The sequence below is a fragment of the Macaca mulatta genome, chromosome 14, assembly GCF_049350105.2.
Source record: "Macaca mulatta isolate MMU2019108-1 chromosome 14, T2T-MMU8v2.0, whole genome shotgun sequence".
Taxonomy (NCBI): Eukaryota; Metazoa; Chordata; class Mammalia; order Primates; family Cercopithecidae; genus Macaca; species Macaca mulatta.
Genome location: NC_133419.1, coordinates 90,830,766 through 90,974,944, shown reverse-complemented (window position 1 = coordinate 90,974,944; position 144,179 = coordinate 90,830,766). Strand labels below are relative to the sequence as shown.

The 144,179-nt window shown below is 36.3% G+C and overlaps 2 protein-coding genes and 2 long non-coding RNA genes across 5 annotated transcripts; 2 read left to right on the top strand and 2 right to left on the bottom strand.

The window, feature by feature from the left end:
• Window positions 1-29,903: 29,903 nt before the first annotated feature.
• On the bottom strand, window positions 29,904-43,667 carry LOC144334595 (uncharacterized). The gene is made up of 2 exons (XR_013404556.1): window positions 43,386-43,667; window positions 29,904-31,407 (listed from the first exon to the last, which is right to left on the bottom strand). It is a non-coding gene; the product is annotated as an uncharacterized LOC144334595 (long non-coding RNA).
• Window positions 43,668-43,790: 123 nt separating this feature from the next.
• CHORDC1 (cysteine and histidine rich domain containing 1) lies at window positions 43,791-66,829 on the top strand. The gene is given in 11 exon segments (NM_001257756.1): window positions 43,791-43,916; window positions 48,556-48,605; window positions 51,571-51,627; window positions 52,621-52,778; window positions 55,454-55,557; window positions 56,465-56,523; window positions 60,683-60,753; window positions 61,759-61,864; window positions 63,888-64,007; window positions 64,434-64,496; window positions 64,760-66,829. Coding segments are annotated over 11 exon segments (999 nt in total). The 5' UTR covers window positions 43,791-43,852; the 3' UTR covers window positions 64,907-66,829.
• A 7,270-nt stretch (window positions 66,830-74,099) lies between these two features.
• Window positions 74,100-129,690, bottom strand: NAALAD2 (N-acetylated alpha-linked acidic dipeptidase 2). 2 transcript variants are annotated; one of them, XR_013404555.1, is made up of 19 exons: window positions 129,576-129,690; window positions 128,738-128,849; window positions 116,210-116,396; window positions 115,765-115,866; window positions 114,273-114,398; window positions 112,367-112,553; window positions 107,769-107,862; window positions 106,677-106,775; window positions 102,989-103,074; window positions 102,588-102,707; window positions 102,400-102,482; window positions 98,366-98,429; window positions 97,173-97,240; window positions 92,897-92,988; window positions 90,748-90,792; window positions 88,711-88,975; window positions 85,112-85,193; window positions 84,128-84,220; window positions 74,100-75,419 (listed from the first exon to the last, which is right to left on the bottom strand). XR_013404555.1 is itself a non-coding variant. In XM_001082880.5 (19 exons), the coding sequence occupies exons 1-19, from the start codon at window positions 129,655-129,657 to the stop codon at window positions 75,230-75,232; spliced, it is 2,223 nt and encodes a 740-aa protein (XP_001082880.4). In that variant the 5' UTR covers window positions 129,658-129,690; the 3' UTR covers window positions 74,100-75,229. The 2 variants fall into 2 exon arrangements, 1 of the variants encoding a protein (XP_001082880.4); XM_001082880.5 differs by having other exon boundaries at window positions 90,748-90,838.
• Window positions 104,983-105,861, top strand: LOC144334596 (uncharacterized). The gene is made up of 2 exons (XR_013404557.1): window positions 104,983-105,105; window positions 105,698-105,861. It is a non-coding gene; the product is annotated as an uncharacterized LOC144334596 (long non-coding RNA).
• Window positions 129,691-144,179: the final 14,489 nt, after the last annotated feature.

Below are 144,179 nucleotides of genomic sequence, written 5' to 3'. Positions count from 1 at the left end.
GAAGTATTGGGGGAGAAGACCTGCAACCCTCTGTAAGTCTGCCAATGTATAAAATCCCAAGGTAAAGGTCAAACACACTTGAATCTCTCAAGTGACCTACTTAGCCCTCTTCCAAGTATACTTTATTTCCTTCCATTTCTCCTCTAAAACCTTTTAATAAACTTTCACTCCTGCTTTAAAACTTGCCTTGGTCTCTCACTCTGCATTATGCCTTGGTTGAATCCTTTCTTCTGAGGCGGCAAGAACTGAGGTTGCTGCAGACCCATATAGATTTGCCACTGTTGACATACTTCGGTGCCATGTAACTCAGATATGTTCCCTAGTGGCAAGACACCTCTATGCCTTGCCTGCTTCCGCTGGAGGCATTCAACCCCCAAATGCAGTTTCCTTCTCCCATTTCACTGTCCTTCTTACTAACCAACCCCTAAAAAGATTCTTCTCAGCCAAAGGGGCTCTGTTCTCCCTGGCTGATCTCTCAGCTCACCCTGATGGATGGCTCATGGGGCAGGGAAGGACCTTGGAGTCCACACCAAGTAGACCTGAGACTAGTTGAGGAGGCTTACAAGAGTGGTAAGGCTAATGCCTAATACCTTGTCTGAGGTTTCCTCTGCTTTTTCAACTAAAGTCAGCTCTTTCCCAAAACCCGCACTTATTTAGTGACAACCTTCATAGAACTAGGAGACTTGGAAGACATTTTGAAAACATTGTTACAAAAGCACTACTAAATGATTCAGAGGATGAGTAACCAGTTGGAAGAAAGGATCCTAAGGACGTGATATTGTTTTGTTGTTGTTGTTGTTGTTTGTTTTTCGAGACAGAGCCTCACTCTGTCATCCAGGGTAGAGTGCGGTAGCATGATCTCAGCTCACCACAACCTCTGCCTCCCAGATTCAAGTGATTCTCCTGCCTCAGCCTCCCAAGTAGCTGGGACTGCAAGTGCATGCCACCACACCTGGCTAATTTTTGTATTTTTAGTAGAGACAGGGTTTCACTTTCACCATATTGGCCAGGCTGGTCTCAATCTCCTGACCTCAAATGATCTGCCTGCTTCAGCCTCTCAAAGTGCTGGGATTACAGGCATGAGCCACCATGCCTGGCCATGATGCTGGTTTTCAACAATATGCTGAGAGAACTCCTGAAGTGGAGATCAAGTGTCAACTCAATAATACAATGTTTTCATTGAATTTATTTTTTGAAATTTATGGGGTGATAGTGTGGCTTTCTGAAATGGGAAAATACTCAAAAGATCTTTTGCATTTTCAGCTACCAGGTATTGGGGAGAGGGAACAGGGGAACAACCTATGGAAGGACATGTGTGCTATGTATGCTAGGCATCACTGTCAAGTTTCCGGGAAGGGATGGGAAAGGATAAATGGGTTTGCTTGGCACTGTCCTGTGCTGCTTGAGAGGACCTGGGAGATTGAGGGAAATGTGAGTGACGGGGTGCCCAGGTCATGGCCCCTCATTTCTATGCTGGGTTCCCACAGCCTGTCATGTTTCCCTTGGCAATATAAATGAAGATGGAGGGGCTAATTCATTATTTCCTGCTACTGATAATAAATGTCTTGTGAAAGAAAATAAAAAGGAATTCTGTGTATGAACATATTAGCTAAAATTAAAGAGATATTACTCAGTTTATTTATAAATTGATGAACATTTGAATAAAAGCGTAACAGAATTTTATTAAAGCACTAATCTGCTCTTTAACCAAAAATAAATTGTCAAAAAAAATTACAAAAGGTTTATGAGAACCTTACCTTATGGTCAAACTGACTAAGATTGGATAGATTTGTCTATAAGATTTTAATAAGAATTGGGTTTACCATCAATAGTACACTAATTCAAAGGTAAAATCTGGCTTCCTTTGGACTATATTTGTATAAATACATTGTTGGTATGTGTTCCAAAACTGTGCAAAACTCCTGCAATTCTGATATTACTTAGTATACATTATCAGTAATAATTACAATTTTTATGTAAAATTATTGTGTGCCACAAAGGTAACCAAATTTCCTTATCTATTGTGTTTTTTTTACTGTGGCTACCCTAAGACTTTTTGTCATCTATTGTCTTGTTTTCATCCTCTTTAAAAGGTGGTTTTATAATCAGCTATAGTACTCTAACAGGTGCTTTTGAATGCAGTTTTCAGATAACTTTGGAGACTGTGACATTAAAATGGAGAGAAAATTCCAAGACTCTCTTGGAAAACTAATGTGTTCATAAATATCAAGCAAAACAGGAATTAAGTGCATAGACTAACCTAATCAGAGGCCAAAGCAATCTTTTTTTACTTTTTGCTTAAAATTTTGCTGATCCTTTGTTTATCAGAGTCAACAAAGCTTTTATTTTGAGATATGTACAGCTTTTAAAAACTGTAAGGTACATTCCTTTAGGCAAAATTTGGAGCATATTTCTCTCTACCAGATTTCTGCAAAGTTTGGAAACTATTTGTGAGTATTCTTAACTCATGGCAATATAGTTATTGGCATATGTGCAATAAGAATCTGTTTTCTTTTACAACAGGATACAATTGCAGAAACTGCTTATTTTACCAAGGCTCTAACTGGGATGGCATGCTTTCTTTTAAGGTAGAGGTGGCCAATCTCTGGTCCATGGACCAGTACCAGTTCATGGCCTGTTAGGAACTGGGCTGCACAGCAGAATGTGAGTGGTGGGCAAGCGAGCAAAACATCTATATTTACAGCACCCCCCACATCAGTCATATTCTCATCTGAGCTCTGCCTCCTGTCAGATCAGTGGCAGCATTAGATTCTCACAGGAGTGCAAACCGTATTGTGAGCTCTGCATGCAAGGGATCTAGGTTGCGCACCCTTTATGAGAATCTAATGCCTCATAATCTCTGTCTCCCACAACCCCTAGATGGGGGAGTTGTGGAAAAACAAGCTCAAGTATCCCACTGATTCTACATTATGGTGAGCTATATAATTATTTCATTATATATTATAATCTAATAATAATGCAAACAAAGTGTACAATACATGTAATGCACTTGAATTATCCCAAAACCATCCCCCTCAACCTGGTCCATGGAAAAATTGTCTTCCATGAAACTGGTCCTTTGTGCCAAAAAGGTTGAGAACTGCTGCATTAAGGAATCAAAATTGACCTATAGAGTCAATAAAATCCCCTCTAGAAAACTGGCCTCATTCCTTGTCTACACAGTCCCTGTGCAGGGTTCCTGACTTGCAGTAACTAAAAAAGCCACTTTCTGACAGACTCAGGAGTCTCAAATTATCTTGGGAACTCAAAAGGAGAGGAATTTGCTTAACTCCCACAGGTATTCAATAGTACACACCTATGGGTGGGCTTAAGGCTATAAAAAGTCTTATCTGAGATGTCTTATGGAACAAAGTTTCATCAAAGCCAATTTTCAAAGGAGTCTATGTAGCAAATAATTATTCTTGTTGTGCTTTATGCAAATAATGAGGCCAAGTATAATAAGACTAAAGCTTCTTTTGCAAATAAGTCAGTCCTATCGTGATTGTTTTTAATAAAAATGAGGACTAGAGAGTAAATAATTATGCTTCAAGAAGTATGGTACACCTGTTATTAAATTCTAGTCTCATCAGTTGTTTTTAAATTTTTGTCTGCAATTTATACCAACCCTGCTTATTTCTCTTATATAGGTGATCTCAGGCTATAGCTCAAAAATAAACAAGAGGATTGGGCCACTAAGCTCCAGATGATTCTCAGTGAGGGATATCATCCTCTCAATATTCAAGAGTTAACCCTCTATAGAAGGCCACTAGATTTCCTATCAGAGACACGAAATACACACACAAAACAACCATCACTCCAATTCTGTCAGCCGGAAGTTACAGAAGAATAACTCTCACTCATTTTCCCCACAGAATTGGGATCTTGGACTCTTGAGGGGTAAATGTTAGAGAGGTAGTTAGTCAGACATGAGCAGGGCAAGAAAGGGTCCTCCATCCCACCAGGAATGTCAGGCAATCATCAGGTGATAGGTGGTAGTTAAACTATCTCCCTAAAATAATAATTGGTTGCAGTTAGCCAGGGAAAGACATTCTCCTGATAGATTTAAAAAAAAAAAAAAAAAAAAAAAAAAAAAACCTGAAACTGGTGATCAGCAGCTTCCTGATAAGATCTCAGGATTTGTGTAAGTGAGCTCAAGTATATGCACCAAGAAGCAAAATGGCAGAGTTTAACTGGTTTATGACCTTCCTCTAGGGACACTGGTAAGGGGAAAAGGCCTCAAGTGAGTATGCATGCAATTTCAGTAAACGCACTGCACATGTGGCCCCTCCCAAGTGCTGGCAGGCCACTATGTGTGTGGACAGCCCACTAAAAGGGAAGTGTTGGGGGAGAAGACCTGCAACCCTCTGGAAGCCTGCCAATGTATCAAACCCCAAGTCAAATCAGTCACTTAAATATCTCAAGTCATCCCCTTGACCCTCTTCCAAGTATACTTTACTTCCTTTCATTTCTGCTCTAAAACTTTTTAATATATTTTCACTCCTATTAAGAACACTGGCAAGGATGCAGAGACACTGAATCCTTTATACATTGCTATAGAAATGCAAAACAGAATAGTCATTATAGATTTGTTTGGCAGTAATTTTTTTCCTCTTTTTTTCCCCCCTCTTAGAGACAGGATCTCACTCTGTTTCCCAGGCTGAAGTGCAGTGATTCCATCATAGTTCACTGCAGCTTCAGCCTCCTGGGCTCAAGCAATTGTCCTGAGTAGCTCGGACTACAGATGCACGCCACCATGCCCAGCTAACTTTTTTATTTTTATTTTTGTAGTGACAGGTCCTCGATATATTGTGCCCAGGCTGGTTTCAGACTCCTGTACTCATGTAATCCTCCTGCCTCAGCCTCTCAAAGTGCTGGGATTACAGGCATGAGGCACCATGCCCAGCCTCAGTTTGGCAATTTCTTATAAAACAAAATATACAATTACCATATGGCCTAGCAATTGCAATCTTGGACATTTATCCCAAAGAAATAATACTTATGTTCATGCAAAATCTACAGACAAATGTTCATATCAGCTTTATTTGTAATGGCTAAAAACTCAGATGTCCTTCAGTGAGTGAAAGGCTAAACACACCGTGGCACATTCATACCATGGAATACTACTCAGCAATAAAAAGGGATGATGTATTAATATATGCAACAAATTGGATATGCTTCCAGGGAATTATACTCAGTTGTTATTAAAGCTCACCCTGAAAGGTGTTATACTATATGATTCTACACATATAACATTCCAAATGATAAAATTATAAAGATGAAGAAGTGATTAGTGTTGTTAGAGGTTAAAGAAGTAGGGGTGCAGTGGAGAAAGATGGGTCTGGTTCTAAAATTGCAATAGGAATCCTTGTAGTGATGAAACTAATTTACCTTGACTGTGAAGGTAGTTACATGAACCTACACATGTAGTGAATAAAACTAAATACACATATGCAAATTGATACATCTAAAACTGGGCAATCTGAATATGATGAGTGGATTGCATCAGTGTCAATTTATTTTTTTTCTATACTTTATACGATAGTATCACATTGGGAGAAACCAGGTAAAGAGTATATGTTACTGTGATTATCATCATTATTATTATAGCTATTATTTTCCCAGCTGTATATCAATCTTCAAATATCTCAAAATCAAAAGTTTAATCAATTTTTTAAAACTATCCTCCACAAAATAAAATTTGCTCTCAAATATTGCTCCCCCTTCTTTTCTTTGAGCAAATTTTACTGATAAATTTCAATGCATAATTTATTCAACATCTATGTATTAGGTATTCATAGTATTAGATAACATTGTATAATTAATAATTTATTCAACATACTGTATTAGATATTCACAATATTAAATAATGACATTGTACTAGGCACTTAGGAATGAAAGTAAGACTAAACTATGGCTACAATAGAACACTTACTTAGAAGATAATATTAACCAATTCCACCTGAAAGTGCCCTCAAATTAATTATACAAATTACCACAAAATGTATTACTGTTCTGTTGTGTTAATTCTATATATCCCAGACACAATAGAATTGCCATATTTAAAACGCTTTGGCCATTCATAATTAAGAAAATGAGCTCTGGATTCAGAATGCCTAGGTTTCAATTAAGTCTTTGTAACTTACTATAAGTTTGGCAAGTTAATTGACTGTTTTATGTCTCATGCTATAGTTTGGATATTTGTCCCTTCAGATTTCATGTTGATATATTATTCTATTAATAGTGGAGTTGGAAACCTAATAGGAGTTGTTTGAGACATGGAGGAGGATCCTTCATGAGTACATCAATGCCCTCTCGTGTGATAGGTGGGGGGATTTGACGGAGTTCTCACTCTATTAGTTCCCTTGAGAGCTGGTTGTTTAAAAGAGCCTGGCACCTCCCTTCTCACTCTTTCTTATTTCCTCCCTTGCCATGTGATCTCTGCCCACACTGGTTCCCCTTCATCTTCTTCCATGAGTGGAAGCAACAGAAGGCCAGAAGCAGATGCTGGCACCATGTTTTTTTGTACAGCCTGCATAACACTGAGCCAAATCAACCTTTTTCTGTTTATAAATTACTCAGTCTCAGGTATTCCTCTAAAGCAACACAAATGAACTAAGACACTTTCCTAACTTGAACAAAATTGAGATAATAAAGTACCCATCTCAGTTTTTGTGAGAATTAAACAAAAAGAGCTTGGAACAGAATAATAACTAAATTACCTTTGTTGTCTTTCATAGTAATGAGTGTAAAAGACCAAAATGATTTCATGTTCTCAGCTATTTTTAGCAATTTAAAAAATCATATTTAGGATGACTCAAAAGAATCATAAAAATGTACAAATGTAGACATTTTGTTGGGTTCTGTTTTTAAAGTATCTTGTACTTCTATTTTTTAAGAAATATAACAAATATCATAGAAATATATGTTGATTAAACTACTATTAACTTTTGAAGTTGTGGTTTACATCATTATCTTTCAGATATGTTTACTTATTTTCAATGATAAAAGACTGAAATATTATGAAGCAGATATCAAAAGTTCAACCAGTGAAGTATTTATTACATGAGATATTCAAAATTACAATGCTACCAGTATTCATTTAAAAGGCTAGTAATTTTTTACTTCCTTAACACATTTGAAACAGAAACATGTTTTTTTTCTTTTAATGCTAGTAAATATTGAACTGGTACTGTTAAAATCTGATGCCATTTAAAGTGCTTAGCAGATGTTTTCCGCTTTCCCTTATTTTTTTAAATTTTCATTATATTAGCCCTCTTTCTTTCCCACTTTTTATTTTACAAAATTATTTTCCCAGAGAAGTAATATGTGTGAATAAAAATATGTAACAGAGACTGACAACACTTTACAACACTTTTTATTTTCAAAATTCTTTGAAAGTCCTCATTACCCTTACTACTTAATAGACTAGTAAAATGTGACTGTATTTTATTAAAAGAATCATGTTACCTGCACTAGTCACATTGTTTTTAAATTTTACTTTCCAATGGCAAATACTATATAAAAGTTGCCTTTTTATTTAAGTCACACAAAGTAGATATGGCAAAGGCCTATCAGGCTCCTACTCAACTCAACCACTGTATAAAATGACTCCCGGGGTGTATTTTTAATGCTGTTTCCAGGCTGGTTTTGAATTTTTAATAAGTGAAGTTTTCACACTTCCCATGGGAGGGTATTTCATAGCATGATTTTAGTATTAGAATATTTTCCCTGAAACTCTATTTATTTAAAATTTCCTTTTTTATATTATAATATAATATGTATTCAGTTCTCTAAACACACTCCACATTTATTTGTATGAATTCCTCATTTGGTTATCTCATGACCAACTGAGTACTTTATCATTAATATTTCATATAATTTATATTAACAGCTATTCAAAGAAATGGAGAGAGTCTAAGCATATATTATTCGGAATCACAGATGACTTACCAAATATGTGATTTCTAAATGTCTATTAAAATTATATTTATTAAGCTGACAAATTTTGCAGGGTTTCAAAAAAGAAAAGGCACATTATAAATACATAATGAAATAAAACTGAATTGGAAAGATTGCCAGGATACAGAGGGATTAAAAGCATAAGGAACAGGCCAGGCATGGGTGGCTCACTCCTGTAATCCCAGCACTTTGGGAGGCCGAGGCAGGTGGATCACCTAAGGCCAGGAGTTAGAAACCAGTCTGGTAAACATGGCGAAACCCCTCTACTAAAAATACGAAAATTAGCTGGGCGTGGTGGCGGGCACCAGCAATCCCAGCTACTCAGGAGGCTGAGGCAGGAGAATCGCTTGAACCCGGGAGGCGGAGATCGCACCACTGCATCCAGCCTGGGTGACAGAACGAGACTCCGTCTCAAAAAAAAAAAAAAAAAAAAAAAGAAAGAAAAGAAAAAAGAAAAAGGAATAATTGCCTTATCTATACAAGAAACCAGCCTGGATATAAGCTCAATCTTAAACTAACTGAAGGCAATTGCCCCGTATATTTTTTCTAAGAGTAGCTGAGAGATAAATATAACCATTCATTCTTTAGGCCGGGCGCCCGTGGCTCAAGCCTGTAATCCCATCACTTTGAGAGGCCGAGGTGGGCGGATCACGAGGTCAGGACATCGAGACCATTCTGGCTAACACAGTGAAACCCCGTCTGTACTAAAAATACAAAAACAATTAGCCGGGCGAGGTGGCGGGCGCTTGTAGACCCAGCTACTCAGGAGGCTGAGGCAGGAGAATGGCGTGAACCCGGGAGGCGGAGCTTGCAGTGAGCCGAGATCTAGCCATTACACTCCAGCCTGGGCGAGAGAGCAAGAATCCGTCTCAAAAAATATATAAATAAAAAAATAAACATTCTTTAAATTTTTGATGAATGTAACTAGTACAAATAAGCAAGAAAAAATAAAACTGTAAATAGATAAAATTTCGTGTGAAACATCATAACATATAAAATCTGGTGCAAGTATATTGGATTTCGTAGAAATAATAATCACCAAAGTAAATATCTAATAGCAGCAGTTATAACTAATAACATTTTATAGAGACAAAAAAATCAGCGTATCAAATCACAGTTAAAAACTTAAGAAAAAAATATATTTTGATAAAAATTTCAGTAAATTTAAAGTGAAATAGCAAAGTTGTGAATAGATAACTGTACAGAAATTGATCAATAAACTGACATGTTTAGTACCCAAAATATTTTTTCTTCCAAATTTTTTCTCAAAAATAAACAATTTTGTCATAATTTCTGATTAAAATGTTTTAGACTTCTGAATAAAAAACAAAATTACCTTAGGGTCAAAATCTAAAGTTAAGTACCCATTACCTAAAACCAGTCAAGTCAAAATATTCTGTGCCTGTATTTAAAATATGCAATAAAGACATTCAGATGTTTAAAAACAAGATAAATATTTTTATAGGATCCACTATTCGCTAATTATTCACATAACCTTTACTGAAGGACTTTTAATTGTCAAATTGTGGTTAGTAATAAGAACCAAATTGCTGTCAATATCAAGATCAAAATCTGTGAAATATATAGAGAATCAGATACTGTAATTTTAACAAAGCTTCAAAACTATAATACGCTTTAATATGAATGTTTCTTTAAAACATTTACTAATATTTTTACAACGATTTGTAGTTCACAACACATTTTCACAACAAAACTTCTTAATTGATACTCCTTAAAACCTTTTTATAGGTTAGAAGCATGTGGGCCTGAAAAATATATACCCAAGATTATACACTTGTACTCAATACCAGGTCTTCTTACTCCGGGTCCTGGCTCTTCTCATTACATGTTGTTTTTTTTTTTTTCTTATAATTTTAGTGTACAGCTACTTTCATTGTTTTCCCCAATTTGACTCTTTTATATTGCTAAAAAGTCACATATTATAACAAAAATTTAATAAGATTTTAGCAGTACCATTGGGAAACTTAAGCAGAAACAAAAATTAAATAAACATTTCCTTAATGGTAAATAAACATATATTTTGCTTTTAATAAGAGTAAAGACATCAGCAGGATGGAGGAAAAGATCTTAGACTTCGTATACTCATAAGAGCAACAATTAGACAGCTATCCACAAATGGAAATACCTCTGGAAGAGCTCAGGAGTTCAGTTAAGAAGGTGCAGCAATGTGGCAGGGAAGAAAAATGAGGATAATCTCACAGAAATGATAGAAAGAACAATTTTATTTTTGCCTGCATCATCCCATCCCCCAGGTCCACACAGCTCAGTACTGAAAGGGAGCCCTGAGCTCATAAGTTTCCTTCATGAGGGAAAAGGAGAGCAGGGTGAGCCTTTCAGAGCACTGCCTGAAAGTTTGGTTTTATCCCACCCAGATTAGTAAGGAGATAGGAATAGTCAAGACATCTGGAGACAGCTAGGAACAAAGAAGGTTGTGCACTATAAGTATCAGCCATACTGCAGGTGCCACTGTGGTCCCCAGTGGTGTGCTCTACAGATGATCCCAGGAAATTTCACAGCTGGGAACATCAACAACCATCACAGCCACTGAGACTCACTATGTTCACCACCAAAGACCTCACGGTGTGGGCTGTCAAGGACCCCAGAAGTGTGCTCCACACAGAAACCAATAGTTCTCACCACTGAGAAATCCAACAGCCAGCACAGCTGCCACAGACCCCTACATCTTTTGCCACAAAGGACCCTGCAGTTTTTCACCTCTGCAGAGCCCAGCTACCTGAGCTGCTGTCCCTACCCCTCTACCAGGGCCACCCCAGTCAGCACACTATGAGTGCCCTGACCTTGGACAGAGTACAGCCACCCCATATGCTCCACAACCAACCCCAGTCCCATCAGTAGTCTCATCTATACTTCCACGTACATATCTACTGCCAACCCCAACCACCAGTCCTCATTACCTCGCACACACACACAGAGTCCAGAACCCACAGCCAAGCATACATATGACCAGCTCTGACCAATATTGCCAACCCTCATTTCTATGTGCACATACACCACAGCACCAGCCCTCGCAACAGCGCATGCACATGTAGACAGCCCTGATCCCAGCTGCTGGTCCCACCATAGCACATATGCCTGCAGCAGACCCCTGCAACCACAATCACAGGGCACCAGCTCCAACCTCTGTAGCCTCGTGCACTCACCACTGATTTTGCCACTGTAACCATGCATGCCAACAATCAGCCCTAACCCCTTAGACTGGTCCCAGCCCTTGACACTGGGTGCATACCTACAGCTAGTTCCCATCACTGTGCACACACTTTACACATACCAGTGCCACATACTTGCCCACTGCTGCCCATGGTTTTCACCAACATGCATGTTCATCACTGACCCTCACTTGCTATGACCAGCCTCAGCACATGCCTACTTAGGTATACCCACAACTAGAATTGGAGGCACTGCTGAGGACTCCAACAGCTCTCAAAGCCACTACAGACCTAGAACAGTGGGTCTCTTACCACTGAGGACCACGAAGTTGCTAATACCACTGACACTAACTGCCTGAGCCCCCTAGCCACCACACCTTCCTAAACCTAGAATCACTGCACATTCCCACACTTGGCACTCCATGCCATCAGACTTGCTACCATAGTGTGCTCCATCATACACCCCATAGTCACCACCCCACATCTCCTTCCTACCCCCACCTTCCTATAAGTGAAGGTCTTTCCTTACCAAAGCCAGTCCATAAAACCTGGAAGAAGTAATTACTTATTCAAATGTACAGACACTTACGCAGAGCTACAAGAATCATGAAGAATCAGGGAAACATGATAACATGAAAGGAACACAATGAATTTCCAATAACTACACGAAAAATAACATAAAATGAATCAAACCAAACCACCACAAACATCATCAAATACCAAAAGAAAACAACAAAATGGGGGGGGGGGGGGAAGAAGAACTGCAAGACAAAAAGGAAACAATGAACAAGATGGCAATAGCAAAGTTCTTACATATCAATGATCACTTTAAATGTAAATTAATAAACTCCCAATCAAAATGAATAAAAATACAATATCCAGCAATATACAATCTACACGAAACTAACGTTAGATACAAGGACATACATAGACTAAAAGTAGATGGCTGGGAAAAGGTAGTTAATGCAAATGGTAAGAAAAAGAGATCTGGGTGGCTATACTTATATCAGACAAAATAGACTTGAAGTCAAAAAATGTCACAAGACAAAGAAGGTTATTATGTAATGATAAAAAGCTTAATTCATCAGGAAGACAATTATAAATATATAGGCATTCAGCATTAGAGCACATAAATTTATTAAACAAACATGGACAGAGCTGAAGGAAGAAACTGACAATACAGTAATAATAGGAAACTTCAATGCTTTCACTTTCAATAATGGATAAAACATCTAGGCAGAATTCCAATAAGAAAACAGCTAATTTAAACAAAACTATGCACCAAAGGGACCTAACAGATATACACAGACCTTCTTCCCCAACAACAGCAGAATACAAATTATTCTCAAGCACACATAGGACATTATCCTAAATAGGTCATATGTTAGGTAACAAGTCAACAAGTTTTAAAAGATTTAAACCATATCAAGTGTCTTCTCAGATCACAGTGGAATGAAATTAGAAATAACAAAAACACAACTGGAAAATTCTCAAACATGTGGAAATTAAGTCACAGCTTTTGAACAACCAGTGGGTAAAATAGAAAACCAAATGGGGAATTTTTAAAATATCTTGAGACAAACAAAAATGAAACTACAATTTACTTAAACTTATGAAATTCAGCAAAAGCCATATACTAAGAGGGAAATTTATTGTGTTAAATGCCTACATTAAAAATGAAATATCTTAACTAAATGACCTAACTTTATAACTCAAGGAACAAACTAAACCCAAAGGCAACAGAAGGAAGAAAATAATAATGATCAGAGCAGAAAGAAATAAAATATCAGATAGAGAAACAATAGAAATATAACAGAGTTAAAGATAAACAAAATTAACAAACTTTTAGCTAAACTAAGAAAAAAAGAAGATTCAAATTATAAAAACAAGAAATGAAAACAGAGGTTTTACAATTGATGCCACAGAAATAAAAATGATATTAAACAATTATGATGAATAATTATACAGCAACAAATTTATAATGTAAAAGAAGTAAATTCCTAGAAATATACAACCTACTAATGCTGAACTAATAACAAACAAGGAAATTGAATCAGTAATAAAAAACTTTCCAACAAGGAAAAGCGGCTTTCATGAGAGGCTTCATGAGTGCATTCCACCAAATATTCAAAGAACTAATACGAACCCTCTTAAACTCTTGCAAAAAAAAAATAGAATAAGTAATACTCTCAAACTCATTTTATGAGGCTAACACCACAATTCTAAAGCCAGAAAAAAACCAACACAAAAAAAGAAAACTGCAGGTCAACATTCTCAATGGCCATAAATGTAAAAATCTTCAATAAAATATTAGCAAAAGAATTAAAATAATCATATATCAAGACTAAGCAGATTTTATCCCTGACATGCAAGCACAGTTCAACATATAAGAACCAATCAATGTGATATACTAAATTAACAGAAAAATAAACTACATAATCTCAACAATGCAAGAAAAAATATTGGAACAAATTCAACATTAAGTTAAAAACTATCAACAAAACAGATATAAAAGAAACTTTCCTCAGCACAATAAATGACATATATGAAAGAGGCACAGCTAACATCATAATCAATGGGGAAAATCTGAAAGCTTTTTCTCTAAGATCTGTAAGGAGGCAAGAATGCCAACTCTCACCACAGCTATTCAGCACAGTACTGGAAGTCCTAGCCAGAGCAATCAGGCAAAAAGGAGAAAAAAAAATAAGTATCCGAATTGAAAGGGAAAAAGAAAAATCATCTCTTTCTGCAGATGATATGATCATATACCTGGACATCCCTAACGACTCTACACAAAACACTATTATAACTAACTTAAAGAGTCAATAAAATTACAGGATACAAAGTTAGCATACTTAAATCAGTGGTGTTTCCATACACTAACAAACTTTCTAAAAGGAAAACCAGGAAACAAGCTCATTTAAATTAGCAGCAATAATAACAAGGAAATACTTAAAAATTAAGAAATAAAAGACCTGTACCCTGAAAATTGTAAAACATTACTAAAAGAAATTTTTCAAAAGACACCAATAGAAAGACATTCCATGCTCATGGATTGGAAAAATTAAAATAGTTAAAATGTTCACACTACCCAAAGCAATCTACAGATTCAATGTCATCCTTATCAAAATCCCAATTGCAATTTTTACAGAAATAGAAAAGACAATTCTAAAATTCACATGGAAGGATAAAAGACCCTGAATAGCCAAAGCAATTTTAAGAAGAAAGAATAAAGCTGGAAGCATCACACTGCTTGACTTCAAATCATATTACAAAGCTATAGTAATCAAAACAGTATGGTATTATCATTAAAAACAAACATCTAAATCAGTGTAAAAGACTAGAGAGCCCAGAAATAAACCCATACATTTATGGGTTTATCTTCTACTAGGATACCAAGAACACATAATGGGTATAGTTTCTTAAGAAATAAAATTGGTGTTTGGAAAACTGGTTATCCACATGCAAAAAAAATTAAATTGAACCCCTATCACACACGTACAAAAACCAATCTATAATGAATGAGAGACTTAAACACAATATGAAACTGTAAAACTCCTAGAAGAAAACATAGGGAAAAATTTTTTTGACAGTGGTCTTGGCAATATGCTTTGAATATGGCAACAAAAGCAAAAATAGATATCCAGTATTACATGAAACTACAAAGTTCTGCACAGCAAAGGAAGCAATCACCTAAATCAAAAGGCAACTGATGGAATTGGAAAGGCATATGCAAACCATTCATCTAATAAGAAATTAATACCCAAAATATATAAAGAACTTATACAACTCAGTTCCAAAATACAAATAACTTATTTAAAAATTGGGCAAAGTACTTCAACACGTATCAAAAGTAGAAATTCAGATGGTGAACAGGCATATGAAAAAGTACTCAACATCTCTAATCATCAGGGAAATGCAAATCAAACCACAATAAAATATCACCTTACACCTTTAGGATGACTATTATTAAAAAAACAAAAGATAACAAATGTTGATGAGGCTGTGGAAAAAAAGAGAATGTTTTTCCCCTGTCTTTTCAAAGGGACCTTCTCATAGAAACAGTTCATGATTACTAACACACCCTCTTTACTTCTCAACACAGCAATCAGGTTCCCACCTTGCCATGCCACTGAAGCTGTTCTGGCAGAGGTCACATCCAGTCTAATTGCTAAATCCAGTCAACAATTCTTAGTTCTTGTTTCGGTTCTTAATTCTGCAGCATTTGACAATAAATTATCCATTCCTAAAAGTCTTTGAATTCTTGTCTTACATGACCTTATTATCTAGATTCTTATTTAGCTTCCTGGCCATACCTTTTCAGTCTCAGGTGCTGTGTCCTCCACCTCCCCCTTCCTGAGTTACTGTTAAGTGAATTGCAGTTCAAAAACAGCATGCATATTATGGCATTATTTATGATTATGTATACATAAATATGTTACTGGATAGAGTTGTCCAGGTTCTTGCCCTGTTGAACAAAGAATTGAACAAAATGCAGAAACAAAGTGACAAAAGGAGAAAGCAAGGAAAGACAAAGCAACAGGAGAATGGAGCAAGGAAAGCACACATTTGTTGAAGACAATTCACAGAGTGGGAACCGGCTGTAGCAAGTGGATCAAGAGCCTCTCCAATTACGGTTTTTTTAAAGTCAAAATAACTTGGCAACACCCCTATGTGCCGTTTAGAGGCCTCCAATTGCTTACACCCTATGAAGGATGGGCCTGAAACCCAACAGAGGCTGAAGTGGAAAATTCTGTCTTGTTATGACAGGAGTGAAGATGTGGCCTGTATGCTGCCTAATCTTGCCTAGAACTGACTGCACCTGCTATTCCTTTGCCTACAACTGGCTGCACCTGCTATTCCTTTGCCTAGAACTGGCTGCACCTGCCATTCCTTTGCCTACAACTGGCTGCACCTGCTATTCCTTTGCCTACAAGTGGCTACACCTGCTATTCCTTTGCCTACAACTGGCTGCACCTGCTATTCATTTGCTTACTTATGACTCAAGCCTTGGCTATCCTAGTTCCCTATTTTTCTGCCTCATATTATACATAGATATTTAGAGTGTACACATATAAGTTGTGTTTATGTGTAAGATAAGTGTGAAATACAAATATGTATTTTATGTGTATATGATACATATGTATAAAAATGTTAGCAGGCAATGGAAGTAATCTGTGTGAATTTCACTTTAATCATTTCTGTAGCTCTTGAATGTTTGTAATTATTATTTATAACTCTAAGAATCAATGTTATTACTCCGTTTTCAGACTGCTATAAAGAAGTACCCGAGACTGGGTAATTTATGAAGAAAAGAGGTTTAATTAACTCACAGTTCTGCAGGCTTAAGCACGACTGGGTGGCCTCAGGAAAAATACTCGTGGTGGAAGGCGAAGAGGAAATAAGCACTTCTTTACCATGGCAGGACAGAAAAGAGACTGGGAGATGGAGGAAGTGCTACACATTTTCAAACAACCAGATCTCGTGAGAACTCACTCACTCTCACAAGAACAGCAAGGGGGAAGTCCGCCCCATGATTCAATCACCTCCCACTAGGCCCCTCCCCCAACACGTGGTAATTATAATTCCCGATGAGATTTGGGTGGGGATACAGAGCCAAACCATATAAGTCAATAATAAATTATCCACTAATGCTTATAGCTCTTTAATTGTACTTATATGTTGATGATTTCTAAACTGCCCTCTAAAGCCCAGATCTTTTCCCTGAATTCCAGACCTCAATGATCCATAGTCAAATTTACCCTTAAGCCTTATTGTTTTGTGCCTTCACAGTCCCCAAACAATTCTCTAGGTAATTGCTTTCTTGCAGCTATATCTTTACAAGTTTATGATATTCAAAATGGAAAGCTTCGTGAATTATTCTTGTTTCTATTCCTAGTGCCCATGATAGATACATAGTGCCTTGTTACTGATATTGGTTGAGTGAATAAACTAAGAGGACTTTTTTTTTTTTTTTTTTTTTTTTGAGACGGAATCTTGCTCTGTAGCCCAGGCTGAAGTGCAGTGGCGCGATCTCAGCTCACTGCAAGCTCCGCCTCCCGGATTCTCGCCATTCTCCTGCCTCAGCCTCCTCAGTAGCTGGGACTACAGGTGCCCGACACCACGCCCGGCTAATTTTGTTTTTGTATTTTTGGTAGAGACGGGGTTTCACCGTGTTAGCCAGAATGGTCTTGATCTCCTGACCTCGTGATCCACCCGCCTCGACCTCCCAAAGTGCTGAGATTACAGGTGTGAGCCATTGCTCCCGGGCGGATTATTCTTTATTCCTTGTGGTTTAAGGAATTATCAAAGTATTTTTTTAGTTAGGGAGTAACATGTTCAGATTTCGAATTTAAGATTAATCTGGATGTATATTTAAAAATGAAATAAGGCCGGGCACGGTGGTCTGTAATCCCAGCACTTTGAGAGGCCGAGGGCGGTGGATCACTTGAGGTCAGGAGCTCAAGACCAGCTTGGCCAACATGGTGAAATCCCGTCTCTACTAAAAATAAAAAAATTAGCCAGGAGTAATGTCGCAGGCCCCAACTACTCGGGAGACTGAGGCAGGAGAATCGCTCGAACCCGGGAGGCAGAGGTTGCAGTGAGCCGGGATCGCGCAACTGCACTCCAGCCTGGGCGAGAGAGAGAGACCACTGTGTCACAGGGAAAAAAATAATAATAATAAAAGAATGGAGAGTTTAGAAGAAACCAAGTACAAAAAAGTCGCAGAAACTCTAGGCACCAATGATAGAACCTTTCTGATGAAGTTTTACTTCTAAGGAAAAACAACAAAGAATCTGCATTTCTTACACATTAGCTTTTTAAGATACATACTATTTGGTTTAATGACAGGTTGTTTACTGATTCTAAAATAAATCTTTGCTGCCATCTAGTGGACAGAAACAATTTTATCTTTTTATACGAATGTTTAAACTTTGTAGTATAATAATTATCCATAATCGTTACTCATTATTTTAAAAGAAACGTCAACTTAACTCTTAAAAATCAAAAAAAGGATTTTTTCAGCTACTTTCATGCAAACTTACTTTTAACTCTACATGGACTTTTTATTTGTATATATTTACAGCCATACTGTCTTGTTAATTGTAAGTTATTTCTAAACTAATTTCTCTACTGAAATTTGTTGTTGTTCAATTTTGCTCCAAATTCTATAGGCTACAGAAAAACCTCAGTGATTATTTCATTGTGAATATATTTATTGAGCTTCTTTCCTATTATTGAGTTCTTATATATTAATTTATTCTATTTAACAAGTATCTACTGAGTACCTACCTTATGTAAGTCATTGCTCTAAACACTGAGGATGTAATAGTTTTAAAAAGAGACAAAAATTCCTTCCTTCCAGGAGTTAATATTTTAGTTAGATATATGGAGTAGAATTGTATGTGCTAATGTTCCTTAAAAACGTATTTCCCACTATAACAAACTATATAACTTTCTGATTTGGAAGAAAGATATAGGAGAAATTATCTCTAAAATAGACTTTTTTTGAGAAATATGGTCTGGAATACTCAAAAGTTAGGGTCAGACATACAAAATTTGGTAGAAACTGCAAGTCTTAGTAACTTTCTGTATTGATAGGATTATAGAAAAGTATACTACCAATATACAAAAATTCAGTCAAAAAATTCAAAACTGTAGGTAGTTTATTCAAATCTGAACAAAGCAATTCATTTAGCACTTGTATGCTCCATTTAAAAAACTAAAGTTTAATAAAAATTGTAATGGTTTGGAAAAGCTGGGATTTTAGATGATGATGGAAAGGTAATTTTTTTGGAAATGCCAGCCATCATTGCACAAAAAAATTGTTCTTCCTAATCAACAACAGTTCCGAACACTCTGCCTGTAAACTTGTTTTTGTTATTAGTAGAGCAGTTAGTTCATAAAATTCTGAAATATGATTAATTTCATTTTCTGAATCTTTAATTTAAAAAAAAAAAAAAGATGCTCAGTAAGAATGCTTGTATTTCAAAATATTTCAGTTTGTCTCATGCCTACATCATCTCCAAAAGCAGAGCTGAATATAAAGGCTTGTAAGCAGATTGTTTGTTTGTTTGTTTGTTATTAAATTATCTCAAAGAAGAGAAGTGGGAAACCGGGAAGAGAAAGAAAGGAAGGAAGAAAATTAAACCTTAGAGTATACGGTTGCACTAATTATTGTAGTATTACTTGGGGCTCAATCTTTCTGAGAAGTCGTGTAGAAATCATCTCAGGTGTATTTTCCACTTCAGACAGAATCAGGGAGAATTTACACATCAGTTCCCATTCCTAAGTTGGACAAGTGTTGCACTATTTTGCATTTACTTCTCTCACTTCCAGGTTTTATAAGCATCTTTCTACCAGACATTCTACATATTGGCAACAGAGAAGCCAAAAAACAGAAAGATAAAGGTACATGACGCAAATGTGTTTTCAGATTACTTTGCACAATGACTGGAGGAAAACTGTTGCCAAGAGAATGTGAGGTGGGGCACAAAATGTCTATGCATCTCAGCTCTTTTACGAAACTATTAAAACTAATTAAGGAAATTTTAAAAGTAAAAATACATATAAGATTTTATCGTAAGAAAGTGTATTTCACAATTTGGATATAAACATTTAATAAATTACTCCCATCAAGATTACTGTTTATAGAGGAAACTCAAACATGAGTAACATTAGAAAAGTTGTATTCCTCAAATAACTGTGTGTATGGTTGCATGAGTGCACACAAGCACGTGCTAAAGAGTAAAAATACATATGTATGTTTTTTAATATACAACTTTATCATCTCTAGTTCCTCCCACTCTTTGTTTCCATTTTAGGTTTTTCCTTGCTTTGTACGGATAAAGTTCAATGTATTCTTATTTGTAATCTTTATTTTTAAAAACCACAACTCTCTAAGAATTTCCAAAGCTGAATGTTTTCTGGCAATCTAAATTTATTAACTGTTTTGTTTAAAGATGTTCCGCTCCTTTTGAAAAGAAAATGCAACCGAATTTTGGAAGAATCATTTATAAAATATGCAATACCATTTTGTTGATTTACAACATAGTGAAATATAGTAGTAGTGTTTATGTTGATTTACAAAGTAGTGAAATAAATTTAGGACATTTCTAAAAATTTTATTGATGCTAGGAAGAAAGAGAAGAAAACGTCCTGCCATACTGAGGTTTTGTTTGTTTGTTTTTCAGGAAGGGAAGGAATTCAACACAGGCTTCATCACAAAAAAAGTTCAGTTTAGTCATTCTATGGTATACAAAAATATTTGTAAATTCTGACAGTTATATTTTAAATAGTACACTATCATAGTTTAACTAAACAAAATTATAATGTACCAACACTAATCTCAAGTATATTTCTGCTTCATAAATTTCTTAATTTCATAACATTGTACCATTCTGCTGTGCTCCAACAAAATTGGTATTCATATTATATTCCTAATCATAAAACACTTTTATTTCCAATGTAAAATTACTTAAGTGAATTTATAATAGTATTCACCATATCTCAGATGTACAACCTTTACAGAAAGCAATACAAAAAACAAAACGATAGTGAAGCAACATTTTAAAAAATGTCTAGAAGTATATAAAGGATTTTATATCAAGCTCTCCTTTAAGTTTCAGGCCTTTAGAAAAAGCTATTTTAAACATATAAGAACTCAAGGAATATTGTTTTCATAGGCTATTCCTAAGGATTCTGCTACAGTACAAGCTTTATATGACCACAAGAATGACTGAGGAAACTGTACCCAAAAGATGGATGGCAACCAGTGAATATATTTATTTAATATATTTATTATAAATGAATAAATTTAGATCAATTTAATATATATACTTATAAATGTAGGTCAATATATAAATATATTAATAAATAATTTAGATAATATATTTAAACCATAAATGCATAATAAAGCTGGGCTTAAGGGTGGAAGACTATTACATAAATGCTACATTTACTGACTAATACGGCTTCACTCTGTACCCACCCAAATCTCACCCTGAATTGTAATAATCTCCACATGTCAAAGGTGGGGCAGGTGGAGATAATTGAATCATGGGGGCAGTTTCCCCCATACTGTTCCTGTGGTAGTGAATAAGTCTCATGTGATCTGATGGTTTTATAAATGGGAGTTCCCCTGCACAAGGTCTCTTGCCTGCCATCATGTAAGAGATGACTTTGCTCCTCATTCGCTTTCAGTCATGATGGTGAGGCCTCCGCAGCCATGTGGAAGTGCGAATCAATTAAACCTCTTTCCTTTATAAATTACTCAGTCTCAGGTATGTCTTTATTAGCAGCATGAGAACAGACTAATACATGGACAAAGTAAAAAAAAAAACTTAGAGAAGATAGAAGAAAGAAAAATAATACAATAATCTCGTTGATTGTCCTGTAGAAAGCAGTTAAGGGTAACTCAGTTAAAGCTGACGAACTGAACAGTAGAAGCCTAAGTAAGAAAAGAAAGAGGTAATTATATAAAGATATTAATACACAGAAAACCACTGAAACAAAAATGCAAACGTTCCTTTATACCAAAATAAAGACAATTAAACAAAATAAAACAAAACTTGGTTGATATCATTTGTTGCAGTCTTCTATTTAAATCTCTTTTCTTTTTGTCTTTGTGGATTTACATACTTTTTTAATTCCTATACTATAATTTTGATGGAATCTGAGGAGAAAATGGCAATAAATGTATGTGTTCAATATGGCATGGCTTACCAAAATAAAGTCATTTTTTAAGCCCTGGGGTTGGAACTTCCTGCTGTATGTAAGTCATCGGGTTAGGTCTATAACTAATCCTATGTGGTATTCCACATTCACAACTTATCATGAAGGAAGATGAAAGGTGACTTCTCATTGCTGGATATGCTATGTCTCTGGCTTGGGAGGCTGGATGGATGATGGTACATAAATTGGTTGTTTACCGATTTCTATCCACCTTCCCACGGTCCTTCACTGCAATTAAGGGTTGCAAGTTCTTTGTCTAGTCAACACAATCCACCACAATCGTATCTAATTTGATTACTTAATCGAATTTTATGCATAAAATTTTTCTGCTATAACTCTTTTTTTTTTTTTTTTTTTTTTTTGGAGACGGAGTCTTACTCTGGTGCCCAAGCCGGAGTGCAATAGCGCTCCGCCTCCTGGGTTCAAGCCATTCTCCTACCTCAGCTTCCCGAGTAGCTGGGATTACAGGCACCCAACACTCACCCCTCCCCAGTTAATTTCTGTACTTTTCATAGAGATGTGGTTTCACCATGTTGGTCAGGCTGGTCTTGAACTCCTGACCTCAGGGGATCCACGTGCTTCGGCATCCCAAAATGTTGGGATTACAAATGTGAGCCACCATGCCCAGCCTTTCTGCTATAATATTTAAGAGCTGTGTCACCACTGGAAATTTCAAAATACTTAAATACTCTAGGCCTCAGATTCTCATGATATGGAAATAATAATATGGAAAAGTACATAAAATATAAACATACCGCTTTATGAATCGTAAACATTCATGATCTAAAGAATATGCCAGTGCCTCAGAATCATTCCTCTTTCCTACCACAATCTCTCACCTCCCCGTAAGTAACCATAGCCTGTTTTTTTTGTAGTAATAATTTTTAAATTTTTCTATGTGGGTTTACCATGATATACGTATTCTTAAATCTAATGGTTGCCTTTTTTCTGAACTTTATGTAAATATAATTACGCTGAATGCATTTTTTTCTTTAGCTTTTTTTTACTCAACATTATGCTTGTGAAATTCATCACTTTTTGTTGCGTGTATCTGTAATTCATTTGTTCTTAATTTTGTATAGTATGACGTTGTATGGTTATACCACAATTTATGCATACCCTTTATAGTTAATTAATGCTTAGATTACTTCCAATTTTTGATTGTGTAAGTAATGCTGTTCTGAACATCTTTGTACATATTCCTGGGTATTTTTGTGTGTGCATTAATATACATGCAGCATTGCTGGGTCTGGAATATGCTCATCTTCATCATTATGAGAAAGTGCCAAAATTTGCCAAAGTATTTTTACCAATTAACATGAACCAGTAGTTGTACTTTCTTGGAAACACTTAAAGTACAATATTTTTGACTTTAGCCAAACATAAACGTATGGTGGTATCTTAAAGCACATTTTTTTCCAACTGATTAATATTGAGAAAAGCATCTGATCATATGTTTGATGGTAATTAAAATTTTATTTCCCCTACTGATTTCTATTACTGTTATGTAAATGTTCTTTGTACGATGTTGATACAAATGTCTATCAGTTACAAATAATTTAGCTCACTTCATAGTTTGTTTTTTCAGAGTCTCATCCATTGATGGAAAAGTTCTTAATTGCAATATCATACTTTATATATTACTTAGTGGTTTTTGTTTTCTTTATTCTGTTTCAAAAATCATTCTCCAGTTCTTGTATGTCATCTTTCAGAAGTTTGTTTTTCATTTTATTTTGTTTTGCTTTTACTTTCATATTTGTAATCCAGTAAGAATCCTTTTTAGGTATGTGGTAAGAGGTATAGGTAATAGTTTACTCTTTTTATGTATGATTAATTAACCCAGCAAAACTTTTTGTACAGTTCATCTCTTTCACTACTGCTCTGCTGTGCCACCTTTACCATGAATAGTATTTCCATGTAACCAATGTGGTGGAAATGGAGATGTCATTAAGATTTTCCCTTCAAGAATTGTTGCTACAGAGCACTATACAATCTCTGTCAGTTGTATCAGGTTACGATTAGCTTCAGCTGCAGATAGCCACCTTACATAATAGGATACATTACCAGGCTGATTCACAGGCAATGAGTGATTGTCATGTCAATATAAAGACCTGACCATTTCACTTCACCACAGGACAATGTATTTTTCAGAGCTCCCCATGGGATTGGCAAGATAATGTTGAGCCGGCGTCATAGTTTGAAATCTCCATCTATCCAATCCTGTTTCCATCTCCTTCCTTCTACAGATATTGATTCCTGTAAATATCCTGTATGCCAAGCATGGCTCAATGTCTGTTTCCACAAAGCCCAACCTGAGACAACTGGTACCATTAGTGGTTTGAAAAAGCATTCAAAATCTCTTGTGACATTGATTCTAACCAAGACAAAAGAAGAGAAGCGAGATTTACTTTATTTCCCAAAAACACAAGCAAACAGATAAAATGTATGGAACAACACTTCACAAGACAATGGACATTGGGCAATAAATGACAGTGATCTCTGAGAGACAAGACACAAATGAGATGAGTAATACAATAACCCTAGCTTACAGTCTAGAGGAAGTTTCAAGTTTACAACACAGAGGAACTTAGGCATGGTAGTGGAATGGTCTTCCTGAGTTTAAAGAGAGAGACCTGGAGTTCCAAGGAGGCCAAGGTGGATAGAATTTGTGAAGCAGAGTACTGAAAGGTAGAGAGCTGCACAGAAAGAGAATTCCAGGGATCTACAGAGTCCCACTTGAGGAGCTGCTGCATACTGAGCAGCACATGAATTTGAGAAAACGAATCAAAGATGGGAAAAGCATCATCTGAAAAGGTTAGAGAAAACAACCCAAGCAATCATACAATGTGACAATATTTTGGTTCCCATCAGGTCAGTTAACCTCACAATCCATGAGGCGTGAGCTAGAGTACTCTGAAGGTTTTTGTCTCATTAGAAGGCAAAAATACCCACAGATTAACTGTTGCTCTTGTTCTCCTTTTCCCTAAAAAAGCTTAAAAGGTATATCCAAATAATAAAATTTTTAAATAATTTAAGTGCAACGCAGAACAGATATTCAGCACCCACCAGGTAAAGTTCACAATGATAGGAAGTAAAAATTTAATAGGTATGTAGAGAAGAAGGAAAATGTGTTCAATAACGAGAAGAAAAAATCAAACAAATTAAACCAGAGATGGCACACATAATACAATTAATAGGCTAGGACATTAAAAGAATTATTATAGCTCTTTTATAGCTCTATACCACATGTTCAAAAAACTAAATCAAAGATAAATATGTTAATTAGACACATATTTTTTAAAAACTTCTACAGTCGAAGACTACAATGTAAAATACTGCATGAGATTAATGATGAAGTAGACACGGTGGAATAAAAGATTAGTAATTAGTATCAACAGAAATCATTGAAAATAAAACAGAGGGAAAATTTTAAAAAAAGTAGTGGACAGAACATCAGTAGCAATGAGAGAACTTCAAAAGCCTGATATACACAATATTGGAGACCTCAAAGGAAATGGAAAACCAGAAAAGATGTTTGAAAAAACAATGGCCAGCTTTTTTCCAACTGTGATTAAAACTATAAACATGAAGATTGAAGTATTTCAATCAACCTTGAGCACAAGAAATATGAAGAAAACTACAGTAAGTTTTGTACATCATAATCAAGTTTCCCAAAGCCAGTGATAAAAATAAAATCTTAAAAGCAGCAGCAAAAAAAAAAAAAAAAAAAAAGACACAGTACAGAGAAACAGAGATAAGGAAGACTACCTATTTCTTGTGTAAATGCAAACCAGAAGAGAGTGAGGCAACATTTTTAAAATAATAAAGGAAAAAGTGATAGCCTAGAATTATATACCCTGTGGCAATTCAAAAAGACTGGCAAAATAAAGAACTTTTAAGATATGAAAAAGCTGGGGCTGGGCATGGTGGCTCATGCCTGTAATTCCAGCAATTTGTGAGGCTGAGGTGGGAGAATTGCTCCGCCCAGGTGTTTGAGTCCAGCCTGGGCAACATGGCAAAAACCCATCTCAAAAAGAAAAAAAGAAAAGAAAAGAAAAAAAAGTCGGGCATGGTGGTGCATGCCTGTAGTCTCAGTACTTGGGAGGCTGAGGTGGGTGGATCACTTGATCCTGGAGACAGAGGTGGCAGTGAGCCAGGATTGCATCACTGCACTCCAGCCTGGGAAACAGACAGAGTGAGACCCTGTCTCAAAAAAAGAAAAAAGATATAAAAAAGCTGAAAGATTCTTTCACCACAGAGGCTACTACGAGAAATGTTGAAGTAGGTACGGAAAGCAGAAGGAAAACGATATCACATGAAACCCATACAGGAAAATAAATGAAACACAAAAAGACAAATACTGTATTAACTCACATGTGGAATCATAAATAGATGAATTCAGAAGCAATAAGTACAATGGACTGGGGTGAGAGAAATGGCAAATGTTCATCAGTGTAAAGTTTCAGATATGTAAGATTAATAAATTCTTGAGATGTAATGTACAGGATGGTGGCTATAGTTAATAATATTGTATTGTGTACTTGAAATTTGCTAAGAAAAGTATAAATTGTTATCACAAAAATGGTAACTATGTAAGGTTATAGATATGTTAAGTCGATGGTGGTAAATATTTACATTTTAAATGTATATTAAAACATTATGTTGTACATTTTAAATATATACAATTTTTGTCAATTATACCTCAATAAAGCTGGGGAAAAAATGCCCTCAAACAAAAGTTCAGGCCCAGAGGGTTTCACTGTGGAAAGAAAACAAAGTTTTTCAGAAAAATATATATTTTTTTCACAACGTCTTTTAAAATTAAAGATGAGGAAATAGTTTCCAACTCATTCTATATGTCCCCTATTACTCTGTTTGGAAAATTTAAAAAAAAAGGCATTAATAAGAAAAAAAAATTACAGATCGATATCTTTCATGACCATAAATTCTGTAATTCTTCAGAACATGTTACCAAATCTAATTCAACTATATGTGGAAAAGGCAATATATCATGATCATGTGGAGCTTATCCTAGCAATGTAAGGTAGGCACAACATTCAAACTTCAATCAATGTAATTCACCACACTAACAAATAAGAAAAGCAAATTCATATGATCATTTCAATATATGTAGAAAAAGCATGTAACACAATTCAATATTGTTTCATGATAAAGTCTCTCAGCAAACTAGAACTAGAGAAAATTCTTCCACTTATTAAGAAGTAACTCCTGAAAACCTACAGTAAACATGATATTTAATGGTAAAAGACTGAGCGCTTTTCCTAAGATCAGTAACAAAGCAAGCGTAGCAGCCCTCACCACTTCTATTCAACATATAGGTGGAGATTCTAGTCAGTGAGATATAGCAAGAAAAGAAATAAAAGACTACATTGGAAAGAAAGAAGTTAAACTGTCTCTATTCTCAGATGACATGATTATCAATTCAAAAAATCCAATGGAGTCTATAAAAAGTAACTGCCCTAATGAGTGAGTTTAGGTGTCAGGATCAAAATACAAAAATCAATTGTGTTTCTATATACAAGCAACAAACAATTGGAAATAGAAATTTCCTGAAGTCCCAGCTGCTCAGGAGGCTATTTAAGTACAGTCTGGGCAACATAGCAAGACCTTGTCGCTAAATTATTTTTTAACTAAAAAACGTAGCTTTATAATCATATTCAAAGTTTTGGAATATTCAAGAATAAAGGTTACAAAAGATATGCAAAACTTATAAACTGAAAACTTTGAAATGCTAAGAGTAATTACGGACCACTTAAGTAAATGGAGAGATACACCATGTTATAGGTAGGAAGTCTCAATGTTGTTATGTCAATTCCCCCCAAACTGATTCAAGATTCAACACAATGGCAATCAAATCTCAGCAGGCTTTTTGTGAACACTCAACATATAAGATTTCGGTGACCAAATATGGGGGTTTCTCCCAACCACCAAGCAAGCAATCAGTTCTACAAGCAGATTCTAAAATCCACATGAAAAGGCAAGTGAACCCAGAATAGGCAAAACAACTTGATAAAGAAGAATGATTTTTAAGGACTAACATCTGATTCAAAATTTATTATTACTTCATGTCTATCAAAATGGCTAAAATTTTAAAAATATAGTGAGGATATAAAATGCTGGCAAGGATTTGCAGAAAATAAAGTCCTATCATATTGCTGATGGGAATATAAATAGTGCAGTATTATGGAAAAGAGTATAGTACTTTCTTAATTAAACATGTAATTCACCATAATAACTCACCATATGACTAACTTAAAATATGACCCAGCAATTATACTATTTCATTTACCTTTATTCAAGAGAAATGAAAATTTATGTTCCACAAGAAAACCTGTATATGAGTTAAGTGTTTTTAAAATGTTGTTTCTGATTTTTTTTGTATGTTTGTTTTAACACGGAGTCTCGCTCTGTTGCCCAGGCTGGAGTGCAAGCTCACTGCAACCTCCACCTCCCTAGTTCAAGCCATTCTCCTGACTCAGCCTCCAGAGTAGCTGGGACTACAAGCGCCTGCCACCACGCCCGGCTAATTTTTTTGTATTTTTAGTAGATACTGGGTTTCACCGTGTTAGCCAGGATGGTCTCCATCTCCTGACCTCGTGATCCGCCTGACTTGGCCTCCCAAAGTGCTGGGATCTCAGGTGTGAGCCACCGCACCTGGTCTTTAATTCTTAAGTTCTGTTATGTAATTTCTGTTATTCTAATTCTGATTTGTGCTGTTCTTTTGTGTTTTGAATCATTTCCTTAAAGTTTTTCAGCCCATTTTGAAACATTCTATTAAAGTTGCATTTATTTCTTGAATATGTCTTTCCAGTTATTCTGTAGGATTATTCTTCTGCTTCTAATTCACATTTTTTTCTTCTCATGGTAGATTCACGTGGGATTTGATCTTAACATTTTGTGTCTCTCATTTTCATGTGAAATTATTCTTCCTGGACTATGTGAAGAGATTTCGATTTAGATAGCTTTTATAACTTAATAGTTTCCCTTCATCCATTTTTTTGTATGTGTGCATTGTTAAAAAAAAATTGACAGTTTATTTTCCGAGATTCTCTAGTTCTTTCTCTCTAGCACTTTTATCTGACCCATCTTCTTCTTGCTCTGTCATCCTTATTGTGATTCCACTCCAAGCAGTTCCTCGTTAGATCTGAGCCCTGCCCTGGGAGGAAGGCCTGATGGTTCAGTTTGAAAGTTCATCGGAAATAATCAGTTTCAGCTCCCTGAAGCCTTACTATGGGTCGCTTGCAATTAGCCACTTTTACAGTGAACTAAACCCATCAGTTGTGTTACATTAGCGCACTGTGCTTTCTAGTGAATGCATGCTGCCTATTTTGGGGTTCTGTTCTCAGGTCTGTCAGTGCTGTGTTGCTTCCCTCTGCTTTCCTCTACACAGATGTTGATAACACACAAATCTTATGGGTCTTAATGGTTTATCCTCTCCCCCTTGTATTTTGGGGTTCATAAGGATGTATCATCACCTAAGCTTTTGTTTTGCTTTTGTAAATGTCATCCACAGGCTTTGATTTTGGTAACTACCCAGTTCCCATGCAGTGATTTGGAAAGATCCCAAATCTGTATTTCTATTGATGTTATCATATTTCCCAAATCCCTATAACCTTCATTTTTGATGTTTTTTCCCCTTTGATCACTTTAAAGATTTTATTCTATTGTTTTCTGGCTTCCATTGTTCTACTGAAAGCTATGCGAGTTTAGATGTAGCTTAAAACTTCAAAAACACAAACTGTCTTTCTTCTACTCTAATACTGCAACAATCAATACATAAGATTTCAGTGACCAAATATGGGGGTTTCTCCCAACCACCAAGCAAGTCATCAGCTCTACAGCAGACACCACCTGAGTGTCTTCCAATTCAATTCTGACACTATCTTCCTGTCAGCAGCATCAGATCTCTCAAGAGACCTGCTTCAAATTGAGCTTCCCACGACACCCTTTTTGGGTTTAATTTTCTAGCATGGCCCACAGAACTCAGAGAAACACCTGTTACCTTTACCAGTTTATTGGACAAAGAAAACAAATGAAGAGATGCACAGGGTGAGGTATGGGGGTGGCGGCGGAGCTTTGATGAGTGTGTCACTCTCTAGGATCCTCCATGTGTTCAGTTATCTAAAAGTTCTCCAAACCCAGATCTCTTGGGGTTTTATGGAACCTTCATTACATAGGCATGATTGATGAAGCCATTGGCGTTTCATGATTGACTTAACCTTCAACCCCTCTATCCTCTCTGGGAGTTGGAGATAGGGCTGAAAGTCCCAATCCTCTAATCATGTCTTGTTTTTTTCTTTGACCAGCCTTCATCCTGAAGCTACCTAGGGGCTATCAGCCATCAGTAAACTTGTTAGTATACAAAACAACATCGATTTGGAGATTCCAAAGATTTTAAGAATAATATGCCAGGAAACAGAGACAAAAGCCAGGTATATAACTTACACAATAAAATACATAGTGTGCTATGTTAAACATTAAATAGCAAAGTGCTGACTACTTTAATGACATCATGAATTTAGCTGGTTCAGGGATATGGATAGACTCACTCCCTTTTATTGTCAAATGTTTCAAGGATAAGTTTTGTCTTGTGTGAGCATGTGTGTGCGTGTGTGCATGTGTGTGCACGCGTGTGTGTTTTCTCCATCATTCTTCTAGCAGGACTTTGAATCGCAAGCACTGTGAGACTCAGGGAGATCTTCACTCTACCTTTCTGGTCTAGCTCCCATATTCCTATACCACCGTTTCACTTAAAAAAATGTCCCTTAGGGAAAATTGGATGTGTGTTGTGAGACAAAGTAGCAAATGTAAGAAGTCATGTTTGTTCATTTCTGCTTGCCAGCAAAATTTCGCAAAGCCCTGATTTGTAATGACATGCAGCTCTCCAGAAGGATGATTTGAAAATAAAACACGGATACAGCACATGGACACCAAATCTCTCGCCTGAGTCACTACATTCCTTAAAAGATAAATGACCCTAGTCTTTGCCTTTTCCTACACATAAGACAACTTCTGACATGGTTAGTGATTATGACTCTGTGATCCACAACCAGATATACTCTTGCACCTAAATGGTGATGTGATTTTGCTTTAATGTAAGTAACTTCTGAGCACATACTTGTAACTGGCTGAAGCACAGCTGCTTGCTGCTCAGAGGCCGAAAACTCAAGAAGTGAAGTGTGGTGAAAGGAAGGCAGTTTTATTTATCAAATGCTGCCAACTGGGAAATGGCCAGGCTCGTATCTTTAAAAAACTATTTTAGGTGTTCAGCTGAGGGGAGGGGTTTAAAAGTGGAGGCTTGGTATGAGAAATACACAGAAGTAGCACAGGATGCAGGTCTGCATGTCTTGCTCCATGTGCTATCTTGGATTAGTGTCCACCTGGAGTTCCAGCTGATACCATGTCAGTTAAAGACAGGTTGTAGATAATCCATCTTGAGGTAATTTCCAAGTGGAAGAGAATCCACAACTGGGCTTCCATGCCTGGCTTGTTGTAAAATAAGTCCCTGAAATTTTTAAACAAGAATACAGTTAGATAAGTGTGTGTATTGAAAGGGAGTGTCTGGTGGGAAAGAGAGAAGAGTAGAGTTTCAAAGTACATTTCAAGGCTATATTTTAAGACTAAGAAAAAAACATGTCTACAGTCTATTTCAGGGTTACATCTTAATAGTAGAGAGAAAGGAGAAAACAGTTTTAAAATGCATTTCATACATACTGAACTTTCACAACCTGTATATAAGTTATGAACTGAAACACTGTTTTGAAGCAGTCTGATAGAATCTCCCCGAAACACTCCTCTCAGGCTATAATCATCTACAGTCCTCAGTAAGACTTCAGAATAAAACTAACTTTAATTCTTTAAAAGCTTTATTTTTCTTTCTTTAGTCAACAATGTCTTGGTTTCCTTGGATTTCAGTTTGTCATGCCAGCCCATGTAGCAGTTTTTAGAAAGCTCACTTTGTTTATTCATTTAGCTAAACCTAGTAGAGCTTTTCTATGTGTGGCAAGCTCAGTCTTCATCCAGTGACCTCAAAGAGGAAAGACTGATTAACAATTCAACTAGGAAGAATTATTCTGTCTTTAAAATTTTAGTTGATATATAAGCTTCTTTGCTTCTACACCTATGCAGTGTTTTTAAAACTATTAATCTTATGATGTATTCCATTTTATAGTTGTTGAAATAGAAGAAGAAAATAGCTTGCCACTACCTACTATATTTTAATACAGAATAAAATTCTCTATTCACCAAGAGCAAGAGAAAAGAGAAACATTCCTGGATCTGCCTGAGGTGGAACTGTTGACATAATTTGCCCTCCCTTCCTTTATTAAGATGGGAAAGCAAAGGGCTGTATCCTTGCTATAAAAATGAAATAGAAATAAACCTACATTGCTCTTCCTGCTTCTTTTCCTTCATCCTCTACAGAAGACTACCAGGAGCTTTATTTTTCTTTTTTTAGTCAACAATGTCTTTGGTTTCCCTGGATTTCAGTTTGTCATGCCAGCCCATGTAGCAGTTTTTATCTATCTTGTCTTTTTTTTTCTTTTTGGAGTGCATCATTCTACTTAATCTGTCAAAGGGTGAGGGGTGTTCTAATATAACCCATTATTATTGTATTTCTATCAGTGTTATATATTTATACACATTTTTGGTTCATTTTGAATATTATTGAGTATATAACGTTTAATGAAACGGTTAAAACATTTTTACCTTGGCTATTGATAGTATAATGCTGCTCTTTTTCAGACTTCCACTGTCAACTGCTGCATACTCTGTCTTTTCTCTATAGCTTCTTTTAAGATCTCTTCTGCTTTTGCTACTTTACAATTTTAAAAATATTGTAATTTTTTTTCTTTCTGCTTGAGATTCATTGAGATTCCTATATCTGAACATACTCATCTATCATTTCTGGAAAACTTTTACCAATTATCTTCCTACATACTATCTCTATTTAACTCTGCCCTGTTCCTTCTCTGATTAGACAAATATTTGACTTTCTCAATCTCCTCGTCTTTACCTTTTTTCTGTATTTTCAATTTCTTTTTCCCTCTCTTTTGCCTTCTATGTATTTTTTCCAGTTGTATATTCTAGTTCAAAAATCCTTCTTTGGGGTGGGTCTATCAGCTATTAAGCTCATTCATAAACTTTTAACTATATATATATTTTTTTCTGGCTGTTTCTGATTCTTTTTCATTTTTGAAGTTTGTTGTTCTTACTTGAGTCCTTTTTATTTCTTTAAATATACTGATTTTGATAAATTTCAACCCTTTAGAGGTTTAATTCCACTGTTGTTTTGTTAGCTTTCATTCATGGTATTTTATACCTGTTTTTTGTTTGTTTGTTTGTTTGTTTTTTAACTGAGAGCTCACATTTCCTGCAACTTTATCTATGGTTATCTTTTGAGGCCTAGGTTGAAGTAGATGCATGTAGGGAGAATGTGTGTTGTTTTTATCAGGCAATTTAAATGGAGTACTTTACACTAAATTCTTACTTTAGACTTTCAAAAATTTTCTTAACAATCTCTAGAGTGTGAATCTTGACTACCAACCTGAGTAAAGGTTGGCTTTTTTCCTTCTTTACTTATACCTGAGATGTGAAGCAGGCAATACTCCTGGTAGTCTTCTGTAGAGAATGAAGGAAACGAAGCAGGAAGAGCAATGTAGGTTTATTTCTATTTCATTTTTATAGCAAGGATACAACCCTTTGCTTTCCCAGCTTAATAAAGGAAGGGAGGGCAAATTTTCTCAACAGTTCCACCTCAGGCAGATCCAGGAATGTTTCCCTTTTCTCTTGCTCTTGGTGACAACTTGAGCACAAGATCAATTCAATATGACAGCCATCCTCAATGTTTCAGCTTTGGAGCTAAAGATTTGCACTTTCTCATAGTTTTTGTCCCCTGAGTATTTCTGATGTTCTTGCATTGGTGAATGTATAAAAAGTTTTAAAGAATTGTATCCCATGTTTTAAATTGTTTTCCATGGGACAGTTGATCAGGGTACCTAGTCTGAAAAAGTATTGAATACAGAAGCTAGCAACATATTTAACATAAGAAAAAGTCTACAAGTATCCAAAGAGGAAACACTGATAACCTATAAACAACATTTACTCTGGCTTCCAGCTTCTCTTTTGCAATACCAAACACCCAAAAATAGCAGAGTTATACCTGAAGAAGAATTCTGACAGAAAGAGATTTTGATCCAAAATTTGATGCCCAGGTAAGTTGTCATTCAAAAGAGACACCTTAGAACTATAAGAATTCAGAAAGCACATCACTCTAGATCTAAAGTTAAGAAACTGATATGAGTAAATTATGGTATGTTGACAGTGATTCAAAGCAAACTAAACATACGACCAAGTAGAAATATTGCAAATATGATCGCAAACACTGAATATAAATTTCAAAAATTATTTCCAAAGGGAATATATAACATGAAAGCTATTAGTTTAATAATAATAATGTGATTTCAATTCTCATTAATAAAATCTAAAAAGAGGAAAGAGATATCCGAAGAAATATAACATCAATTTCTATGAATTAACCTGTCACTGGGATGACAGTATTATATACATTAATTAAATTTAATACTCATGAAAACTCAAACAGGTATATTAATTTTCTCTTGCTCCTGTACTAAATTACCTAAATTATACTGGCTTGAAAACAGACAAAAGTATTATTTTACAACTCTGTATGTCAGAAGTCCAACACAGGTCTCACTTGGCTAAAACAAATGTGTCAGAAGGACTGTGTTCCTTTCTTGAAGTTAGAGAGGAAATTATGTTTCCTTCCCTTTCTAGCTTCTAGAGGCTACCTACTATTATTGGCTTGCAAACTGCTTTCTCCATATTCAAAGTGAGCAACAGTGAGTTGAGTCCTTCTCACATCACATCACTCTAACCTCTTCTTGAATAGTCTCTCCTACTTTTCAGGAAGCTTGAGATTATATTGAGCCCATTTGGATATTCAGGAAAATTTCTATTTTAATGTCCACTAATCAGCAATCTTAATTCTCTCTGTAACCTTACATCCCCTTTGCCATGTAACATAATATTCAGAGTTCTGGGAATTAAGATATAGAAATACTTGGGTAAACCTTATTCTACACATCACAGTCTAGCCGTCTGACTGCCAAAGATTAATGTTAGTCCGAATGTTTGCTCCATCTCAAGATCCTCAAAATTTCTGAACCCATTATAGCATCAATACAAATCCTCAAATCTTATCTAAATTTCATCATCTAAATAATCTAAATTAGGTATGGGTGAGATTCTGGATATGATCTACCTGGTAGCACAATTTTCTTTATCTATGGACCAATAAAACTAAAGAAGTAGACAATATTGAATTCATTTTACAAAGAAGACATTGAAAGTTAAATACCTTTTCTAAAACCACATCCTTATTAAGTGTTGGAGATTCTCATCTGTTTTCAACCCCAAAGTTCATAATATTTTTAATCATTTCACTATCTAGAGAACACAAACCTCCAAAATTCTTCATTTTACAACTAGGGAGTTTAGAGGGTATTAATTCACCAGGAAATACATAAATCAGATATTGGAAAAGGCTTTAAATATTTATATCACCCAGAAGTAGTTTAAGTCAAGGATAGATATGGATAAGACCAAACTGATGGGACCCATTTTCAGTTGCTTTGGAGAACCTTATGATATTGGTATTGTGGTAGGCTAAATAATGCCTCAGTCTCACAAGATGCCAACACACTAATACTTGAAATCTATAAATATTATTATACTTAGTTTTCGAAGTATAATTTTGCAAAATATAGACTACTTACTTAGTTGATGATATTATTCTTTTGTTACTTTGAATGTGTCATCCTATCTGTTTGGACTACAGAGTTTTGGAAATGAAATCATGAGTTAATGTTAGAGAGAATCCCTTGTATGTGGAGAGCCATTTTTCTCTTACTGCTTTCAAAATTCTCTCAGTAGTTTTGGCTTTTGACAATTTTATTATTTTGTTTATATTAATCTCTTTGAGTTGTCTTACTGGGGGTTCCTGAATTTTTCAGATGTGTACTTAATGTTTTAATTAAATTTGAGTAGTTTTTAGTTATTATATCTTCAAGTAGTGTTTCTTCCCCTTTTTCCTATCTTCTGTGATTCTAATATGTGTATGCTGATAAGCATGACACTGTTCAATTAGTCTCTGAGACTTTATGTATTTTTATTTATTCAGTTTTTTTTCCCTGTTCCTTAGGCTAGATGATCTAAACTAACCTATATTCAAATTCTCTTTTTCTTCCAGGACTAATCTTCTATTGAATCCCTAGAGTAAATTTTTTAGTTGTTATTATACTTTTCAATTTGATAATTTTTACTTTTCTGTTTCCTCATTGGTAATATTTGCTGAGACATCAGTTTTTTTTTAAATTTTTTTTAGTTTTTTAGAATTAGTTTCCTCTATTTCTTTGAACATATTTATAATAATTGATTTAAAGTCTATCTATTATGTCCAATATCTACCTCAGCAACACTTTATATTGCATGCTTTTTTTTCCTTCCTGTATATGAGCCATTCTTGATTATTTACGACTTCTAATTTTTTATTGAAAACTGGATATTTTATATAATATAATGTGGCAACTCTAGCAATCAGATTATCTCCTCCCAGGCTTTCTTTTGGTTGCCATTTATTGTTGTTGTTATTATTATTTCTCTCCTGGACTAATTCTTTATTCGTCTCTGTTATGTGTGGCCACTGAGTCCTCTGTATAGTTAGCTTTGTAGTTAGCTCATGCCTGGACAGAGATTTCTTTATATACCCTGAGTGAATAAGCTGTATGTTATTTGTTGAGAGACTCTTTGTATTATGACGTGCTGTCAATGTTTTGATAGTTTACAATTCTGCATTAGTCTTCCCTTCCTGCTTCACAGGACCTAAAGTTCAAGTGGAGGTGAGAGGATGGAACCTTCTCAGATCATTCTTTTACATGCACACAGCCCTACTCATGGATGATGCTTTCTTCAAATTCCTAAGGAATATGTCAGTGTTGTTCAAAGATTCTTGTGTTATCTCACTCATAAACTCTTCGGTTTACATTTTTATTGGCCAGCTTCTTATTTGCCTCAACTCATATAGTCTCCTCAGGCAGCTGTCATGTTAAACAATCACTTTTGATTGTTGTCAGCAAATGTCCTAGAGACAAGATTTTTCCCAATCCACAAGCTTTCAGTAGGTCAAAACAATCATAAGCCTTAAAAATTGAGCTTTTCCAAGGAGCTGTCAGATGGATCAAGGCTTAGACAATGCCATTCTGCCTCCTCTTGTAGTTTCTAGAATTCCACTTTACATACTTATTGTTGAGAGGCTGCTGGATTTCATACCAACCATTTAGATATAAAGAAGAGAACGGAAATAGGGAAATTAAAATGTCAGACAACTTGTTGTTCTTTCCAATATTTAGCACTCTTGTTGAATAAGTGCTCTTTGGATTATTGCATGCCTTCAGTTAATTTTGAGATTTCTGGAAAAATGTGATTTTTCCAGATTCACATTCATGGAAAACTCCTTTCAATTATTCCTCTTTGCCCTAAGGATAAAAGCCTTTTAATCATCCTTACAGCTGCCTGTGTTGTTGGGCCTCTGTCTACCTTTCCAGCCTCAGTTGGTGTTATAGATTAGATATTCGCCCCCACCCAAATCTCATGTTGAAATATAATCCCTGATCTTGAAGGTGGGGCCTGGTGGGAGGTGTTTGGATTATGGGAGTCGATCCTTCCTGAATGGCTTGGGCCATTCCCTTGGTGATAGGTGAGCTCTTGCTCTGAGATCTCATGGTCATTTAAAAGTCTGTGGAACCTCCCCTCCCCCACTCTCTCTCTCTTTCCCTGCTTTTGCTATGTGACATGCAAGCTCCTGCTTTGCCTTCTACCCACTTCCTGAAGCCTCACCAGAAATTATGCTTCCTGTACGGCTTGCAGAACTGTGAGTCAATTAAATTCTTTTTCTTACAAATTACCTAGTCTCAGGCATTTCTTTATAGTAATGAAAGAATGACCTAATATAGAAAATTAGTACTCAGAGTGGAGTATTACTACAAAAATACCTGAAAATGTGGAAGCAGCTTTGAAATTGGATAACGGCCAGAGGTTAGGATCATGTGGAGTATGTCTTTCTAGAGAAGACAGGAAGATAAGAGTAAGTTTGCAACTTCTTAGAGACTGCTTAAATGATTGTGACTAAAATGCTGATAGTGATATGGAAAATGAAATCCAGGCTGACAAGATCTGAGATGAAAATGAGGAACTTATTGGGAATCGGAGCAAAGGTCACACATGTTATGTCATAGGAAAGAGCTTGGCTGCATTCTGTTTATGCCCTGGGTATCTGAGGAAATTTGAACTTGAGAGCGATAACCTAGGGTATTTGACAGAAGAAATTTCTAAGCAGCAAAGTGCTCAAGATGTGGCCTGGCTGTTTCTAACAACCTATGCTTAGATACAGAAGCAAAGAAATGGCTTAAAGTAGAAATTTATATTGGAAGAGGAAACAGAGCATAAATGTTTGGAAATTTTGCAGCCTAGCCACATGGCAGAGAAAGAAAAAGCTTTTTTGGTAGAGGAATTCAAGCAGGTTGTGGAGCAACCACTTGCTAGATACATTGGCATAACTAAAAGGGAGCCAAGTGCTACTATCCAAGACAATGGGGAAAACAACTTGAAGGCATTTCAGAGACCTTCATGACAGCCCCGCCCATCAGAGACCGTAGGAGAGACCATGGGCCAAGCCCTTGGCAAACTGCTCTCCCCAAATCCCAGCCACTCCAGTTCCTGCTATGGCGTAATAGGGTCCAGGTACAGCTCGGGCTGCCACTTTGGAGGATGCAAGCCATAAGCTTACATGATTTCCATGCCATGTTAAGCCTGTGGGTGTACAGAGTGCCAGAGTTGAGGCTTGGAAGCCTCTGTGTAGGTTTCAGAGGATGCATGAAAAAGCCTGGATGTCCATGCAGAAGCCTGCTGCAGGGGCAGAGTCCTCACAGACAACTTCTACTAGGGCAAAGTGGAGGGGAAATATGGGGCTGGAGCCCCCACACAAAGTCTCTAATGAGCACTGCCTAGTGGAACTGTGAGAAGGGGGCCACCATTCTTTAGACATGAGAATGGTAGATCTACCAGCAGTCTATACTCTGTACCTGGAAAATCCACAGGCACTCAACCCCAGTCCATGAGAGCAGTTGGGGGAGCTGTACTCTGCAAAGGTATAGGGGCAGAGCTGCCCAAGGCCTTGGGAGTCCTCCCCTTGCACCAGTGTGCCCTGGATGTGGAACATGGAGTCAAAGGGGATTACATTGGAGCTTTAAGATTTAATGACTGCCTGCTTGGGTTTTGACTTGCATGGAGCCTGTAGCCCCTTTCTTTTAGCCAATTTCTCCCTTTTGGAATGGGAATGTTTACTCAATGCCTATACATCCATTGTATCTTGGAAGTAACTAACTTGTTTATTTTACAGGCTCATAGGTGGAAGGGATTTGTCTTGTCTCAGATGAAACTTTGGACTTTTGAGTTAAATCTGGCAAAGGTCAAGATTTTGGGGGACTGCTGAGAGAGTATGATTCTATTTTGCAATGTGAGGACATGAGATTTGGGAGGGGCCAGGAGAAGAATTATATAGTTTGGATATTTGTCCCTGCCCAAATCTCATGTTGAAATATAATCCCCAATCTTGGAGATGGGGCCTGGTGGGAGGTGTTTGGGTCATGGGGGTGTTATCTCTCATGAATGGCTTGGGCCATCCCCTGGGTTACGAGTGAGCTCTCCAGTTGAGTTCACATGAGATCTGGTCATTTAAAAGTATGTGGCACCTCCCCTACCACTTGCTCCTGCATTTACTCGTGTGAAGTACAAGCTCCCACTTTGCCTTCTGCCATGAGTTAAAGTCTCCTGAGCCCCTCCTGGACAGCCTGCAGAAATGTAAGCCAATTAAGCCTCTTTTCTTATAAATTATCCAGTGTTGGGTATTTCTTTATAGCAATGCAAGAATGTCCTAATACATCTGGCATCCCTTCTTTCTGAGCATTGGTTTATCTCAATGACTCTGTGCTTTCTTTAATATTACACTACCTCCCATTGCAGGACTTCTGTTTAGACTAACACCTATGCCTGCACCCCCAACTCAAGATTAGGCAAATTCCCATCTCCACTAACTTAGAATAACATACTTTTCATTCATAGCAATTATGGCAATTATCCGTGATTGAATTCATAATTGGGAATGTTTGATTCACATCTTTCTTATAAAATTCAAATACAATGAAGACAGGTAAAATGTCACTTCGGTTCACAACCGTATCCTGCATCTAATGTACCAACACACATTAACTACTTAATACCCGCTGAAATAAATGAAAACCTATATGTATATGTAAAATAAATCGTGGACAAAATAAAAAAGCAAGCACATGCTTTACTTAGAAAATAGAATAAAATAAAAACAAGGAAGCAGACACAACTGCATACAAAAGGGAAAAGTGAAATAACCAAACATCTTAGTTGACCGTTCTCATTGCTAAACTTTTGTGAAATTAATATTCAGTGCTTACACTAAACTGTATGTTTCACATACATTGTTTAACTTAATCTTCACAGCACTCTATTATCAATGTTTTACAGATAAGAAAACTCAGGCTTATTGACGCTAATTGACTTACAAAACCATTAATAAGTTCTGGGCCACTTTGGCACCTGAACTTTCAAGCATTAACAGGAAAAAAAAAAGGTTAAGCTTCTCTGTAAAACAAAAAGATTCTCAGATTTGAGTTCAAAAAAGAAAAACAAGATGAAATCTATCTACTGCTTATGGCAGATATGCTCAAAACAAGATTACACAGGTTAAATATAAATGGATAGGGTGAGGTCTATTAGGCAAAAGCAAAGAGAAACATAGCAAAAGTTGAAGCATCAATAACAAGGTAGATTTCAAGGCAAAAATACAAAATGATACAAAAAAGGTCTTTTATATTAAAAACATAAACTATGTAAATATAAAAGACATGCATCGTTATAGGATGAATAATACATGTTCAAAATACATAAACCACAAACTGCTCAAAGCACAATAATAATGGATGAAATTTTCATATCTTTCTAAGTATAAAGTAGACCAAATAAAAACAGTCATTGAAAAGTTGGTTTTTTGTCCTCTTTACGTTAACTATATCAAAAATGAATATGTATTTATATTTTCAAAAAAGTCTAAGAGTATAAAATAAAATATTAACTTTACTCCTTTAAGCTCATCCTTGACTTTATACATAGCCATTATTATAAAAGATTAATGGTCTTTTCAAATATTATTTTATACACTTACATAGATACATACACATCATATCTACAATCGTTTTTAAGATAATGGAACTTTATTATTATTATTATTATAACATTATTATTTGAGATATAGTTTTGCTCTTGTTACCCAGGCTGGAATGCAATGGCGTGATCTCAGCTCCTTGCAACCTCTGCCTCCCAGGTTCAAGCGATTCTCTTGCCTCCGCCTCCCGAGGAGCTGGGGTTACATGCGCCACTATACCCGACTAATTTTTTTGTATTTTTAGTAGAGACAGGGTTTCGTCATGTTGGTCAGGCTGGTCTCAAACTTCTGACCTCAGGTGATCCACCTACTTTGGCCTCCCAAGTACTGGGATTACAGCCATAAGCCACAGCACCCAGCCCAAGATAACGGAGCTTATTTAACTTAACTTAATTTTTTTAGGAAATATTTTTAAATGCAGAAAAAGAAAGTACTATGATAAACATCCACTTTGTACCAAGAATAATTGACAATTGTTTTATGTTAACATATTTATTTAAGTCTTTTGTTAATAACAAGATAGTCAAAGTTAAAGCATATTTTGATATGTATGTGGGTAAAGAAGGGAGGGAAGATATACTCAAAGTGTACATAAAATATACACGTAAATGCCAGAAAGTTTTTCAAACAGTGGGTGGTAGTCAGCACTGAAGTGTTGGAACGGAAATGTAAGTGGAGGTGGGATTGAAACAGGCTGTTGCTGTATCACTGTTTTTCTTAATCATAAGAATGATTTAATTTTATAGTTTCTCAAAATACCCAAGGGAGGAACATAAACTCCTATATATAATATGACTCTTTTTAAACATATATACCTACAAATGCTTGGGGTGATAGGAAACACTGAAAATAAATTTACCGAAGAGTTATTTTAGCCATTCAGTGCTTATTGCTGGGTGGTGGAATTATCGCTGACTTTGTTCTTAGTATACTTCTTCATTTTCCAAATTATCTACCATAAGCAATTATATTCTGATTGTAAAATGCTTCAGATGAAAAACTAGAAATAAACATTAAAATTATTTAAAAGGTTTAGTTCACTAACAATCCTGGCAATGTTGCGTTGATACTAGGATACTCAAGACAACAGATTTGGTCACAACTAAAACTTTTTAGAGCTCTCCACTTATTCATTTCCAATTATGTATGATTAATTTCTACGGTCTATTACTTACATTCACAGCTGGTGAAACTGTAAATTGGTACCACCTTTTGGAAAGCAATTGGCTCTATACATCTTCACACTCTTAAAAGTTATTTAAAAAGGCTTATGCCCTTTACCCCAGAACTGTCGCTTTCCAAAAATTTTCCTAAAGGGGGAAATTTGAAATAAGAAAAACATACACAAGATGATTATTGTAACTTACATATAATAAAGTTGGAGAAAGGTTAAATTACCGTGCATTTATTCAACAGAATACTCCGTCATTTGTAACAATGATTATGAAACCAAATAGAAAAATATTCACTTTAGGTTAAATGAAGAAGAAAACATATCTATCTATGTTTGGATTGCAATATGAAAATTTAATACTTCTAGGTAGAAGAAGAGAAGCAGAATATGAAAAACTAAAAAGTCTTCAGGGGTAGGAGGAGGTGAGCAGATCTCTAAATAATCTTGAGATCAATGGAAACAGTGTATAGATTTTTAGGTTTACTTACATGCTACTGATCTTATTTTAAGATACTTCAGAATATGTTACCAAAAAGTGTTTGCTTTTCTTGCAAACGCCCCATGTTTGGGAAATATGCAATTTGAAGCCAAGGCATTACTGTACTTTTTATAATGCACTTGAAAGTTTTACTAGCTGTTCCAAAGGTGGAGTACTGAGTATTGATAAATCGCTTAAGTGGAGGCTCATATGAAATATTAACAATTACCCCAGGGCCTTAGAGCAATTGTGATCAATTCTGGCACAGCATCAAATCCATAATTTTCTTTGCTACTCTAATTTTTACTTTTTTTGTATTTTGAAAGTAATGTGACCGCAACTGTTACTAAAATTGCTCCTGAGATGAGGACACCGAAACACAGACACACGGAGAGGTTCGTCCGCTCTTCCTCCCCTCATTTACTAAGCTCACACGTCTATCCTGAGGATTTGGAAACACCGTACGATTGTGCACTTAGTGTGCACAGCTATACCCACCGGGCTGTCTAAGGCGCAGCCTCAAGGCAAGAAAAGAAGGGTGCTGGGTCGCAGGGGATGTGAGGGCGGGGCGGCCACTTTGCTGCGGGTGAGACCCACAGCCAGTGAGCACTGAGGAAGTCAGAAGAGAGCTACCAGTCTCTTGGACACCTTCATTTTCTGCCCGGTACATTTATCTTCCGTTATTGTCTGGGCTCCACTTCCGACCCCCAGTTGCTACCAGCAGTAGCCCAACCTATGGCGGCTGGGGCTAGTGCCGGCCTCCCGCAGCTACCTCCGCCTCTTCCCGTTTTCTCTGCGCCTGCGCGACCGGAAAATTCGCGAAGGTTCCTGAAACGCAACAGATCGTTTCCGGAAGCCAGTAGCCGCCTCAGTCGTCAGACCGGTGCTAGCGACACGGGAGTGGCTAAGGTGTCCTCTTGCCGTTCCCGGTGCTTGGGCCTTGCCTGTGACGGTGGGAAAAGAAAATGGCCTTGCTGTGCTACAACCGAGGCTGCGGTCAGCGCTTCGATCCCGAGACCAATTCCGACGGTAAGAGGAACGCGCCGCCAGCCCTCCCGCCCCTCTCTACCTCGTCAGTGGGGGAGGCCCTTTGGGCCCGAGGGTGCCCGCGGATCTCCTGCAGCCGTCCTCGCGCGGCCCCAGTTCCATGCCCCTACTGGGCCTCCCTTGACCGCCCGCACAGCCCGCCGGCCGCCCCTCTGGTGCGCCGCGTTCCCTTGGCGAGCGCCCGGGCCGGGCGCCTGACCTCTGCCACTGCGGAGAGAGACGCATCTCTGGATCCACGTGTTTCCCCCGTCGTCCCCTCACTCCTTTTAAGTCGCCTGGAATTTAGAACGAACACCTTTCTCCTCGGGGAAGCAAAAGTTAACGAGGTGCTGGTGAGCTTGCTTTGTAGCTCCCCAAGTAGTGTTGGCTGTGATTGCCTGCGCGAGAGGGAGAGGTGGCCAGGATGAGCAGCGGGTTGCCCTAGCATGTAAGCTCTTCCTTGTAGAAGTTTGTGTTCAGTCGATCCGCTGTTACAAACCTCTTACAAGTGTTCTTGATAAGGGACAATACTCTGTATCTTTACGCTGTTTTGATAGGTTCATCCTGGTGGTACGTTAGTTATCTTTTTCTTACTAGCGGCATTTGTTGGTTGTTCTTGTGGCCTCCACGTTTTACTACCATGCTGACTCCACTATAAAATGAGCGAATGTCATCTGCAGCACCTAGATGTCGAGCTAAGGATCCAAAGCGAAAATGACTATTAGATGAAGGACGGGAAGTGATCAGTGAATTGAAGTTTTGATTGATAAGGAAGATGATTCCTTGCGTATTGTGAGAAGTGACAACACGTTTTCAGATTGAATTAGCATTTAGTTTATGTTTTCTGCATGCCAGACATTATCGCTTTATCATCTTATTTAATCTTCATAACAACCCTGGGACGCATGCCGTGTTACTTAGACCCTTTTGATAGAGAAGCTCAGTTCAATGAGGTAGTATTAATAAGATCCTTCGTTATTGTGGAGGAGATGAAAACTGATGCCTTTTGAACTCTTCACCTCTGAGATGTTTGAAATACTTATTTTTGGAACACAGGTAAATTAATGGCGCTATTTAAAATAAGACCATTGATACAGGGTTTTAAGGAAAAGGAAAATCCAACCTATGCAATACTCAAGTTACCGCCACTGACATTTTTATGATGCAAATATGATGCTACTCAAGAGGAAAATTGTGAGATTTCAGTGGATGACAAAATCGAGAAGTGATTTTAAAGCCCTTTGGTGTTGGCAGCCTATGTAAAAAATTAATTGCACTTATGTCTGCAGATATTCTGCTTTTATATAGAATACAGGAGAAAGCCTGACGCTTTGCTTATGGGAGAGTAAAGTTCAGGGGAGATAGTCATTTGTTGGAAGTCTGTATCCATCTGTGAATTGTTGCAGTGCCTAGGAAACAAAGCGACCAGGAAAACTGTCTCAAAAATTGGGTGGTCAGCAGTATCAGTTACAGCAGAGAAATTTAAATAAGATCGCTAAAAGTATATTTACTTTTGCGAAATGACGGTTTTTAAAGAGACTTAGAATAAATTTGTCAAGTAAATTGAGTGAATGGAAGGAGAAGAAAATAGAGATACGGAGTAGGAGACAAAAACTACAAGGTTGGTTAGGAGGTTTTTTAGGAAGAGGTTTGGCTTTGTACAGTTGACGGAAGTAAGTTAAAAGAGGTAAATACACAAGCAAGTTACATTTTGCGTAAGCCAGATGCTAGATCTGTTATCTTTAAATATTTCTTAATCTACAATAAATCCTTTTTTTTCTTGGTGCTATGGCATAATTACCATGCTTGTTGACTTAGTCTCATGATTTATTTTTCCTCCTGGGGACAGAAATTAGACTCCCTTTTAAGCTGATAGAACGTTTAAATTTTTGACGCAAGTTAAAGAGTGTTTAAGGAAGACACAGTTGGTAACTTACATAGGTTAAACACTTATTCTTTAATAAACACAGCTTCACAAACAGTATTTTATTTAATCGACGTATACAAGGAAAACTGAGGGAACTATTAGCGAGCAGCTCAGTGAGAAATTTAGCCAGGGTCAGACCCAATGTTAGAAGCCCTGGACACTTAACCACTACTACTGTGTTGTAGCTTCTCACCCATAAAACATTAATTTTACCAAAACTCTTAAAACTGATAAAGAAAGGATGGACATTAAAGAAATTATGAATGCCCATTTGCTTGTTACTTCTTGTTTTTGAAAGCAGTGGCTTTCAAATTGTGTTCATACTAGTTGTATGGTTCAGATCTGACTCATTCCTGCTGCCATGCTGCCAAAATTGACTATTATTGTGACATTTTATGCCTCTGACTCTGTTATACGTTGTGCGTTTTATGTTTAAGTTTAGTGTTTGAAAATACTGAATCTGTTCTCTGCTTCCATTCCCCTCTCAAATTCATGTCCTTTTGCGTATCCTTTTCTACTTCCAGCCTCCTTTTTCGGCCCTTAATTCCACAGCTACCCTTAATTAATAACATCTTTCTGATCCACGGGTTTACTTACTGTATCAGGAAGAGACCTCTAACACTTTCTACATTAGCTGGTATCTATGCAGCACATGGTTACTAAGGAAGCAATACTGGCTAATAACGGAGCGGGGAGATTTCTGTGAGCACCATTAATGAATTATTTTGAGGCAGCACCAGGAATCAAGTGGTAGAGCAAGGGTGCCCAATGTTTTGGCTTCCCTGGGCAACATTGGAAAAAGAAGAATTATCTGGGCCACATTGGAAGAAGAGTAATTGGACCACACATGAATATACACTAACACTAATGATAGCTGATGAGCTTAAAAGAAAACAAAAACAGAAAAAAAATTCATAATGTTTTAAGAAAGTTTACGAATTTGTGTTGGGCTACATTCAGAGTTGTCTGGGGTGGCATGTTGGACAAGGTTGTTGTAGAGCATTGAAAGCTAAATAGAATTGAAAGGTTGAAAGATAGTCTTATAAGCAGATTGCGGAGGGATGAAGCTGACTGTTAACCTGATTTTTAAAAATACGGTACTCCATCTTGCAAATTGCTGAGACCAACTCAGTCGTGGATACCCTAACCTGGTGGCACTAGAGGAATTAAAGACACACACACAGAAATACAGAGTGTGGAGTGGGAAATCAGGGGTCTCTTAGCCTTCAGAGCTGAGAGCCTCGAACAGAGATTTACCCACGTATCTATTGACAGCAAGCCAATCATAACATTTACTGAAAGTATTCCTTACCGGAAATAAAGGGATGGGCTCTGGGTAGGTGTCTGCAGCATGAACGTGTCCTTAAGGCACAGATCGCTCATGCTATTGTTTGTGGTTTAAGAACGCCTTAAGCGGTTTTCTGCCCTGGGTGGGCCAGGGGTTCTTTGCCCCCATTCAGGTAAACCCACGACCTTCTAGCCTGGGCATCAAGGCTGTCACAAGCATGTCACAATGCAGCAGAGATTTTGTTTATGGCCAGTTTTGGGGCCAGTTAATAGCCAGATTTGGGGGCCTGTTCCCAACACAAATTGTAATAAACCCCTTTACATAAGAGAAGTAAAGATTGATGGTGTAGTGGGGAGGGAAGTACAGAATAACATCCAGTGAGAATCTTGAAAATAGGCTGTAGAACTTCAGAGTGAGTTTGTTTTTAAGATGGAGTCTTGCTCTGTTGCCTAGGCTGGAGTGCAGTGGCCTGATCTTGACTCCCTGCAAACTCTGCTTCCCAAGTTCAAGCAATTCTCCTGCCTCAGCCTTCCGACTACAGGCATGCACTACCACGCCCGACTAATTTTTGTATTTTTTAGTAGACAAGGGGTTTCACCATGTTGGCTAGGCTGGTCTCAAACTCCTAACCTTAGGTGATCTGCCCACCTCAGCCTCCCAAAGTGCTGGAATTATAGGCGTGAGCCACCGGGCCGGCCTAGACGACTTTTTTTTTTTTTTAATTAAAAAGTAAACTTTAATGTCGAAAATTCACACTTGGGGAAGGCAGAAATATCACACACACGGCTGTCACTTCCCACTTGGAAGGTTGCACAGCGGCCGGGCAGAGACGCTCCTCCTCACTTCCCAGACGGTGTGGGGAGAGGGAGGGGGGGCGGGCAGAGGCGCTCTAGTCGTCTTTTTAGTGAAGTTTGTAGCTAGGAATTGACTGCTGTCTAGGAAAGTTAAATTAGCAATTAGATACTGCAAAAAATCTTTACAGTATTTAAAATCTTGAGCCTGTTATTACAAAATGCCTTTTAGGAAATCTCTTGTGAAACCTTTATGGATTAATGCACGTAAGAATACTTCAAGTTTGATAGTATATTTGTAAAAGCAGATTTGAAAAATGCTGGTCAAAATTTGGGGGTTTGAAGTTTTGGTACTAAACAAATTTTACTACCAAGATTAAGGGAATATAAAATATAATTGTTACACATAAAGAATTCTGCATTTTTATCTTTAGTCATCATACTCTTGAATTAGAATTATTACTTATTTTAATATAGTACACTTTGTGCTGCGCATCAAACTCAGTCATTTGTACCTTTTTAAAGTACCTGCGTTTGGTAAAAGGATTAAAGGTTAACACCTTAAGGAGATGATCATATATATATTTTTCTTCATTGTAAAAAGAGTGGTACTTTTTTTTCTTCTGTTTTCTGCAGATGCTTGCACATACCACCCAGGTGTTCCAGTCTTTCACGATGCATTGAAGGTAGGAAGTATATTTTCATTTTCTTCATAACTGTAGTGAATTGAGAGATGTAATACTAAATCTTTATTTTCTCGTCTTTTTTTTCTCAGCTGGTGAGTTCTTAATGACCTTTGGAGGGGGGTGCTTTAAGTGGCCTTTTCCACTAAAGGCAAAGAAAAGACAGTAGATGGTGATCTTAAGGTCTTTTCCAGTTATAAAATTGTATTTTAATTCTCTCTCTTGTGTGTGTGTTTTTTTTTTTTTTGAGATGGAGTCTCACTGTGTCACCCAGGTTGGAGTGCAGTGGCGCGATCTCAGCTTGCTGCAACCTCTGCCTCCTGGGTTCAAGCGATTCCACCTCAGCCTCCTGAGGAGCTGGGATTACAGGCACCCGCCACCATGAGCAGCTAATTGTTGTATTTTTAGTAGAGACCAGGGTTTCATCATGTTGGCCAGGCTGGTCTCAAACTCCTGACCTCAGATGATCCACCTGCCTCAGCCTCCCGAAGTGCTGGGATTACCGTGCCTGGTCTTTATTTTCATTTTCTGCACCCCTTTCTTCACTTTTCTAATTTTGGGGGGAAATAGAGTGGTCATATTGAATCTCAGTCTGTCACTACTGGCTAATAACAGCTCTGAATTTTAGAAAAGATTGTTATAAACACTTAGTGCCAGTCTCGGGACAGAAGTGCCAGTCTCCGGACAGACATGTAAGTTTAGTGTGTTTTTACTTAAAAGAAACGTTACCTGTTTTCCAGCTATACTTCTTTGATGTTATGGAGAATTAGTACAGTGTTGTTTGACTAGATTTTTGCTGATCGTCTTTTTAAAATTCATGATAATATGATACATTTAAGGAGTTTCCTTTGTATATCTCAAAAGATAATGCTGTGATAGGGCTGCCATGGGTTTAGGTTCTGCAACTTTGGTTCTCAGGAACATAAGCAGTCTTAAACATGTTTAAGTATTGTTGGTGCCCTTTAAATGTCTAATTATACCTTCCAGAGAGTAGTTAGACTGTTTTGGCACTTCACTGTTATACCACCAAATCTAACAAAAGATGTATTAGTCTGGTTAGTCCTGAGTGAGGAAAACAGAAGACATTCAGTAGGACAAGTTGAGACCTTATTCCTCCATACATTTTTTTAGTTTTTACAAATCTTTGTGGTGGTGGAAAGTGTGGTGCTGTGGAAATGTTTATTTTTCCTTTTGGGGAATTTTATCTTTCCTAGACTGCCATTTATTCTGCTATTTTTGTTTTACTGTATCTTTTTCTTTTTTTCCTTATGCTGTTTTCCTCTTAGCTGTTAAAGGTAACCTTTGGCTGTTTTCTCTCATTCAGTTCATTCATTCGTTTTCTCAAATGTCACCTCTACGCCGGTGGCTCTTACAACACATTTCTATTTATGTGTCTCATTGGCAACGTCAGACCAGTTTCTAGTGTGTACCGTGTATTCCAAAAGTAGTCTGCCTCTCAACTTTACTGCTTCTAATAATGATACTACTGACTTTCTGATCATTTGGTCCATTGCCTGTTTTTTCTCTTACCGCGTTGTTAATCAGTCCAAGTCTTAATGATTTCACTTGGAAATATTTTTGCTTCTCTCTCTTCTGCAGTTGTAGTGTTTATTATGGTCTCTATTTTATAACCATTTCTTAAAATCCTAGACTTTCCAAGGTTATTGGATCTCACAGTCCAGAAGATTTCAGACACAATGTATATACATCAATAAAGGGATACTAGTTGATTGACGAAGTAAGAAGTTAAACATTGCATTGACAAAAGAAAAACTGTTTTAGTATTGGAAGGGGCATGTTCGGAGAAAAGGACAATCTTGCTGAAAAAAGACAACTAGCAACCTTATATTCACATAACTTAAATTTATCTTTCCTTTTCTCATTGTACTGAAGACTAGCATAGAATCCAGATTGGCATTTGGGAACAGCTGGCCTATATCATATTTTACATGTATGTATCACAGTATCTGACATAATTCAGTACATGATTAAGACAGTAAAACTTTTATAGAATAACTTTTCTGTTGACTATATTATTGATGCTATTTAAACCCTATATTTAAGGTTGTAGTGATTGATCTACATCTCAGAGCAAAAGATAATTAAATTTCAAAATAAAGGAAAAGTTGAATTATAGGATATTTGAAATTACCTTTAAAGAAAAGGAACCTACAGGTGCATATTATGAGAAAAATCACTACCTAATTTTTATGCAGTCTTTTGAAAATCAGCGAGGTCCAGCTGGATGGGTGCAAAGTTGCCTCTTAATCTGAATTTAGTCCCAAATCTTCATCTGAAGTTCCACGTTTTGAGATTTTGCATTTTTGTTTCCTTATTCTCTATAAACATTGGGATTAAGAGATAATTATTAAAACCATTTTTTGGTAAACTACCTGATTGTTCAAAAGTTACAAATAGTAATAGTTTCTGTGTCTTTATGCTTCTCACTGAAAAGATCACCTTCGAAGACTTAACAGTGCTTTGGCTACTGTGTTAATTAATCTTTGTTGTTCTGAAGATAGAATGCTTATTGTGAAACTGTAATAGATTTTGTTTAAAAACTAAATTATAGTTATTATCGTTAACTTAGTAGATTTTAAAAGTAAAATACCTATACTTATTTTGAATATTCTTTATGTGATAGTTTTAGGAATTATAATGTGTTTTTCTTCTAATAAGCAGACCCGATTGTTGAAAAGAAAAGCCGTTTTTGTTTTATAAAGGTGCTTCCCTTGATGATAGGGCACAACACAAATCACTTTAACATTGGTTAATTGGTTTTTTAAAAATCAAAGATTAATATTCATTTTACTTGATTAGGTGAATTATATGCAACACTGAAATTTTACACTCTATGTATACGCAAGTTACTGCAGGATTCAAGTAGATAAGTGTAAGTAGAGTGTTTTAGTGGGTCGTGGTTCCCATGCAAATAGAGTTTTTAATTTCTTTCTCTTGTTTTCCATAGGGTTGGTCTTGCTGTAAGAGAAGAACAACTGATTTTTCTGATTTCTTAAGCATTGTAGTAAGTACTAATTTTTTTTTCTAGATTATCTTCCTAAAAACACATGTTACAGAAAGCTTCAGATTTGAGGAGTCTGATTTCTGATACAGATTGATTGGTGTCTTCATCAACTTGCAGATAACACCTTTTAAAAAGCAGCTCATCTCCCTTCCACAGCTTGTAAAATAAAGAATCTGTTTTGGAAGTTAACGTTTTAAGATATTAGTTACCTGCTTATCATTTTAGATTTGTTCTTTCTGTTATGTTGAAAGAACATCAAGAAGGATAAAGTGGTAAGCAACAATTTAAAGCCTTTTCAGTTAGGAATGATAAAGTTTTATCTAAGATACTGTTGAAATATTTTATATATCACTTTTATATAAAACCATTTTATATACCACTAAGAAAACTAAAGCTACTAACAAACTGATAATGCTATTGATTGTATTATTTCAGAGGTGTTAAAGAGTATATATAATTCAGTAGAATGTAGTAGAAAAGTAACTAACATTTGTTGAAGGTTATCACCTGCCAAATGTGCCAGGCATTATATTATTTAACCCTTTCAGAAAATATCTTACCCAAGATTACCTCCATTTTACAAATGAGGAAATGGAGGTTTAAAAAGATTGTCATGCTTAAGGTCATGTAACTAATAAGTATGTTGAGAACTAGGTCTCAAATTGAGACCTTTTTGAGTAACAGATTTTTATGTGAAACTATTTTTTACAGTTCTTTGTGAGATTCTCCAGAATTCCTCTGTAAACAAGAAGTTTATGCTATATTTTTAATCGAATAAGTAGATGTTTATGAAGTGTAATTCAAAAACTTTTTTAAAAAGCATTCAGAGATTGAGCAAATATAGCACATTTGGAATTCTATTTTTAATTTCTTAAAATCAATGTAATGAAACTGGAGAAAACATGAAGTAGAATCCATAAAGAATCGAAAAGATAGTGTTTCTATCATGAAATGTAAAATATATAGCTCTTAATGAATATCTTTCATTAACAGGGCTGTACAAAAGGTAGACATAATAGTGAGAAGCCACCTGAGCCAGTCAAACCTGAAGTCAAGACTACTGAGAAGAAGGAACTATCTGAATTAAAACCTAAATTTCAGGAACACATCATTCAAGCCCCTAAGCCAGTAGAAGCAATAAAAAGACCAAGGTATACTTTATATAGTTACATATTTTTGTCACACTTCAATAGTAGCACTTGTGCATGGTACTTTCCATTATGATTTAGCATGATACCATTTGTAGCTACTATGTAGGCCACCAAGCTTTGAACCATTTGGTTTCTCCCTTAAATCTGCCTTAAATTTTTATATCTCTTCAACTTGAGAGCATGTACACAATACAACCACATAACAGATTTGCATATTGTATTGTCATAATTACAGGGACATGTATCATCAGGGTGGGGAAGTCACACATTTTTCTTGTGCATCTTTTTCACTGTGGCATGGTAAAATTCTTTGACGCAGTTTTCCGTGTCATGGAATCTGTTTGAAGTAGAAAATAATGCAGAGGCCTAATCATCCATCTTTACTTTCAGATCCCTGAAAACTACTGTTAATCTCATTACTACTGGTCAATTTTTAATGCATTTGATTTAGGTGACATATTTGTGAAAGTCTTAAAAAAACTTTTGCTCATTGTGCAATAGAATTGTACAGATTCTTCATACTTGCCTTCTGATAACCAGACTCTGTATTCCCACGCATGTATATTGAGTACCTTTGTTGAACCAGGTCTTCTTCATGCTACACTTGAGTGCTAAATTGTTTTAGAAGAAAACTTCAGAACTTAAAAAAAAATGAATTTTTTTTTGGCTGCAAGTAGGCATCTATTGCAATTTTTATTCATGCTATGAACTCAGGATTTTCCCTTTATTCTCCATTGATCCTACTTAAATAAATTTATAGAGTATTGAATAATATAGAACCAAGACAAGAACCCTAAGAAACTTTAGGTGCTTATTTGTTCATTACACTCTGAGTACAGATTATTGCTAAGGAAACTACTCAGGATGATTTTATTCTCTCTCCATCTTCATAGTTAGAAGAAACCATTGAATGCCTTGTTGGCCAATTTAGCAGTTAGAAAAATAATTGGGAAAAGACGAAACTTCCGTCATGGCTCATTGTTAATCTCTTTAGTAATATAATAGAGTCTATACTGTAATAGTATGAGTTAATTTTTTCTTTAAATGTTGAGCCATTATTTTACTAAAGGGCAGTAAGAGGCAGGCACTGTGGCTCAAGCTCATAATCCAGCACTTTGAGAAGCCCAGGAGGGAGGTTCCTTTGAGCCCAGGAGTTTGAGACCAATCTGAACCAGATCCTATCTCTCCAAGAAAAAAAAAAATTAGCGGGGTTTAGTGGTGTGCTCATGTAGTTGCAGCTACTCAGGCTGAGGCAGGAGGATCTTGAGATTGACTCTTTAAAAAAGGAAAAGAAAAAAGGCAATGAGGTGAGAAAAATTAAATATTTTATCCTAAATTCATTTAGTGGTATTACACAAATTATGAGGATGTAGGTTTTTACATACTTTTTTTTTTTTTTTTTAGAGGAACAGTCCCTCTCTTACCCAGGCTGTAATGCAGTGGCATTATAGCTCACTGCAGCCTTGAACTCCTGGGCTCAAGCCATCCTCCTGCCTACCCCTCCCTGGAACTATAGGTGTATGCTACTATTACTATATTCACACTGTTAGGAAGAAACACTCAAGACTAAGTGACTTATAAAGAAAAAGAGGTTTAATGGCCTCACAGTTCCATATGGCTGAGGAGGCCTCACAATCATGGCAGAAGGCAGACGGAGTAATAAAGCAATGTTTTACATGGTGGCAGGCAAGAAAAAACCATCAGATCTTCTGAGACGTATTCGCTATCATGAGAACAGCGTGTGAAAAATGCATCCCCATGATTCAGTTACCTCCCACCAGCTCCCTCACACACCTTGTGGGGATTATGGGAGCTAGAATTTGAGATGAGATTTGGGTGGGGGCACAGGGAAACCGTATCAGTGACTGACTAATATTTTCTATTTTTTGCTAGACAGGGTTCTTTGTTGCCCAGGCTTCAAGCAGTCCTCTTGTCTCAACCTCCCAAAAGTGTTGGGATTACGGGCATAAGTGACCATGCCTTGCCTATGTACTTTTAAAATGCCTCTTTCGTCAGATTTTTCATTGTGGATATAGAACAAATAGCCTGCAATTTTTGTTTTTGTTGCTGTGTTTATTAATATTATTACTACTTATTTATTGAATGTACTTAAATAAATTGTGTATACAACACTTAGCCATTATGAAATATTAGATGTTTTCTTAACCCTACTGAAATTGCCTTGCAATACGATTATATCTGAATTTACAGATCCATATGCCAGTGTCCACATAAATTATCCCCACTGGTAGAAGTGAGTATGGATTCACTTAGAACTTACTTATATTTCATGTTCATTATGTGCTCAGCATTTGCTTGGGCATGGGATGTAAACGTACATTATGGTCCCTTCCTCAGCATTACTCATCTTGAAAAAGTTGAATTCCTAGTCTTTATTCCCTTCTCGTTAGTGCAACTGATTAATAATTAAATATGCTGACAATAGCATGATTATTTGAGGCTTGCTATTCTAATATAAGGAGCTTTTCTGTTAAGACAGAATGTAGATACATTGTAACAATTATTTATAAAACACCTTCTTTTAACTTTTTAATGGGAATCATTTGATTCCCAAAGCATTTGGTTTCTCAAAAAACTTTTAAGGTTTTTAATTTGGAGTACAAAGAAATATTTTGGTATATAAATAATGGTAATAAGGTTTCAAAATTCTCCAGCCCAGATGAACCAATGACAAATTTGGAATTAAAAATATCTGCCTCCCTAAAACAAGCACTTGATAAACTTAAACTGTCATCAGGGAATGAAGAAGATAAAAAAGGTAAGATTTTATTTTGTTTTATTGTAATTATTTTATGGTGCAGTTAAGCAGTTATCCAAAAGAGAGAACAGTAGTTTACTGCATATAAATAGGGAAAAGTAGCAAATTGTAGTTAAGAAACTTTTTTTCTTCTAAATGTCAGATATGAAAAACTACAAATACGCCTAATATTTTAATTCCATGTCTTTATTCAAAATGAGAACCTATATTAAATTTTTTTTCTTTTATGGTTCATTTTTTTTTTTTTTTTTTTTTTTTTTTTTTTTGAGACAGTCTCACTCTGCCGCCCAGGCTGGAGTGCAGTGACCGGATCTCAGCTCACTGCAAGCTCCGCCTCCCGGGTTTACGCCATTCTCCTGCCTCATCCTCCCGAGTAGCTGGGACCACAGGCGCCCGCCACCTCGCCCGGCTACTTTTTTGTATTTTTTAGTAGAGACGGGGTTTCACCGTGTTAGCCAGGATGGTCTCCATCTCCTGACCTCGTGATCCGCCCGTCTCGGCCTCTCAGGCCTCTCAGGTTCATTATTTTTTTAAGAATCAGCTAAATTTCTTTGATATTTTAAAATGTTTTCTTGTACATTATACAAAATGTATTCACTATTCTCTGACTTTATACCTGGTACCATGGGAGGAAAACACCCTTTCATGATTTATTTTACAAAGTTAAAATATTGGATATAACATTTTGTTATGGAAAAAGTTGTTTCCTGCATTGTCGAAGACACCAGGTCCTCAAAAGAAAGTAAGAAGAAGAAATGTGTCATGTATCATTTTGGGGATATAAGCAAAACCTAGTCAGTCATTTTTTAAAAAGTGTTGTTTTCTGGGAAAACCTACTTTTTAAGAATGATGCCACAGTGAAGTTCTATTTTAACTTTTAAACTTGATTTTTTTTTCTTTGTTTCAGAAGAAGACAATGATGAAATTAAGATTGGGACCTCATGTAAGAATGGAGGGTGTTCAAAGGTATGTATTACAAGATTCGTGATGTGTTATGAAGTAAAATTTTAATTTTGAGAAAAGTGCAGTTCACTGACTCAATTCAAACATTTGGATGCATGTTATATATTGGACATTATGCTGGGGACTAGGGCTACAATCATGGATAAGAGACTGAGTAGCATCATGTCCAGTAGAATAATGAAAATAAGTAATTCCAATTTACTTAACATTTACTGAGCACTTATTATGTGCCAGACATTTTATGGGCTGGAGACATAGTATCAAATAAAGCAAACATTTCTGTTCTTATGGAGCTGATATTCTAGAATGGGGAGAAGAGCAACAAATAGTTAGGTAGATATTACAAAATCAGGATGATAAGAAAACATACTAACGAGTGCTTAGCCCTTCTTGAGATAGTAACACTAAATCAGAAATCTTCATATTGTACTGGATGGATTATGTCAACCTGGGTGAAGTGTTTTGGATGCAGTAGCATGAGCAGAGGCTTTAGAACTTGGCTATTCAAGGAATAACAAGGTCTGTAGAGCTTGGGCAAGGATAGCAGGTGAGAGAGAGAGACAAAATTATGGTGGTTCTTTTGAGCCAGGATGAGGTATTTGGGCTTTATTCTAAGTATTATGAGAAGCTATTACTTGCTTTACGGAAGGGTTTTAAAAAGATTCTGTGACTGGTGAATGGTAAATATGTAGTGAGGGAGCAGGAGTGGAACTGGAAGAAGAGAAACCAGCTAGGATGCTATTATGGAAGACCAGATAATGTGATTGGAGAGTAGTTTGTTGAGAAGTGATTAAATGTGGGATGCAGTCGAACATACCAGTAAGGCCTTTTCCTACCTCTTGCTACTTGATATAAAACTTGCATATCCTCCAGTATTTCTTCTCCCTTTCCTTTTTTCTCCATTGCTTTTATGACTTTATATTATTTTGCATACTTATTTTGCTTCTGATCTATATCATCTAACCCCCCTGCTGAGTAAAAGTTGTGAGGATAGGGATTTTTGTTGTTCTTGTATCTTCAATGCTTAGAACAGTGCATGTAGAATGAAAGATAGAATATAAAGTACAGGTGGTTCCCAACTTACCATGGTGTAATTTAAGGTTTTTTTGACTTAACAATGGTATTATCAGGCTATAACCACGTTGTAAGCAAAGGAGCATCTGCCTGTATTAGCAGGATTTGCTAATGGATTTGATGTGAAGGGAATTCAAGCATCTGGGTGATTGGTGACACCATTGACCAACAAGGTGAAAATGGGGTGGGGGCAGGTTTGTACTTTTTCCTCATGTTAAATTTTAGATCATTTAAGGAATGGAGATATAATTGTATTTACATGTGTATGAGGTAGAAGTAGTAGATAAAAGAGAATTAATTACTGGAGTGGGGAAGGCAATGCAAATGGTAGGGTAATAGAGGAAGATCAAGGAGAAGGTATCAGATGCGTTTTGAAAAGTGAATGACAGGAAAAACAGAGAAAGGGTATTTCAAGCATAAGTAATAGCAGAAGTACAGAGAAAATGATGTAATGGTACAAATTTGCTGCTGTGGAGTTGAGATTAATAGAGATAAGTAGACCTGGCCAGATCCTAAAAGGGTTTAGTGGTGCAGGGAAGTTAGATCGTACGTTAGATTGTGGAGGCCATTGAAATTGAAGAAATTTTTAGTCTTTTTCATTGAAACATAGCATTGAAGTTTGTTAAAGGATATACCAATATAAATTTATAGCTGAAGGGATTTTCACAAAGTTAAACACACCAGCAGTGTAGAGCACTCCATATGTGTTTTCTCATTCATTATCTCCCTCAAATGTTTTTCTGTCAATCAACATAGGTTTTTTTCTGTTTCAGAGTTTAATGTAAAAATAACCATAGAATATGTACTCGTGTTTGTCTTCTTCTGTGTAATAATGCTTGTTTTATTTATCTTTGTTGCATGTAGTTACGGTTTTGTCTTTGTATTTCTTTAAAGTATGTCATTATTTGAATGTGCCACAAATAATTTCTACTTTATTTGTCCTTTAATTAAAAAAAATTTTTTAATAATGCTATTATGAACATTCTTTTTGAGATGGAGTTTCGCTCTTGTCACCCACCCTGGAGTGCAATGGTAGGATCTCGGCTCACTGCAACCTCCACCTCCCAGGTTCAAGCAATTCTTCTGCTTCAGCCTCCTGAGTAGCTAGCTGGGTTTACAGGCGCCCCCCACCATGCCTGACTAATTTTTGTATTTTTACTAGAGACAAGGTTTCACCATGTTGGCCAGGCTGGTCTCAAACTCCTGAACCTCAGGTGATCCACCCACCTTGACCTCCCAAAGTGCTGGGATTACAGGCGTGAAGCCACCGCACCCACCATATTATGAACATTCTTGTGCATGACTTTTATGACACATATACACATTTCCATTTCTAGTATTTTGGATTTTTAAAAAAATTTTGGCGTATGTGCATTATACTTATCAATTAGTTCAGCATCCCTAATCTGAAATGCTCCATGAGTATTTTCTTTAATTGTCATGTTGGCTCTCAAAAAGTTAACAGATTTTGGATTAGGTATGCCCATCTGTATATCTCTAGCATTAACAGATACTTCCACATAGTTTTCCAAAGTGGTTGTATTTCTACCAGCAGTATGTGAGGCTGATTCAAGTTGTCCTACAGTTTGTTAACATTTTGTTGTACCATTTTTTTTTGTATTTTAACCATTCTAGTGTGTGTAGTGTTTTCATCATGGTTTTGATTTGTACTTCCTTCATCATGACTGCTTTTATGTATGTTTATTAGCCATTTGTATATCCTCTTGTGAAGTGTGCAGAATCTTTTACTTGTCTCTCTAATGTCTCTTTCCTACCAATTTGTAGGAATTCTTTATGTATTTTATCTGTGACTCTTGTCAGAAATTCTGTGCTTTTTCACTGTCTTAATGATGACTTTGATAAACACAGGCTTTTTAATTTTAACAAAATCCAATTTGTCCATCATTTTCTTTATGACTAGTGCTTTCTATGTTCTATTTAAGAAACCATTGCTTACTTCAGGGCTGTGAGTGTTTTCTCATATGGAGGCACATTTAAATATGTAAATGACCTAGAACTGATTAATGTATAAGGTGTGACATGGATGTAAAGAACTTTAAACAAGAGGGTGATAGTAATTTGATAATTAGATAGTAGAAAATAGAAATCAAAGACTGAGAAATAGTAGAAACTTGTTAGTATAGTCTGCTTAAAGTCTGCAAGCTTATGAGGAAGATCAACAAATTGATATATTCAAGTCAAATTGATGAGATTTCATTATAGACTACCTATGGGTGGAGGGAGAGGAGATGCTGAAAAGGAACTAATGGATTTTGCTTTGACAAACTGAGTCTGTATGGTGCCATCAAATAATATGGGGAAAAGAATAGAATGTGGGGGCAGTAACATTAAGTTTAGTAGATGCTAACATACCAAGTTTTGTGTTCTTGTGAAATAAGGAGATATACACATCTAGTACTGTACTTTGGATTTATAAAAGATAAACACAGAATTTTCTGTTTGTAGGTAGTGCTATAAATACAAAAATAGAAAATATACTACTGGTTACATCCATGTTTTATTAACATAATTTTTTGTGAATTCATCTGTAGAGCCTCCATCTACAGCAGCAATGGGGCCCGGATCTTCCAGACAAACCCTGGATATATATATAGGTCTGCAGCTCATTTTACCCTTTATAGGGATAAGAAATCACCATCACTCTAGAACTTCCAGAATTGCTTATTAGATTTCTCATATTATTTGATAATACCTACATGGAGTTTACTATACACATAAGTCATGCCATAACTGTATTTCTATTGAGAGTATTAATCCCTTGGTTTCAACATTGTTTTCTAAATTAGTACTAAGTAAGTACTTGAATATGATTGGATGGGATCTCATACTTAAAAGGCTGAAAGTATCTTAATATGACTTTCTCACAGGGACCTAAAACTTAACCAAGTCCAAAAGGGAATCATTTTTCATTTTTTAACAGAATGGCGTGGGATGGATTTATGAATTTTCTAGGTAATTGTCATTTAAGTATTTTGCAAAGTTCATAGAGGTCAACAGTACTGCAATATGTATGATATGTAACTGTGAGATGCACAGCTAATTTTTTTCCTCTTTGTTTCATTTTTAGACATATCGGGGTCTAGAGAGTCTAGAAGAAGTCTGTGTATATCATTCTGGAGTACCTATTTTCCATGAAGGGTAACTTATGCATGACTTACTAAAATACTTTATGGTAGAGTTTAAAAAGTTAAACCTTTCTGTCTTTAAACATTGTTTGCCATGCAGTGTTATTAGGCATTTTACTTACATTGTCATTAACATCTTCACAATAGCCTACACAAACACGGGTTTGTATGTTGTATGTTTATACATGAGAAAACAGAAACAAGGTTACAGTTCTTAAGTGGTCATTATGATATAAACCACCTGTTTCTCTTTATATCCTGTATTTAAAAGTGAAGCTGTCTATTTGGGGTAAATGTTTTGTTTGAAGGACCGTCCTACACACTGCAGGGCATTTAGAAATTTGGGCCCTGGGGCACTAAGACACCATTATCCCAAGAAGACCCATACTTTTCCACGTCCTGCAGTTGAGAGCCTCTCTTCTATATTATGCTCTAGTTTACAGAAATGCAGCACTATGTAAACATCTTCCACTCTGTTTCCACGTTCTTCAGGACTTGAAACCTGAAGTTTTGCCATGATATTTGACTTCCTGTTTTTGATTTATCTCAAGTAAACAATAAGTAGGTTTCACCCACTTTGGGATTTGTTGTATAATCATTCATTTTTAATTTGTTTATATTGGTTTATTGAAATAGATTATAAATCTTTGGTTATACAAGTTTTTGGTAGCTTCACAAGAAAAAATGGAGTGTCAGCCGTCAGTGAAAAGTGGATTTGGAATAGGTGATGATTTTAAGTGACTTTATTCAGGAAGACTAAGTGTTTCAGGTATCATTTCTGTAAGTGTCTACTCAGGAACGCCAAGATTACTATAATAAATGGCAACCTGGTTTTAAAATACAGTCTTCCTGATATACTCTCCATTCATTTTTAGCTGTTTAGTAACTTAGACACTTGTAAAATACTGGAGTTGTATACTTAACTGACTTCTTAAAAATCAGATTTATCCCTAAAATACTTCTGGATTTAATTGGTTGTGAGATTTTATTTCTGAAGTTTTTCTGTGATAATTTAAAGGATGAAATACTGGAGCTGTTGTAGAAGAAAAACTTCTGATTTTAATACATTCTTAGCCCAAGAGGGCTGTACAAAAGGGAGACACATGTGGACTAAAAAAGATGCTGTAAGTAACATAACTCTTCCAAAAATAGCACACTGGGTTTATATTCATCTGAGTCATTTTTTAAAGATTTTAAATTATTCTGTCTTTAGATTTTTTTTTAAAAGTATTCTTTTTTCACCATAGAGCTTTGATATGACTACAAAATAAAATGAATATGAGTGAGGCTGCCAGTGCACTGCCTTTTGAGCAAAATAGCCATCGTCTGTTTTGATGCAAGCTTGTGGGGTTTTGTGAAATATTTAAGCCTGACAAAATTGAAGCATTTTTGTCTTTTTTAATTAATAAAATCAGCTTCATGGCCTCTTCCTGCTTTTTGTTTTTTAAAAATTACTTTTCTATGAATTTGGTGATGTTAAAACATTTAGACCTGATTATTCTTTTGGCCACTTAAAACTTCGATCATTTACAGATGCACAAATTCTCCATCTAGTGGCCAGAGAGGAGGATTACAGTCTTGCTTCAGTGGAATTCTGAATGCCTCTGCTTGCTAATGGGATATTTATCAAAAATGGGGGAAAAAAGCATCATTTCCTACTTCCCTGGAGACCTTTTTAAAAAGACTTCTGGGCTATGCAAATAATTTCCCAAAACCCCATTAAGTTGTAAGAGGATGAGCAACTTATTGCTCAGTAAGTTTTTGTCTTTTAGCTATTAATGTATTTTATAATGTATTAAATTTTCAAATTAATTTAGAGATTTCTATATTTGAGTATTCTGTAGTTGCTGCCCCTCCCTGCCCTTTTGTTTTCTTGAGTCAGAGTCTCACTCTGTTCCTCAGGCTGGAGTGCAGTGCAGGCTCACTGCAATCTCTGCCTCCCAGGTTCAAGCAGTTCTCCTGCCTCAGCCTCCCCAGTAGCTGGGACTACAGGCACGCACCACCATGCCAGGCTAATTTTTGTATTTTTTATAGAGACGGATTTTCACCATCTTGCCTAGGCTGATCTTGGACTCCTGACCTCGTGATCCACCCACCTTGGCCTCCTAAAGTGCTGAGATTATAGGCATGAGCCACTGCACCCGGCCCTAGTTGCTGCTTTTTAATAACACATGGTTGGATATTATGAAAATACCCTGAAGTTATAAAAGTTCATCTACCACAAAACTATCAGAAATGTTTTTAAGTAAAAAGTGAGGGAATCTGTATTAGTCCAAAAGTTTGAAAATTTAAGTTTGAGAAAGTAAAATACTGTTTTCTCTTAAGTTTGGAAGTATAATCCTAGATAAAATGATGTAATTTTTCTTGTTTTTTAATGTATGCAAGTTTTAAGTAAGTTAGTAGCTAAGGGTAAAAATGTGAGTGATATATATAATTGAAATTTAGTTAATGTAATTTTATCAAAACGAAAATAGTACCGTTTACAAGAGTAGTGTCTCAGAGTTTCCTGAATTATGTAACTAAATTGTTCTTGTTTATATAACAAATCACCATTTGCCTCTATAAAAAAAAAATACTGGTAGGGCGGTATACTACTGTTATGTAAGGATTATTTTCATAATCAGAAAAATCCAAAAATCATTTGTTCTTTATTAAAATGGGAAGAAAGTAATAACTGGTCAGATTTTTTTTTCCTAGGTTCTGATTTGTAGAAAATAAATAAGGTTTCTAGTGCATGAGGTTAAGGTGTTAACTGATTTATCCCAGTAAACAAATGTCTTTCATTTCAGTCTTCAAAGAATGTTTTGATGACAGTACTTAGTAGGTTACAGAATGTTAAAATTGGATTAAATGAAGTAGGAGTTCTTAAGTTGTCTTTTTAAATGTGCATCAATATTAATGGTCCTAAAAGAGAAAAACAAAGGGAAGGAGTAAGTGTGTTCTCAAATCATAAAATTTATGAAGAATCTTTGTATCATGATATATTTTGTTGTTTAAGCCTCTTGGGAAATTTAGAATTTTTTTGTCCTTAAAGATAAGTGCTTAGTTGTGCATGGTAGTTTTTTTCTCAGTTAGATGGGTCAAATTCCTCTTTTTAAGAAATTATGTGGCACTTTTTTAACTTACAAAGTTTCTCTTATATTACAGGGTAAAAAAGTTGTTCCATGTAGACATGACTGGCATCAGACCGGAGGTGAAGTTACCATTTCAGTATATGCTAAAAATTCACTTCCAGAACTTAGTCGAGTAGAAGCAAATAGCACATTGGTAAGTACATCTAAAAATTTTGAGTAAAAATTCTTTTCTATACATCCTTCTTTATGTTACTATATTTTGAAGTATTGTTTATATCTCAGCTGATTTGTGGGTAAGATTTTATAATGACTCCCATTAAAAAAATTAAATCTATGAAACTATTTTAAATGAAGATTTCTGCATAATGGAGTTACTGCTGAACCATTCTGGAGATACTGTAGTAGATTTATCAAGTAATATAGTACTTAGTTATCAGTGTGAAACTTGAAGCCAATTACTCTTTTTTGTCAGCGGCTTTTCTCATCTGAAACAATACAGTATTGGCAGTTTCTTAAAATAGTTTAATTCATTTTTGTCAGTCTTATTTTTATAATCAGTGTTTGATACCATAAATCTTCAGTTTGAATTTGATCAATTAACTGTGTATATCTTTTTCAGTTAAATGTGCACATTGTATTTGAAGGAGAGAAGGAATTTGATCAAAATGTGAAATTATGGGGTGTAAGTATTACAAATTTATAATAATTTTTTTCTGATAACTTAAGAGATCATTTGTAGAATAAAAGACAGTGCTGTAGTAAACATTGATGCAAAGTATAGATCCATAACTTAAAAGTGTATCCTACCAAAAAGTTTAAGTCTAGATATAAAAGAAGCCTTTAGAAGCTTGGATTTGAGATTATTGGCATAAGCAAGTCTGATGTTTTCCTCTGAGACGAATAAAACCACCGAAGTTTCCTGTAATTCTCTTTGATATGTTACAGGTGATTGATGTAAAGCGAAGTTATGTAACTATGACTGCAACAAAGATTGAAATCAATATGAGAAAAGCGGAACCAATGCAGTGGGCAAGCCTTGAACTGCCTGCAGCTAAAAAGCAGGAAAAACAAAAAGATGACACAACAGATTGAATGGGAGATGGGAGGAAGGCTATTACATATTTCAGAATTCTTAATACTGTGTGAAGTGGTGGCTTGCTGCTGTAATCTTTTGTTTTGTTGTTGTGTTATTGAATGTGGCATTTCAGGGTTAACATTAAGTTCTTAAAAGCCAAAGTCAGTTTGTCTTTTTGTGCCTCTCATCTTTCTTTTGTGTTATGTAAGATTGATTGATTATTCATTTCTCCTTACTGGTAGGAACCATAGTTGTGTCCTTTACTTGAAGAGGCTGGAAAATAGCCCATAACCATAATTGCAGTATTTCTTTGTATTTCTTTGTTAAGCAGAGAAATATTAAGGAACTTTTTTTTTATGTCTTCGTATTATTCCATAATTAGTAAAGCAAGATGAAATATCAAATTTTAGTCAGTTTTTTCATGGATTTGTGTTCTTACAGTACTTGAAAATATTTAAGGAAGAGATGAAGCTCTGCAGTTTTTTTCTATGTGGGATGATTACTTTTTTAAGGAGGATTAATTCTGAGTATAGTAAATAAAGGGGAATATATGAATTGTTTAACAAATTAGAATTTGTTTACAACTACTTGAATTTTTAAATTATGTCAAAACTTACATTACTTGCCAAGCAGTATGATTTAAGAGTATAGGAAACATAAATAAGAATACAGAGATACCAATTTGGTTACAATTTACCATTTTATAAGACTAAGCAATAATCTTAAAAACCTCTTTCCTGAATATTTAAATGTGTTTGTATGGTGTTATGACTGATTGTTACTGATTTAGAGACTAAGCCCTCTTAAAACCTTTAGTTAAATATAAAAAGAAATTATATATACCTTGCCTCCCTGATGGAAAACTATATAAAATTGTAGACTTAAAAGGTTTGTGGAAATACATTAGGATATCAGAAAACTAAATATATAGAGTTGCTTTATGACTATTACATGTTAAATAAAATAGCTTAATTCTTTTGGAGTTTTTTTTTAAGTCATGAAGAGCTTCACAATTCTAGTGATACAGTGTTGATTATATATTGTACTTTATTTATATTAAATATAGGTAACAGAATTAGATCGTTTGGATATGTTTGAGGCAGTGCAGAGCTCAAGAAGAAAAATTAGGAAATATTCTGAAGGCCGGAACTCTGGAAGAACTTAGAAAGTTTGGGGATAAATTAAACTTACGTAGATTTAAAATTAAAGGGAGTTTATTTCCCAAACCCCTTGAATCTTTTCTTTTCCTTGGTATTTATGGAATTCTTAAAGAAAAATTTGTAGAAGTACTATATTCGTTAATAAAGCATATATATCATTCTACTACCATTAGCAAATAACTTAGATGTAGTTAATATAATTGTTAAAAGGTTTAGCTCTGTTACAAATAAAAACAAAAAGATCTGGCAACCAGACTTTCATGACATTACACTACCATGACAAGAAATATGGGCAGTAAAAGTTGGACCCACATGGAGTACATAAGCATCTAATACCTTGAGATGTATTTAAAATTTTTCAAGTTATCTTCCATGATTGAGGAACCATTTAGAGACATGAAGTCTTTATGGGTTAGGGGAAAGGTTGATACTTAGTTTGATTAAAGGTAATGATTAATATGCCTTTTTGTTAATACTTCTTTCTGAGGCTGTTTTACCCCAAACAGTATCTTAATCTTTACATGTAATTGAAATATTATTTAAAGCAGTGAGTTATTGTAACCTCAGATTAGTTGCATTGATCAAAACATTGATTTTTATATACACACACACACACACGGCTTTTATATTTAGTCTGGTTACATTAGTGACCATGGTATTTCATTTCTTTCTTCTTAAGGAGCCTTTGAATTTCTTGTCCAGATAAAAATCTGAATGATATTTATCTTAGACTTAAAGGGACACAGTTGTATCATTAGGTAGCATATGTTTTACTCTCAGTTTGTCAAAAAAGTTAATAAAAAAAGCTTATTGATTTGTTTCTCTAGAAATTTGCTTTTTTTTTAGCATTAAAAATAATTTACTGTAGCAAAGCAGTCAAAGTTAGGTGTATTATATGTATGCTTGGTGACTAAACATGGGAAACCTAAAATGCTATTTTTCTTTCATAGCACATTTACTGGTATAAAGGAAGTAAAGTCCTAATAAACTGAGCCTTTTTTTAACCTCTTACTTCGACCTAGTTTTAGGTTTACAGAAAAGTGGTAAAAATATAATACAAGAGTTCTTTATATCTTATATTAATCTTCTCTTAATGTTATAATCATACGTTATCATAGAACATTTATAAAAGTTAAGAAATTAACCTTTGTATAATACTATTAAATAAAATAGAACATTTTATTTTTACCATCTGTTTTTAGTGGAACTCTTCAAGGTCTTAAGACTTGTCCTTTTTGGTAATAATTTATGCCAGTAATTTATAAACAATTATGATTAGGAATCAACAAATGTTTATAGGTTGAAGATGTAACTTCTTGGTGTAACTATACTGGCAAAGGACTGTAATGATTTTACTTTATTCTAATTTATATATTTTTACAAGGATTTAATTAAGAATTTTCTTCAGAAAATTATTCAACCATCAAAGTGAAGAGAAACTTCAAAGAGTTCTTGCAAATATTTTAAAGGGACTTTGAGTTATTTCCCCTCTCCAAACTCCCTATTTTTTTTTTAATCAGTTATTCCTCAGCCTGATAATTTATGTCATGTATATACTCACAGTAAGTAAATTCTTAAAAGCTCATTTATGAGGGCTGGTGTCCCTTTTAGCATATATGGGTATGTACTCTGTAAATTATTTTTTTTAAGTCAGGTACTTTTAAATTATCTATTTGAACATTAACAGGTTTTTTTGTCGTTCATCTTTTATTGAAAATTATTTTGATCTGGCATTTATGTTTGGTATTTACTTTGTTTTCGCCAGTATCCATGGCCTTAGTTTTGAAATGCAAGCTATTAAGTCCAGCTTGTTTTTAGGTTTTGTTAATAGGTTTTTCTGTTTCATTTATTTTGATTGTTTGATAGATAGGGTTTTGTTGTTGTTGTTCATTATCCCTGACTGCTTCCCTACTGCCCAGGTATCTTACAACTTAAATTAATCTGGTGGTGTTGGATGGCTTGCCTTCTTTAGTTATGTATATGCCTATGGCTTTATACATATGGCACTGTCTCAAAAATACCAGGCTTGCGTAGGTTTTCTTCTGCATATTGTTTGATTTTAACTTTTTAGGAGAATTCTTCATTGTGAAGACTATCTTTAAGAACAGTTTTTCTGAAGACCATGTTTTCACTAAAAACTCAAAGGACTTTTCTTAGTTTTTCCATTTAGTGGGCCACCTTTAATGTCCGTTGAAAAGAAATATAACTTCCAGCCTTAAACATTTTTATGTTGCTTAAAGATTATGTGTCAATTCAATTTGTCATTCCTTCTTAATTTGGCAGAGATGTTGTTTAACTGTTTAAATTCTTTTTTAAAGACTTTGCTGATAAAAGTAAGATTAGTGATTGAGTCTGGAAAAGGGAAACCTTCCTGAACTTGAGGCACTTTCCCCTCCTTCATTAGAGAGGTTAGATTGGTGTATTAATATTTTTTAACACCCTGATGCTTTTCTTCATTTTGCTTATTTCATTTTGTAGTTTCATATGTATTCAGATTTTATTTTTATGATTAACTTGTTAATCTTCCTTACCACCCTATTAGGTAGATTCTTTTATTCTTACATTACAGATGAGGAAACTGACTTATGAGATTGGTTAAGTAGCTTACCTAGCGTTCAAACTAATGTGATATAAAGATTTCAAAGTCATGTAGCCTGACTCTGTGTTGTTCCATGCTCTTAACCACTATTCTGTGCTGCTTTTGTCAGTTGAGTGAATAGGCTTTATATAACATGGGCATATAGCATGGAAAACTCTTAATGTGTTTGGTAACTAGGAACAAATTTTTTGTTGTGTTAAGTTATAAAATTATGTAGTCACTTTGCCTGGATGGTTTTGGATATAATAGCCAATTCACTACTTGTGATTTGATGACTCTTGGGGTCTCTAGGTTTTCTTAACAGCCTCCAAAAAAGTTTCAGAATCCTTACTGCAAAAAGCACAAAAGTTTTCATTTGATAGTGATATGTAGCTTGTAAATAGTAATTCTTACCTCTGTGTTAGATAAAACATGCAATAAAACACCATCAAATTTAGCTTTGATAGAAGGGAACAATTAGAGTTGGTGTAGAGGCAGACCAGTTAAGATGAGGGCATGAAATACAGCAGAAGCAGTAGGAAGAGAAGAGAGATTGAGGATTTTGAAAGGAATTAGGGTTTAGATGAAAATTTAAGATAATTCCTAGGTTTGGGAATGGAGGGAGAGCTTAAACAAGATAGAGAATATAGACACAGGTTTTGGAGGAAATGATTTTCTCAAGGGACTGCTGAGTCCAAGGAATGTTTACAAATCCTCATGAAGTGTTCCAGGCTGTTGGTAAGATATGAGGCTCACAGACCTTGTCTGGCTGTCAGGATTTAGAATCATAATAGGCAGTAATGTAAATTCACTAGCTGACTTTGAGGATGCAACATTGATAGCACTCTGAACTTTGAGGGCATCTTGTTTTCATTGAAAAAACTGGTAATCCCTGCTTTGGAGTACACAAGCATAGGAATAAGTAAATCCAATAAAGGAGTATTTAGGCTCACCTGCTAAATATTCAGTGTGCCACCCAAACCATCTGTAATGGGTCCCCTTATGAAAACATTCTTTTTCCAGAATGTTGGAGGCTGGATGGGCAAAAGCAAAATAAATCTACCACAGACCCTTGATTCTGTTAGTATCAATGATAAAACATGATTGATAAAACTAGGCATGATACATTCTTAAGGTACAGAAAAATGTAGAAATTGTCTGTGTCAAGAAAATCCACAAGTTTTAAATGGTTCTTTAGGCTGACAGTAACAAATGGGATCACTATAATTTTATGTAAAACCTTAAAAGGCTTCCTACTAAAGAAAGCTGAATTCCAGTAACAAATTGAGCCGTGACTACTCAGTTCATATTAGAGATCAACTTAGACTATTTTTGATGCCTTAAAGATTTCTTTAAGTCCCCTTTCTACCATACCCCCAGTAAAGCTACTTAAAATCATCTGTAGGAAAGAGCTGAATAATTGGGGGCAGAGATGGAGAACAAATTTAAGGGAACAGAAAGCCATTGGGAAGACAAAGCCAGAATCTGAAGATAATTTTAAAACCTTCAGGGAAAGTAGGTGTCTAATCACAGGACTTAATTCCCTTGAACAGAAATTTGTAATTTAGCCACAGGAATTAGGAAGTATTAGTTATAAGAGGTAACTTGAAGCTGTGGATATAATGATAGCTATTTTTGTTATTGTTGCATAATTAGAATGTGCCAAACACTTTGCTAAGCGCTTACGATAGCTTTTCTCTTCAGAACATCACCATGATTATTTACAATATAACCTGTATTTTACAGATGGAGAAACATAGGCAAAGGAAAGGTGCATAACTTGCCTCCGGGGTTACATCGATAGCAAATGGTGAAATTTAATTTAAAAATTAGAAATTGATTCCAGAGTCCTTACACTCTTAAGCATGACGCTGAAGATACCTAAGTCACCACACAAAACCCAGAATCTAAACGGCCATTTGCTTATTATTAGTGCTTATTCCTTTATTTCGTAATATTAGTTAAATGACTAAATTACTATGAGAAGATAACGTGCTTTCAATAGTCAGTTGAGCCATTGATTTTCTTACTAAGAACCTCTAAAGGTCCAATGGGCAGTTGACAGAAATTGGTTATGGATTCTGGAGCTGCAGGACTGAGTCAAAGTAAAAGGCCCATGGCAGTAAATTTGTCCCTTGCAGGCAGGCAGTTCTAAATGCTCGTCCCTAGAAATAACCTTACCCTTACTATCATCTGGACTCTGAGCAATTTTTGCATCTCGGTATTCTTAGATGTGGATTATTAAAAGGCCACAAACGAAGGCAGCTAACATAAGACACTTTGTGGGTGTGAGAGTATTCATTAAAATCAAGTATTAGTGAATTAGAAACAAATTCACTCATTTCAATTATGTAAAGCTAGCTGGGTTCTCAGTTTTAGCAAGTTAGGGAAGATACCCCATCACATTACAGGAGAAAGACAATCTAAAAGTTTTTGAAGTTTTAATGGATTTAACCACTTGTAAAATGTTATAAATTGTAGGACACTTCTCCGAAAGAGATCCTCTAGCGTACATGGATGGTCTGCTTTTCATATTTATGATTTAGCAGGAAATTCAGAGTTCATTTGAAGTTAGACTTTTTAGTAGTTTTTCCCCTCCCAATGAACTGTTCTGAGTTGATAGGTGTAAAATGTGTAGATTTTATTGAAAATAAGATAAAAGTTTGTAAGCGTCTTTAATAATATAGCAATTCTGTTGCTTAATTATTTTGTTTTATTCAGCACCCAGGTCACTTCCTGTGTGCTGGAGATAATTAAACAGACTCCGCTTCCAAGAAAGGATACAACAAGGAAAATAAGAGGTTGTTAAATAAAAATTATGCCAAAGATAAGCCTGTAGAAAGTATCTGTGGTGCATATTTGGTAGATTTTTATGGTTGGATTTCGTGAAGGATAAATAGTAGAGTCCTGAGGAGGAAAAAAAAGACAGGAGGTGGCCAGATAAATACAAGAGAGGGGAAGGGAGAAAGAATAGGATATGAAGAAGCCTGGCGTTGAGAGGTGGTATTGGCCTGTTCAGAAAACTTACTTGCCTAACCCCTAAGCTCTAGTCTCACTCAGCATTGGGTTTGGGGCTCCTCTAGATTCTAGTATATCATGATAGATCATGCAGTCAGTAAAAGTCCTGCTGATTTTCACCAGTAAAGTGCTTTAGTCCACACCAAGCCTGATCTTTAGTCCATGCCTAGAATTGGCAAATGCTCCCAGGAAAAAAAACAGTTGGTAGTCTCAGCTAGCTAGCTAGACTCAAAGACTTTTAGTACATCTAGTCTTAAGTGCTTCCACAGCTCTTTGATATCTCTAGTGTATTTTGCATTTGATCCATTTTTTCCTAGTTATTGAACCTGGGAGCCATTGCCAGTACTACCACATCATTTCGGTAATGGAGGTCCCCATTGAAGGATTTTTTCACAGCACATAGCATGATGACATTTAGGTAGATCATTCTGGCTAGGATTGTATAATTGTGATACGAAGGGGGAAAGGAAGTGAGATGATGTAAAAGGAAGTTTTGCATCATTTACTTGAAAGATACTGTTCTTCTGAATTTAATCACATTGGGAATTGGAAAAAGTAGATGAATAAAAGTTATTAAAAAGAGAAAAAAGATCAATGAGTCCATAAAGTTAAAAAGCAATTACAAGAAAAAGACAAATCTAATACAGTACCGTAATTATTTCAAAGGTTACTATTTTACCCTAAATTCATTTCTGTACTTTCAAGGATCGATTGATATTTTTGAAATTCTGCACTAAATGGAAATATTAAGATGGCTCATGTGTGCATATATAAATGAGTGTTATTTGTATCCTCAGAATAATACATTTCAAGGGTATAAAATAGGATTACTATTTGTGAACTGTATTGAATCCCAGAACCCTGTACTTTTGTCTGTTCAAAATGAAAACAGTAGTTTTTATTATTTTACCCCTTATAAAAGGGAATATACTCTGATGTAAAAAATTTTAGCAATTCAGTACACAGTACAAGTCACATAAAAGTCTACCACCGAAATGCAAGCACTGTTGATATTTTGATATTCATATATTTAGTTTTATCACTTTTTTAAACCAGTGTTAAGTCATGGACAACTTACCATATACATGAAAAATGTATATGTAATCATTTTATGTTCATTTTTATACTATAATCAATTCTCCATTGATATTTAGCTTGTGACCTTTTTTTACTACTTTTTACTATGATAAAAAATGCTGTAGTAAACACTGTTGTGTCACACACATTGTCATTCTGTCCAGTTGTCTCTATAGAAACCAATTTTTAGAATTTCTTGGTTAAAGTATATACATGCATTTCACATGCTTTTTGCTTACTAGTTTTTATATTAGACAACTTTTGATTAAACATTTAGGTTAAATGATTAAAAGTATGGCATAATAATAATTTATGGCTTATTTGATTTTAAAAGTAGGTCTTAAAACAGGCAATATACTATGACAAGCAAAATATTTCCTTGTCATTATTTCCTAAGTATCCTTAAGAGAGATAGTATCTCTCTCAGGACTTGGACCAAGGAATGAGATGAAAGGGGAATAATGATTAGCTGCTTAATTCAGCTGATCTCAAATGCCTAGGGGGAAATTTTTTTAAAAAAAGTCCAAACATATACCCTATTTAACATGTGATAACACATATTCTATGTTCAGTGTCCTGAATTGATTATAGTGCTTGCCACACAATCACTTGTTCTGTTGCTAACAATCAGATATTGATTAAAAATTATAAAAACAAAACTTAAAAATTAAAGGAAAAATTAAATCGCAATGATTGCTATTTTACCCCAAACTCATATTTCAAACCGCGTATGCTGTTTTGGCAGCTTGCATCTGTCTTCAGGAAAACGACCAGTAGGAAGAACACCCAAGAGATTTCCAAACATTTGTGCTTTGTCTCCTTTAGAAATGATAGAATTGGAGAGAACTGATGCCCAGAGATATGTAGTGATCTATTCAGTTGGGTAGTAGATAGTATGATTCATGGGTCTTAATGCAGTATTTTTTCTACCACACAATGCTTCAAGGCAAAAGTTAAAGTGGTATACTTTGGTACTGTAGCATGGTAGTGAAGTTAACTCCCTAGATTTGAGAAAAACTTTTACAAAAGTCTTAATTGTGTATGTTTATTTATACTTCATAAATAACACGCCTTATTGCCTCTTTAAGCAGAAGGAATGGAACGTATTTAAAAGTTACCTTGATGACAGAACCATTGCTATACTTGCAACTTATTTTATTGTAGGGGATCAGTGAAATACCTCTAGTAATACTGAGATGTATAGAAAATGCCCCTAAACTAAATGCCCCCACTGTTTTAAGTTAAACTGTATTGTTGGCCTGGGAGCAAGGGTAACAGTTTTTCCTTGTAGTTAAGCTTTGAGCTATCATTTCTTATTTTAGTTATTGTGCCTGCCTATGAAGGCTCTTCTAATTTTTAATTCTTAACTCGTTTTGGTGAAGTAGATGAACAACCAAGTTTATTGAAGCTTTAATCATAGTTTAACATGTAATTGAGTCGTTGGGCTCTGCATGAAGGTTTGCAGATTCTGACATACATTCTTTACAGGAGTTACAGTGTGAAGATTGTAGTAGCTATTTTCATCACCCATCAGACTTATATGTTTATTCAGTAGAGCTGAAAGTATTAAATTTCTGAATATTACTGGCTTTTTCCTGACCATTCACACTTCATGGTGATTTCACAAGAGAAGGTATATGATTCTGGTTTCCTTGCCAGACTTGTTTTTTGTGTTTTTTGTAATCACAGTTATCGAGGCTTAATTCTCCTACAATAAATTATATATACATTTTAAGTTTACAATTTACCACTCAGATCAAGATACAGAAAATTCTCATCTATTGGAGAAAGTTTCCTCATACTTCTCTGCAGCCATCCTCCCCAACCTGCCACTTGCCCAGGCAATCACTAATGTAATTTCTAACACTACAGGTTAGTTTGCCACTTCATCTCAATAGAAGCATATTCTATGTAGCTTTTGTCTGGCTTTTTTCTTTCAACAATGTCTGCCAATAATATTGCATTTATTGAAAGTTCATTTTTATTGCTGAGTAGTAAGTAGTCGTGTGGATATACCACAGTTTATCCATTCATCTGTTGATGGACATTTGGGTTGTCAGTGAACATGCATACAAGTATTGCTGTGATCATGGTTTTTCCTTCTCTTGAATAAATACCTAGAAGTGGAATTCTGGAGTCCTAAAGTAAAAGTATATGTTTAACTTTATAGGAAACTGCCAAACTGTTTTCAAAAGTGGTTTAACCATTTTACATTCCCACATCTGCAATGTCTGAGAATTCACGTTCCTTGCTATAATTTAGGGACTTTTCTTTTACTTTTTGCCACACAGGAGTTTTTTATTTCATTAGATTAACACTTTGCTAATATAATTAACGTTTAAAGAGCAAAAAAAAAAACGCTCTGCAGATGAAAAGACCAAAGCCTATAATCAAAACATGACACGAAAAGATTTTAGAACACCCTGGCTTCGTAAGTTATCAGAAGGGTGAATTTTTATCCTTAGACTTTCAGCAACACCTTTAATGGCTAGCCACTTGAGACCTTCCTATAACACTTCTTTCAGAGTTCCTGCTGCTGCTTGAATTGTAAAAGCTGCAATAGAAATATGTTTCTTTACTTCTTTCCAGGCCAAACGAGAGTCGGCTTTATTTTCAATATCAAAGATAGCATCATAGATTCCAGGAAATGATTCTCCAGCATATTTGTTGTGGCTACTTGGAGCAAATATGATGTGCCTAAAAGGAAGAAAACAAGGCAAATTAAACTAAAGTGTATACGTACATTTTAGATGCTTTTTGTTTAGTCCACATTATGTTTCCTTGTGACATTCACTTTTGTTCCTATAAGATGTTCCTATAATTGATTTGAGATACTTATGCAAATCATAATTTTAAGCCAGGAAAGGAGCTAACAATATGCATTCGCTAAGACATATCTCAGAAATCACATACCATGTTGCGAACCCAAAACAGACGGAAGAAAGTAGACTCTTGTAGGTTGTGCAGAATAATCGTTAAGCGGCCCGTGAGCGTCCACAAACATGGTGATAACATGTAAGTTTATGGATGTTTTTAACAAGAGGAGATTGAGAAAGATAGTTTATTTTCGTGTTGCCTTTTAAAAATAAACAAGAATGACAGTTGTTCCCAATACTTTTTAGACATTAAAAAGCAAGTATTTATAGAAGCCTGTATTTCAAAATGTCACAAATGGCAAGGATAATGAAGTACATTCCACAAAAGTAAGACACTCAACTTTTGATCTAGAAAGAAAGTTGTATAATTGCTTTTCTCTTTCAACGTAAGTAGCTCAAGGGATCAAGCGTCTTTCCGCAGTAAGTATGTAGCATTTTGCTTTCCAGAAAGCGATATATTTTATTAAATACTCACATCAGGAATTAGGTCCAACAGTCAAACCCCAGAGCTTATTCTAGAGTAAATCTGTGTGAAGTAATATAGACCTCCATATAAGTCAGTATTAATGATAAATCCATAACACTCATTCAGGTTTACCAGAGTACATCAGGATTTATTATCTTGGCTTTTAAATCTTAATATGGCCTCAGATGGATCTTATTTTTAATTAAAATCAGTATATGTGCCAAGTTGTTTATAAGCATTGGTATCCTGACGGGTATATGAGTCAAGAAATTAGAGATGCAAGTCATAGATATTCCTTAGTATACTTACCCTCTTCTGGAGAATTGTAAAGCAAGAGTATAGCAAAAAAAAAAAAAAAAAAAAAAAAAAAAAAAAAACGATGATGGAAGCGAATAACCTTTGAATCATTGATCTGGCATTTAATATCTCAGTGACCTTTGGCAAATTGCCTAAGTTGTCTAAACTTGTCCCAGATGTGTAAAATAATTGAAATAATATAGACTGCATAGAGTAGTATCTGAGCGGGTTGTAGAGTGAGACTGCTTGTTTTTTAAAAATCATAATACTATCAGCTATCAGCCTTGTGGCTTTGTACTGGTTATTTAACCTCCTTGTGCCTGTTATCTTAAAAATGGTGGTGATAAAAGTACTGTCCTAAAAGGATTGTTGTGAGAATCAAATGTTGGATGAAAAGCATAGCTTGACATTTAATAAGTGTTCAGTAAATATTAGCTATTATTCTGAAGCTAAATCCTTTCCATAATTTTCTCAGATGAGAAGCAGGCAGCAAGCTAAAAGAAATGATCAATTGGTAATGCTTAAGCAGCTCAAATACCTTTTATGAAATGGTGGACTCAAATAGCTATTCTAGACCCCTGAGAATTCAAACTCTGGTCTAGTTCGCAAGGTTTCAAGTATATGATGATTTAATTACCCTCCACAATGAACATTTCTGAATTTTAAAGAGGCATCAAGAACTACTGTAGCAGACTAGAGAATACAGTCAACACTTCATAGTCTTTCTTTTTTCCTCAACCTTTCCCTCAGTACATAGTATTCACTGATGGGTTATGATAATGCAAATTTTTTTTTTTCTTTTTTTTCTTTTTTTTTGGAGACAGAGTCTTGCTCTGTTGGCCAGGCTGGAGTGCAGTGGTACGATCTTGGCTCACTGCAACCTCCAACTCCCGGGCTCAAGCAGTTCTCCTGCCTCAGCCTCCCAAGTAGCTGGAATTACAGGTGCCTGGCACCACACTTGGCTAAATTTTGTATTTTTAGTAGAGACTATGTTGGCCAGGCTGGTCTTGAACTCCTGACCTCAGGTAATCCACTCGCCTCAGCGTCCCAAAGCGCTGGGATTACAGGCATGAGCCACCATTCCCGGCCACAAATGTTCTTAGAATTTCATAATCAAATGCTTTGCAGTTTTTAAAGACTTTTACAGTATTTTACTTGATGTTTGCAAGAAAGTAAGCTTTATTTATTCCTTTTTAGATTCCATTACAGAGTATGTTTATTTTATATTGCTGCTGTGCAAATTACCACAAACTTAGTGGCTTAAAAAAAATTATCTTACAGTTAGTGTGACATGAATCTCCCTGAGCTAAAATCAAGGTATGATCAGGGCCACATTCCTTCCTGGAGGCACTAGAGGAGAATCCTTTTCCTTGCTTTTCTAGCTTCTAGAGGCCTCCCACATTCCTCCACCATCAAAATCCGCAACTGCATTTCAGAATGAGTCTTTCGCAATGGCATCACCCTAACTTTCTCTCCTGCCTGCCTCTTGCAGAAGACTTTTAAGGACCCTTGTGATTGCATCATTGGGACCACCAGTATATTTCAGAATACTATCCCTATTTTAATTCAGCTGATTAGTAACTTTAAATTCCATCTGCCACCTTAGTTCCTTTTTGTCATGTAACCTAACATATTCAGAGGTTCTGGTGTTTAGAAAATAGACATCTTTGGGAGGCCATTGTTAGGCTTACCACACAGAGCAATTAATTTATGTGGAACTTTCATTAGGGAAAAAACAAGAGCAGTAATAGAATAAAGAAAATGAGCTGAATAGTAGATAAGGAAGGATTCATTACTTGCCTTTGTTGTGATAGTTATGATATATTACCCACAACTCAAAAATAAATAAGTTTGCAACATTTATCAAGCATGCTGCTATGGTCTGAATGTGTTCATTCCCCAAATTTATATGTTGAAACTTAATTTCCAGTGTGACAGTATTAAGGGATTAGAGCCCTTATAAAAGTGAATGAAGGAAGCTAACTAGCCCTTCTCTCTGTTCTGCCAACTGAGGACACCCTGAAAAAAATGCCATGTATGGGACAGGTGCTCATCAAACATTGAATTGGCTGACACTGACCTTGTACTTCCCAGCCCCTAGAACTGTGAGGAATAAATTTCTGTTTGTTATAAATTACCCAGTCTCAGGTATTTTGATACAGCAGCAGGAATGGATTAAGACACATGTTTTTTATTCAATAAACATTTAGTTATACTTCTGAATTTTAAGATGAATGTTTTATATATTTCACATTAACGTTTTATTTTAAAATATGTACAGTGTTTTCTGATTTATTCATTACTGAATCTCAACTGTTTAACTTAAAGCTGCCTCCTTAAATATTTTAAGTTCAGTCTAAAGGTTTCTCTGTATATAGTGAACTATAACCTAAATGGAGTTGTCAACAGACTGAGTCTACTCTTGTGCCAGTCACCAAGTTTTGGCCAGTTAAAGGGGGTCAGTTCAAACTGTTCAAATAAGGTAAATTCTGCACTGTAACCAATCTAGCTGTTTCTGTCACTCATTTCCATTTTCTGTATGTCACTTTCCTTTTTCTGTCTATAACTCTGCATCCATCACATGGCTGCACTGGAGTCTCTCTGAGTCTATCATTCTTTGCTCAATTAAAGTCTGTTAAATATAATTTGGCTAAGGTTTTCCTTTAGCAATACATACATATGTAATGTACATACATATATATAATGGCTATACACATATATATCAGATTCGTCTAATTTTCTTAGTCTCAATTCTACATGGTAGAACAATTTTATTACACTAGAAATTTGGTAATATCTCCATTCTTGAGGTTCATGAAATAGCAGAGCTTAAAAATGTCATTGATCCATTATACAAACTGAAAATTTTTACTCTTAGGTTTATAAGATTTACAAGATCATTTTTAACCTGATCTACATTGCCTGATGAGGAAAAAGTCATTTTGAAATAAATTCTTTAAGACAAATGAAAAATTCTGGGTATCTGAAATTGCTATTACAGCTACATTTATCTTAGCAGTTATTGGGAAAAGTGTGCATATGCAATATGTCATATCAATCCATAAAGTAATCCTTACAATCATTAAGAACTTATTTCCATACTACTGCAGTAGACTAAAACATAATAATATGAATTAGCGTTAGAATATAATCTTAACATTGAGCTAATAGTTCAAAATGCATCTTTAAAAATATGGTAGTCTTTGGAGGACAGTTTGGCAGTAACCTAATCAAAATTTAAAATGTGTTTACCCTTTCACCCTGAAATCCCAGGTCCTGATTATAGAGTTTTTTGTTTTTGTTTTTGTTTTTGTTTTTTTGAGGAATTAACAATTATTAAGGATACATAATTGCCATGAAAATATTGGCAAGAAATAGAAGAAAGTGATTATTTTGTCTGCCAATTAATATGATAAAGGTAACTGACCTTGTGGAATAAAGAAGGAACAATATAATACTATTTACCAAATATTTTAAATAATTTTGTCAGCACCATTTACCAAATAACCCTAGTACTCCTGTCCCCAGCTGATATGTGATGGCAAGCCAGGGTGAGTTTTTGTATATTGCATAGCCTTAATTCACTGATTGATGCTGGTACTACAGGCATTTGATTATTATAAGTTTAAGCTATTCTTTAATTTTACAGATAGTAAGTCTTCTCTCCTTGGAGGGGATGGATATGAAGGAATTTAACATTTTTAAAAATTTAAAACATCACTTCTCATGAAATAAATACATTTTTTTTCTGCAATGAGGAAGAGCATAGATAAATGGATGACTCCGAGTGGAAGGGAACAAGTGATTTTGTTACAGTCGTCAGAACTGTGGCCAGGATCATTTTAGATAAATATGTCAAATGTGTGGAATATCATGGAAGTGGCCCTCTTTTGTCCTCCCAGCTGTATGCTAATAGAATGCCTCCCAGGCACATGCTAATAGAAATATGTGTTAGATGATTGAGAGTCTTTGTTGTTCTTAAGACAGAGTCTCGCTCTGTCACCCAGGCTGGAGTGCAGTGGCATGATCTTGGCTCACTGCAACCTCTGCCTCCTGGGTTCAGTCAAGTGGTTCTGTTGCCATAGCCTCCCAAGTAGCTGGGATTACAGGTGTGTGCCACCACGCCCAGCTAATATTTTTGTATTTTTAGTAGAAATGGGATTTTACCATGTTGGCCAGGTTGGTCTGGAATTCCTGACTTCAAGTGATCCTTCCACCTTGGCCTCCCAAAGTGCTGGGCCTACGGGCATGAGCCTCTGTGCACAGCTGAGAGTCCTTTTTTGATGTTGGATTCATATTTATCCCACACATTGACTGGTTATGCAGATACTGGTCATGTTAAGTTCCCAAGAAGTTCTCCTCTCTGCTGCTATTCTTTTCTTCTTCTTCTTCTTCTTCTTCTTCTTCTTATTATTATTATTATTATTATACTTTAAGTTCTAGGGTACATGTGCATAACGTGCAGGTTTGTTACATATGTATACTTGTGCCATGTTGGTGTGCTGCACCATTAACTCGTTAGCACCCATCAACTCGTCATTTACATCAAGTATAACTCCCAATGCAATCCCTCCCCCCTCACCCCTCCCCATGATAGGCCCCGGTGTGTGATGTTCCCCATCCCGAGTCCAAGTGATCTCATTGTTCAGTTCCCACCTATGAGTGAGAACATGCGGTGTTTGGTTTTCTGTTCTTGCAATAGTTTGCTGAGAATGATGGTTTCCAGCTGCATCCATGTCCCTACAAAGGACACAAACTCATCTTTTTTTATGGCTGCATAGTATTCCATGGTGTATATGTGCCACATTTTCTTAATCCAGTCTGTCACTGATGGACATTTGGGTTGATTCCAAGTCTTTGCTATTGTGAATAGTGCCGCAATAAACATACGTGTGCATGTGTCTTTATAGCAGCATGATTTATAATCCTTTGGGTATATACCCAGTAATGGGATGGCTGGGTCATATTAACATATGTTAATATTAACAAATGTTCAAATAGGATACAAGGACATCCATACAATGCCAGTATTTTTCATAATAGTAAATAATTGTGGAAAAATCTAATCTGAAACTAAGAGGTAGATACATATTTGCACAAGAGTCAAATCTTTTCTCTAAAAAAAAATTGAAAAGTCTTAGAGATCCTCCAGGCTGGAGTGAATGGCATGGTCCTAGCTCCACTGTAACATTGAGCTCCTGTGTTCAAGCAATCCCCCTGCCTTACCCTCCCAAGCAGCTAGGATTGCATGCACCACCACACCAGCTACTTTTAAAACTTTTTTGTAGAAACAGGGTCTCGCTGTGTTACTCAGGCTGGTCTTGAGCTCCCAGCTTCAAGCAGTCCTCCTGTCTCGGCCTCTCAAAGCGCTGGGATTACAAGTGTGAGCCACCTTGCCCAGCCTAAGATATATTCTTACGGAAAAAAATAAAATTATAAAATAATGTGTGGTCCCATACGTTATTTATGTAGACATAAACAGGTTGACATATTTATACGTGTAAATATAAATGATTATGTAAATTTGTGTAAATATATGTAAACAGATGTTTATGTAAATATAAATGTGTTTATATGTGTGTGTTGTGTGCATTTTTATGCAAATATTTGCAATATATAGTATGTAAATGTAATATGTATATGTAAATGTATATGGAACTATATACAGTAACTCCTCACTATCCATGGGGGATTGGTTCCAGGATCCCCCTTGGATACCAGAATTTAAGGATGCTCAAGTCCCTTACATAAAATGGCTTATTATTTGCATATAACCTATACAAGTCCTCCCAGATACTTTAAATCAGCTCTAGATTGTTTACAGCACCTAATACAATGTAAATGCTATGCAAATAGAATAGTTGTTTACTATATTTAGGTAAACAGATGACCCAAAAAAGGTCTGTAAATCAGTACAGACACAACCATTCTTTTTTCTTTTTCAAATATATTCTATCTGCAGTTGATGAATCCACAGATGTGGAACTCACAGAGGGCTGACTACATAGATAAACATGTATATAAATGCATTAAAATTTACACCAAACTCTTGACATTGAGTTTCTCTGAAGAGAATAACAGAACTGGGTGTAGGGAGTAGGGGGGAATGCTGAAGAAGCACTGGTCCTTTTTATTCTATGTGCTTCTATAGAGCCTGAGTTTTTCAAATAATGACAAAATATAGATTTTTTCTTATAAATAAAAAATAAATATATAAAGAGAATAATAACACCTGAGAGGACTAACAAACACTGTAGATATTGCTTTCGGCTTTTGTTTGATTCTTATAAATAATTGATCATTGCTATTTCATTTGTATCAATGAAGAAACAAACATTTGTGTTCTTATTTATTATTTATAAAAATAGCTGCCATTTATTGAGTGCATCCGTCTTGAGCTAAATCTTCTACATGCCTTAAATCTACAGACCTATTGGGTAAAAGCAATTATAATCTCCACTTAGTAGCTGAGGGATCTGAGGCTTAGAGAAATAATTTTTCCAGGTCACATGAAGTATGTGGCAGAGCTGGGTTCCAAAAGCCTGTGCTTGTAATTATCTAAATGTTAATATTAATCATTAACATTTATAGGAAAGGTAACATATAGACCTTTTTTTGCATATTATTTGATGATAAATAGCTTTGCAAAGTAGCAATTATCATCATCTTAATTCGGATGGGAAAACCCTAGAAGTTACTTGCTCTAAATCACCCATCTGCAAGTGAACTAGAATATAGAAAATACGATATAGATTTTCTGGCCTTGAATGCTAGGACCTTTATAATTTCCACCAGAGAACCACTGTTTAAGAAGGCCCTTGAGAAAATAGTGATCATCCAAAGGGATGCAACCAAGATACTGAAAGAGAACATGATGTAGAGATACAGAAAGGAAAATAGAATACCGAGGCTTCGTCATTTAACGAGTTGTTTTCTGATAAAACCATCATAAACTGAAAATATCACAAGTCAAAAATGCATTTAATACACCTAACCTACCAAAGATCATAGCTTGGCCTCGCCTACCTTAAGTGTGCTCAGAACACTTACATTAGCCTACAGTTGGGCAAAATTAACGCAAAGCCTATTCTATAATGAAGTGTTGAATATCTCATGTAATTTATTGAATACTACACTGAATATGAAAACCAGAGTGGTTTATGGGTACTTGAAGTATGGTTTCTACTTAATGTGTATTGCCTTTGCACCATCATAAAGCTGAAAAATGAAATCTAACCATTGTTGAGAACCATCTCAAAACCTAAAATATATGGAAATAGAGCTAGACTTATTTGACTTTAATAGAACAAACTCAAAGAGGAAAATAGATGTTAAATCTTTATGGAGAAAACTTTCTAATAATTAGACCTTTCATAAAGTGAAATGGGCTTCCTCATGCAGTAGTAAGCTTCTCATCACTAAAAGATTCCGAGACTGGATAACTATCTGAGATTCTATAAAAAGGATTTATGAGAAGGTTGAACTAGATGAGCTCTAAAATTCCCTTTAAGATTCTACAGTTTGAAGATTTTGTTCGAGTTCTTTTTCAACTAGCCTTTACCATTTTCACTTACAGCAAAGCAATAAACAATATGAAAGTTATTTTTCTAATATGTATTATACTATTATCAGATGTACAATCTTACCCAAATTCCCTAGAGTATACATATTTGTCTTTCACCCATCTAATGGCATTGGTTTAAAGCCAACTTTAGGTATGCTGGTTTTGGTCACAGTGATGTATTTGGCACCTGTTGTTTCCTTACCTATAGAACCGCTTTCCTGGTAAACCAAGAGGATCGATGAATGCTCTTTCCAGGAGCATCAATTGGTCATTCATCATTCTCACTGCAATGGGACTTTGAGAAGAACATATACATAATTATAACCCAAACCGCAGAATCGTGTTTCAAAATAATATTAAATAAAAACAAGGCTTGGGAAAATACATTTCTAAAATTGATCAATTTTTAACAAAATGAATATTAACACAGTAATACTTTACATGGTGAGCCACAAACAATAGCAGGGTCATCCTTCTAATATTTACAGTCAGCAGAGAGACCTAATGGGAAATCGTTTGTTACATATTTCTAGATCACACACCAATCAAAAAGAACTCAAAGACATTCTATACTTCTTTCTAGGAGGATAGCCAGGCCTCCTGGAAAGGTAGACAAAGTGAGCTATCAAGTTATTCCTGATAAGTCATTCAGTTCTACTGTGGAAGAAAGGAGCAGATAAAGGCTGGACAACAAAGAGTGAATGAAGGTTTCAGAAGTCTGTCAGGAGGGTAAGAGATAGCTGCACGCAATGGATAGGGAATCCCTTTTCACACTCAGACTATCCATTTGGGGAGCTGAATAAGTTCCCTGGGCTCCCCTACAATCCAAAGGAGAATGAGGTCCCTTAAAACTACTTATAGCTTTCTTCCAATATGGGAAGTGGCAAAGTTTATTCTGATTACATCTGAAAAAACAAATGTGACATGGACACATTTGTGGATAAATTTATGCTTGTTACATGGTATTTACTTTGAATATATTTTGAAACTATTTTCAATCTGAAAGTGGCAATAAATTAAATAAAATGCAAAAAAACCTCATCAATGAAAAAAGAATTTCTAAACAGGTACATAGGAGTACTGAACAAAAGACTTGTAAAATATATTACAAACTAATATGAATGAAAACAGTTCATTCTAGTAACCAGATAGCTTTTTTTTTTTTAAGTAGGGATTTGAAACTTACTTGTTAAGATCAACTTGTATAAGTCGTTTATGAAAATCTGAAGCAGCCTCTGAGAAGTTTTTCACCGCAGAAAATAAGGAATCTTTTTTAAAAATAGAAAAGCAGAAGAGAAATTAGCTCGTATTTCAGAGGTTCGCTTTCCCACCCTCCCTGTTCCAGATTGATATAACCACATAGATGTCGAAGCCATTTTTGTACTGAGTCTTCTTGCAGATCCATGAAAATTAGTAGAATATAACAAAGAAATATTGTATGAAAACAAAAAATGGTAAAATTCTTTCTTAAAGAAAATAACATTCAAAAATCTAGGACACAAATAACTCCTTAACCCATAATTTACTACAAACCCAGAATTCATTCATTCATTAATTCATTCATTGGGACAACAACTATATGCTAGACACTGGATACAGCTATGCTAAGGTATGATTCTGTAATTATTACAGGGCAAAAAAATATCAATTTTTGTTTTTAAGTAGTGTATCTGAGATCTTGTTCAACAGGCAACCTGTGACAAACATATATCCAGATACTGAGAAAGAGGATCAGATTTGGTCTTGTCAAACTCTTCTTTAATTCACAATACTTCTACGAAAAGTAATTAGGTTCTCAGTACTGTCGTACCTCACTATCAGTGGGGCCTGGGTTCCAGGATCCCCTGCTGATACCGTATTCCATGGAAGCAACTCCCTTATATAAAATGGCATAGTATTTGCCTGTTACCTACATACATCCTCCCCTATACTTTAAATCATCTCTAGATTACTTATAATGCCTAATAAAATGACTATATATCACTTCATTCATGTGGATTCAATGTAGTGCTCAGAGCACAACAAATTCAAATTTAAGTTTTGCTTTTTTGAAACTTAGTGGATTTATTTTTCTGATTCTTTTTGGCTTGCAGTTGGTTGAATATGTGGATGCAGAACTCACCGATATAGAGGGGTGACTGTATATTATATTTTTATTACAACAATGTATTTATTATTTTCCATATTTGCTACACAGGACTTTAAACATACATTATTGATTTGTTGCTTGCATCAATCCTGTGGTACAAGCAAATCAGGAGATAACGATACTCATTTTATAGATAAAGCACTTACAGCTCAGGATTTCTATTAGGTAACACCTAATGGAAAGGATTTCTATTTCTATTTCTATTACCTAATTTCTATTAGGTCTGACCTAATGGAAATCCTGAACTCTAAATGCTTTAGCTAGTAGGTGGTACATTCGGTATAAGTATATTCAGTATTTTTAAAAACCTTTTTAGTCCCAGATTTTAGTCCTAGTCTTTTGGTCCTAGATTTTCCTTAAGTTTTAATTGTTGTTTTTAAGCCATGTTCAAACCAAATAATGTAATAATAGATGCAATAGAAACTATGAGAAAAGAATGCTGAAGACAGCATTTTAAATTTCAAATCCAGGACAGAAGTCAAGACAGATAACTGAAACGTGTCCCTGGGATTAGTGACACATGTCAATGAGGACTTTGACAAGAGCAATTTTTCTAGAGTAGAAAGGACATAAGACAGCACAGTGGACTGGCTAGTGAGAGGTAAAAACAAAACCATAGACAGTGTAGATTATGTATTCATTTATCCATTCATTCATTAATCATACCTTCATTCCTACACTAATACATTTTCTCAGGAACTGTTTTTGCCTGGCACTAAATGAAGAATTTTGATTGTGAAGGAAGTGGGGCACATCTGGCAGAAGAAATGTTTTTGAAATAGAAAAGCTATAAGAAGAATTAATCTAATGGATAGTCACCAACAGTAATGGTGATTTTTGAAAATATGACAGGGAAAGGCATTAACAGATCAAACCAGGCCTCTAAGAAAGTAAGTAGGTAGAGGAATTAACCTTGTATAAAGCGAGCCCTTCCACTGTAACTGTGTAGTTTCTGTCTCTTAATTGGACCCTGACTTATAAAAACTGATAAGACATCATTCACCAAAAGGAAATCAGGGCATTTAGGAAGACAACTGGCTGCTGAATAGCCACAGAACTACGAATGTCCATTTTGCTGTAGGCTCTGCTTATTTCTCTGGTTTTATCTCCCCTTATTTCCCCCATCATTGCAGAGCTACGCCAATTGTATTGATATAAACACATTTTATTTGCTTCATTTTTTTTCTAGACCATTTTTTTCTAGACTTGCTGTAATTGCTAATCCTTTCTATAATCATATTATATAAAGATTACTAATCCTTTATATAGTAATATTCAGAAGTCCTTACTATTCCATACCCATTCTCTGCATTCTTATAGTACTCTCTACATATCCCCATAATAACCTATTATCTACATATTGCCTTCTTCCTCGTGTTAGACTTTAAGCTTTCTTAGAACTATGACCGAGCCTTGTACACACTTATATCTCCTAGGTAATAACATAGTACTTAGTACACAGTAGAAACTCAGTGCATATTTGATAATTTGGGTATATACTAAAATATGTGCCCCCAGAATAATAAAAGACAATGGTTGTAATAAAACAGTAATAATAGGTAACATTTAATGAACAGTAAGCGCCACCCACCACAGCTTCTATATACTATCAAACTGAATCTCCACAATGATCTCTGAAACATGATATGTTGATATATTCTTTTTTATATTTTCATTGTATGAAAGCTAACACATAGAGAAGTTAAGTAACTTTCCCAAGGTCACACAATGAAGAAATGATAAAGCTAGTATCTGAACCAGGCAAACCGTTTCCAAACTCAATCCTCAATGCTACTACATACACTACATTATGATTCATCCTTGCTGTATAGGAGATGCACAGTGCAGAAGAGCAACCACTAAACAGTCATTAATAAAAGAAAAGAATGCTTATAACCATGTAAAAAAAGTTTCATATAGACAAATACTAAAAGATATATGCAGTAATAATCACATTGTTGATAATAAAAACATGTATGTAATAGAATTTGTGGCTTTCTCTATTTCTCAATCTTTTACAAATCATGTTACATTTTTCTAATACTGTTTCTATGACAGTAATTTTTTTTTTTTTTTTTTTTTTGAGACGGAGTCTCCCTCTGTCGCCCAGGCTGGAGTGCAGTGGTATGATCTCGGCTCATTGCAAGTTCCACCTCCTGGGTTCCCACCATTCTCCTGCCTCCGCCTCCGGAGTAGCTGGGACTACAGGCGCCCACCACCACGCCCGGCTAATTTTTTGTGTTTTTGGTAGAGACGGGGTTTCACCATGTTAGCCAGGATGGTCTCAATCTCCTGACCTCGTGATCCGCCTGCCTTGGCCTCCCAAAGTGCTGGGATTACAGGCGTGAACCACTGCGCCTGACCAGTAAAAATGTTTTTAAAGGCCATAATATAGGAAAAATGTTTACCATCCCAATGTTTGTGGTAATAACTCAGCCATAATGGATTCATTCTATACATGCCAGATTAAATCAGATTCTTTAATAAGTGTTTGTTTAAAGTTTTTGTGTAGAAGTCAAAATAAGTAAGGCAAATATGTATTCTAGGATGAAACAATATGCATTGATCATCATAGGAGATAATATTTTAAAGCTCCAAATTAAAGATTGTAAAATATCTGCCCAAATATTTCTTACCAAATGATACTCCATAGTCTCTCAATTGTTGGTCATGTTTCTTAGATAGATTATAGATACTTGCTGCATAGTTTTTCAAAGCTTCTGCATAGTCTTGAATATTGAAAGGAATGATTTTAGAGTCCACAAGCTCATATACCAGTGCTCCTCGTAATTGAGCCACACAACGTTGTTTTTTAAATGTGGGGTCATAAAATTTCTCTACCAATTCAAATGTCTCATAAATTGTGTGGTACACTGGGTAGCTGCTGTACTTATCTGTTCTCTGAAAAAAAAAGTGGAGGGAGGCAAGTATAAATAAACATTACATATTCACATTATAATATTTTTATGTAAGCATAAAAATAACTATAGAAAAAAATACAACCAGCCAGGTGTGGTGGCTCACACCTGTAATCCTAGCACTTTGGGAGGCCGAGGCAGGAGGATCACCTGAGCTCAGGAGTTCAAGATCAGCCTGGGCAACATTGAGAAACCCTTTCTCTACTAAAAATCCAAAAAAAAAAAAAAGAAAAATGAAAAAGAAAAAATACAACCATATAACACCCTGAGTTTTATCACAATGAGGCAAAATGCTAATAATGAAAACACCATAGCCAAATATTCACTGATTTTAAATTTTTTCTCATTATTTGTTTTATAATTTATGTAAACTTCATTCAAAATGCTACACCTTGAACATTCTTCTTCTTGTATCTTCGATAACTAAAATTAGGGAATACATATTCAAATTGCACCTCAGCATAGTTCAAAGTTATCTATCAATTGATTGGTTAAAAAAAGGTTCTGGCCAGCTAAGTATACAACTTAAGGATGATTTATTAAAGTAACTTCCCTTCCTTCCCAAACAGTGTATATCTAAATGTCATTTAAACTTTATTACATAATTAAGGGTACCATTATGAATATGAATTATTACATAGTAGTATCCTGTATAAATATTCTTTTTAGTTCTTCGGTTTGCCTATTGTAATTTTAGTTTTTACCATTTGCCATCTTTTTATAGGGCTATCGTTCTTACTGCTTTTAGTATCACGAAAAAGCAATCCCCATATCAGTCCTTCTCCTTCTATCTAATTGTCTGCTTCTAATCTAAAGTAGTCTTAGAAACTAGATAACTTTGATCCAATTACAGAAGACAGAGTATAAAAGTGAACAGGCCTTGAAAAAGAGTTAAAACATATCTTTTATGTATTAAGTGTAATGAATGTTAGTATTCTGAGTTTATCTATCTATTTTGGGTTAATCTGGAGTTGCTTTTATTTCTTTGTTCTTTATTGTATTCTGAATAGTCAGATTTGCAAGTGATATACATATAATGGGCAAGCAAAATTTAGGTGTATTGCAATTATGATTTGAAGATTGATTAAAATCTATGACAAATCTGTGTCTGCTACTGTAGTCTTCAATTTGGTTTATGAAATAATTTATAGCATTGATGAGCAAAGATGATATATGTTGGTTATATCCAAGTACTTGCATATCATCAGGATATCTGTGTGACAGAGGTGCAAACCAGTCAGTGCAGAGCAAAAAAGGGGATCGAGTTAAAAGAGAAACTTGCTGTATTTCCCAACCAAGAGCCCTTGACTCAGGTGACAGGCAGAAGTGGGAATATGAAGAGGAGCTACCCACCATAATGAATCTTACCCTAATGCTCCTCTTGACCAAAATATGTTCAACTGCATTCTTCCTCATGAAAAGTACATCAGAGCCTGCAAGATTAGTCTAGAGAATGAGAGTTTTCTGACATATCAGGAAAAGGATGTGAACTGCTTGGTTCTGATACCCAGCTAAGTGTCTGGCATTACTCTGTGAATTATCATTTCTTTGATTAACCCTAACAATGAAATTTTCACAAAATTACTCAAATTACTTCCTTGTTCATCTGGAAAGGGACATGCAGTCTATCTCTATCCCTGGGAACTCTTCCCAGGCCATATCCACCAGGTGTCTGGTGCCAAACAACTCAGTGACATTCTTTGCTAAAGGACTGTAGATGAAATGTTATATATTCAAAATGATAAAGTGGCTTACCTTATTCTTAGTGTAACGGGCTCTGCCTGAAGCAATTCCAAGTCTCTGAAAATAAGCTTCAAAGTCACTTCCAGATCCCAGCTTATTGATTCTAGATGCAATACACACACACACACACACACACACACACACACACACACACACACGCATAAATAGGTAAATGATACAAAGTTTAAATAGATGGGACAAGGAATCCTGTCCCAAGAATAGCAAGGAATTATATGTTACATTTACAAGAATTTAGAAAAAGTCAACCACCCTCAAGACATTTTCCCATAATCTGCAGGAAAACTGCTGTAAAATTAAAAGTAATGGCAAAAACTGCAAATACTTTTGCACCAACCTATAACAAGAATTGGGCCGTGCCACTAAAGACTGCATCTGGTGATGATGCTCTCCATCATATTTTCAGCATTTACATTTTTGTTTAGAGGGCAAAACAACGAAGACGTGGGCCCTGCCCTCAGAGAACTATCATCTAGTAAGAAAATTGCCACAAAAGTCTACTTTTAAAATCATGAAGTATCTAAATGTGCTTTGTTTCATTTTAGAAATAAATCTAATTATAATTTATTTCTTTTCATATGATTAGGAAACCTCTATCTGTTGATCTGTCCCTCACATATATATGCATATACATAAATAAGATGTAAGACATGAAAAATTTTTAGTAAAATAATGGTAAGTCATGAAAACAATATAAAATTGCATGTGCATTAATAACATAACTATATATTTCCAAACTATTAGATTAGTAGATGTGTTTTTGAGACTGACCTCTTCAATATTTTAAAAATCATTTTTGTATTTTACTATTTTTATTGAATTGGCATGTGAAACTTTTATAATGGACCCACATTCAAACTTTCACAAGACCAATTTGAAATGAGGAATAAAGCTATAAACTGTTACTATTATTTGCTTGTACATGTTGAGTATCCCACATGGAATGCTTAGGACCAGAAGTATTTTGGACTTAAGATTTTTTTCAGACTATGAATATTTACATATATACAATGAGATATCTTGGGGTTGGGGCCCAAGTCTAAACAGAAAATTCATTTATATTTCATATATATCTTATATACATAGGCTGAACTTAATTTTACATAATATTTTAAGTAATTTTGTGCATGAAACAAAGTTTGTGTTAAGTACTATAATGTGTGGAATTCTCCACTTGGGACATCATGTTGGTGCTAAAAAAGTTTTGGATTTTGGAGCACTTAAGATTTCATATTTTTGAGTTAGGAATGCTCAGTCTGTATTAGAAATGGCATTGCAGTAGAAAACAAATATATACTTTTTATTACATAATGTTTAGAAAAAAGAAAATAAAAACAAATAGATATAAAATAAATTTAAGAAAGCTGCTGTAGCATGAATGAGAAGACGTACAAAATAAAATAATATTTATATAAATTCTAAATCACAGGTAAAGACACAATTTGGTGTTTATTGATAATGCTCCTTAATAAATGTACAAGCAAATAATCTAGCATTTGTCTTTTATTTCATCATTATCATCTGAAGTTATATATTAATACACCTAATACATAACTAAATGAAATTTTATGCAAGAATGCTAACTAATGGCTAATAATGTAGTGAAACTATTTCAACTAAAAATTTGCAAAACTAGGTCTATTTGTGCTCTAATACAGGCTGAAAGATTTCACGTGCTGGCTAATCAGCAAAACAAAACTAGACAGAAAATTTTTTTTTTTTTTTTTTGAGATGGAGTTTCACTCTTGTTGCCCAGGTTGGAATGCAATGGCACGATCTTGGCTCACTGCAACCTCTTCCTCCCCGATTCAAGCAATTTTCCTGCCTCAGCCTTCTGAGTGACTGGGATTACAAGCGCCTGCTACCACACCCGGCTAATTTTGTATTTTTAGTAGAGACAGGGTTTTGCCATGTTGGCCAGGCTGGTCTCAAATACCTGACCTCAGGTGATCCACCAGACTTGGCCTCCCAAAGTGCTAGGATTACAGGCATGAGCTACCGTGCTCAGCCAGGAATTCTTTAGTATCCTTTCTGATTCAAATTATTGATGAAACGCTTGAGAATTTCATGTTTGGAGAAACAAGAGGCAGAGCAGAATTTATAATTTATCCTACAGTAGAAAAGGTGCACACCAGTAACTTACCTAGGCAAATTTTTACTTTCAGGTGAAGGATCTTTTTCCAACCAGCTTTCATACAGTGATTTACTCTCAAACCCATCATCAGGGCTGGGGATCTAGAAAGAGAAATCAAATACTGGAAATTAGGGGTAGAAGCAACTACATGTATGCCAAAATAAAACTATATATTATTTGTCATCAACTACTTTTAATGACGTATGTACATATATGTATGTACATATATGTACACATGTATATATGTTTATTTATAGAAAAATTATCTTTTTGCAAATGGCAAGAAATAAATCTAGCCCAAATTATTTTTTATTCATGATGCCTACCTGTGTTGGTAATTTTGCCATATCCCTAAGGTGTAATTGCCTACTTATTTTGGTAAACTTTTAAATAGAACTTAAAATTTTTACAAACGCCATTTTAATGTCTGGCAGCTTAGATTTCTTTTAGTGGGAAGACACTGGAGAAAACTTCAGATATAACATTTGCTTTTGTAAATTATTTTTGCCTAAGAAGACCTACAAAGAGGTCTCAGAACAATAGAGGTGACATAATTTCAAGCTCAGCTTCTTAACCTGTAAGTCTTGGTTTTGTAGGGCAGCAGGGGTTAGTGCCAGGACTCTTCTTTTAGACAGTCTTATTATGTTTAAACAAAGTTAAAATTTTATGGATTAAAAAAAAAAACAACTCTATATAACCTCAGATTTCTACTTAGGAATTTTAAGAGCTCCTCTGTGTGTGTGTGTGTGTGTGTGTGTGTGTGTGTGTGTGTGTGGTGCTCATCATGTTGAGCACCAACATGATGTCACAAGTGTCATATTTTTATTCCTTTCATTAAATGTACATTTACAAATTTATACTTGCCTTGTCTTTTGACACTCTATGAAGAGCAGAGCCATGTGGTGAAAACATTGTGGACTGTGGACTGTGGAGTCAAATTCATCTATTTTATATCTAGACTACTACACATATTGACTATATTTTGTTTGCTTGTTTGTTTATAACCCTGATTTGCTCAAAAATAGACCCAAGGCAGACCCTACTTAAGTAACTGTGAAAGCATTATAACTTGGTATAGTGCTTCCCCTCTTTGAACCTTAGTCTTCTCACCTGTGAAAATGGGGATAATGGTAACTTTCTGAACATAAACATCTGATATTTTCTCTGGCCTTTAGATAGAGTTGGTTATTCTAACTTCTGTTTCACTATTCTTAAAAATGTTTTTATGGATATTTACCAAGCACTGACCTCAGTAGAGATGCGGAAATGGAGACATAGTCTCTACCCTCTGGGACCTCACAATGAAATCTAATTGGGGATACACACACCAAACAAATTTTGTAATATAAAATTATAATAAGCAGTTCAAAAGAAAATATCGAAGTGCTATAAAGAGATGTGGGGATGAGAGATAGATATGTCTCCAGGTAAGGCCTTTCTGAGAAAATGGCAATTAAATTTAGGAGGATTTAATAAAGATGTTGGCTATTGGCACATGTTTTTGAACAATTTCCCTGTTTCAATCTCATCCCACTTATTTAGAGGCACGAATGTGTTGTGTTTACTGATAACACAAGCCCTCATCAGCGTTCAAGTAGAAGGTAACAGTGGTGAATCCGCCCCCTTCCATAGAGTAATGGTAGGGCTGGGAAGTGGTCACTTGCCCTTAGCTTAGCATGAATGAGATGATACTTTATCACTGCATAGAGAGTCCACAGCTTAGAAATAGTCTTGGCACTCCACACCCTTCCCCACCAACGTGAGGCAGCTGCAGAGATGTTCTGCTCATTTCTAGCCAGCTAACTGGGTTCTGCTCTCTACTCTGCTCCTGCCAATTTGCAATGGTTGAGAGAGATTCTGTTCCGGTTCCTAGATCCTGCTTGAATTGAATTCCCAGTAAAATCGTCTTCATTTTCTGAATCATACTGTCTCCATAGTAGTGCTAATCAGAAATCATGTCCCATTGGCCTAGACAATCCGGGTCTGTCTGTCTGTCTTTCTTTCTCTTTCTTTCTTTCTTTCTTTCTTTCTTTCTTTCTTTCTTTCTTTCTTTCTTTCTTTCTTTCTTTTTCTTTCTTTCTTTCTTTCTCTTTCTTTCTTTCTTTTTTTCTTTCTTTTTTTTTCTTTCTTTCCTTCCTTCCTTCTTTCCTTCTTTCCTTCCTTCCTTCTTTCTTTCTCTCTTCCGTTCTCTCTCTCTCCCCCCTTTCTTTCTTTCTTCTTTCTTTCTTTCTTTCTTTCTTTCTTTCTTTCTTTCTTTCTTTCTTTCTTTCTTTCTTTCTTTCTTTCTTTCTTTCTTTCTCTTTCTTTCTTTCCTTCCTTCCTTCCTTCCTTCCTTCCTTCCTTCCTTTCTTTCTCTCTTCTGTTCTCTCTCTCCCCCCCGCCCTTTCTTTCTTCTTCTTTCCTTTCTTCCTTTTTTTTTTTTTTTTTTTTTTTTTTGAGTCAGGGTCTCTCTATGGCTTACACTCCTGGGCTCAGGTGATCCTACTGCCTCAGTTGGAACTATAGGCATGTGCCACCACACGCGGCTAGATCAGTCTTACCTCAGCTATATGCACTGTCAGAATTGATAGCCCTCCTCTTATTTAGCAGCACTTTGCCCCATTTCTTGCTCAATCAAGCAGCTGCCCTTCCCTCCAAGCTCAGCCTTGTCTCTCATCCCTACCCTATCCTCACATCACCAATATGGCTTGACTATTTGTGCTAACACGCACTAGGGATTAATAAAATTGTAATAATCAGTTCACAGGAGAGTAAAAACAAGTCTTCTTTGTCTACTGGGTCTTAGTATGCCCATAGATAAGCACTTATCTTTGTACAAAGGGGCATAGACGTCAACTTCTCCCTTATCAACTACCAAATTCTTATCATTCCTGACATCAAGGACAGGGATCATCTCTCTAGGACAGCACAAATCATAAATTCCTGCTCCAAAAAGGGTTCTCTCAGTAAAGATTTTCTTTTCAACTTGCTTTTAGATAAGATGCTTTTATGGAACATTCCAATGAAAGGATCAAAGACATCAGCTACCCAAGATGGTGACAGCATTGTGATGAGGAAAATGAGAGGAGTTTCATTTGGAAAACTAGTTTTTAAAGACATGAACAGTAAAAAGAGAGGGGTAAGATTAAGGCAGGAAGTATTAATAGTACCCAGAGAGAAATGATATCTACTTCGTATTGCTATCTAAGGCTGACCTTGAAGCAAACATTTCCACAGGTAAATTCTTTGGCAAGGAACTATTTAAATGATGTTCACAGATATTAAATGAGTAGATTATATAAGTTTTAGAGATTCAGAGTCCTTTAGATTTTAGAGTTTTAAAAATATCTATAACTCATTTAATATTTATAAATTACTGGGATATTAGCAAGCCTGCAGAATTATTTCCATTTTTGCCTTTAGACTTGCAATTACTTAATGTACTCACTACACTGACATAAAACAATGAACAACCTTGTTAGAAATTCTTTAATGATTTCTCCATAATAGATTTCTGAATTCCTTGGCCCATTGGTTATACCCCATTTCTTGCCATCTTTCCCACCAACGCCTTTGGCTGGGTCATGCTGAGCTCCCTTCAGATCAGGAAATATATTCTTTTATACTTCCACATCTTTTTTAGATACTGTGTCCTCTGCTTAGAATGTCCTCTCCCTTACTTCTACATCCCTTCTTTTGACAGAAGCATCAGTGACTCTGCAAACTTCCTCTTATGATCCTCAACTTCCCCCAGCCCCAGGATTTAATATCCTCTATTCCATAACTGTTCTCCATCATATATAGTATCAAATATTCCAGTGAACTCTAATTCCTCATTTACCAGTCTGTGTCCTCTCTAGATTACAGAGTGTTAGAATTCAGTGACCTTGTCCCTTTATCACTATTGCTGCTATAATTCATTTTATAGAGCCTGACATATAGTGACCACTCAATGAATATTTGTTGAATGAATGAAAGAGTAGCTAAGACAGTTTTTGAACCATACGCTTTTCTATTCCAGCTCAGTGTTCTTTCTGCTATATCAAATACCTCTGCCAGATAAATACATGTTACAACTGTTTACACAATTACTAATAAGAACTATTACTAGAACAAAGAAGCTGGTGATAATATCTTATGTCGTATAGGTAAATTGCATATTAAAGATTTTGTTATGACTTGTTTATATGATTCAATCATGTTCTCTCACCAGCTTAAAAATAAGTACCATTCATTTGGGTGGGAACACATGTTATTCATTTATCCATTCAAAAGAAAACATATGAAGACACATCTCTTTATATACCTCTTTTGTCAGTTTATACACTAACTGGTAAAGAAGGGGTGTACAGTCAACTCTGAGAGTATAATTGCCTGAAAAATAAATAAGACACAGAGTATTATTTCATACTTCTAAGTAAAATTCCGTTTATGATTAATTCTAACTTTATTTTCTAATTTTAAACAAGATATAATGATCTTCAAATCAAAGATTTTATTCCCAAAGAATAAAACAGGGTGGAACTAGTTCTTCAGGAGCAAGAGAGGCTGCCCCATATATTTTGAATAGAAGAAGGTCTTGGTGGACTTTGGTTGCTAAGGCAGCAGCTCTCACAGTGATTATAAGGGTCATCCTTAAGGCAGCATTTCTTAGGGGCACTTTGGCAAAGGAAGTGGTAAGTCTGTAGCATTAATTTTTTACTTGTTTCATTCTATGCAATAGTATATATCAAGATATTAGACAAAGCCATGTCAGTAATTATTATGCTCTGACATTTATTTAGAAATAATCACAATACAGTGAAAGCCTAGAGACACAAATCTCTTCATTTTCTGAATCATACTGTCTCCATAGTAGTGCTAATCAGAAATCATGTCCTGTTGGCCTAGACAATCCAGATCAGTTTTTCTTTCTTTCTTTCTTTCTTTCTTTCTTTCTTTCTTTCTTTCTTTCTTTCTTTCTTTCTTTCTCTCTTTCTTTCTTTCTTTGAGAGTCAGGGTCTCTCTTACACTCCTGGGCTCAGAGGATCCTGAGCCAGATTGGAAGGGAGTTTGTAGTTCAAAAGGAGTGAGTACACTTACTTCAAATTTGTTACAACGAATACAGGAAATATTTCTAGACAGAATATTCTGTAAAATCTTTCTTCTGAACTGTTTTAGCCAAATTCTATTAATATCTTCATTGTGAAAATATGTGGTTAATACTAGAGTTTTAAGCAGTAATTTAATATAAACAAATAGTAAATATATCAAAGAAATTAAAAGCAATAGCTTAGTTATGAATGATATCAATTCATATGAATCCTAATTATTTTCTCTGTGGTAAAATGAAAAATAAAGGTATTACTGAGGCATCTCATAGGAAGGGGATATCTGAGGTGCTTAATAATTTAGAATTTATAGGCTTAATAGATGGTAAACTACTCAACAATAAGTAAAAGTTACTTGAAATAAAATTTCCTTTCTGAAAATTTTACTTCAAATTGAAATAAAATTTACCTTCTATAGATGAATCTGAGTTGATATAAGCAATGCTTCTCTCCTGGAGTATTTTGACATTCTCCTACAGTTGAAGCAAAGTTGTTACTTAATTCACATTACTTACAGTTGTGAAAATGTCAACAAAATAAGCAAATTAATTTTGTGAAATAGCGGTTTACAAGTATCTTTCAGAATTAAATAGCTATATTCGTCTGTGACCATAATTTCTGAGAAAATGCAGAAAACCAGTTGGTTAACAACAATTATGCAATTAATATAAGAATTAAGGTTACTCTGAAGCAATAGCTACTGTTTACAGAAATAGCAGAGAGCCCTAAGGAAAAAGAAAATATTTTCAAAGTGTGGTTCCTTGATTCCCTGCATCAGAATATGCAGGGATGTGGCTCCTATATTCTAGGGCCCTGCCCTAGATCTACTGAATAAGAACTCACAGTGAGGCTAAAAGTGGGGCCTGGAAATCTGTATTTTATTATTTTATTTTATGTTTGAGACAAAGTCTCACTCTGTTGCCCAGGCTGGAGTGCAGTGGGACGATCTCAGCTCACTGCAACCACTACCTCCCAGGTTCAAACAATTCTTCTGCCTCAGCCTCCCAAGTACCCGGGATTACAGGCATGTGCCACGATGCCTGGCTAATTTTCGTATTTTTAGTAGAGACGAGATTTCACCATGTTGGCCAGGCTGGTCTTGAACTCCTGACCTCAGGTGATCTGCTCACCTCAGCCTCCCAAAGTGCTGAGATTACAGGCATGAGCCACCGCGCCGGGCTGGAAATCTGTATTTTCTAATAGATATAACTGGCAATTGACTTTTGCATACATTGAAGTCTGAGATCCATTTATAGAGGGGATACCCAAGTAAATTTATCATTCCAAAAGTAAGAAATAGAAAATTTCCATTTGTTTATATTTACTATGTATATGGAGAAGTGAACAAAAAACAAAGACAAAAAATTAGAAAGAGAGGAGGCACACATTAGGACAAAAACAAGACTCTCTTTCGCTCTCTCACTCTCTCTCACACACACACACAGACACAGATTCAAGAAAGATAAAGCAAGACTAATGCACTTACACACAAAGAGGAACATACTGAGAGCCCTCCACCTCTCTCTCTAGCTTGTTAGCTTTATAAAGTATGTTTTAGTAAAAACATCTAAAGCTGTGTGTGGTTATGGCACACAAAAAAAACTTTACCTCTTTTCACTGGCTTGCATAGGCCAGGTGATAGTTGACTCCATTACAGAGAAATATAAAATGAGAATTTCCATTATAACAGATTTATAGCAAAAATGAAGAAGATTCCTCACGTGTATTTAAAGAAGGTAAGCATGCTACTGAATATAATCAAAAACCTGGCACAAAACTGGAAAAGTGTATTGAAATTGCCTTTTAATGCACATGTTTATAAATTAATGCAAAGCATTTTTATTTTTTTATATATTACATTTCTTTATGTTCAGCTGCTGAAAAATTTAAAAAACAGATGCATGTGTTTATGTGTGTTTATATATGTATCACAAGAAATCACATGTTTCTAAATCACATGTTTCTAAAAGCAAATGACCTGACGCACCAGAGGGGCAGGAGGAAAAAGATAATGACCTGAACTAATAAAATTTGATTCATCAAATTAATGTTACAGTTTCAAAATGCATATTAATAATACCAATGTGAAAAATAACAATTTGCAGTGTAAATGTAATCAACAAAGGATAAGTGATACCAGACAAGTAACTGTGAGTGGGATTTTTACTCCCTCTATATTTGTTTGATTCATATTATTCCTATCATAGTATTTTAAACTAATGTAAGAGAAAATAAGTTAGGAGGAAAGCCTTTTTTTTTTTTTTTTTTTTTTTGAGACGGAGTCTCGCTCTGTTGCCCCGGCTGGAGTGCAGTGGCGCAATCTCAGCTCACTGCAAGCTCCGCCTCCCGGGTTGACGCCATTCTCCTGCCGCCCGCCACCACACCTGGCTAATTTTTTTTTCTTTTTTTTTTTTTTTGTATTTTTAGTAGAGACGGGGTTTCACCGTGTTAGCCAGGAAGGTCTGGATCTCTTGACCTCGTGATCCGCCCGCCTCGGCCTCCCAAAGTGCTGAGATTACAGGCGTGAGCCACCATGCCCGGCCGGAAAGCATTTTTAAAACTGAACACAAGGGCAAGACAGGTACACCATATTTTAAAACAGCTCTATAAAATCTGGACTTATAAATGATAAATAGCAGATGGAGGAGGGCAGGTAAATACTTATGTAGTGCACCTACCTAGAAATACCACTGGACCCAGCAATCCCATTACTGGGTATATAACCAAAGGAATATGTCATTCTATATAAAGACACATACACACATATGTTCATTGCAGCACTATTCATAATAGCAAAGACATGAATTCAACCTAAATATCCATCAATGACAGACTTGATAAAGAAAATGTGGTACATGTACACCTTGGAATACTAGACAGTCATAAAATCTAATGAGACTATGTCCTTTGCAGGGACATGGATGGAGTTGAAGACCATTATCCTTGGCAAACTCATGCTGAAACAGAAAAATAAATATCATGTTCTCCCTTATACGTGGGAGTTAAATTATGAGAACACATGGAAACATAGAGGGGAACAACACACACTACGGACTTTCAAAGGTGGGAGAAGGGAGAAGGGAGAGGGTCAGGAAAAATAACTAGTGGGTACTGGGCTTCATACCTGGGTGAGGAAATAATCTTTCACTAGTAATATCACAATATTAGTTTCATAGAGTCTCAAAAATTACTACATTTGAGTTATAGGTTTAACATTTCAAACCAGGTTTTTCAAAATTCTCTCTTCACCTAGTTTTTAAAATAGTTTTTCAAATAACTTTCAAAATGATATACATGTGAAAAACTAGGTGAAGTTAAGGGAGAAGTAAAGATGAAGAGAGAAGGGAGCCAACATTTATTGATCACTTACTGTGTGGGTTAAATGAGTTAAAATGGGCAAATCACATAGCTACTGTAAAGCTCAATAGAATTAATATTGCAATTATTATTGCTATTAATACATGATAACACTCTTCTAGAAGAGATGTGATCCCAAATTGTGTGTTTATTGAACTTAGTCTTACAGAAAAAGTAAAAGTTTACCACTGGGTCAAGGCAGGCAGGATATGCCAACTAGAGAAATCAGCTTGTAGAGTTGTTGAACAGCATGGCAAAATCCCATGACACAGTTTACCTATGGAATATACCTGCACTTGTACCCCTGAACTTAAAATAAAAGTTAAAAAAAATGTATATGCTTACCTTTTACATTTAGGAACTTAGAGATTACTTGACAGAGAGACTAAAAGAAGAAGTTGAAAGTAAAGGGCCCTAGGAGAGACACTTAAATATAAATAATTAAGAGTCAGTGACAAATGACAATCAATCATATGTGAAGAAAAAAAAACCTACCTCTGAAATTGTAAAACAGGTCAATTTATTAAAGTAATTCAATTCACAGAATTATCACTTTATACTTAACAATGAAGCACCTATCTGTTGTAAATGCTAAAGTATACTTATGGTTGCCATTTTATATGGAATCTGTAAATGTGAAAATACAGTCAATATATGGCCATCTTAATAGAACATCTTATATTTTGTCAGATGGAAGAACTCTACAGAAACTTCAAAAACGTGAAAATTAGCTCTAAGCATCTGTATCAGTTTTTAGATATGTTAATTCTCTTATCAAAAACATCTTGCTAATTTTGATTATTTTGAGCTTAGTGATTTTACGTATTTTTTAATAAAACAAATACAAATGGCAACTAAAATATTTTGACCAGACACAATACATTTGTTTGTAGCCTAGTAATGAGAGGTTATTGCCAAAGTGATGTGAAAGTAAAAACAAACTACTTCTTAAATTCTCTTGAGTCATTCTCCAAATCAAAACCATATTAGGTAATGGAATGTATTTTGATCATCCTGAGATACATACATATTTGTTCCCTGTTGACCAAAAAAAAAAATAATAAGAACCTTCTTTGTCTTATTTACCTCAGCCCATTCTGTGGAACCCAGAAGTCCAAATTCTTCTGCATCCCAGCTGGCAAAAATGATAGTTCTTCTAGGTCTCCAGCCTGTAAGTATTGTTAACACAGGTGGTTAGGTACAACTGCCTAAAAAATAAAAGAAAATTAAGCAAGTCACTTTTTGTCATCATCTAGGAAAGAAAGGTTGTTTACCTTTACTCATCAGTTTTCCAAAACTCCGGGCAATTTCTTGCAAAACAGCAACCCCACTGGTTGGGTCAATAGCTCCAAATACCCAGGAGTCCCGGTGACCTCCCAGAATAACATACCTGTCTGGAAAATATTATGTTCAAAAAATCTACAACTTTGAATACATTATAAATATTTGTGATTTATGTTTTTAAAATAAAAATTATCTTGCTTGAGTTTCCTCTATAGAAGACAAGAAACACTATAAAGTAAAATCTTCTTTTAGACTTGTACCAGTTTTCCTCAAAATTTAGTAGTTTCAAATCAGCCAAAAAAACCCACATCAATTGTTGCCTACAATTTATCTTTACTTACTCTTTAATTTTTGTAGAAACAAAATGTTTTAAAAAAATTATCTGACTCACCAGGTTCCACAGATCCTCTGATAGTTCCAATTACATTGTAAATCCTTGTAATTTTATTGATGTTATGAACATGCATTCTAACCTTCCTAGAATTTTAAAAGGAATAAATTAGTATAGCAAATTATGTTTTTTTACAGTGTTTCGTTATTAAAAACTATCTTCATAATAGTGCTTTATTATGAAAAGCTGTGCAATAGCATAATGAATTCTCATATCTCTACTACCTAAATTCAGTAATTGTTAACACTGTTGAAGCATTTGCAAGTAAGGTACAGACATTATGCGAATTTACTTCTAAGCACCTAAGTATGTGCCTTGAAGTCAAATTTTAAAAGCTGTCTATTTTATGTTATTTTCTCATAGCTAAATTGTTATCTATTTAAAATTCAAAATATTCTATTATTCAAAATGTCTTCAATATTTATTCTAAAATGTAAAAATATACCCCAGTTAATTATGAAAACAAAGAAGACAGCCCATTATGTAATAAAGAAAGAAGTATAAGCATATTATTTGAATGTATCTGTTTATATTAAATCCTAGGTTCAGTAATTTTCTTCATGATTGTGGAAATGATAAGTAAGTTTAAAAGCTGGCTTAGTGCCACCTATAAAAAACATAAAAAATTCTGTTGTTAAATGAGAATTTGGGAAACTCCTGCTAAAATGCACAACTACATAATGAAATGTTTCTAGGCCATGATTGTTGATTCTGATTTGGGTCAGGCTTTTAAATATTCATTCATGAGTTACAATCAACTGAATTAGAAAACAAGGGAAAATACAATCAAGCTCAGCCAGACAGAAAAAAAAAGTGTCACACACATTTTATGAATCCAAGATGACATGGGAAAATGCTAGTTTTCCCCAAGAGAACAAAATTAATCATAGTTTATTCTAAGGGTAGGGAGACCGCAGTTGTTTCTAGTTTGTGATGGAAGAACGAATAAGACCCTGAAACTTGTATATTGTTAAGAACAAATTCTGGCTTCCCCCACCCCCACCAAAAGTATACTGTGCTTCTGATATTTAATCCATTCGCAATATTCAACTAAGATTACCTCAGAGTAAAACTAATCGATGGGTATTTTTTTTTCATTTTAAGGCATTAAGTAAATGATTTCTTTTTGCTACTGACAGATGAAAATTAATAGCAGAAAAGAAGAAATATTGTTTAGCATGTGTTTCTAAAAATATGGGCCTTAAATATATGATTAGTAAGAAACCTAAATTCATTGGTATTGTGTCATTAACAGAAAAAAATCAAGTAAAGAAAAATGCAACATATGAGGAATGAAAAAAATTGATATTAGTCTAAACAAAAACATAGGCTATCTGCTAAGATTCTCAAAGAAGCACATCTCCATCTTTAAACCTATGTCTTTCTCGTTTTTAGTATTTTTGAGCTCCAGAAGAATATATATTTGTCCCATTATTACTTTATCACGTTTCAAATAAACTGAACTCCAGAATGGAGTCTCCACAGGGAGGAGATATTTTGCCTGCTTTGTTCACTGCAGAATCACCAGAACCCAGAATGGTGCCCAGGGCATAGGAAATGCTCAAGAAATATTTGTGAAATAAATGAACATAATCCTGTAAGGAAAAATTGGGAAAAACTTTGGCTCATCCATTCATTATGGTCACCTTTACCTGTCAGTGTTCTTAACTAGACTATTTTACAGCTCTGTAGAGAAAGAAGTTAACTTGTAGAAATATGAAAGTAATGCAAATAATTCAATTCCACTGAAATGCACAATCTGTCTAGTGAATGTTTGTGTTCCTTTCCTCACTGTGGAAGATTTTTGGAGGTTCCACTTTGAGGTACAATGGATTCATTTTGCAGAACCAGGTATGGGCAGCTTAAATCAATTCTTCATATCTTCTTTTGGCTCTCACATGTAAATTCTAAGCAACAGAAGAAATTTAACTTTGCTGATACTCTGTATCCCTAGCTTTATTTTTTCTCTACTGATGTTGTGTTTTATGTTTCCGCATTGCTCAGGGCAGATTAAGTTATTCCTCATTGGTGGCAGCAATGATTTGGAGTTTGCCTTTATGTCTTGTCATTTGATAATATCTGTAAATGGATTAATGGATTATCGAGATCTCTGTGAGGTGAGACATGAGAGAATCTAGCTTTTAGTTTTGTTGTTGTTGTTTGTGTATTTGTCCACTTTGAGTTCTAACCAATAGAGAATTCTGTGCTCACACTGAAGGAGCACGGCTATTTTATATCTAGACCTAGGAATGTTTATGTTTTTGAGTTTACTCTTTAATTGTTACTAAAAGTGTAGAACTGAAGTTATATGTTTTCTCTGTCTATATGTTTCTGCTTATAAATCAGAAAGGGCTTTACCTTTCATTGAATAAGTTATGTTTTCCTTTCTCTGGAGGGTATAAGCAAATAAGATAATAGTCTCTTAAATTAAAAGAACACTGTTCTGATTGAATTATAGAGATAAACACATATAAATCAAACATTTATAAACTTATTTTAAAACAAGGAAATTGGACTTCTAATACTTTAAAATTTCTGGAATAAAAGAAATCTTACAGAAACTAAAAAAATATTCTGAGAATCCAAATTCACATAGTTAAGGGTAAATTGTTAGCAAACAAGACTGATTCAATACTTTTGGTTTAATAAAAACAGTTATATGCACTCTGATTTATCAGTATTACATTTTTCTCTCCCATCACATTTCAGGCAAATCAAACTTCTTGAAGTTCTGATCATGCCATGCTGTTCAACAACTGTACAAGCTGATTTCTCTAGTTGGCATTTCTTGCCTGCCTTGACCCAGTGGTAAACTTTTACTCTTTCTGTAAGACTAAGCTCAATAAACACGCAATTTGTGATCACGTCTCTTCTAGAAGAGTGTTATCATGTTTTAATAACAATAATAATTGTAATATTAATTGTATTGAGCCTTATAGTAGCTATGTGATTTATCCATTTGAACTCATTTAACACACACAGTAAGTGATCTATAAATGTTGGCTCCCTTCTCTCTTCATCTTTCCTTCTCCCTTAAGTTCACCTAGGTTATTTTTTTTTTTGAGATGGAGTTTCAGTCTTGTTGCCCAGGCTCAAGTGCAATGGCGCATCTCGGCTCACCGCAAACTCCACCTCCCGGGTTCAAGCGATTCTCCTGCCTCAGCCTCCCAAGTAGCTGGGATTACAGGCATGTACAACCACGCCTGGCTGATTTTTGTATTTTTAGTAGAAAAGGGGTTTCTTCATGTTGGCCAGGCCGTTCTCAAACTCCCGACCTCAGGTGATCCGCCTGCCTCGGCCTCCCAAATGCTGGGATTACAGGCGTGAGCCACCACACCCAGCACCTTCACCTAGTTTTTCACATGTATATTACTTTGAAAGTCATTTGAAAAACGCTTTTAAAAATTAGGTGAAGAGAGAATTTTGAAAAATCTTTGAAATGTTAAAACTTAGAATTCAAATGTAGTAATTTTTGAGATTCTATGAAACTAATATTGTGATATTACTAGTGAAAGAATCCAATATTTCATTTTGTAAGTACTTCTTAAGTAATGTAAAATTGTTAACTGTTTAGTAATGAAAAAGAGAAAAAGAGATAAGCAAATTATCCCTGGCAGAACAGTTATCTTGACATGTTTCCATTAAAAATATAAAACTTTTTCAGACTGTTAAAGTAATGCAAAATTACCTGGAAGAATTATTCCCTGTAAAGCCAGGTCCGATACTATAACTCACATTGAGGGCTCCCTTCCAGCTCTCATCTGGTGGAGTGATTCCTCCCAAGTGGCTGTCAAAATAAAATGAAAGTGACAGAAAAAGGCTGACTATCACTATTTCTAAGGAGAAATTATAAAGTTTGATGACAATATTTCATTCATATATAACACAAATATCTGTCATTTGTGCCAGGTACTGTCAAAAAGTCCCCGCTTTGTGGGGTTCATATTCTAGTGAGAGAGCCATACTGAAATCAATATGTAAAATATGTAATATGTTAATGATAAGAGCAAAGAGAAAAAATAAAATAGTGATGGCAAATGGGAAGCCCATCTCCTTATTTTTGACCTTAATTATTTATGTGGGGATTCACTGAATCCAAGAAATCCTAAATATAGGAAATTAATGACTCCATTAAGGAGAATAAATTAATTTGTAAAGAAGCTGCTGATTACATAGTAGGCACTCAAACAATTATTAAGTTGTAATACTCATACAGGCATTTAAAAACGGCAGTTGAGAGATATGTAAAGAAATGTCAGTTATAGAATACAATAATTGTTTACTATATTTTAAATATGGTGCTAAGTATTTTACACATATGATCTCATAATAACACTATGAAGGAGAAACAGTTACTAGCTTCATCTTACAAATAAAGAAACTGAGTCAGAGAAAGTTTAAGCAACTGGTTCAAGGTCATACCTCCAAGTAAGTGGGGGGCATTGTCATATTCTTATAATACACGTTGAATATAAATATCTAATGAATACCTATGAAAATTCAATTGCTTGAAAAATCTCAAATCAGAATTATCTTTGGACATAGTTTTGTAAGAGAATTTCATTTGCAGCAAACAGACAGATATTTTATTTTTATTTCTTAGTCACCAAATGACTACTTTTATGAAATGAAAAGATAGTATACTCTGTTATACCTATTTCAGGAGTAATTTAGTTATAAAACTTTATGTTTAACATAAGAATGCCATATTGGTTTTTGATGAGAAAATAGACACCTAGTGCAAAATATCTTAATCTCATATCCAACAAGAAAACTATACCGTAATAATATTTCTGCATCATTATATCCAATGGGATGTACAGGTATTTTGGGGATTCCCACTCCTTCTTCAACATCAAGTCTGAAAGTGTATTCTAAAAAATCAAATGCATAAAATGAAAACAATTTAAAAATCTGAGCAAGAGATATACAGGGATTTTTTGCATTACCATTGCAGATTTGCAATTATGCCAAAATTAAAAGTTCCCGGCCGGGCATGGTGGCTCACACCTGTAATCCCAGCACTTTGGGAGGCCAAGGTGGGCAGATCATGAGGTCAAGAGATCGAGACCATCTTGGTCAACATGGTGAAACCCTGTCTCTACTAAAAATACAAAAATTAGCCAGGAGTGGTGGTGCACACCTGTAGTCCCAGCTACTTGGGAGGCTGAGGCAGGAGAATTGCTTGAACCCAGGAGGCAGAGGTTGCAATGAGCCAAGATCAGGCCACTGCACTCCAGCCTGGCGACAGAGCAAGACTCCGTCTCAAATAAATAAATAAATAAATAAATAAATAAATAATAATAAAACTTCCCCCAAAGTCAGACAATTGTTTTACCTAATACATCTTACTTAATAAATCATTTACATTTTAAGGTAATGTTAATTATAGAGATGACAGTTTTCCAAATTTGTTTTGACATTTCACATAATTTTCTTGACCTTTACAAGAATATTTTATTTCCTCAAGAATCTTTTGAATCTTTCTCAGAGAAACGTTATTAACAAGATGCTTAGAAACTGTGTCCCAGATTCTGAAACTATAAATAATTGGAAAAAAACCCAAGAGAACATATGCAATATTGGGAATAAATGAGAAACATCTTATTCAAATAGTAATGTAATATATTATCATTCAAGGAAGACTGAAAATTATCGCCAGCCCTAAAACCTCATTGGAACTGTGGCTTTCAGCCAAGATAGAGTTAAAGGGACCAAATTTACCTTCATGCCTGAAACACCTTATTTTTTATTCACCTTATTTTATGTAAATGAAACATTTTAAAAATAATAAAATATGTAAAATAATAGTTCTATCATGAGATTTTTATTAGGTAAGTAGCTTCATGAAATAATTGACTGCTGAAACAAAAATTTTAACACTATAATTAGGTAGTAAATCAGTAAGTATATAAGACTTTCATAACACTATTAACTAATTTGACCTAATTGACATTTACAGAATACTCCAACCAAAAGCAGAATATGCATTATTTTCAAGTGCATATAGAATATATATTAGATAGACCACATTCTGGGCCATAAAACATGTCTCAGTAAATTCTCAGTATGTTCTGTGACCTCAGTGGAATTAAATTAGAAATCAATATTAGAAAGATACCTAGAACGTCCTCAAATATATTAAAATTAAATAACACATTTATAAATAAACCATGGGTCAAAGTAGAAATGAAAAGGGAAATTAGAAAGTATTTGGAACCAAATAAAAATAAAAACACTCAGCCTAGGCAACACAAGAAGACCCATCTCTAAAAGTAAACATTAAAAAATTAACTGGGCATGGTGGTACATGCCTATAGTTCCAGCTACTTGGGAGGCTTGGGCAGGAGAATCACTTGAGCCTGGGAGTTTGCGGTTACAGTGAGCTGTGGTTGGACCACTGCAGTCCAGCCTGGGTGACAGATAGGGTGACAGAGTGGGATCTTGTCTCTAAAATAAAGTAAAACCACAATATATTAAAATCTGTAGGATGAAGCTAAAGTAGTGCATATAGAGAGAGGTATAGCACTAAATAATCCATCTTAGAAAAAAAGTTAAGTTTCCGACAAATGACATCAGTTTCCACTTTCAGAAACTAGAAAAAGAACAAATAAAGGCCAGAATAAGCAGGAGAAAGGACATGATAAATATCACAGCAGAAATCTAAGAAATAGAAACTGGCTGGGTTCCTGACGGCTCATGTGTGTAATCCCAGCACTTTGGGAGGCCAAGTCAGGAGGATTGCTTGAGTCAAGGAGTTTGAGACTGGCCAGGGTAGCATAGCAAGAGCTATCTCTATTTAAATTTTAAAAAAGAAATAGGAAACAAAAATAATAGTAAAGATAATCAATGAAACCCAACCTGGTTATCTGAGATCAATAAAACTAATAAACTTCCAACAAGACAGATCAGGACAAAAGGAGAAATGACTAAATTGCTAACATCAGGAATAAAGGAGAGAATATCACTCTAGTACCTGCAGACAGAAGAATAGTAAGAAAATATTATAAACCACTCTATGCTCATAAATTCAACAAGTTAGATGAAATGGACAAAAATCTTTGTAAAAATGCAAACTACCAAGACTCACTTGAGAATAAATAGACTATATATAAAAGAAATTCAACTTGTAGTGAAAAACAGTTCTCCATAAAAAACTTCAGGCACAGATAGGTCCCTGGAGAATTCTACCAAGTATTTATAGACAACATTGAACCCATTCTTTATAAGCTCTTGCAAAAAAGTGAAGATGAAATGGTTCCCAACTCATTCTAAGAGGCCAGCATTTCTCTGATACCAAATGACATAAAGATATTACAAAAAACTAAATCTACAGCTTAACATCCCTTATGACCATAGACAGAAACATTCTTAAGAAAAATAAATCAAAAATTCAACAGTATGTAAAAGGATAATACGTTGCCACCAAATTGGATTTATTTTAGGATGACAGGGTTGGATTAACATTAAAAACAATCATATAATTTAACAAAAGTAAATAATAACATATGATCATCTCTATGTGCATAGAAAAAAAACATTTGGCAAAATCTAATATACATTTCTAATAAAAACACCCAGTATATTAGGATAGAAGTAAATTTCTTCAGTGTGACAAAAGGAATCTATAAAAAACCTAGAGCTAGCATAATATTTAACAGAGAAAGAGTGGATACTTTCCCTGTTGGAACAGAAGTAAAAAGCGAGTATGTCTGTTGTAACAACTTCTATTCAACATTGTACTGGAGTACCTCTATAAAATGTATATAAAAAGAAGAAAGAAAAAAAATGTCCTGGAGGTTCTAGCCAGTACAATAAGGCAAAAAGAAGAAAGAGAGAAAGAGAGAAAGAGAGAGAGAGAGAGAGAGAGGAAGGAACGGCATGTAGATTGAAAACCAAGAAATAAAATTATCTTCATTTGCAGATGACATAATCATGTATGTAAAAATGCTGATAGAAGCTACAAAAACTAGCAGAATTGATGGGTTTAACAAGTTTGCAGGATACGAGACCAATGTATTTCTTCTAGAAATAGAATAATGTTTTCATTTCCTAGTAATGAAAAGTTGGAATTGAGACTACAATAGCATAAAACTATGAAATGTTTGTGGATAAATCTGACAAAAGGTATGCATGATTCATACAGTGAAATCATAAAACTTTGCTGAAAGAAATTAAAGATTGTGAAGTTACATTTTATTTATGGATCAGAAAAGTAAATATTGTTAATTCAATTCTCCCAAATATTGCCAATTCTCCCCAGATTGATTTATATATTTCATTCAATCTCAATCAAACTCCCAGGAGGCTTTTTGGTGAAAATTGTAAATTAGTTCTAAAACTCACATGGAAAGGACCAAAATTAGGCACAACGTTTTGAAAAATAGAAGCGTTGTAACCTGGAAGTTGTACACATCTGTTAGAATGTAGAATTGAAAAGATTGGCATACTAAATATTGGTGAGGACATAGCAAATAGAACGCTCATACATTACTGTTGAAATATAAAATGAAACAACTTCAGAGAACAATTTAAAAATTTCTGTGAAAGTTAAATATCCAACTAACCATAGTATTCAGGCATTTCACTTCCAAATATTTCCCAAAGAGAAATAAGAGAACACGTACATACAAGGTCTGGTACAACAACTGTTCATGACACCTTTATCTGTAACAGCCCCCACACTGAAAGCAATCCAAATGTCCATCTACAAGTAAAGGAGTAAACTGCGGTATAGCCATTCAAGGGAATACTACTCAGCAAAAGAAAGAAAAACTATTGACAAAAATGCCAACATGGACACATCTCAAAATAATCATGCTGACAGCAGAAAGCAAGAGGAATGGTTGCCTAGGGATTGTCATGAAGTGGGAAGGAAGAGTTGAGAGGGTGGGAATATAAACAGATGAGAAGAAGCTTTTCTGGGATAATAGGTATGTTCATTATTTTGATTGTAGAGGTCATTTCACGTATGTAAAACTTCAAATTTTGTGTTTTAAATAACACAAAAACTCATTTGTTTTAAGAAAAAAAAAAAGAGAAATGTATGTATTAAGAAGAATACAATCCATCGGTAATTCAGGGAACCTAAATTGTCATTTGTTAAAAGGAACATTACTTTAGGTATGAGGATCAGTATTTCTGAACTCTAATAAAGGAAGAAGGAGAATATGAGTTTACTCCCCATGCCGACATCTCATGAAAATTTAAAATAATACAAGAACAAATGTTTTAAAATTCCTAGCAACAGTAATCCAAAACGATATAAGTGTACTCAATTTTAGTTTAATATTATTCTGAACATGCTTGCTTTTCTTCCTTTTAAAAGGGCAAGGAGTACTTTTGCAAAATTGGTGGACTGATAGGCTCATCCCTCACCTTTTGCTGGATAGCCTGGAGTGAGTGGGTCACCAGCACCATTCAAATTTAACACATTTCCTCTCTGGGCTGCAGTTCCAGGAAGATTCCATCCTTTGGGATATGGCTGTACCTCAGGAGCAAAGTAGTCAGCCGGATCTGAGTACAGGATGATTCCTATGGCTCCTGCTAACATGGCATTTTTAACCTGCAGGGGCAATGTGCAATTCATAATGCAGATATGGCAAATGGTTGGCTTATTCATATAAGAAAGACATTAATTTAATAATGGAAGGATATTTAGACACTGCCTTTTATCATACAATTACACATTCTGTTCTCTTGGCTTTGAACACAATTTCCCACCTGTTAGACCTAACAGACTTCCATTATTCCATGGAATTCTAAACAAGTTATCATTTCTTCCGTGAAACATTCCTATTATAACCCGCAACTGTAGAATTAATGTTCTTCCTTTGTAGTTCTACATTTTCTATATTATAGGATAGCTCATAATGTATTAAAATATCTTTTAAATGTCTATCTCCCCTATTAGGCTGAGGGTGTTTTTGAAAACATGAACCATGTCTTCTTAATTTTAAACTACTCTAAAATCTTGCACATCATAGAGTAAGCATTCTACAAATATTTATGGAACTAAACTGATTTAAAATTGTATGCAGAGCAGTCATATTTTGAGAAAAATGGCCCAGGGCTTTTGTAAACATCTTTCTAACAATTCAAACTGGCCAAGAATAGGAAAATGTACCCTGTGAGATACCAAATTCTTCTTCACCAAAAGTATTGTAGCAGAAGATGGATAACAGTCTTGATTCATAAGAATGCATTCCAATATTTAGAGAGCACCCTGTTATATCACTCAGAGTATAATCTGTCACAACTTTTTGAAGGAAAATTGATGATGTCTATCAAAATTTTGAAAGAATATACACTATTATTTAGCCATTTAATTTCTATGAATCTATACTACAATAATCTTCACGCAAATTTCTGAAGCATATATTGACAAGGATGTTCACAATTAAATTATTTGTAGTAGTAACAAATTCAAGATAAGACAAACATCATCAGTAGTGGAATGGTTAAATAAATTGCTTGTCAATTCTGTGAAATATGATGCCATCATTTAAAATAGTGAGGTAATTAATAAGAAGTTATATAGAAATTACTAAGTACCAGACACTATCCTATGTGCTTTCAAACAAAGTCATTCAATAAGGACTCTATGAGATTGGTGCTATTATTGGCATTCGCATTTTATATATGAGGAAACTTTGCAACAGAGAAGTTAAGTAACATGCTTAACTTAACATGCTTACTGTTACTTAATACGTTAAGTAACAGTAAAAGATCTAGAAAGAATAGGATCTAGACCAGAACCCAAGTGATACGGATCTAGGGTTCTATGTTCTTAACCAATGTATTACATAACTCTCAATGTGCGGACATGAAGAATATGAGTCTTGGCTGAATGAAAAAAATTAAGTCTTGTAATATACAATGTAAAAGGTAATAAATATGTGTAAAATGGGCATATAGGGACAGATGTATTTATATTCCACATAATTAGATTTGAGAAAAGCTATTAAGATTGATTATATCTGGATAATGAAGTGGGTAATGCAGGGGAGCTCTTCATTTTTTACTTTATATAAATTTCCTTCAATTAAATTTCAAAAAGCAAATATTACTTTTGTAATAAAAATGATTAAAAAATAATTTTCTTTTCCAGGTATGTGAGAAAACATAAAAACATGAGTTTCTGTGTACCCATGGCAAATAGGAAAAAAAAGAAAGAAAAGAAATGTTTGAAAGCAATTTGGAAACTGAGAAGCAAGTTGGTCATTTACATTTACAGAATATATATATCCTCTCATTCTCTGTAGAAAAACAAATAATACTGTACTTTATTTCCTCTGAAGATTTTTCCATATCTTGCAATAACAATCTTCCCAGTACAGTTGATGCCCATCTCTCTTTCTAGTTTGAAAAAGTCTTCAGTGCGAGCATAGTTCACATATATAAGATCTCCCTATAGGGAAAAGAAAATATATATAATACTGCTAAAATTCAAGAAAAAAAACAAAAAATAAGTTTGTTTCACAATACTACATCATCAAAAGTGTTTCCTTTCTTTATTTGGGGAATAATAAACAGACCCACGGTAATTATGCAGATGTCATTAGAGAATCTGTTAAAATCCTGGAAAGGTTTTTAAAAATGACAATGTATAAGACTTATTTATTTATTATATTTGAGACGAAATTTCACTCTGTCATCCAGGCTGGAGTGCTGTGGTGCTGTCTCGGCTAACTGCAACCTCCTCCACCTCCTGAGTTCAAGCGATTCTGCCTCAACGACCAGAGTAGCTGTGATTACAGACACGCGCCACCATGCCCAGATAATTTTTGTATTTTTTAACAGTAGAGATGGGGTTTCACCATGTTGGCCAGTCTGGTCTTGAACTCCTGGCCTCCAATGATCTGCCCCCCTCAGCCTCCCAAAGTGCTGGGATTACAGGTGTAAGCCACCGCACTCAGCCAGACATATTTAAACAGTGTATCCTGTGTTGAAGAAATTATCAGTGTATACTAAGCCACAGGGAATAGAGTAAATAAATGTCATTTTAAAGATCCTAACTATATTTATTTACTTTCCAACCATTGCATTACCTTAAGAACCTCTATAGTATGATCTATAACATCCTATCTATGAATCCATAAAAAATTCAAACTATTAACAATGGAAAGCAGCTTGTAAAAACACCTACTGCCGGCTGGGCGCGGTGGCTCACACCTGTAATCCCAGCACTTTGGGAGGCCGAGGCGAGCGGATCACCTGAGGTTGGGAGTTCCAGACTAGCCTGAACAACATAGAGAAACCCTGTCTCCACTAAAACAAAAAGTACAAAATTAGCCGGGCATAGCGGCGTGCACCTGTGGTCACAGCTACTCAGGAGGCTGAGGCAAGATAATTGCTTGAACCCGGGAGGCAGAGGTTGCAGTGAGCCGAGATTGCGCCACTGCACTCCGGCCTGGGTGACAACATCGAAACTCCGTCTCAAAAAAACAAAACAAAACAAAAACAAACAAAAACCACCTACTGCCTCACTGAATTAAAAGCGTGTTCAGCAGTTTCTTTGTTATTTCAAAGAGTGGCATCTGCTTCAGCAGGATCAGTTTTTAATGTATTTGTTTTGTTTCTTTTTTCTCTGGTGTTCTTTTCTATTTTATTATAATTTTTTTTAATTGGGGGATGAGGTTTTCATAGTACTGAATATCAAACAATGGATCAGCATGTATGATTCACCTAATTTCCTTGGTTTTAGTCCTCTATACAGATTTTATATAGCAAAAGAATCATTTAAAGACTTGGATTACAAATGTATTTTATTTTACCTCTGGCATGCCTTGGGCTGAGAAAGCATTATATGGTGGAACAATATTTGTAACATTCTCGTAGCCATCTGGTGTTGGTTCGAAGTATGATGTTTTGAAAATCTAGCAACAATTAGAACATGTCAAGTTGGAGAGAAAAATTCCAGATTATTATTAAGATATAATTCATTTTGCCTCCAAGTATATACTTCAGATTAAGCATCCTGGAACTAGGTTCTATAATTAAATAGATAAATTACACTGACAACAATGAGAAAGAGCCTTATCATTATTATTGTCTTCCTAATAATAGAAACTGGCCTCAGGACTTAACACCATGTCAAACACATAATGGATACTGAATAATTCACTATTAACAAATGTCTACTTTTACTTGACCCTACATTACAATCCACATAAAATAGTCAGATTGTAAAACATAAAAAGTACCAACAATTTCACATACCTCAGTTTCATGTTCATCCACAATCGATATATAGTTGGCATTGGTCTCATTGGGGTAAGATAAGAGGACATCGTAATGAACCAACTTGGCTGAATCTAGTCCAAATTTCTTCCACTGGGTTTGGATTTCCTTGGCAAGCAACAAATTTTGTTCCGTTCCTGCCAGATGAGGAAGCTTTGTAAAAGAACTAAAATGAAAATAAAATATAGGAGGGAGTTAAAGACTATGCTCAGATGATGTGCCTAAAAACTACTCTAAATGCACTACTTATGCTTTGGGCATTAAGTTATTGTTCCTATATGACATATAAAAGAAACTTAGCTAATGTTACCAGTTTCTAGACAGGCCAATTTTTAAGTTATTTGTATACAACTGCAGTTTTCATATTATGCTTCCTCAGAAAAGAACTCATTTCATGGTAGACACAATCAGCAGAGGCTCAGCTATGAGAAGACACCTGGAAGAACCTCATACTCCTATACTAACAATGTTCCTTTTTGCTGCTTGTCAGAGAACAGAGACATTTTGGGAAAAAAATTAGATCTTAATATTTCGCAGGGACCACTTGGGCACTTCCATGTTTAACTTATATGTTTCTACTGTTGATTGTATCATCTATGCAGCTGTTTATTGATCTCATTGATGTCAAAGTGCATGCATTTTTATTTTTAATATCCCGTTAGTGCTTAGTTCTTGCCTTTTACTCAAAAAGTAAGGCTTGCTGAATTTATTTTGGGCAGTGTTCTCTTGGTTCTGGATGTAAATGAGTTGTAACATTTAAGTGACCTCACAAACTTAGTTCTTAGTGAGATTTATTTTACTTGGGGTGAATAATTTTTTTTTTTTTGAGACAGAGTCTTGCTCTGTAGCCCAGGCTGGAGTGCAGTGGCGCGATCTTGACCTGGGCTCACTGCAAACTCCGCCTCCCGGGTTCACGCCATTCTCCTGCCTCAGCCTCCTGAGTAGCTGGGACTACAGGCGCCCGCCACCGCACCCGGCTAATTTTTTATATTTTTAGTAGAGACAGGGTTTCACCGTGGTCTCGATCTCCTGACCTCGTGATTCGCCCGCCTCGGCCTCCCAAAGTGCTGGCATTTCAAACGTGAGCCACCGCACCCGGCCGAATAATATTTTTAAAGTCCCTGGCCGGGCGTGGTGGCTGACACCTGTAATCCCGGCACTTTGGGAGGCCGAGAAGGGTGGATCAACTGAAGTCAGGAGTTCAACACCAGCCTGGCCAACATAGTGAAGCCCCGTCTCTACCAAAAATACAAAAAATTAGCCAGGCTTCGTGGCAGGTGATTGTAATCCCAGCTACTTGGGAGGTCAAGGCAGGAGAATTGCTTGAATCTAGGAGGTGGAGGTTGCAGTGAGCCGAGATCATGCCAATGCACTCCAGCCTGGGTGACGAAGTGAGACTATGTCACAAAAAAAAAAAATAAAAAAAATAAAGTCCCCCACCATCAGTAGAACAAAAATAAACCCTTTTTAAATTTTTTTTTTTAGTTAACCAGACGACAGCCATAAAATATATGGTAGTAGAGGGAAATTAACATGCACTGAAAACCTGTTGTATGACCAGCACTCTACAGTCACTTTCATATGTGTTTTCTCATTTAATCATCACAATCCTTCTTCCATCATCCCCATTTTGCAAATGAGGATACTGACAGAGTGGCTGAATAATCTACTCATAATTTTACAGCTAATAAATGCTGGAACTGGAATCCAAAATTTTAGTTATCTGATCTTGAGAAATAGTGATATTTCTAAATAATTCATCTGCTCTTATTACCCATATGCTTAAAATTCTTCTACAACTCCCTGTACCCCGCATTAGAAAGTTCACACTCTAACATGGCATCTAAAGCACTTTTGGGTTAGGTCCTCTCTTCTGTCTTTTCAGATTAATTTCCCTTCACTCTCTTATAAACTTTTCTGCTCTCTGTCACTGAGTATACTTAATTTTCTCATAAAGTGATTATGATCTTTAATACTTTTTAGCCTTTGCACAATGTCTTATCTCAGCCAAAAATATTGTCCCATCTACCTGACTCTCCCTCTATTACCACTTCTAATCATTCTCCTTTCTTATCTCCAAACTATTAATCATCCATAAGGACTCTTCAAGCATCATCTTCTCTGAGAAGATGTCCTTCTCTATATCATAAAATGAAAACTGCAGGTATCAGATGTTTAATTTCATAATATATTTATTTTTAAAAAGTACAAATGTGTTCAGATGGAAGTTATTTTATATGTATAGGAATAAAAAAGTAAAACAGAGACATTTAATTTCTAATTTATACAATTCATTATTTTAGTTTCTACAAAGAGCAGATATGATTCTTGTAATTAGAAAAAAAAATATTTATTTCTTTAAATTAGGAGGAAGGATTAGCCATGAACTTTTTTGCCTCCCATATTTTCAAGAACCCCCTGAAATGAAATAGAGAAGTACAGAACAAGAGTAGGAAGGTATAACATCCTTTATTTTATATCAGAATTTCTCTGTATGGTCCCCAGATGGGCATTACAGCTTCAGGCATACATATTCACCCAGTAACTTCAGGAGAAACAAGTACAAACTAGAATAACTATTCCTTCTTTTGTGTTTAACAAAGGAACATTTTTGTAGAAGATCTTAGCTAAGTTTTTATCTCATTTCATTAGGCAAAATAGGGTCATTTACCCCTTTTCAAACCAATCAAGAGATTCCTGGGCTGGGAAGAAGGTAACCTTTACTGAACACATATCCTCCTGAGGGAGGGAGAACACTCACAGTTGAGGCTCTGTTAATAAGAAAGTGGCTGGGAGAAATAAAATTGTTCCCACATTTAAGCCCTTTAACTCAATCTCCAAGCCCTCCTTTGCCTTCCAAACTCCTCTGCTGTGTTCATTAACCCTTTAGATCTGCAATCAACAATTCGCCTATATCTTCAGCACCTTCTCTGAATGTTTCCCTGACCTCCTTGTCTTTCTTTCCTTTCTTTTTTTTTTTTTTTTAATTTGTTTTTCCAGGTGGAGTTTTGCTTTTGTTGCCCAGGCTGGAGTGCAGTGGTACGATCTCGGCTTACTGCAACCTCTGCCTCCCAGGTTCAAGCGATTCTCCCACCTCAGCCTCCTGAGTAGCTGGGATTACAGGTGCACGTCACCATGCCCAGCTAAATTTTTGTATTTTTAGTAGGGGTGGGGTTTCATTATGTTGGACAGGCTGGTCTCAAACTTCTGACCTCAGGTGATCCACTGTCCTCGGCCTCCCAAAGTGCAGGGATTACAGGCATGAGCCACCATGCCCAGCCAACCTCCTTGTCTTAACTGGTTTCCTCTGAGGACTCTGCTCACCTGCAGGCTGTTTATTTCCCATGACCCCACATATCTCATGACTAAAGTTCAGCTAGGAGGCCTTCTTACTCTCCACTGGCTCTTTCAAATATATCTCTTTCTTCTTCTTTCCAAACTAACAGCTTTTTTGAAGCTTACACCAAAAGTCACCACCCACTACACCTTCTAGGCACTGTCATCTACAAAACTTTAGGTCACGCCTCTTCATTCATTAAAGTTGGGGGCCCCTAATATGCTGTATTTCCCACTATCTCTGTTCTTGTCATCATTCTTGGTGTGTAATTTTTTATTTGGTTGGATGCAAAAGAAAAAACAACACCAACAACATATTTAATCATCATGAAAACCATTCAAAGATTGCTTATCAACCTATGCATAATCCCAGCACTTTGGGAGGCCAAGGCGGGTGGATCACCTGAGGTCAGGAGTTTGAGACCAGCCTGGTCAACATCTCTACTAAAAGTACAAAAACTAGCCAGGTGTGGTGGTGGGAGCCTGTAATCCCAGCTACTCAGGAGGCTGAGACAGGAGAATCATTTGAACCCGGGAGGTGGAGGTTGCAGGGAGCCAAGATTGTGCCACTGCACTCCAGTCTGGGCAACAGGGCAAGAGTCTGTGTCAAAAAAAAAAAAAAAAAAAAAAACCTCCGCCATCCTACTGCTACTGCATTGCATGAGCTATATATAGATTGAGTCTCTCTTCAAGTGATGTTCATTCCTACTCATTCTTTTCCTTGTATCACCAAAAAAGCACCCCAAAACAGACATTTTGAACTAACCTCTTGATATCTGATGTGCCTTGATAATAAATAGCTAAAATTGAATAAGAACATTATAGCTGATTTATTCCTCATTACAATAGCTCTCTTAAGTTCATCCATAGACACTAACATGGAACCTTGTGATCTCATCACCCATCTGTTGTTACAGCACAGATGGGTAGAAAATAAAGACACTACTCAACTTATGGTGAGGTTATGTCCCTATAAACCCACTGAAAGTCAAAAATACTACTAAATTGAAAATGCATTTAATACCCTGATAAATCCATCATAAAGTTGAAAAATTCTAAATCAAACAGTCATAAGTCAGGGATTGTCTGTTAACTGTAGTGTATGTACTTCACTGGGTGTATTTGTCTGTAGGGTTTAACTGGAGTATTAGAAGAAAAGAAGAGAAAGAATGGTGCAGAAAGATATTTTAAGAAATAATAAACGAGACCTTCCTAAAATAATGGAAGACATAAATTTACATTGTCAAGAAGCTCAGAGAGCCCAAACACGCTAAATTTAAAGAAAACTATACCTAGACACGTAGTAAAACTGCTGAAAATAAAAGACAAAAATGATACATGTTATATGATGTAATGACTAAACTTCTCATAGGATGACAGCAGCTAGAAGACAGTGAAACATTTAAAGTTCTGAAAACTTCATGTGTGTTGGCAGAGTCAACCCAGAATTCTATATTCAGGAAAAATATGATGGGAATAAAGTTGAAGTAAAGAATTTTATGGATGAAGAAAAACTAAGAATTTGTCACCATCAGAATCCACATTACAGGAAATACTTAAGGAAGTTATTCAGACTCAACAGAAATAGCACAGGGCAACCTAAATCTTCAGAAACAAATCAAAAGCATCAAAAAGGATAAATATCTAAGAAACATGAAATACTAATTTTAACTTTAATTGGTTTACAATACATATAAATGTTCGAAGAAAAAATATAACATTAATATAGCATTTTTTGAGGTTTATATTTAATGTCTGTATGATACATATGACAGCTACTTCATAAAGGATGGTGGAGGAGAGAGTAAATGGACATACACAAGTGTGAGTTTCTCCATTTTATATTAAGTGACACACTAGTAAATTTAAGCATGCAGTGAAACATTAGAGATGTGTAATATAACCTTTAGAGTATCCACTAAAAAGTATAGCTAAAGAGGTATAGCCAAAAGATAAATTGAAATAAAATAAAATTTCATATATTTTCCCCACTATCAAAAAGTCAGAAAATGAGTAAAGGTACAGAAAGAAAACAGAAGACAAACCATAAAGTGGCAGACTTAAGTTTAATTATATCGATCAATAACTATATTGTATGTTAGTGGACTAAACACTCACAAGGCAGAGATTACCAGAGTGGACAAAAAAGCAAATATCTATTATATGTTGCCCACAGAGGGCATACTTAAATTAAGATTACAAAAATGGATAAAACAGCAAGTGACAACTGTGTTCTCTCTATAGAGGGTACATTTTAATTCTAATGAAAGTGATAGTTAAAAGTAAGTAGATGGAAGAAGACATCCTATATAAACATAAGTATTAGAAGGCTGACATGGCTCCATTCATATGAAATAAAATAGATTTTAAAACGTTATTACTAAAGATAATGGAGCACATTTCATAAAAATAAAAGGTCATTCTGTTTTGAACACATAACAACATCCATGTGTATATGCCTAATGAATGAGTCTCAGAATACATAGAGCAAAAACTGACCAAATTAATGGGACAAATAGACAATTTCATATTCATGGAGAAAACTATAACATGCCTCTGGATTAAATTTGACCCCCTCCTAAATTAGTAAAGAAATAAAGGAATTACCTAACAACCAGCTAAAAAAGAAAAATCATATGATCATATTAATTGATACAGAAAACGCCCTTGGCAAAATTCAACACTCATTTATGAAAAAAACCCTCAGCAGTCTTGGAATAGAGAGGAGCTTTCTTGACAAAGAGCATCAACAAAATACCGACAGCTACATCATACTTAATGGTGAAACTAAATCTTTCTCCTTAAGATCAGAAAAAAGAAAAGAATGTCCATTCTTACTACTCTTATTCAACAGAGTAATGGAAGTTCCAGTCAGCACAAAGAGGCAACTTTTCTTAAAAAAGTAAAAGGCATACAGATAAGAAAGTAAAAAGAAATGAAACGTTCCCTTTTTGAAGATGACATTATTGTCTACATAGAAAATTCCAATGAATCTACAAGAAACAAACCAAAACAAACAAACAAACAAACAAACAAATCAAACTCTTTCCCACCTTCCAGCCAAGTCCAGTGGCTCACACTTGTAATCCCAGAACTTTAGGAGGCCAAGGTGGGAGGATCGCTTCACCCCAGGAGTTTGAAACCAGCCTGGGAAATATGGCAAGACTCTGTCTCAGAAAACACCCCCAAAATCAAAATAAACAAACAGACAAAACCTCCTTAGAGTTCAGCAAGGTCACAGGATGCAACATCAATACACAAACGCAGCTGTATTTCTATATGCTAACAACAGAGTATGTGGAAAGTGAAATTAAAACACAATATAATTTGCATTTGCTCCAAAGAAAATGAAATACTTAGATGTAAATCTAACAAAGCATATAACGCATCTGCTTAATGCAAATTACAAAACGCTGATAAAAGAAAGATGATCTACAATTGGAAACATAACATGTTCATGTAATAGAAGACTGGACATAGAAAAAATGTCAATAATTCCCAAATTGTTCTATAGGATTAATGCAATTCCTATCAAAACCCCACCAATAGTTTTTAAGACAAATATGTGTTTATTATATATTTTAAATGAAAAGTAAGAGACATAGCATAGCTACAATAATAGTTTAAAAGAATAAGGTAAGAGGAATCATTCTATGTTTTGTTAAAAATCTACTATATCACTTTAATAATCAGGACAGCATGGTACTGGATCAATCGGACAGAATATAAAACTCAGAAACAGAATAAGACTCTGTCTCTACAAAAGAGAGAATCTAGAAATAGACTCACACAAATAAGCCCCATCAATTCTTAACAAAGGTGCAAAAGCAATTAAATGAAAGAAGGGTAACATTTTAACAAATGATGATAGAGCAACTGGATATTCTCAAGCCAAAGAATAAACTCAACCTAAACCTTTCCTTATGTACAAAATAACTCAAAATAGTTCAGAAACTTTAATGTAAAAGGTAAATTCTAAACCTTTGGGGGAAAAAAGAAGACAAAATTGGTCAAAGGCCAGATCAAAGAGTTCTTAGATATGAACCCAAAAGCATGATCCAAAAGAGCAAAATTGGTAAATTAAACCTCATCAAAATAAGGTTTTAACTTCTGATCTGCAAATAAGGGTGGACAGACAAATTACAGACTGGAAAAAAATATTTGTTCATTGCATTTCCAACAAAAGACTTATATCTAGAGTAGAGTTGACCCTTGAAACGACATAGGGTTGAACAACATGGGTCCACTTCTATATGATTTTTTTTCCAATAAATATATTGGAAATTTTTTTGAGATTTGCAGCAATTTTTAAAAAACTCATAAATGAACCACATAGCCTAGAAATATTAAAAAAGTAAGAAGAGGTTTGTCATGAATGCATGAAGTACATGTAAATAATATCTATTTTATTATTTACTATTTTAAAATAACATTAATCTATTATAAAAAGTTAAAATGTATCAAAACCTATTCATACACTTACAGACTACATGGTGCCATTTGCAGTCTAGAGAAATGTAAACAAACATAAAGATACAATATAAAATCATAATTATGTAAAATTAACTGTAATACATTGTGTACTACAGTAATACTTTTGTAGCCACAGCTTATTGCTCTTGCAGTGAGCTCCTGCGGTGACTATCTGCTTAAACCACCGTGTGATGCTAATCATCTCCCTAATCATCACTACGTGAACAGTTTCTTTCTCCAGTAAATGGCTTATGGCAGTTTTTTAAAAAAAAGATCTCTCATGGTTCTCATGTAGTTCTCACTGTGTTTAGTACAACACTGTAAACCTTGAATAACACCATGGGATCCATACAAAGCGCCACTAATGATACATTACAAGAAAAAGATGAATTGCTTGGTATACCATAGACTGAGGTCTGCAGCTGTGATTGCCCTCTGTTTTCAAGATAAATCCGGCATAAGGACTAATGTTAAAAAAAAAAAAAAAAAGGAAAAATTTATGAAACAGTCATGGTAGCTGTGCAACAAATGTGAAAACCTCGTACTTTTGCAAATTACCTTTTTCTCTTGTATTGAAAATGTAGCTTTTATGTGGGTATAGGATTGCTATAAGAAAGGCATATCTATAGACTCTAATTAATGTGATTTGAGAAAAAGCAAAGTCATTCTATGATCATTTAAAGCAAAAGAAAGGTAAAGGTGGAGAATCATATGCCTGCAAAAGATGGTTTGATAAATTTAGAAAGAAGTTTAACTTCTAAAGGAGGAGCAGCTTCTGCTCACCAAGAGGCAGTAGACAAGTTCTCAGATGACATGAAGAAAATTACTGAGGAGAAAGGATATCTGCCTGAACAGGTTTTTTAATGCAAATGAAAGTGCCCTATTCTGGGGGTGGAGGGGGATGCTACAAAGGATATTTATGACTAACGAAGAGATGTAAGCACTGAGATTTAAGGCAGGAAGGGATAGGGGAATTCTACTGTTTTGTGCAAATGCAGTTGGGTTTATGATAAGGACTGCCCTTATCTATGAAGCTGCTAACCCCCAAGCCTTGAAGGGAAAAGATAAACACCAGCTTTCAGTGTTTTGGTTGTACAACAAGAAGGCCTGGACAACAGAAACCCATGTTCTAGACTGATTCCACCCATACTTTGTTCCTGCAGTCATGAAATACCTTGCTGGGAAGGGTCTGCCTTTTAAAGTTCTTTTGGTGTTGGAAGACACCTCTGGCTACCCAGAAACCCTGAGATCAAGTAGTCTACTTGCCCCCAAACACATCTCTCTAATTTGCCCCCTAGATCAAGGCGTCATAATAAGAACCTTTAAGGCTCATTGCACTCTATTGAAAGGATTGTCAGTCCTATGGAAGAGAACCCCGACAGAACATCATGAAATTCTGGAAGAATTAACACCATTGAAGATGCCATCGTTGTTATAGAAAATACTGTGAAAGCCATCAAGCCCAATACAATAAATTCCTGCTAAAGAAAACTGTGTGCAGATGTTGTACATGACTTCACAGGATTGATGACAGAGCCAAACAAGGTAATCATGAAAGAGATTGTCAATATGGCAAAAAAAAAAAAAAAAAAAAAAGTAAAAAAGGTTGAGGGATGAAGGGTTTCATGTTAGTAATCTTTGAAAAATTCAAAGGTAGTAGACACCAGAAAAATTAACAGAAGATGATTTGATGGAGATGAGTACTTCTAAACCAGTACCAGATGATGAGGAACAAGACAGAAGCAGCAATGCCAGAAAACAAGATGACATTAGACAATCTGGCAGAAGGTTTTCCATTGTTCAAGACTGCTTTTGACTTCTTTTACAAAATGGTCCTTTATATGATACGGGCACTAAAACTAAAGCAAATTCTGGAAGAAGAACTGGTAGTATATAAAAATATTTTTACAGAAAAGAAAAAGTAAAAAACAGACATGATGTCTAAGAGTTAAATGGAATGTGACTGCCTTTCCTGCCTCCCCTTCTCTAATTTCTCTGCCTCTGCCATCCTTGAGACAGCAAGACCAACCCCTCCTCTTCCTCCTCCTCCTTAGCCTACTCAATATGAAGACTGTGTGAAGACCTTTATGAATATCTACATTCACTTAATGAATAGTAAATGCTTTTTCTCTTTCTTATGATTTGCTTAATATAATTTTATTTTTTCTAGCTTACTTTATTGTAAGAATACAGCATATAATACATATACAAAATACATGTTAATTGTCTATGTTATTGCTAAGGTCACTAGTAGGCTATTAATAGTTAAGTTTTGGGGGAGTTAAAAGTTATATGTGGATTTTTGACTGCGTGGGGGGGTCAGCATCCTATGCCCACATTATTCAAGAGTCCATTCCATATAAAGAACTCTAAAAACTCCATTGGGGGGTTGGGAATGGTGGCTCATGCTTATAATCCTAGCACTTTGAGAGGGTGAGGTGGGTGGGTCACTTGAGCTCAGGAGTTCGAGACCAGCCTGGGCAAAATAATGAGACCCTGTCTCTACCAATCACAACAACAACAAAAATAAACAAATATATAAAAATTAAAAAATTAGCTGCGTGTGGTGATGCATGTCTGTAGTCCCAGCTACTTAGGAGGCTGAGGGGGGAGAACCCCTTGAGCCTAGGACATGGAGGTTGCAGTGAGTTGAGATCGCACCACTGTACTCCAGCCTGGGTGATGGAGTGAGACTTTGTCTCAAAACAACAACAACAACAACAAACAAAAAACTCCACATGGAGAAAACAATATATATCTAAATAGAAAATAAGCCAAAGCTGTGAATAGACTTCTAAATTTATTTCTTCATTTTTAAATTTTATGGCTACCTACTACTTATACACATGTATAGGGTATATGTGATATCTTGATACAAGCATACAATAAGTAATGATCAAATCAGGGTAATTAGGATATCTATCACCTCAAACATTTATCATTTCTTTGAGCTCGGAACATTTCAAGTGCACTCTAGTTATTTTGAAATATATGATAAATTATTGTTAACTACAGTTGCCCTATTGTTCTATGTAATACTAAGTCTTATTCCTTCTATCTAACTGTATTTTTGTACCCATTGAACCAACCTCTCAGTATCATCCACCCTCCTCACTACCCTTCCAGTTTCTGGTAACCATCATTCTATTCTCTATCTCCATGAGATCAATTTTTTTTAGCTCCCACATATGAGTTAGATCATGCAATATGTATCTTTCTGTGCCTGGCTTATTTCACTTAACATAATGACATTTAGTTCCATTCATGTTGCTACAAATGATAGGATTTTTTTTCTTTTTTATGCTGAGTAATAATCCATCCTGTATATACACCATAATATTTCTTGATGGAAGTTGATCATCAAGTTGATTCGGTATCTTGGCTATTGTGAATACTGCTGTGATAAACATCGGAGTGCGCATATCTCTTTGGACTACTGATTTCCTTACTTTGGGGTAGAAATGCAAAATGATGCAACCACTTTTCACTTACCTTAGGCATTTTCTTAAAAAGTTAAACTTATGCTTATCATCAAACTCAATCATTTCTAGAGAAATAAAACCACTTTTCCACAGAAAGACTTGTAAACATCTGTTCACAGCAGCTTTATTCACAATAGTCAAAAACTACAATCAACCCAAATTTCCATCAACTACACATTGCAGTATATCCATACAATGGAATTCTAGTCAGCAATAAAAATAATGAACTACTAATACATGCAACAATCTAGATGAATCTCAAAATCATTATTCTGAGTAAAAGAAGCTAGATACAAAAGAGTATGTAGTATATGATTCCATTTAAATAAGATTCTAGAAAATGCAAATGAATCTCCAGTGACATAAAATTTATTAGTGATTGCCTAGTGCCAGAGATGGAGGGGGGTGGGGGATAAACAGCAAAGGGCATAATGGAATATTTCTGTAGCATGATGGAGGAGGTGGTTGGTTCACTATAGCATACATCTGTCACAACTCTCAAATTGTAGGGTTTATAGGGATGCAGTTTCTTTTATGTAAATTATACTTCACTAATGTTGATTTTTTAAAAAACACCGATTTGAAAGAGTCTGAATACAGAAATAAATACTATGTCCATTGTTCTTAAGGAGTTTATGATCACTCCCCCGATTTCCACTGTTTTTCATGGTTAGAAGCTAGAGGATTTGCAATGACTCTTTCTGGTTTCATTTTGTCTTATTTGTAAACAACAAACTTATTTATACCTGCAAGATGGGATAAAGGTTTAACTTTTGGCAGACAGAATCAGACACTTGGATCACTTTTCCACTAAATCACTTAGTCAACCAGAATCTAACTTTCTCTGACAGAATATGGTATCTAAAATATTGCTGATTAAAACCCAGGCACTGATGAACAAAGAATAACATTCAGTTAGATCTAAAGTTACATGAAGTTGAAACATCTCTCAATAAGCCAACCAGATACTTTGTGTTATGTAAAGTTAGGGAAGACCTACTTTTATAACATTCTAACAGATTTCACCCCAAGAGTGGTTTAAAGAGACATTAAAAAAAAAAAAACAAAATAAACATAAACATAAGTTGATGACCAATATTGTAATTTCACACAGAGAAGACTGTCCTCATGCATATAACTAGTTATAACATGCTTCTCACTGTGATATTTTAAACATGAGTTTTAAGATCAAATATGTAAAAAAAAAAAAACTCACCGAAGAAATGATTTTATGTTTTCAGCTTTCATTTCGGATACCAGTTCCCACCTTATACTTTGATGATAGCGCACAGAAGGGGTTGTTTCTTTGAGAGGCTTAATAAACCAGCCTGAGGGGAAAAAAAAAAATGCACAAACACACAAACATCCACAAAATCACTTTGACTTTATTAAAACTAGAAGCCATCCCTCTCTCCTTCCCCCCAAAAAGTCTTTATCTGACAAATAGATCCTGGTGGGCTTTAAAAAATAATGTTCATATTAAATGCAGAAAACCTATCAATAAATTCTGATATGTAATATAATTTTGAGATGCTTAAAAGGAGTTTTATTTAAGGGAAGCCCTTTCATTTTCTCACGTTATGCATGAAGGCATGGCTTTTCTTGTTCTTCCCTGAGTATCTAGTCCCTGACACATAGGGAACATTCCACACATATTTATTTAAATATAGAGCAGGGTTTTTGTTTTGTTTTGTTTCGTTTTGCTTAGCTTTGCTTTTAGCGCTGCCCGCATTAGTTGACAGTTTTGACTCACTAATGTTGCCTGGAAATAAAATGATTTTTTTCATCCCTGCAGACAGTGACAGCTCTAGGTTGTCTTTAGTGAACTCAGTGAACATTTAATAAATTTGAATTTCAAGCACATTTTGTCTATTAGGAAGCCCAAAATACGTTCCGTCTGGTTTCCAGTTTTGCTGAAATTTGCAGTTTATCGTATCCAGCCCAGTGGGTCAGGGCTAGCGCACAGCCCAGTGCCTTCCAGCTCCAGGATTTCTCCCTTTATCTCTGCAGAATCACGAGCCTCGGAGTAAGGGGAAAGTGTTTCGTTCACTTACCCAACATAAACCCCACCAGGAAAGATGCTAGCGCAGCAGTCAAGCACATCCAAAGGTATAGATGGCCCCTGGACTTCGCCATGGCTTCTTGAGGGCTGAGCTTGGGGCGCCTACTACCTTCGCGAGCCTCGGGTCTGCAGAGAAACAGAGAGCGCGCGGGCAGGAGCCTGTGAGCGCGGCGTGGCCTCCGCTGACCTTCGCAAGGCCGCGCCTCCGCCCTCCCCGCCAGTCCCGAGACAACGAAAACAAGGCAGCGCCGAGCTCCTCCGGGTCCCTGTGGTCCCCGGGGGCCCTGGAGGGGAGAGAGGAAGCCCTGCCGAGGGAGGAGGCATTCTTCCTGTTGGCGGGCGACTTCCATTCTGTGAATCCCTCAGTAACCCGGACATAGTAGGTTGCGGGAGCTGCTGAAAATGTCCCTAATTATTGCCTAAAGAACTCGACTGCTCTTTGCCACGCCCATCCCCCAAAACGTCCAATTTCGGCTCAGAAGTGAATTTAAGTATTGCTTTTCCTGACCTATTGGTTATTCTTCTTCCAGATTCTCTGCTGTAATTTCCCACTCGTCAAACTCGGGAAGAATTTCTGGTCCTAGGTGCTCCCCTGTTAAAGCTTTTAACACCACTAATACCTCAATCACTGTCAGCATCAAAATCGATGGGATTGCGTTCTGTTGTTCCCCTTTACTTAAAACTCCACATTTCTGTAATTCTGTTTCCACTCATTTAACTGAGGTGTTTACCTACCTCACTGGAATGTTTTAGGTTCACATTAGTAAAAGTAGTCATTGAAAGGACCTTGCACTGCCAGTAGTTACTGAGAGTAGGTTCTTTTTTTTTTTTTTTTTTTTTTTTTTTTTTTTTTGAGACGGAGTCTCGCTCTGTCGCCCAGGCTGGAGTGCAGTGGCGCGATCTCGGCTCACTGCAAGCTCCGCCTCCCGGGTTCACGCCATTCTCCTGCCTCAGCCTCCCGAGTAGCTGGGACTACAGGCGCCCACAACCGCGCTCGGCTAATTTTTTGTATTTTTAGTAGAGACGGGGTTTCACCGTGGTCTCGATCTCCTGACCTTGTGATCCGCCCGCCTCGGCCTCCCAAAGTGCTGGGATTACAGGCGTGAGCCACCGCGCCCGGCCCTGAGAGTAGGTTCTTAATGCTGAGGCTCAGACACCAATATCCCAAAATATGGTGCTTTGAGATGCTAAACTGAAGAAGCTAGACGGTCTCTCTGATCATACCCCTCTCTTCCAGCTCCTCCCTCTCAATCCTTTGTCTCTCCCAAAGCACAGAATAAAGCTGCTCTCTCAAGTTCCCTTATCTGCCTCAAGTGCAGAACTACTAAAGGATAAAACAAGTAAACAAACGAAAAAACAGTTTCTTTCCTGAGTTTTAATTAACCGAACTCATAGGAAGAAGGACTGCAGTCTGTCAACACAACTGGCAGACTTCTGTTACAAACCGTTGTCTGCTCTGTAGGGCCAACAGACTTTGTCCCAGGCCATTGTATATTCTTCAAGCCCATTGAATTCCCCTAAAATTCATTTACTACCCTCCTAAAATTATACAAACATTCCCATCTTCCTTTCCTCTAAAAAGATGCGTATATTATCATCTGTACCTCATTGGGTTATTGGGTAATCATTCTACTATGATTCCCTTATGCTATGTTGTTCAATAAATTTGTAAGTCTTTTTTCCTAATAGTCTGCGTTTTGTGAGTTGATTTTCTAGCAAAACTTCAGAGGGTGAAAGAGAAGCTTTCCCACTGCATTAACAATGGCCCCTGTCATTCCCCTGTCCTCACCATATTACATTCACGAAGCATTTCTCTTTAAAGATGGGTTTGCAAAATAGTGGCCATCGTATATAGCCTGCATCAACCATCTCAACTCAGATAAAAATTTTAGGAATTTATGATTGGCTTCATATATCTAATTAAAAGTAGTTTTTTCAGCCAAAGCAAAATTGCTGAGTTGATTTCAAAGACGGTAGGATATCTAGGATAAACTTCACAGCATTGTCTGCAGCCCTGATAGCTTTAGGTAATGCACCTTTGCTCCTAACAAGTGACTGGAAGAGTAAAATTTATTTTTCTGGGACATAATTTTTTTTTGTCCTTGTAATGAATGGCTACGAATTGAACATAACTGTTGATAGGAATGCCTAATGACTTATTTCTTGAAACTTTTGTAGCACACCTGATATTTAACTTTGAAGCAAACCTCCTTAATGAACTATTGATTTTTAAATGTTGGCATGCAATTTAAGTCCCAACTAACTTCAGCTTTTTCAGCTACTAGCCCGTTAGACGTTCTTTGACTGATTTCTCCAGTTTTCTATTTTAGAGAGAAATATCTTTCAAAAAACATTTTCATAACAAAGTAAGTTTGTTGCCCCCTTATATGCATACACACAACAGCATATATAGGGAATTAGAATCGAATTATTCAAAAGGGTCAATATCCAGTGAAGTAACTAAACCCCTCAAATACGGCTTAAGAAACATTTTCCAAGAGCACTCAGAATTACTTTTATGTGTTGCATTATGAAATAATACCGGGATTTTAATAACTCTCCAGTATTTAACAGGTGACACACAAAGGTCTCAAACAATAGCAAATGTAATTTTTGTACATATAAACATTTTGGGGATTGATTGTGTAATTTGTCAATTTAGACTCTTGGCTTTTTCTATTGGCTATCCATGGGACCATTCTCTGTTGACTACATAGCCCTCAAGAGGCAGATCAAAATTATCTCCAGGAAAAGATTTATTGAAGAAAGAGAAGGTAGAAACTAATGAATAAAGTTGCTAAGCTATTTATTAAATTTATTTTTTTCTGCTCATTTTGTGTTTTTATTGCTAATTGAAGTTTGAGTAATAGAAAAAATCAATGCATTATTTAACACAGTTTGCCAGTTTGAATAATCTTCCTAAATTAAATTAGATTATTCATTTAACCAACATTTATTGAGAGGCTATAACATGCCACACATTATGCAAAATTCTGAGAATATGATCCTTGTTTTTATGAAGCCTATAATTCAATGAGAAGGCAAATATTGAATAAAAAATTAAATGTAAAGAGTTCCAAGAATGAGCAATGTTACCTCAAATATGACTTTTGTCTCTGTAGGCGGCATCTGCAATCTTGACCAGCCATTGTAAAAAGCCCAGTTAGCTGGCTCAACAAGTCTTTGGCCTTTTGTCAATATAGACACTGCAAGCATTCAAAATTCTATGTTAATTACGTTTGTTACAGAAGGCTGCTATCAAAAAGTAATTCCTAATTATTACCATCTTGGCAGATACTTGTACTTTGCAAAGCACATTTAACAAAGCAACACTTGACATGGGACCATCCTTTTCAATTTCTCCATCAAAGCTAATGGTATATAAAAACTTTTAGTATTGAAAACCAGTCTCTCAATGAAGCTATTTGACACATTTGACCTGCTCATGATTCAGTGAGCCTCTAACATGACAAAACTCACCACTTCCTCCATTCAAGTTAAATTGCTCTTATCTAAGCATTTTTCCTCCTCCTCTGTCATAGCAGAGGCAATTTTGTAACTCCAAAGCTCAAGTTCCTTCAAATGGGTTATGGCAAGGTTTGAAAACAAAGTGTCATATATGTACTAATAAAGAAGTATATATAAATTTCACTTGCAGAATTAAGCTTTAATTATTAAGCTTTAATAAAAAAGAATAATGTTTAACTTGATGATAAACTGGCAAAATATTTGCCAAACCCACAGTCTCACCAGGTGCTGTGCCACAAAATTTCATGTTTTGCTTGAAAATGTTGCCTTATTCTGCATATGAGAGGCTCACTGTGTAGATACAGACATTATGCCTTTAGTGATGTCACAAGGTGGCATTACTAGGGAAATGCTAATAGGCCCACATGATGTTGTGGTCATCCAGAAAGCAATGCTCACTTTCAAAAATGTGAATGGTTGATGCTATGATAGCGGTGATTCAGCACAAGAATTATATTTCAGTTGGGTATGTGTTTCTTTTCTCTTTCATAGGATGGGGTCTCACTATGTTGCTTCGGTTGGTCTCAAACTCTTGGGTTCAAGCAATCCTCCCAACGTGGTCTCTCAAAGTGCTGAGATGACAGACATGAGCCACTGTGGTTAAGTATTTTTAAGATTCTGGGTTCCAAAATTGTCAAAAATTAGTTTCAAACATAAAATAAGATGTTAGAAAATTAGTACATTAAACAATATACCAGAACCTATATAACAGAGGAGAGGTGAGACAAAGGAAGAAGTCTAGATAGTGAGAAGAGGTGAAAGACTAATAAAAGTGAGAAGAAATTTTAAAAGAAAAGCAGAAACCATGATTGGATGATTTCCTTCTGATGTCATAATTACCCTACTCAACAATAAATGTAGAAATTAGAAAAGACCTACCAGGTTAATGTGTAAAATAGACCCTCCATACCTTCTCATCAATGTAGAATATGCCTCCTATCATGCTAACATTCTAGTTGGAAGCTTGACACTGGTAAGTTGTATAACTTGGCCTTTAAACCAGATTTTCTGACTCAACATTGTTCATCCCTTATCATTAACATGTACCTTCAAGCTATTTTCCATAATAGCTTTAACTAATAGTGCCATGATTAGGGTACCTCCAGTGCTATTCCTTCACCAACTCTCATCCTATAGCCTCATTTACAGCTGTGGTCCCTGTATCCCTTTAGTATCACTTTATTGTGAATAAATCCCTTTATATTTAGAATCCTCTCTCTAACATATCCTTTTCTACCCCCTCTTGTCTGACACCTATTTTCACTTGATACCACTTTTTTTCTGAAAACCAGTTAAATGGACATTTCCTTTTCTTGCCTCTCCATTGACTCATGGGGTCAGAAAGGACAGATCTTTGCTTTGCCACCATCATTCCCTGTGCATTTTCTTCTGAAGTCACTTCCATCTGATTACATAATTTGCTTCCTTTTCTTCATCATTGTCCCCACCAAGATATCCTCCTACTTTCTCCAGTGGTTTCAATGGCTACATTGTAGAATTTGAGTGTGCCCCATTCTTTGGCACTTCACTCCTCATTTTCTTTCACACCTCACATAGAATTCTTTAGTATGTTCTATTGGCTCTGCAATCAAATTATATTTTGAATCTACTTGCTTACCATCTTCGCCAGCATTATTCTAATCTTAGCCACAATAACCTCTCATGTAAAGCCTTTTAATTGGGTTCTCTTTCTCCACCTTTGCAGACCATCTTTGACTCAATAGAATGTCCTTCCTAAGGCAATAATCAGATCATGTTATAACTTAAAATTTTCCAAAGCCCTGTCTTTAAACTTAAAAACAAAATTTATTAGAACAAGGATCTCTGAGGAAAAAGAAAAATATAAACTAAAAAATACTCCAATTTCCCCCAAATTTAGACTCATTAGAGTGGCTACCAAAAACCCACATGATCTAGCTTTTGAATCTCACCTCCCCTCAAAGGAAAACTGCACCAAGGAAATACATGGAGACCAGGCAACCACAAAATCAACAAAGATCACCAGCATCATAAAGAAACAGACAAACCTAAAGGGAGGGCTTGTGGCACTAAGCCCTCCTAGTGATGAATGTAATAAATTCATATGACTGTAGATAAAGGAGGCTTTGTTATATGGCAAATGGCTAAGAAAGCCCCAGTCTTCTATAGTATTTTTCAAGGATCCGTAACAAAGTAAATTAGCAAGAAGGGGGTGTTTAACAATTTTACAATTGGAGGTAACTATTGGAGAAACTAAAATCATTTCATATTTTTATTGTGGTGAGTTGAAATTCATTTGTTGTTTTAAAAGAGAATTATTTTTATTAACTGGTTACTTTTCTTGACCAGCTAACCTGACCAAGGATGTCTAATTCATAACAAGAGGAATATAATCCCTATTCTGCAAGCCATATCCATAACCTCATAGTTCCCTAAACCATATTGGCAGTATTTGGGACGCTCGAGCATTCATTTCCTGCTAAGTCTCAGACCTCTCTGAGAAAGGCTGCCAAACATTTGCCAGCCCTGCTCATTACTATCCCACCTTCCACGCAAAATTCTTTTTCTTAGGCTCAGACAAGCAAGGCTATTAGCCAATGAGTGAAAGGAGTTTTTCAGATCATCTAGTGATGAAGTTATGGCACACTGGTTTTTACAGGTTGATATGATTTGACCATGTCCCCACCCAAATCTCAACCTGAATTGTATCTCCCAGAATTCCCACATGTTATGGGAGGGACCCAGGGGGAGGTAATTGAATCCTGGGGGCCAGTCTTTCCCGTGCTATTCTGATGATAGTGAGTAAGTCTCACGAGATTTGATGGGTTTATCAGGGGTTTCCGCTTTTGCTTCCTCCTCATTTTCTCTTGCCGCTGCCATGCTGCTGCTTTCCACCTCCTGCCATGATTCTGAGTCCTCCCCAGTCACATGGAACTGTAAGTCCAATTACACCTCTTTTTCTTTCCAGTCTCAGGTATGTCTTTTATCAGCAGCATGCAAACGGACTAATACAGTAAATTGGTACCAGTCGAGTGGGGCGCTGCTGAAAAGATAACCAAAAACGTGGAATTAACTTTGGAACTGGGTAACAGGCAGAGACTGGAACAGTCTGGAGGCCTCAGAAGAAGACAGGAAAATGTGGGAAAGTTTGGAACTTCCTAGAGACTTGTTGAATGACTTTGTCCAAAATGCCGATAGCAATATGGCAATAAAATCCAGGCTGAGGTGGTCTCAGATGGAGATGAGGAGCTGATTGGGAACTGGAGCAAAGGTGACTCTTGTCATGTTTTATCAGAGACTGATGACATTTTGCCCCTGCCCTAGAGATTTATGGAACTTTGAACTTGAGAGACATGATTTAGGGTATCTGGTGGAAGGAATTTCTAAGCAGCAAAGCATTCAAGAGGTGACTTAGGTGTTGTTAAAAGGCATTCAGTTTTATAAGGCAAGCAGAGCATAAAAGTTTGGAAAATTTGCAGCCTAACAATGTGATAGAAAAGAAAAACCCATTTTCAGGGGACAAATTCAAGTCAGCTGCAGAAATTTGCATAAAGTAGCAAGAAGTCTAATGTTAATTCCCAAGACCATGGGGAAAATGTCTCCAGGCCATGTCAGAGAACTTCCCAGCAGCCCCTCCCCTCACAGGCCCCGAGGCTCAGGAGGAAAATGCAATTTCTGTGGGCTGGGCCCAGGGTCCCCGTGCTATGTGCAGCCTAGGGACTTGGTGCCCTGTGTCCCAGCCACTCCAGCTGTGGCTGAAAGAGGCCAACATGAGCTCAGACTGTGGCTACAGAGGGTGGAAGCCTCAAGCCTTGACAGCTTCCATGTGATGTTGAGCCTGCAGTTGCACAGAAGTCAAGAATTGAGATTTGGAGAGAGTAGGGGTGGAATGATATGGTTTGGCTGTGTCCCCATCCAAATATCAACTTGAATTCTATCTCCTGGAATTCCCACATGTTGCAGAAGGGACCCAGGGGGAGGAAATTGAATCATGGGGGCTGGTCTTTCTTGTGCTATTCTTGTGATAGTGAATAAGTCTCAGATCTGCTGGGTTTATCAGCGCTTTCTGCTTTTGCTTATTCCTCATTTTCTCTTGCTGCCACCATGTAAGAAGTGCCTTTTGCCTCCCTCCATGATTCTGAGGCCTCCCCAGCCATGTGGAAGTATAAGTCCAATTAAACCTCTTTTTCTTCCCAGTCTTGGGTATGTCTTTATTGGCAGCATGAAAATGGACTAATACAAAGATAAAAAACATTAAAGAAGACACAGAGAGTAAGAGAATCATGGTGGGGCCCAAGAAAATGGAAAATAGCCGGTTCAGTGAATGGTCTCTGGCCTTCACAAAGACCAAAACTAGACCCGGCTACCTATTCTAATTCCCAAAACACACACAAGTCATCTGTCCACAACAAAACTAAGTCTCTAACAAACACAAACTTTTGTTTTACTTCTCCTTAAAATCTCTTTTCATAAAAAAGGCCCAGAATCTGGAAAACATTATGCTAGGTGAAATAAACCAGACATAGAAAGGAAAATACTGCATGAGCTTACTTTTACGTGGAATCTAAAACAAGTCAAACACATAGAAATAGAGGAATGGTGGTTTTCAGGAGTAGGAAGAAGGAGGAAATGGAAAGTAGTAGGTCAAGGGGTAGAAAATTGCAGTTTTATAGGATAAATTAATCTACAGATCTAATGTACAGCATGAGGACTGTAGTTAATAATATTGTATTGCATATAAAAATTTGTTGAGGGTAGACTTCAGGTGCTGTCACCATACACACACACATACACACACACACACACACACACACGCACTCACACAAGTAATTATGGCAGGTCATAGTGTTATGCCCAGACTGTTTGTTCCCCAAAGAAGACTACCAGAGTCCGGAGTCAAAGCCAAGCGGCAAGGATCTTTACTACAAGTTCGAACTTGGTCCCTCCTTTACACAGTATACAAGAGGGCCCCGAACAATGCGAGCGTTTGCTTTTTATAGCCCGAAAGTTGTAGGGGAACAAAGAAATTCCTGCGCTTTCAGTAACCTTGTACGGCTGTCTCCTTATCGGAGACTTTCCAGGTGGTGTTTGTACTGAGCTCAGGGAGTTTGAGAGATATATGGTGGTGGGATGGGAGGATGGGATGTGTTTGTGCTAGGCTCAGGGAGTTTTGAGCCCGGGGCTGAGGAATGTGCCCAGCTCCTTTCATTCCCCTCTTCTTTTCAGGTATCTTCAGAGCCAATCTTGGGTCTCATAAGTCTGATTCTGTTTCAGCGTTTACAGGTTGGTATTGGGCTCTGAGGACCATGAGTTGTATGGTGTCAAATCTCTCCCTAATAAATTGTAAAATTCTGTTAACAGCACAAGGTCCTACGGTAAGCAGAAATAGTAGACTTAGCAGGGGTCCAAGGAAGGGGGCTAACAGAGAAAACATAGAGGAATTCCACCATTGGTCTGCAGCTGAAGCAAACTGCCGTGTTTTTACTTCAGTGCTTAACTTGCGTAACTGTTGGACCCGGTCCTCTACAAGTCCTGATTCATTTATGTAGAAACAACAGTCTTCTTTTAGAAATATATATGTACCACCTTTTTCTGCAGTGAGTAGGTCTAGGGCCCTCCGGTTTTGCAAGGTTACCTGAGCTAGGGACGTGAGCTGCCGCTGAAGGGAGGCAAGGGACTTAGCCGACTCTTCCATAGCAACGGCAAATTGTTGGTATAACCTGTTACTTTCTATGAGGGTGTGACCTAGGGCTCCCCCCGCCAGTCCGGCCGCAATGAAGGATGCGGTGAGGGAGATTCCTGCAATGAGGGGGAGAAATATGGCTCGTGCAGGTCTTGGTCTAGGGTCTGGGTGAATAATAGCACTAGTCCAGTTACCGGTATACCCTAAGAACTCGCCAGCAGTTAGTAGAGTCAACCGGGGAACTAATGTGACAGGGAGACATAGTAGGTTATTAACAGAAGGACTAGGTAGGTTCTTAGATAAGGTTCCATTACACCAGAAGAATATGCCTGATGGAGCTCTTAAGGTAATATTAGGGGGCGTTGCAGTGATGCTGCAGAGGCTGGAATTGGTTCCTGAGAAACAGTAGGGAAACTTCTCCTGACTGGGGTTTAGGTATAGGGGCACGTTCAGGATAGGAGCATACGAGTGGTTTCGGAGGTTGTTAGCTTGGGCAAAGGTAGAGGGTCCCCATGGCAGAGGGACAGCTGTTAGCGGTGGACGCCCTAGAGTGGCGCACAGGAAGCAGCCAGACAGGCTATGAAGTCCTGTAAGGTTAGCAAGTTCTAGTCCTTCTTGTAATAACTTTAACCAGGAGAAAGGACGTAAGTCTTGTGTTAGTCTGTTTTCCTGTCGTTGGATATTCCCGTGGACCAGGGGCAGTACTTGCACTAGGCCTCGTCACAGATAGAGGTGACTGCTAGGCCATGTGGAGGAGGGGGAGTAGTATACAGCCCCATGTTGAGGTGTGGTCCAGCGGGAGTTCCAGGGGTCTCTAACTATTCATGTATATGGAAAGTCTTTATCCCGTCTACGATAGAAGGGCCATTTAGGGTCTAACTGTTTTCTCTCTCCCCAATAACGGGGCCTGTGGATGTTACAATAGTTATAAGGACAGCCAGCATTTTGGTGCCACCAATAGTGTTTACAATTGTATTTAGTCTGATCAAACTCAAAGCATATTATTGGTGTCATAGGTTTGGCTATTTGAAAACCGGTAAAATTTAGTAGAATTGGGCTGTTGCACCCTGAGGAAGGGCAATCAGCACTGGCCAATAATTTTCCGGGCTTATGAGGTTGCCCAGGGTGGGTTCGGTTTTCATAAAGCCAGAATCTCCAGACAAAGGGATTATGAGCTGGTTTTGTGATTTCTCCAGCGGCCACTAGGGCGACTAACATTAGGGTTAGACTATCTAACTGCATGTTTGCAGTGAGCTATGTTGTCGGCGCAGGGTGAGTTTTAAGGGGTTGTTCTTAGCTCTGTCCACAGTCCACGTGTCCGGTGTTTCAGCCGCCGTCGTGATTGGTCCCAGAAGATCAGAGGTTGGGTCCACTGGCTTGACGTGGGTGTAGTGGATCCACGATGCGATGCCTTCTATCTTCAGGGCGGTGGGTGTGGTTAGGAGTACCTGGAGTGGTCCTTTCCACCTGGGTTCTAGGGTCTCTTGTCGGTGTCGCTTGACCAGGACCCAGTCTCCCGGCTGGTACGGATGGGGTGTCGGCGGGGGACCGGTCTCATATAGTTCTTTCAGCTTGGGCCAGATTTCTTGATGAATTTTCTGCAAGGCTTGTAGGGAAAACAAGAGTTCAGAGACATTTTCTGTTTCGGACTTGAGCAGATCATCTTTTAGGCCGGGAACTAAGGGTGGGGGTCTGCCATACATAATTTCATAAGGAGTAAGGCCTAGTCTGTAAGGGGTGTTACGGGCCCGGAACAGAGCGTAGGGGAGAAGGACCACCTAATTAGCGCCAGTCTCCATAGTCAATTTAGTTAAGGTCTCTTTTAAGGTCCGATTCATTCTCTCTACCTGTCCTGAACTCTGGGGCCTGTAAGCGCAGTGTAGTTTCTAATTTGCCCCAAGGATGGAAGCCAAATCCTGACTTACCTTAGCGACGAAGGCCGGCCTATTATCTGACCCTATCTGGACGGGGAAGCCATACCTGGGGAGGATATCTTCCAGGATTTTCTTTGCTACAACCTGAGCAGTCTCTTTCTTGGTGGGGAATGCTTCAGTCCACCCTGAAAAAGTGTCTACAAAGACAAGTAAGTACCGATACCCGTATTTTCCTGGCTTTATCTCAGTAAAATCTACTTCCCAGTAGATACCGGGCCTGGTTCCCCTGAGCCTTGTTCCCGTTGCAGCCTGGGATTGGGGGTAGGCGTTGTTAAGCTGGCAGACTTTGCAACTTGTCACGATGTTGCTGGCCATCTCGGCTGTATGTCTGAATTTGAGCTTAGAGCGTCTGATCAGGTCTATCATCCGCCGAGCACCCAGGTGGGTGGTTCGGTGGATGTGTTCTAACACTTGTTGTCCTAATTTTTCTGGTAGGATGGTTTGGTCATTAGTATCAGTCCACCACCCATTCTGGATCTGTTTCAGGGGAAGCTTGTCAATCCACTGGAGATCTTGTTCTGAATAATCAGGGAAATATGGCAAGTCCTGGGGGCCCGGGTCAGGGAGCTGGAGTGCAAGGAGTTGGCTGGGAGCCTTCGCCACCTTTCTTGCAGTTTGGTCCGCTAGAAAGTTGCCTTGAGCAGTTGGAGTAGTTAGTTTCTGATGCCCTGGGTAATGCACAATGGCTAACTTTTCTGGCCTCCATAGGGCTGTTAGCAGGGCTAGGATTTCTTGCTTGTTTTTTATTTCTTTTCCTTCAGCCGTTAGTAACCCCCGCTCCCTGTAAATGGCCCCATGTATATGCGCTGTTGCAAAAGCATATCGGCTGTCTGTATATACCGTCAGCTTTTTCCCCGCCCCTAAGGTAAGAGCTTGGGTGAGCGCTATTAATTCGGCCTTCTGGGCCGATGTCCCCGGGGGCAGGGGTTCCGCCCAGATTACCTTAGTCTCTGAAGTCACTGCCGCTCCAGCGTACCTCTGGCCCTGATGCATGAAGCTGCTCCCATCAGTGAACCAGACGAGGTCGGCGTCAGGAAGTGGGCGATCCTGCAGGTCTTCTCGAACTCCGTGCACCTGAGCTAGTATCTCGGTGCAGTCATGGAGTGGGGCGTCCAGGTCCGGGTTGGGCAGCAATGAGGCAGGGTTTAAGGTCGTTGGGGGCAGGAAAGTTATCCTGAGAGGATTTAGTAGTAATCCTTGGTAGTGGGTGAGTCGGGCGTTACTCATCCATCGATTGGGTGGCTGTTTGAGTACACCTTCGATGGCATGTGGGGTAACGACCCGCAATTCTTGCCCCATGACAAGCTTATCAGCATCCTGCACCATCAGAGCCGTGGCTGCAATCATTCGGAGACAAGGGGGCCACCCGGCAGCCACTGGGTCTAACTTCTTTGACAGGTAGGCAACTGGCCTCCGCCAGGGGCCTAAGTTTTGAGTTATTACTGCCTTAGCGATACCTTTATTTTCATCTATGTATAAGTGGAAGGGCTTGGTAACATCAGGTAGTCCCAGTGCAGGCGCGGAGAGTAGGGCAGTTTTAATCTGTTGGAAAGCCGACTCGGCTTCGTCTGTCCACTTAAATGGCTGCTGCCCCCGTGTTGCCTGATATAGGGGTTTAGCCAGTTCTGCGAACCCAAGTATCCATAGTCTGCAAAACCCCGCTGACCCCAGGAATTCCCTCACTTGTCGGGTGGATTGCGGCCTGGGGATCTGCAGAACAGTTTGTTTTCGGGCGTCTGTTAACCAGCGCTGCCCTTCTTTAAGCAGGTATCCTAGGTATGTTACCTCTGATTTACAGATTTGAGCTTTCTTTGCTGAGGCTCGGTATCCTAGATTTCCCAGAGCTTGTAAGAGACCTTTGGTCCCTTGGATGCAAGCTTCTTGGGTCTCAGCAGCAATCAGGAGGTCATCAACATACTGTAGTAAGGTTATTTCAGGGTGTTTGCGTCGGTACTCACCCAGGTCTTCATGGAGGGCCTCATCGAACAGGGTAGGAGAGTTTTTGAATCCTTGCGGCAGTCTGGTCCATGTCAGTTGGCCACTTATGCCTCTATCAGGGTCATTCCACTCGAAGGCGAAGAGCTTTTGGCTCTGAGGGGCTAAAGGCAAACTGAAGAAAGCATCTTTTAAATCTAAAACAGTGTACCATTGATGTTTAGGGTTTAGGGTGCTTAGGAGGGTATATGGGTTAGGTACAGTTGGGTGTATGTCCACAACTCTCTTATTGATTTCTCTTAAGTCTTGTACAGGTCTGTATTCTCCACTATTAGGTTTTCGTACCGGCAACAATGGAGTATTCCAGGGTGAGTGACATGAGCAGAGGATTCCTTGGTCAAGGAGCCGGCGGATATGCGGGGCAATTCCTTTCTTGGCCTCTAGGGGCATCGGGTATTGGCGTACCCGCACGGGGTCTGCCCCAGGTTTAAGTTCAACAAATAAAGCAGGACGGTGTTTTGCTAGTCCTAAGCCCCCCGTTTCCGCCCAAGCTTCTGGATATTGCTGGAGCCAGGTTGCTATGTCCTGGTCAGGGGCCGGTTGCTCCTGGTGGAGCCGGTACTCATCTTCTAGTGTTATAGTTAGGACGGACACGGGTTGATTGTGGGAGTTGGTCACGATGGGCCCCTCAGGGAGGAAATGGATCTGTGCTCCCATTTTAGTTAGCAGGTCTCTCCCTAATAGGGGACAGGGGCTCTCAGGGATAACCAGGAAAGAATGGGTTACATTCTTGGCTCCGAGGTTTACTGTTCTTTGTGTTGTCCATGGGTATTTCTTAACTCCTGTGGCCCCTTGTACCCACGAGGACTTGGAGGATAATTTTCCATTAGTTTTAACTAAGACTGAGTGCTGTGCTCCCGTATCGACCAAGAACTGGACTGGGGACCCCTCCACTTGCAAAGTTACCCTAGGTTCGGGGAGGGGATCCGAACCCCGTCTTCCCTAGTCTTCATTTTGAGTGACTAGTACGGGTGTAGACCTAGGGGGTCCCTGTCCTCGTTGTTTCTTTTTGGGGCAGTCTCTTACCCAGTGGCCAGCCTCCTTGCAGTAGGCACATTGGTCTTTTTTCAGATTATCATGCCTGGGGGGCCGCCTGGGTTGGGTGTACTTTGGCTGTAGATGCTCTTTCTGTACTACTGCTGCCAGGACCTTGGTCATTTTTTCAGTGGCCTTAAATTGCCTTTCTTCTGGAGTATCTCTGTTATTGTAAACCCGCTGGGCTATCTGAAGGAGGTCCTGAATCCGCTTTCCTTCCAAGTCTTCTAATTTCTGGAGTTTTCTTTTAATATCTGGGGCTGCCTGATTTACGAATGACATTACAATAGCTGCCTGACTTCCTGGAGCCTCTGGATCTATGGGGGTGTACTGTCTAAAAGCTTCTATTAATCTTTCTAAGTAGGTGGCTGGGCTCTCTGTCTTTTCTTGCAGAATAGAATATACTTTAGCCAAATTAGTGGGCTTGCGAGCAGCTGCCCGG

Bases quoted from the DNA above. Each gene is read 5' to 3' on its own strand.
- NAALAD2 (XM_001082880.5), bottom strand. From the start codon at position 129,657: ATGGCGAAGTCCAGGGGCCATCTATACCTTTGGATGTGCTTGACTGCT. The intron at 128,850-129,575 runs GTAAGTGAACGA...TTTTCCCCTCAG, and splicing joins CCTGGTGGGGTTTATGTTGG to GCTGGTTTATTAAGCCTCTC. The intron at 84,221-85,111 runs GTAAGTTTCAAA...TTCTTCTCAAAG, and splicing joins ATACAAGTTGATCTTAACAA to TCCCATTGCAGTGAGAATGA.